The sequence below is a fragment of the Gossypium hirsutum genome, chromosome D11 (genome assembly GCF_007990345.1).
Source record: "Gossypium hirsutum isolate 1008001.06 chromosome D11, Gossypium_hirsutum_v2.1, whole genome shotgun sequence".
NCBI classification, from domain to species: Eukaryota; Viridiplantae; Streptophyta; class Magnoliopsida; order Malvales; family Malvaceae; genus Gossypium; species Gossypium hirsutum.
This window is the reverse complement of record NC_053447.1, coordinates 6,143,731-6,266,386: the sequence shown is the minus strand read 5'-3', so window position 1 is coordinate 6,266,386 and position 122,656 is coordinate 6,143,731. Positions and strand designations below refer to the sequence as shown.

The window sequence follows — 122,656 nt, the reverse complement described above, 5'->3', positions numbered from 1 at the left end:
TACATATTTTATTATAAAAAAATAATCTACATGTTATAAAAATGTTTTAATATGTTTATTTATGAAAAGTTATGGCCAAAAAATATGATTATAGTTTAATTATCTTTCCATGTTATATATTATAAAAATAATATACTTATTCATAAAATAGATGTTGTTTTATCATAACTTTTTTATAAAAAATAACTTTCCAAAATTATGATAAAAAATTATATTATTTATAAAAAGTGTTATATGAAAGTTTTGGGTAGTCTATAAAACATTTTAAATAAAGGTTATATATTATATATTATAAATTTTATATTATTTTTTACTTAATTTACGTATTATAAAAAAAGATATAATCTAGTATATAAGTTTTTTTTTCCAAATTAAGTTTATATAAGTTCTTATAATTAAAGCTAAAACTATTTGGATTGTGAACCTAAATATTATAAGATCGAAGCTAATTATGCAAATAGAAATTATTTTATTCGGGTTGTTTTATTTTAATTTTTGTTACTTGTTTAGAAATTATTTTTATCATACTAATACATTTTATAGTAATTAATACTTTTTAAAAATATAAATTATGTAACTATGTAATTATAATTTATAATACACTCTATTAGCCAAACACATTTAAAAAAATTACAATTTTTTTTGTAATTTAATAACTAATGATTAACTAATTAATTTAATTTGATAACTCGTATTGATTAATTTAACTTGTAAGATTTATGAACTTCAAAATTAATAATGTAAAATAAAAGATGAATAAAAGTAATAATACTTGCGCCTACTATACGCCTTCAATATATGAATTCTATAGTAAATTTACAATTATTCTTTCATTATTATAGGTGCATAAAAATTATTTTAGATAAAATTTTGACAGATAAACTAGAATATTACAGGAAGGGTGGAGTTAGAGGTGTCCATGGGTAGCCTAACCAAAATTTTAGGTCAGTTTGTTAGGTCCGATCCGAAAATGGGTTTAAAATTTTACTCAAACCTAGTTCAGATAAAAATGCTAAAATTCAGACTCGATCCACCCGTATTAATTATTTTTATTATTTTATATATATTTTAAAAAATATAATACATCAAAAATATTAAAAATATTAAAATAAATGTAAACAAATTAAAAAATATGTATACTTAAATAATATTAACGTAAATACAACTTAACAAGTAAATACCTCTAAAATAATAATAAAATTAATTATGGTTAAATATAAGGCGTCAAAATTTTGCTGCTGTGACAATGCTAGCCACTCGCATGTCGCCATGTGTTGCACTTCCAAAACCCCTTTGACCTGTTGATTCATCTATGTTTTTTTTTTCATTTTCACTCTCCCTCCTTTTCTTCCATTTTTTTTTCTTTTTTATTTCCCACTCTTCTTAACTCTAGCCCTTTTCTTTTTTACTGTCTTCTTCACTGTCTCTGGTCATCATAGAGTCTCATGAATGTTTCTTAACTTTAGCCCACAACCCGAATTTGAACCCGGCAGTGACCGACGTGTGGACAACTTTGCTTTCGATGTCGAAATTATTTACAGAATCCTCTGAAAACTCCACAGTCAGGCCCTAAAGATGAACCTCGCTTTACAACAGTCCAGCGTCGTTTTTCGTTGTGGTTTAACTGAACGCGTATTGAACCAGTGTGGCGACGCCGGTAATTTGGGTTACAAGTTCTTCAATTGGGCATCGAAACAACCTGGGTATTATGAGCAATACAATCCCTAGCTTGAACGGCAACCATGGATTTCAAATTATTCTTCGGCACGACTTCATCTCTCCGAGAACCAACGCCGCCGCATATTTAAACAAGAAACAAACGGAAAAAACCCAAAAGCAATCGTATTCCATCACACTCCAAGGTATCGTAGACCCAATCGACGTTTCCACTGACGTTTCAATTGGTTGGCTTGATTCAATGTCTGACGAACGAATCTTCAAGAAATCGGTGTTTCATCAAGCCGCCGTTAAAGGCCAAGTAAAAGGTGTTTGGGTAGTCGGAAGTAAAGGGTATCCATTAATGGATTGGGTTTCAGTCCCTTACGCTCATCAAAATCTAAGTTGGACTCAACACGCATTCAATGAGAAGATCAGAGAGATTGAAAGAATGGGTAAAAAAGCATTCATGAGACTGAAAGGAAGATGGTCGTGTTTGCAGAAAAGGGATAAAGTTAAGAAGCATTTTTTCATGTTTGTCATTCAAGCTAGGGATTAGATTGCTAGATTAAAATGGGGGATGCTTTTGATCTGTTGAAAGAAGACAGTGTGGCCAGCGTAGAAAAAAGAAAAAGAAGGAAAGAAGGAAAAAAACCGTCAACAAAATTGGGGGAGGAGAAAAGTCAAAAAGTAATTTTTTTTAATTATGACATCATTGTGACTTCATTTATATCACATGTCTCAATATTATTCTGTCATGGGTCCTAAACTCTTTACACAGTTAGATTCAGTAGACTAAAAAAAATTCAGGTACTAATTTAAGATAAAAAAAATTATAAGTATCAATTTAAGAGAAATAGATAAGATTAAGTAGTAAAAAGATAAGAAAATAAAAAAAAAGGAATTTCTCACATATTTAGGCTAGATCGAGTTTAGGTTAAAAAAACTTTGCTTTTACGAAACTTATTTTTTAACTTATATTTTTATTTAAATCTTTTCATTTTTCAGATGGGTCGAGTGAAAAAAAAAAACCAGGATATCGGTAATAAAAGGGGCTAAAGATACAGAATATCGCTGCGTCACAAGCATTACCAACACCCGGTGCACCTGAACCGGAAGGGATCCGGTTCATTCCTCCTGTTAATTTCACCGAAAAACCAGTATTTTCGTTTTCGTTTCCTTTCTTTCTCTTCCTGAAAACAAAATCCAAAGGAAACCTGATTTTTGTAAAATACAGAGGAAGAGAGGAGACTACAACTTTTAAACGACACCGTCAAGACCAAGTTCCAATTTTTATTACTTCTGTGTGTTTCCTTTGAAATTCACCCTCCCAAATAAATTCCCCAACTCGTCCGAGCTCCTGAAACAGCTGAGAATCCGATGGACTCTTTGGGTCCGAATCGCTTTGATATCTTTGAAATTTACCGGCAATTTTGTGGTATTTTTTCTTTCAATTTGTTATAAAATTTTACTTCTTTATTCTTTCAATTTGGTTAGAGATAAAATAATTGTTTCCGTTGATTTATTACGGAAAGGTTGGCTCTTTTACATGTGAATCTTTGGGTGAAAATAGATTGGAAATTGGATAAGGGTTTATTTGGGTTACTTTTATTGTCTGATAATTTTGGTAGGAAAGAATTGAAGTTTTTTTTTTAATTCAATTTTTGGTCCATCTGAAGTTTAATTATAGAAAAATTAATCTAATTAAGTTACCCCCAAAATTTAATGCAAGAAATGTAATTTGATTTGGTCAAAGAGTTAGTTAAAATGTTTAAAGTTTTTGGTCTTTTACTGATATGCTTGAAGTTTTAGAATTTCAACTTCTCAGAAGTTTCTGTGCTGTGATCGAGATGTTACTTAAAAAACAATTTTTCAGAGGGCTGTTGATGTTATTTAGTTAACTTTTAAGCTGTCTTGCAGAACTTAGAAGAGGAGATACTTATGTTTGTGGCGAAGAAGGTTACCGACAAGATGAGGAATCACAAAGAGCTAAGTACTCGAGGGACAGATTGAATCAGCTCTTAAAGATGGTGGAGTCAAGGATGCACACAAGGTAATTGGTAGTGAACATGTCTATAATCTGTAGATAGAAGTATATGGAGTTTGGCTTTCCCTCAGGAAGATTAGACAATTGGTTGATGAGTCTTGAAATCAAAGAATCATATTTACGAGATGCCATGTGAACTAATTGCCATTCTTCGCAGTTTTCAGATCTGCCAATCCCATCTTAGGCTTGAATTTTGAAGATTCTAGCTTGATTCTGATTTGCTTATTGCCTCCTTGACCATGATATAAATCCTACATGTGTGTAGATTGTTACTGTGTCATTTATGATTATGCGATGAGTGAAAAAGAAATATATTATTCCCCAAGACATTATCAAACCTCTGAACAAGATTCTATAGCCAATCTTGTTTATTGGTTATTTGATCGTGTAATTGGTTATACACTAGTGATTGCTTATTGGTTATGTTTCCCTTGACAGGACTGCCATCTTTGATGAACTTCACAAGCTCATGTTACAACTAGACTTGACGGTGAGATTCCTTTTCATTGAATTTCTTTGAGGGACTGATTTAACTAGTAATTTTAGACTTCAGTATCGAGTATCTTTGAAAGTCTTCATTGTCGGTACACTGGTTTTATTTTCTGGTATCATGTTTTCCATACTAAATTTGGGCTTGCTGTTGTTTCTGTAGGTGATTTTCTGAATTCTCATGTTCTATGATTTTGTTTTCTTCATGTTCGAGAAATGTCAAAGAATATTAGTAGTTATCTCATGTAATTCGTTAATGCAATGTTTATGATTTATCCTTGAATACATCAAGTTCTAGTTATTACAGTCTTGGTTCGATACTAACATTTATGCTTGTCTGTAGGTGGACTTTTCTGAATTCTCATGCTCTATGATTTTGTTTTCTTCATGTTCCGAGAAAATGGTCAAAGAATATTAGTAAGTTATCTCATGCTAATTCGTTAAATGCAAATGCTTGTACTGATTTATCCTTGGAATAACATCGAAGTACTAGTTATTACAGGAATTCTTTGTCGTATTTAATTCTCTTTCTTTTGGTGTGATCAATAGCTATAAGCAGGCGGTTGCTGCATGGAGATTAGTGTTGGCTGCAGATTTCGACTACTTGACAAATGGTGCAACTTTGTTGAGGTATGAACATGACTAATACCAAGAGACTAACACTTTATGCTTGTCTTGGAGACATCTTGCGAAACTACTGGTTGCTGTCCCAATGTAGACCACTTTAACTTTTGGACGAAAATGTCATTAGAATCTTGATTTTGGTTATAAATGATTATTATTACCATGATAGGTCCAACATTTGTTTTATCATATAGGGAGTGACTTGTCTGCTTCTCCAGTTTCTATTGTTAGTGCATGCCAAGCATGTGAAAATGGTTGATAGTGTCTCTCGGGCCATACACTTGTTCTGTTATTGCGTATTAGTTCAAGCTGAAAGCTATATTGCTCCAATTTTTCATTTTGGTTGATATGTTATTTTTTGACATTATGGAATATCACTATCTAGCATCTCTTTTACTCGAGATATTAGTTTTATTTTTTTTTTTTTTTTTTTTTTTTTTTTTTTTTTTTTTTTTTTTTTTTTTTTTTTTTTTTTTTTTTTTTTTTTTTTTTTTTTTTTTTTTTTTTTTTTTTTTTTTTTTTTTTTTTATGTTGTATTTACATGGTACAGTTCTTCAAATATAAAAAAAACATTTAAAATAATTGACTACATATTACACAATATTTATATCTAGCACTCTCTTTACTCGAGCAATGTAGGTTTTAGTGTTTGTCATATCATCCTTCTACTTATAATATTTTAATTTTTGTATTTTACTAACTCTTATGTGATCACTCACTCACTCTCATTCATTTTTTTTATTTACTGGTAATCATACCTTGTATCATTTGGTTATTCACTATCCCGATCTTCCGAAATTTTCTAATAAAATAATGCTATTTTATGCACACTATACCTAGATGCCTCAAACCCCTTCTACCCCATTGCAGAATTTCAGGATCCAACAAAGATTCAAATGTTTTCTGTTGCTGTGTTGATTTGGAGCCCCAGTTGTGTGCATATGAGGACACTTTGCCTGGTATGTTGTATATTAGTTGTCACATTACATTTATGTAAGTTAGCTGCTTATGCGGATTGCAATAGATAACTGATTTTATTATAATAATATCACGTGGCAGGATTAAGAGTATTTCCTGGGATGAAGAGGAAATTGCTCGAATGTCATGATGACGAAATGGAGTCCTCGGATTTGCACTTGTCGGACACACCAGACCTGAATTGCTCATTGAATTCTAAGAGAAGTAGGTTGATTGCTCACAGATTGGTTACCCCTGATGCATCTGATGATTGCATGGAAGTTGCTAAACACAGTAGTCCTGTGTGTTGTTCGAAGCCTCCATGTGCAATTGAAGGTTGCCTATCAAAGGGTTTTGCAGGGCTCTTATCGAGTTACTCGTATTTTGCAGTTTGATCGATAAAGAAGACTTCAATTCTCTATTACATAGATAGAGCTTGCACCCTCCGAGTTACAATTATAGAAAAATGTATCCTTTGCAAGCCTATGATTTAGATATATTCATATCTCTGCAACTCGTATTTTTTGGACGATTTTGTGGGTTAATCTCCTATTTTTATCTATGAACGTTTGTGATGTCTGATGCAATATCCCTGTCCTCTAGATCTGTTGCAACTAAAAGAAATATATATGATTTGCTATATCTCTTCAGTTTCTTTTTGCTGAAGGTTGAGACTGAAGAGTAAGTCTGGAAAACAGCATTGAACTGGATGTATGTATTTTTGTTACTCGGATTCAGATGTATGGAGCTTGGATCTGCGTGGATTTGTCAAAAGATTCTTGGGAAGTTATCTTTTCATATTCAAATTTGCATAAATCCAAACACACTTCTATGAAACCACAAAAGAAAAAAATATAGATATTAAGCAACAATGGTACAATCTTCTGCAGGCAGAAGCCATGAATTGTTGAAGAAATTTATTCCTAAAATTTCATATCAAATTAAGCATTTTTCTATACTAAGACGCTAAATGGACAACCATGAGGCTAATTTCAAGCAGCCATGCAACCAACGCCGAATCTAGTCTTTGGAAACACAAGAAACAAGCCACTGCAAATAATCCCCACCATAAGCGGAAAACCCTCCATAACTTGGTCCATTTCCTTCTCATGTCCTGGGAAAACACAGTTGGTAACTCTATGATCCGAGAAAGCAATGGCCACAAACACCAACACCGACATCACGGCATGAACGAAATCAGTAAGTCCAACCTTGTACTTGTCATCTTTCGGGGATTCAACTTCAAGACCAGGTTTGAAAAGAGCAAGTCCGTTGGGGGTGACGAAACCGTAGTAAACAGTCCCATCGGGGCCTCGGAAACTATCGGTGAAATGGAAGAAGAAGCAAGAGAGTGCGCAAAGGCATAAGAGGGAGTATATCATGATGGTGGTAACATGGGAACAGTCACCATGGCGATAAACAGAAGGAAGAACCATTTCGAAAGTTAAAAGGGTGCCTGTTGGTAGGAAGTTAACAAGCATGGAAGTTTTGGAAATGGTTTTTTGAACTCCTTTGGCTACCACTTTCCGTTTGCGGCCGGCTTCTGGTGGCAGTCGAGGGAGGGAAGAGAGTGGTGTAGGGTCCTCCTCTGGGGGTGGTGTTGCAGTAGTGTAAACTTTGATGCCAATTCCATGGTGGGTTTGCTCCATTTTGTTTTTCAGATTACAATAACTGCTTGATTGTAAAGAAATAAAGGTTTGGGGGGATATTTAAAACAATAGAAGGTAGTTACTAACCGTTGATATGAATTGAGCCATTCTTGGTGTTAATGTGAAAGAAATCCAATTTTGCAGTTATAGGCCGTGGTCCAGGTTAAAAAAACTCGCCTAAGGGGTGCAACTACCGTGGGCCGGTTAACACTTCCCTTCAAACAATAAGTTAGTGTATACCTACAACTAACAATAGTGGCGGAAGGAGTAGAAAAATAACAGATTTCACAATTATGATAAAAAGGAAAGCTTGATCTGAATTTGGTAAGGAACCCTCTAAAATTACACTAGAATTTGTTATATTGTAACAAAATAAGACAAAACTCACCAATGCATTGGTGTTTATAATTTGCCTATCATGTCTAATACAGATGTATAAGTACCAAATATAGCCACTGCAACACTCATCAAAATGATTAGGCTTACAGCAAAGAATTCGCCGTTGAATATCTGGTAAGTTCCTGATATCTTCAAGTAGAAGACGCATGGTAGCATGACTGAAGCTGTGATACTTAAAAATGCTCCAACTAGTGACATGAGGGAACCGAAAAATGGAACTGCCAGAGCCACCAAAAGCGTGCTGATCACCAGGGTGGTGCCCACAAAGAGGTTGACGACTCGCTTGTCGCAGGGATATCGAATCCAGGCTTTAGTGGCATTCACAATTGGTGTAACCATCAATGCGTATTTGGATATGGGATTGACCAAGGTGGTGTATATTGCAACTCTTGCGCTGAGCTTGTCTGTTGGAAGGTTCAAAGTTATCTGTGATTGAACATCTGACCCAAACATTAAGTAGCCGAAAATCGCCATTGATGTGTAACAGATGGTACACAAGACAAAGCATACAACCAGGACCTAAAAAAAAACAGACAAGTTCCTTACATCAGAACCCTGTTTATTGGAAAAACAAATTTGGAAATGTGAGGCTGAGGATGATGATACTCACATTAGAGAATTGATGCCTTTTTTTCATTGAAGTGTAAAGGGTAGGGAAGACTGGATGAGAGCAATAACAGAAGGCATATAAGCTGACAGCAGTGGGGATTCCACCCCAGTTTATGAGTGTTCCCTTGTGTTGAAACCCAATACCTTCAAATGCACCCGTCCAGATGACTGAACCCAAGATGACTGCAGAAGCCAAAACCCCACTTGCTGAGACATAAGAAAGAAGGCTCAAGTTATCCAACCAAACAGTAGGCAATATTATGAGAGCTACAATTATAATAAACCCTTTTTGGCCTCCCACTGTTACTCCTGCAACTTCAAACTCCACATCGGGTAACAAATTCTGCAAGTTATCTCCTTCAAGAATCAAAAATCCAGTCGCCACCAAGTAGAGCTCGATATACATAACAACTGATGCTATCACTCTCCCTTTGTTCCCAAATGCTCGCTCCCCCATGTCTGGATAAGTTCTGATTGTTGGATCTGCATCCATACATCTTTGAATTAACAAGCCTGCGTAGAATGCAGCAGTGGCAATGGCGAAAAGAAGAACCAAGCTCAGCCATCCCCCTGATGCCAGTGCATATGGAATTGATAATATCCCTACTCCTGCATATAGTTGAAAACAACAACAAAGGGTTCTTGAGATATAAATAAATAAACGAAATGAAAATGTTCAAAGAAAAAAAAAAGTATCAAACACTTGTTGCCAACTGCTATAGTACTATGGTTGTTCCTTAAATCAGATAGATGGGTGGAATTCCTAACCATTAAGCAGATAAATAAATAAGAAAGGGTAGTGGGAAACAGGAGCAGGGGAAGGAAGTAAAGTGAACCTGAAAGAGCATTAAGTCCATTGAAACAGGTTCTGAAAACATTGACAGTGCTGGCACTGGTGTCGGTGTGATGAGCAGAATTTGGGTCTAATTCCTCTATTTTGCTTCCTAACACATCCTTACGATCATCCTCAAGAAGAGGTACCGTCAAGGATACTTCCTCATGTGTCATCGCCGCCTTCTTGAGTGAAGAAACAGAGATAAAGCTCAATGCTACTGCTTGAAACAAGTAAAAGAACAATAATAAAGGACGGCTGCTTGTTTGACACTTCTTTTAAATAATGTAAATAGGGTTTTAATCTTCTTTTTTATCCTTTTTGCTTTTAAAAAAAATCGGCGTCTACTAATTAAGTTGAGCTAGACTCGTCCTTGTCAGGAAAGAATATTCAAAAATTACTTTGTTTTTGTTGTAATAAATATTGATAATAACAAAGGTTAAAAATTATAATCGGACAAACAACATATTATGGTGAACTTGTAATACACACCGTCCAATGTTTTGTGACTTTGTTTTTTCTTACTCTTTTCTCATGCGCACTATTTTTAATATAGTAAAACGTGAGTAGGAGTGTAATAAAATATATCATTCTCTTATTTATAGATAATTTTAGACTATATATAAAAATATCGAAGAAAACATGGCGACAGTTCTTTGTCGTTCATCCTTATCTTTTTACTGCCATAAATGTTTAAAAACCTTTTTCTGGCATTTATTATATAATAATAATTTTTAACTTCAAATATAATTATTGTTTAAACAGAAATTTTATAAAATGGATCATTAAAATATAAATTACATACAATATGGAACACGTGTGTCAAATTTGTCTCCCTCCTAGTGTCCTTTACCGCGGCCGTCACATGATGAGACACGTAAGACTACTTCATCCCTCCACGATTTTAATTATTCTTACTACCATCATCATTATTTATTGTATAAATCTATCAAGTATTTTCCATAATTTTATTTTAAAATACAAAATTTAAAACTGCTCGAATTTATCCTCAATTCTTAAATATAAAAATAAATATGTTCAAGATGTTCAAACTCTTATTTTTTATATACAGATAATAATGGTGATGTCAATTAAATTAAAATTCTATTAATAAATCTACGAGGCCTTTAATGTTACTAAAAAGAACTCTAAAATTTGATAGATTTTAAGTTATGTTATATTTTTTTTATAAATTTTAATAAATTAATAATTTGTATTATATCTATATTATTATTTAAATTCATGATTTATTTGACGATTAAATGTCAATTATTAAAAATCATCATTTTTATAAAGCAAAATAGGCTGTGTATAGAGTATCTTTCTCATTTTCAATATATTCTTTTATATAAAATTAGCCCGAAGATTGACAAGAAAAAGCATGGTTTTCATCATTTGAAGATATTCTTATATAAATTTTTAGTAAATATTTTCTTTTACATAATTTGGTTCCATCAAAATTGGTTCATAATCTAATAAATCTTAACCTGTTTATTGTTTTTTGCTTTTGAGTCAAAATTGTAATATTAATTGTTGGTGGCGTTTGGTATTGCTGGAGCTTATCCTGGTACTGTCCCCACTTGCCTCACCTCCACTAAATTAGGGGATAACAGAGTGAGATGAAAATTAGGCAGAGGGGTGGATGAATTTTTGAGGTAAAGAATGTGTTCAAATTTGGTTATGCTACTGATGAATTTGGGAAGAAAAAGAAACAGTTTGTGATTTGTTATTTTGTGGTATGAGAATGAGAGTGGCACCACTCTTTCAACACATCTTCTGCAATAATTTCAACCATCCACCCAGCCAGGGGAATGTCCCTTTCACTCACATGTGGTCTTTAATGGAAATGGAAATGGAAATGGAACTGTGGACATCCGATCAACTTGGATGTACGTGTGACTCACCCCATGTTTTTGTTTACCCTCTGAATTTGTTTTTAAAGTAAAAAACTAGACCCCGATTTGAGAAGACAGTTCCATCCGAAAAAGAAAATAAATTTATAGGTGAAGTGGTAAAATATTTGATGTTTTGTCTGTTGAGATTTTAGTATTTTATTAGTCTTTTATATTTTTAATTTTAAAAAAATCATGTACTTTTTTCTTTCACCCTAACATGACTCGTTAGTTTTGTCTTTCATTTTGAACAGCTAGTGGCATGGGGATAAATTTTGAAAGGGTTGGCTTCGTTAACGCCATCTGTATAGCACTACAACTATCCGTAGAGAGAAAGTAACCTAAAAACCATTAAAATTGCTACATTATTTCAATTTAATCGACTAATATAACTAGTGCAACTCAAACCCAAATCATACTTTGGATGATAAATACCCTTAAACATCAAAGTTTCATGTCACTTGATTCTTTAATACAATTTATATACTCGATATCCAAGTTTTTATATATAATTAAAAATAAAGCTTTTTTCAAAAATAAAAAAAATTAATTACTAAAATAATGCATGTGGATCTCAAATAAGCATGATGGCTAAGATTCCAATATGTAAGGTCTATGAAGCATCTCATAAAAGACAATGTAATAGAGCATCAATAGAGATTCATCAATAATTAGATGAATTATCTATTCATTGAGGAAAATATCAAAAGTCGTAACTTAAGTAAATAAAGGTTGAGAAAGTTACCTCAATAATAAACTTTATTTTATTAATAAATAGAAATATTAAATTAAGACTCATTGAAGAATTTAAATCTAAGTATTAATTAAGGGCGATGGAGACGAAAAAACTTTTAAATACAATTTGGGGGTGACAATGATTTATTTATTCTATCAAAATCAAACATGCTAGTATCTTAAACCCAATTTGACAACTGACACGTCGATTTAGGGTTTTCATGCACACTCCAAAAACTAAAATAAAAATTTTCTCTTTTCTTTTCCCTTGCTCTTCCCACTCGTGTTAGTTTTTCCTTTCTTTTTTAATATATATTTTTAAAATATAAATATTAAAATATATAAATAAGAAATAAATATAATAATAGTTAAAGTATCATTTTAAAATTTTAAAATTTTTTCTTAATCATAATTCTAAAAAAGCCAGAAATTTCTAAAAAATTCTTAAAATTCATAATTTTTTTAAATTATCTAATTTTAAATTGCCATTATTTTTTGAAAAATCATAAAATTATTAATAATACATTACTTTTATTTTTATTTTTTTTTGAAATAGATCTAAAATATACTATCTAAACTGAAATTAATTTCTTTTTTTTTAGAAGAGATTATTGGGGTCTCCAACACAGTTGAAAATCTTAATTTGCCACGTTCACCAAGAAATAAATGCAGATGTTATATATATTGAAGTGTCAGAAAATGAGAATCTATATAATTTTGGAGAGATAATCTACTCATTAATTAATCAAAACCAGATTTCACTTCCCATCTAATATTTAATAGGGTAAATTATAAAAATAATCACTTTTATTTGCCTTAACTTACATTTTAGTCGTTCATATTTGAAATATTACGTTTTAGTCATTTACATTATCATTTTGTTACGAAATGGTCACTCTGCCGTTAAGATCTTTTACCTCCCAAACAACAATCTGACGTGACAGGTAAAATGGATTTTAAATGCCAACATAGATGTCCAACCAAGTAAAATAATTAATTTTTAATTAAATAAATTTAATTAATTAGATTTTCTAAATTAATTAAAGGAAAATGTTATTTGGTTTCCCGGAATAATCAAAACCAATGCATTAGATCAATCCTTAATCTCATTTTTCTTTTAGTTTTCGTTTCCATTTTGACTAAAAAACCATCTATTTTCATAGTCATCTTTGTTGAATCGAAACAGTAGAAATCAAATTGAGTGTTCCATCAATCGGTTGACTTTTTTATTTAAAATGGAAGAATAAAATATCAATTCAATAGAGGGTCTAGACATAGATTACAATAAGTAGTGGGTTTTTTTGTTCTTTACCTGGGTTTTGAGTTCAAATATTATGGTTTTTTTTTTGTAAAAAGGTGGTTCATCTTTTCATGTTTTTCTGTATATGTGATAGACAAAAAGAACATGATTCATCTTTGTTTATTTGTGTATTGTGGGCAATCACAATAGTATGCAGGTATAGAGGTTGGTGCGTCAATTTCTTCTTCTTCTTCTCTTCTCTTTTTTGATGATAACAAAAAATCCCAACAGTTGCTTCTTTTTAAACTAGAGAAAATTAGATTTTAGGGTAAAATTTTGTATTCTATTTCCATTAAAAGAAATTAACTTTTCTCATCAGCTAGAATTCATGTTGACATTTAAAACTCATTTTAACTGTCACGTCGAACTGTTGTTTGGGAGATAATAAATTTTAACAACAGAGTAATCATTTCATAACAAAATAATAACATAACATTTTAAACATACATTATTAAAATATAAATTGAGACAAACAAAAGTGACTATTTTAATAATTTACTCTATTATATACTCTTGTTTACGAGGCACTCAAATTTCCGTTGCCAGAGTATGCTCCACCAACTTTTTATATTAATATACACTATATCTAACATTCAATTATTTGTATAAAATTTATTATTAATTAAATCATAAATATAGGAGTAAGTAATTATATTTTCAGTTTGATACTTATATATATTTGTTTATTTTAAATATTTTTAAATTGTTTTATTTAAAAAATTTATATTAAAATATAGAACTGACAAAAATGTTATTATAATAATATTTATTACATTGGGTTAATTTCTAAGAGCAATGTAATAATATAAATTCAAATTCATCATTTTATTTAAAGATACAGATCTAGTTTATCGCTCATTTCCTTTTTCGGCAAATTAACAGTTAAAGCTAAATATTATCCTTGGCTTAGAATTTGCCTGAATATTTTTTAAAGATATATGTTGGGTCCTGCATATATGATCCTATGAATAATTGCAATATTCAGCTATTAGATTATGCATTTTGTTATTATATATATTTAAATTAAAAATCTGTTTAGATAACACAAAGTAATTAGATGAAAGTGTAATTACTCAGTAGTAATTATACTTTCTTGTAATTCCAAATAATTTTAATTCCTTAGAAATGCTTGGCTGATAGAATGTAACATTTAGTCACTGAGTTACCAAGGGACCACTTGGATGGCCATTTACTTCTAGTGCGGTGCGTTTAGCTTTCTTTTTGTCTCACGCTACAGTATTGTTATAATATCTAATCTCACCACCACCACTGTTTGTACATTAACCGCAAGTAAGCGCACCACCCATCCAAAATGACCCTAAATTAACCAAGTCACTGAGCTAACATAATATTAAAAAATTTATCAAGTATTCCCACTAGTACTCACATACATATACCATATTTAAACTTAAGTACATGCCATTCTAAAGTCCAAAATTTATATATCAAAACTTGTCCTTGGAGATTGTTGAGTGATGTGGGTAATTTAAATCCGATCACTATCTCCCTTAACAAAATCCAATTGGCATTTTCCCACCTAGACACGCCAATTTGTCTGCGAGAATCTAAATGTGGTAGATGACGGACTCGTTTTTCCAATTGTATGTCAAATAACTCCAATCCAATATGCGCTTTTTGAGTTGAAATTGAATTAACTTTAAAGGACAATTGTAACTATCCCATATTTTGGAGAGATAATGAATATCGTGTTGTAAGGTTTTCGCACGAGTTCATTTCTCACGATTCTCAATTGAAGTGATAACCGATCTAAAGCTAAACGGAGATTAGTTGAGCATGAAATTAATCATACTTGATTGGATTATAAGAGTGGATTTTTAAAAAAAATTATAGGTGAAGAAGGGAAAGGACTAAAAAGTCAATTGCACCAAAGTATAAAAAGTGGAAAGGAATGGCAGAATGCTTGACTCAAGAATATGCTAATTGTCTTTTTAAATTCAAGTGTGTGTTATCATGCCACATTCATAAGCCTTTATATGCGCATCTCAAAGAACCAATTTCACATTATTTACTCTTAGAATCATGCTTAACAACTCACCATAATATCATATTTTCTAAATATAGAATTTGTTAAGGTCAAAAGTCTAATATTTTTTATCAGCCCAAAAATAATTTTGTAATTTTTAATTCTACCCCACAACTTGCTTTTTGTTCCAATTTAGCCCGATTTTGCTTGTTTTTGAATTTTGACACTCCAATTGCGTTCTTGATAAAATTTAAGTAATAAATCACAAGCTTAGTAGCATTCTATTAAAAAATTGACAAAAAGTAGGTACATTAAATACATAAAATTAGCTTGCTATCACACACAATTGTCACGTTGCACAATCCTTTGAATCATATAAACACATACACTATACTTTCATTCCATAAATTCACATAGCACAAACATATCACATATTCACACTACTTTACACTTTTGATTTCAACTTACTTTCATTAAGCACTTTACTTTTACATAACACTTCATTTAAATATTTTATAAAATTATCAGTATGATATAAGAATATATAAATGAAAAACAAAAATTAAAATCAAATCATCACATGTAATATGTTAGTCCAAGAAAGTAGTTGATAATACGATTACTAATAAAATAAGAATAAAAATAAATATCATATGTAATTTTATCTAATTTCCTTTTTAACATTTAACATATACTCTATTATTCCTTATCATCATTTGTTGGCCATTGACCAAGTTCATCATCATCATCTAAATTTGAATTTGAACATGTGTTTGTGTCACTAGGATTATTAAGATCTCTTTCTTCCACGTACTCTTATCATCCATAGCCTCAATATGATATATGTTACAACATATATCCTTTTAAAATATAGTTTCTTTGAGATTGACTAGAACATAATGTGTTAATTATCACTTTGTTCCTTCAAATAACAATGTATTAACTCTTCTAGATCTTTGAATTAAATCTATACTTATGAAAGAATAATATGTTTCATCACCACATTAAACAAAAGGTACAATATATTAGCTCTTCTGGAGCCTTAAATTAATTATACACCACCAAAGATTGGTTTGTTTCATTACCAAACAAGAAAAAAGCTTCTTCTTTTTTATCCCTAAGGATAGTATACACTGTTGTATTGTCTACGGGAGATATTTCCTTCCATTTAAGGAATACTAATTGAATAATAAGATATTCATATGTATGACAGGTACAAAATCAACAACTTTTCATAAATTGTCTCTCTTCTTTAAAAGGTTATATTGAGAACTCTTATTACTCTCTTATTTATCTCTATGTTCCACTGCTAGTGGCCAAAAGTAATTATTACTAAAAAGATATATGGGTGTCACAATTCACTAAAAGGATGCAATTTATACATTTAGAAATTTCATCTTTAACAAAATACATACAATCCTAAGGAATATGACCATTAAGATTACATATAAATATCAAAATAAAATCATATACTTAAGTTTAGTAATGAATAGCAAATAAATTGCATCAACAGGTTCCTCGATATAGATTATAGAAATCCTAAAAATTGACGTGCTAACATTTAAAATGATAGCATCATAAAGACAACATTAATATCCCTTTACAATTTAGGTTCGTCATGATCATCAATATGGTATGCCAAATCTAATTCAACATCATTCTTATTATTCATTTTCACATTGTCTCGCTTCTGTTTGATAGAAACTTGATAGAGTTTAACTAAATGTTTAGGCGTACAACAAGTATACAACCAATGACCTTTCATACCACATTGATAACATTAATAGCTCGTTATTTTGTTCAATCACAACTAAATGTGACATTGATTTTTCATGATATTGTTACTACAGGAACATATTTGAAGCATGAGAAGTTAAAATAAAAATCTCTAACAATATTCTCACATAATATTAATTGAGAACTTATCCTGAACATTGTAGAGTTATGCTCATAGTTTTAAAGTTGTGCAACTTCAAGTGCATTTGATCATATGAGCTTTAAATAGAGGCCTTACAACTTCAAGCGCATCCAATCATAAAATTATCATATCTTCTTGGTTATATATAATTTTAATTATTCTTCAATTCAAGTAGATATTTTACAATTAAACATTTCCATGGATAAAGTTCACATCTCAAATATAAAAACCTGACCTATTTTTTTTTCATGACCACTATACCAAACATACATGAATTTCAATTCAAAATCTATTTGGTCATGTGTTTTTCATGATTAGTCTCCAATTATGATAAACATGCTATAATAAAATAAATCATAGTAAAATATACTTGAGGATCGTTAACATCATCGTCGTCATCCTAGCTATTATCACGAGCACTATTACAAGCGCTAAAATAACTTTATTTTCATAATAACATTTATTAATAGTAAAAGGCATAATGACTTATTTAGCCCTTCAAGTTTCAACTTTACAAAAAAACGTAATTTTAGCCCTCCATTTAATTTTACGTTCTTAAACTTGTATCTTGGGTCAAATCACTCCAAAATGAATGAAAAAGTTAACATTTTTTAACTTTCCTAATATTGCATACACGCAGATTGTCACGTGGATGACATGTCACCTGGATTCGACTGAAGAGGGAGGTTTTTTTTTTTCATTTCTAAATTATTTAGAAAAATTTACAGGGTGTTTATAGAACAGTGAAAAGAAAAAGATCGGGTATATGGGTGGGATTAGAAAAATAGTGAAAAAAAATCAAGTATCGTGCTGATAACAGGTTACGAAATAAATAACGAAGAAAGTAAAAGATCAAGAAATAGGAGAGCAAAAGAAAGCTATAGATTTTTATTGATGAATGAGATGTTTATAATGCTTCTCCAAAGTCCATATTTATAGTCATAAGAAGTATACATTGTATAAAACTCTACTTCTAATAAACATTAAAGTTCCAATGCATATTAAATTTATCTTCAACTTAATATTCTAAGCACACTATCTTTGAATAAGCCTACCCTTTATTTATTTTTATTGAAAGAATTGCTTTCAAATATTCAATAGTCAATGATATAGTAGGCCCAAATGCAGGCAATGGATCAATGAGTATCCACAAGCGTTTCTCTTGGGTCCTATTCGAAACCCAATTATGATTGACATATATTGACTTAATCATTCATACATCATAAAAGAAATTATTATTTATTATTCAAATTAGTAACATATCCAAATGTCATGGGTACCGGGTAGGCCGAAAACATTATAAAAGAGCTTTGAGCAATTAAGTTGGTTCCTGTCTTTCAACTTCTGAGCTTCTTTCTTTCTGTCAGTCGTTCAACGATGGCTACAACTGAGGTTTCCCCAATGGATCAAAATCCCACACCTCCGAAACAGCCATCATTTCAACAACACTACCCTCCTGATTTTCCAAGAAAGGTATAAACAACAAAACAGGCTGTACGCAACATGTTTTAAATAAAACATTGTTTTGTGATAAACAAAAACATTATCTGCAACATGTAGGTGTTTGCAGAGACGATAGCAACCTACTTGCTGGTTTTTGTGACATGTGGATCAGCTGCCATTTGTTCGGTTGATGAACACAAAATCTCAAGGTTAGGAGCTTCAGTTGCAGGTGGACTTATTGTGACTGTAATGATCTATGCAGTTGGTCATGTTTCTGGTGCACGTATGAACCCTGCTGTTACCCTCGCTTTTGCAGCTGTCAGACATTTTCCATGGAAACAGGTTTTCTCTTCTTTTCTTTTTAATTTCTTCCATTTTAGTCCCTGAAGATCGCCATGTTTATTGCTTAGGAAACTATGAACATAAAAAATGAATTGAAAGGTAAAGAATCTGATACATCGATATTGATTTTGTTTGTTTGTTGATGGGGTTTCTGAGTAATTTGAGAAAGGTGGTTACATGGGCACATGGCTGATAGTTATGTGGGGTCGAGCCCAGGGTTCATTATTTTGGACCATTTGTGCGACTTTGGGGGTTTTGAGTTCAACCTTCACTTCTAGCCACAATTGGTACATAACATGGATAAATGCTGCAATAATTTATGGTCAAATAAAATATATATTTTTCCAACATTTATTTATTTCCATTTGCATTAAGAATTTAATTTCCAACTAACCATATTATTGTTACATATTAATATGGAAATGGAATTACTTGAATTTATGTTATTTTTTTATTCTTTAAATTTATTCTAATTCAGTTACTTTATTAATTCAATACTCTAATTAAAATTATATTTTTATACAATATTAAGGGTGAGGGACAGGGTAACACAGTTTAAACTCATGCTAAACGGGTGTTTAACAAAAGCTTTAATTATTGTTTCATTTTTTTTTCTTAATATCATATTATATTATGAATTAATGTTTATATAGTTTGGCACATGCATTATTAATTATGTTCAAATTGATTTAATTAATTTGAAAAAGAAATGAAATGGATACGTATAAAATGGTTGCAGGTCCCATTTTATGGTGCAGCTCAACTAACAGGAGCAATCTCTGCATCATTCACACTCCGTATATTATTGCATCCAATAAAACATGCCGGCACCACATCACCATCAGGCTCAGATTTGCAAGCTCTAATCATGGAAATAGTTGTTACCTTTTCAATGATGTTTATCACCTCAGCTGTGGCTACTGATACTAAAGCTGTAAGCTCAAATCATTAAAAAAAATTCTTCAAATAGTTTTTGCGGTCTTCATATGTAAACATGTATTCCATAAATGACAGATAGGAGAGCTAGCAGGCATAGCTGTTGGGTCTGCTGTTTGCATAACTTCAATCTTGGCTGGGTAATATTAATTATATTGCAAACTTAGAAATTAACTCAATTCAAATCGATTGATTCTTGATATGATGTTTATATACTAACAAGTAGTGTAGGAATACAGACCAATATCAGGTGGATCAATGAACCCAGCAAGGAGCATAGGGCCAGCAATAGCCAGTGGTGAGTACAAGGGAATATGGGTGTACGTGGTAGGACCAGCAACGGGGACATTGATGGGGGCGTGGTCTTACAATCTCATCCGGATGACAGACAAGCCTCACCATGCAATCTCTCCACGTTCGTCCTCCTTCAAACTTCGGCGAATGAATAACCAAGATGGAGAGGTATAAGGCAAACTTGAGTGTATTCAGTATTGATTCATATCCATTCATCCTCAAGAGCCAATAATATTCCTCACTACCCTTTTTTTCATTTTACCCTCAAACTTAGATCATATATAAACTTTGTAAATTTGTTATCATATGAATAATTACTTATTTCGCCCTCTAACTTTACAAAAAATAATAATAATTTTAGTCTTTCATTTATTTTTTCGCCTCTTTTTACTATTAAACTTATAATATTTTGTCAAATTATCCCAAAATGAATAGAAAAGTTAACGGTTTTTAACTTTACTGACATTGCATACACGTAGATTGGCACGTGGACCATATGTCAACATTTAATTAAAATTTAAAATTTATAAATTCAAATAAATATTGTAAAAATTAAGATAGTTAAAACTATTAAAAAGTTATATTAAAAATGATTTTTCATAATTTTAAAATAAAAAGAATTACTAAATATTTGTGTGTTATCTACGTGGTAATCCACATGTACGCCATGTCAGCAAACTTAATGTCATTTCCCTATAGAATGCATGTGTAAGCTCATCAAAGTTGCCTATTTTACACGTCAATGTTATATTACAGTGTTAGTTCGATTGGCATAGATATTATTGTCAATGCAAGAGCACGTTATCCTTCCATTTATGAGTTGAGAAAAATTATAAATAATTCTAAATATTATATCAAAAAAAGTAAATATAATCCAACTATATTTAATACCAGAGTAACAGGAAACGAAATTACTAGAGATTGTTTAAATTTAATATAAAACGAGCCGTGGGCTCATGAAGACCTAACTCACAAGATAGGGTTATAAATGATTGGAGATATGTGCAGGCTAGGTTATGGTCCAAGTTATGTTGGATTGGGTGCTACCATTAAGGGTTGTATAATTGTCAAGTCTGTTGACCTGTATTTTGGGTGTTTTCTTTGTAACTTCCGTCCACAAATGGGGAACAGTTGTCTTACGCCTTCAATGGAAATAGTGTTGATGGTTTCGTCTTTAGTAAAGCTGTTCATCCATACTAATAAAGCTATCTCCATATGTTAAAAAGCTTTTTTTACTTTCCAATTTTACCAAAAAATATTTTATCCATCCATTTAATTTTTAATTTTTTTAGTCTTTAAATTTATATTATTTATCAAATTATTTTAAAATAGAAAAATTAAATATTTGCTAACCTTATTAACATAATATACACGCGAATTACTACATAAATATCATACCAACAATTAATTAATTTTTTAAAATTTTAAAATTTCAAAAAAAGTTATAACAGTAATAAAGTAAAGAGATATGTAAAGAGAAAATAAAAAAAATTTTGACCAATGACGATTTTTAATTAATTATTTTTTAACATAAATTTAACAGTTTAACTAATGTTTAAACTTATAAAGTACCAATTTTAAAAAAAATATATATTTTTTGAATACCATTTATGATAAAAAAATATTTAAATATTAAAATGAAAAAATACATAATTTAAATATCAATTTATAGGTTAAACTTTTTTTAAAAATAAATTTAATCATTTGAAGAACAGTTGGACTAATAAAAATATTGACATATAAAAAATAATTGAATTACCATTTGTGAAAGAAAATAAATACCAAAATTAAGACTAGTAGACTACCAAAATAAATAAATAAGAAAACTTCCACATATTATAGAAGTAACATCGACGTGTATAATCGAAACTAATACAATTAAATTATTAATTAAAATTTATATAAAAAATAACCAGCTATAATTAAAATAGACAATTATTATTAACATAAATAGAATTTTGTATTTAACATGTATATATGATACCATTCAGAAATAGTTATGATCATTTAAATATATAAAACAGTTACTAATATAATATATATAGGGTAAATCACCTAATTGATTACCCAACTTTTAGATAAGTTCTATTTTAATCACTTAATTTTAAATTTTATAATTTTAGTCACCTGCTGCTAAATTTTTAATGGCAGGTCTTTGTTTAGTAGCCAAATAATAAATTTAGCCCTCTTGTGTTTATTTATTTTATCAATTTGATCTTAAATCTAAAAATTTAACAAATTTAACCTTCAATATTTATAAAATTTGTCATTTGATTCTAATCCTTAAAAAGTTGAATAAGTTTTGCCCAAACATTTATAAAATCTGTCGATTTAATAATTTTTTTAATTATTAAAAGATTAAAGTAATGGTGCAAATATTTTAAGTGATTAGTTGTAGCTTCTAAGGGCAATTTGTAAAGGCATAGAGCGGTGACTAGATGTGTGCATGGGTCGGGTCAGGTCGGGTTCGGGTCAGGCTCAACTAAAAATTTAGGCCTATTTGCTAGGCCCGAGCCCTGCCCAAAAAATGAGCCTAAAATTTTGTCTAAGCCCGACCCGAAGAAAATATTAAAATCCGAGCCTGACCCAGCCCGCCCATATTAATTTTTATATTATCTTTATATAATTTTAAAAAATACTAAAAACATCAAAATAATTATTTCCCAACAAATTAAAAAAAAATTAAAAAATATGTATACTTGAATAACACTAAGATAGATGCAACTTAACAAGTAAATGACTTTAAAATAATAGCAAAATTAACAAATGTCTTTAAAATAGTAACAAAATTAACAATAAAATAAGTTTTATACAATATCCAAACAATAAAAATAAAATAGTAGCAACATAGTAGTAAAATGGTAGCAAAATAGAGAGAAAACCATAAGAAATTTTTTTTATTTTTTAGTAAATTCGGACCGGACTCAAGTAAAAATACCTTACCCGATGTCCAGCCCTTTTTTAAACAGACATTATTTTTTTATCCGACCCACGAACAGTTCTAACTGTGACCATAAGTTGCAGCAGCAGATGTTGAATGACCAAAACTTAATATTATCAGCAGGTAACAGCAAATAGCAACAAAATGATTTCAAACAACGGCTGTGGTCGGTGAGCAACGACTATGATTAGTGCAATGAGCAGCCAACTTGAAGAAAATCAGTATTGCAACGGGAGCAATGTTCAAGCGTCCGGTGATGTAATCAATCCCCAAAAATTGGAATAAGAGATTTTTTTTCCATATATATTTTAATTAAATAGATGGGAACCAGGGAGTTAATAAAAATAGTCAGTTAATGAGTAAATCTAAGCCGCTAAAAACTTTTTTTTTATTCCCCTAATAATAAATTCAATTCTCATAGCAATCTTTTTTAAATTAGAAGTAAATTAATAAATTTTATAAATGTTTAGAGTTAATTTATTGAATTTTGTAGGTTATAACTAAATGACAAATTTTATAAACATTGAAGGCTAATGTTGTTGAATTTTTAGATTTAACATCAAGTTGATAAAATGAGTAAACATTAAAGAGTTAAATTTGTTATTAGGCTAATAAATAAAGGCTCATTAAGTATCTGTAGATAACTAAAATTTTAAATGTTAAAAATAATAGTGATGAAATTAAAACTTTTTAAAGTTTGATGATCAAAATAAAACTATAAAAAAAAATATAGGATGACCATTGGTATCAGATACTAATTATAACTAAATTACGTTTGCTAATGTTTAGCATGATTTGCTTTTCACTATTTGCCATTTGGCAGATGAGGTTTGAAAAAGTTTACTAATAGACAAACCAATTATGTCCATAATTAAAGCTTTTGCATAACTTATTGTTAATTTGTAGCATATATCATATTTGTATCTATAAAATTAGACCATTAGCCAAACCATTGCCCATTGACAAGTCTAATTTGTAGGCCTCTTTTATTTTATTATTAGTATTATTATCCAATAATAGTGGCAAAGTGACTGAGATTTTCATGCATGTGATTATGGTAATGGAAGACAGTCTTAAAAGGACAAATCTGCAAAATCATACAGTGGAGTGGATGTAGCCTGAGTTTAGCTAAAGTTTTGATTATATTTGTTTTGTTTTACATCATCTTTAAAACCATTTATTTTAAAATGATCTAAGGAACAAAATTATATATAAATTACATTCATTATTATTGGCTACTTAATGTATAGGTAATATGCTTTTTTTTGGTAAAGTATAATAAATAAGGTAAAATTCAAACAATCAACGCAAGTAACACCTGAGACGATAAACAACTTTATCCATCAAGCCATCACATGAGATTCATAATATGTTTTATTTATTAAAACTTGTAGTAGCAAATATTTCAATTTTCTTAATAAAACTATCATTAAATTATAGTTTTCATGAACCAGTATCAAGTCAAATCTGATAAATGATAAATTAATGAAACTATACTAAGCATCGTTTCATGAATAAATAAATTTTCGTTCACAAAAGAAGAAGAAGAAGATATGCTTCAAGAAATGTAACTGACTCTGCACAAATTATAGAAATAAAGCATAAAATATTACAATCCGGTCAAGTAAATATAATCGAAGGTTCTTATATCAGAGTTTAGATTGTATTTTATTCTTTCTACTAAAAAATTAGACAAAATAGTCATTGTATATTTGATTAAAGACCAAAGTGGTCATTCAGTTAAAATTTTGATCCATTTTTACCGCTAAAAGTTGATCATTGTATGTCAATATACGATACGCATGGCATGACATGTGTTATTGTTTAATTATGTCAGTTTTAAACAGTAAAAATATATGAAATTTTTAATAAAAAATACTGATATACACTTTAATTTAACATATATAAAATAAAATAAAATACAATTTAACTCTTAATATATATTAATATACCCGAAACTTTGATGAAAGGTGTGAATCTGGTTGTAGATGCTGCTATACCAACCGCACCTTCGCTAATGGTGGCACACCTATTAGATAATCCTCCTTTCTCAAAATTCAACCATTCCATTTTTTTTAAAAAAAAATTAGATTTATGCATAATGTGTTGAGATGATCTCAATTTTTATTACCATAACCAATGTCTCATTTATAAATAATAAACAATAATGTTGTATGTTTTAAAGTAGGAAAAAAATGAGTTTACGAATCGGGGAAAATGGAAAAAATAGTGAGAAGATTAAAAAGGGATTTAGCCTTTTTAAGTTGTGATTTGTACTTCCACTAAATAGCGTGTGGGGATGGGGAAGAAATTCAAGCACTGTTTAGTTTGGCATCAAACACACCAAAGAAAGTGATGGTGGTTTTTGTCTTTCACTGTGTTTCTTTCTTTTACACACACAAAAAAAAAACTTTTTGATAAAAATTAAATTGTATATTTTTATTATAGTAAAATGTAATTTTATTATTTTAATATTATATATCTTTATAATTTTAAAAATTTAAATTAATTTTTGATTATTTTAAATACTAAAGTGTAATTTTATCATTATTAATTTAAAATTTTATAAATTATAAAAAGTATAAATTAAAAATTTATTACTACTGAATGTTTACTAAACTCCCTATTGTATGTTTGTTTTTCCTTTTAATATTATGAAAAAAAAAAAGGGAACATTTCATCACAAATCTTACCTCCATGGAAAAGTTTTTTTTAAAAGTATTATATGTTAAAGAATTAAAATAAAATAAAATGTAAATTTATGGGTAAAAAAGAATTTTAAGATCTCTTTAGTATAAATACAAAAAATATATATTATTTGATATATTTTTCATTTCTAAATAATTTAATGGCCAAATTTGATAAAAATGCTATTTAAAAAAAATTGGGTTTTGGGTCAATTTTTGTATATTTAGGAAAATAGATCGATACAAGGTGCACTTCTTAACTTTTTGATACATCTTTGAGTCTCAAGTTTGATTTCTATTCTAAACACATTTATATTTTATTTATTTCATGTTGTTTTAATTTTTTTAATTAATACTTTAATTAATCAATATATTTTTTTCGAATTTTTTTATTTTTAATTCATCTTTTTAACTAATAACTCTTTTATTTATAAAATCAAACAATTATTGTAAATTATATAATAAAAATGTATATTTGTGAAAAATTGATATTTGCCATTATGTTAAATATATTTTATTTTTTTAAAAATGTCAACTAATTTTTTTGATAATTTTTTCTTTATATATAATATTTATATGTCAAATATTTATTTTCTCTACTTATATTGTGGGTATGGTGATTCCTAATATTATAAAATCAAATAATTATTTCAAATATCATTGTTTTTCCATCTACATTGGGTATGGTATTTCAACTATTTTTATATGTGAAATATTTCAATTAATTATTTCAAATACACATACAAAAATTATATTTACTAAAAATAATGATATTTGGAAATAATTATTTAATTTTATAAATAAAAGAGTTATTAATTAAAAATAAAAAAAACTTGAAACAACATAAAATAAAAAATACAAATGTGTTTAGAAGAGGAAGCAAGCCCGAGACTTAATGATAAAATTACTATTAATTAACCAACTAACTAGAGGAAATAATATGTTAAAAATAATAATTAAAAATAAAAGTAATGAGTAGGAATTGATTCTAAGTAAAAGTATATAGAGACCTTTGTATTAATATTCAAATTACATTGTCTTATTTATTAAAAATGTAAATTAGTCCCTATACGTTAGATTAAAGAGAAATTTAGTTCTTTTGTTAAAAATTACATTCACTTCTTCTATTAAAAAATAATCTTTGTATGTCACTAAGAGGTACACGTAACAAGTCATATATCACTATCTGATCATTCTGTTGGTCACTCTAGTTTTTAACCATGTAAACGGATAAATTTTTTAATAGAAAAAATCGATTTACTTTTTGATCTAATATATATAAAGATTAACTTTCTATTTTTAAATAAAAAGAATAAAATGTATTTTAATTGATAATATGAACCTAAATTCTATTGAAAGAGGGAAATGTTTTGTCTCTAGAAGATCTTTTATTTCTATCTCCATTAATTATTTTAATATAATGAATAAAATTCAATATTATTTAAATATATACGTATTTATCTTTAATTATAACCAAATAAAAAAGCAGCAAGAAGCAAACGTGGTACGGTTTCAATGGAACTTGATGTATCTTTATCTTTACAAGATATGTAAAATAATCTAAAGCCCAGCAAGACAAAACATTAAACAAAACAAAATCTTTTAAGTATATCCACTTCCATGTTCCTTTTCTAACACATGATTATGTTATATATTTGGTTTGGAAATTGGAATATGCTAAGGTTACTGTTGTTAGTTAACAGCAAGAAAATGATTTATATTTCCTTTTCTTCGCACTTGTATATTTCTCTCTCTCTCTCTCTCCTGCCCAAGCTGCCCCTTTTATCTGTTTCAAACTGCCCAAACTGCCCTTTGTTGAACACTTTCCCTCTTTCTCAAGCAGAGAGCCCCCTCCTTTGTCTCTCTTTCTCAAAACCTTCCTTTTGACTAAATTTCACAATTTGGGTCTTGGTGATTGATTACCACCACCATAAGATCTAATTTTTTTGGGGGGGTTATTTTTTATGAATTTGATTACCTGAAATCACTTTCTTTGAGGTGTTTTGGGAAATTGGGATGGGTTCTGTGTTTTCCTTTTATGTTGTGTGATTAAAAATGTTGGGTTTGTTGAAAGCATGTTTCTTTTTTGAGGAAATATAGATCAGTTATAGAAAGGATGGGTTTTGGTCATCAATCTAGGGAAGTAGTGGAGGAAAATTCACCAAGGAAGAAGAAAGATGGAGGGGAAGAAGAAACAGGATGTTGGGTTAAATTAAGGTTTATGGGAAGTTGCATGTCTTCAAGATCAAGAGTTGATAACTCTGTGAGTGGAAGAACAGGCACTCATTATGGTAACGTTCTCTTCCCTTCTCCTTTATTTTATCCTTGTTAATCTTCAAATTTCTTTATATATATATTGCCCCAATGGATTGAGGTAAAGGATGTGATCATTTGTTGAGAATATTTAGGATAAATTTTAGTATAGAGAATTTTAAGATTATAGCCAAGTACTTTGGGTGAGAATAAATTACCAAAAGGATTTTGTATTTCTTTTATCATCTTAATTAAAATAAATAAATTTAGTGATATATGTTTTAATGCTTATGAGGGTTTAAAAATGTTTAGAAAGTATGGTTTTCTAACATGTTATGTTGGGGTGTATTTACTATGTTTTCGCATGGTAATGGATGAATGGTTTTTTTAATCCATCATTACCAAATGGTAAGGATCTGCTGAATGATGTTAACTAGTTGAAAGAAACTACTTTTCTTCCTCTTATCATTTTTGCAAAGGCGTATAATAAGAAGCCTTAGATACAATTCTTGAAACATTTAGATTTTGTTTTATTTAAAAATTATTTTTGGAAAATGTTTAACGCATTTTCTTTAGCCGAAAAACAGCTTGGTCGATAACAAATGCGACTCCCTGCATCAAAGCAAAAGATTGGATATCTAGCATATAGAAGTTAAAGTCGAGTGAAAAGGATAGATCCTTTAAGGGACACTAGAAATGCATATCTAAATAAAATAGCATATGATAGTTGCTATTTTTGATGATTGTTTCATAACAGTTAAGCTTACTGCCTTGGTCTTTGTACAAATTCAGCGGAAAGTGAACCTACAAAAGAGAGCAGCGGAGATCAACCAGTTGTTCTAGTGTCTTCTACGACCACAAGCAATGGAGGAAGTGCTTCATCCACACCAAAATTCAGTGAGGAACTGAGAGTTGCTTCACAGCTTCGGAAGTTCACATTTATTGACCTTAAATTAGCGACTAGAAATTTCAGACCCGAAAGTCTTCTCGGTGAGGGTGGGTTTGGTTGTGTCTTCAAAGGTTGGATTGAAGAGAACGGAACTGCTCCCGTAAAACCTGGTACTGGGCTTACGGTAGCTGTCAAAACCCTAAACATTGATGGACTTCAGGGTCACAAAGAATGGCTGGTTTGACATCTGAATCTATGTTGTTGTCTTTCTCTGAATAGTGTTCCTTTTTATAATCTTTGTATTAAATTATGTTTTGCCTCATGTCAGGCTGAAGTGGATTATCTCGGTAACCTCCTCCATCCTAATTTGGTTAAATTGGTTGGTTACTGTATTGAAGATGATCACAGATTACTGGTATATGAGTTTATGCCACGAGGAAGTTTGGAGAACCACCTCTTCAGAAGTACGTATTCGCCTTTTGTTTCACAATACCTTTAGCACGGATTATAGTAGGGATGAAATATCAGATACTATGGTTTATTAGGATTGTTTTGTGCCTTATGCATTTGCAAGTACATGGTTGACCGATGTTTAATTTTCTCTGGTAATAACCACTTTTTGCGCAGAAGGGTCCCTGCCACTTCCTTGGTCTATTAGAATGAAAATTGCACTTGGTGCTGCGAAGGGTCTAGCCTTTCTTCATGAAGAAGCAGAAAGACCTGTGATATATCGTGATTTTAAAACGTCTAATATCTTGTTAGATGCGGTATGTAGCTGAGACAGAAAAATACTAAGTTCCCTCCCTAATTTTATTTTTCTTCTTACAAAATGGTTACCAATATCAGGATTACAATGCCAAGCTCTCTGATTTTGGACTGGCGAAAGATGGTCCAGAAGGAGATAAAACTCATGTGTCTACTCGAGTTATGGGAACATATGGCTACGCTGCACCAGAATATGTAATGACTGGTATGTGGTAAAATTCCTGCTTTCTTTCTGAAATTGGTTTCCCTTATCTCCAGCTTCCTTTGGTATGTGTTTGTATTAATCAAACTGCATATCAATTTTATCAAGAATTTGTTTTTTCTGCTAAGATTGTATTTTATTATTTGGTTTTCATTTTATAACATTTAGGGTGTGCTTGGTTGAGAAGAAAAATGAGAGGAAAGAAAATAGTAAGGATGACCGTTGTCCATCCAAATGCATAAACACCAATCCTTCCAAATTGGAAAGATGAGAAAATGAGTGAGATGTGTATGTTAGTTCAACATTTTACAAATGTTTTGTTTTATTTCCTTCCATTTTTCAACTCTACCAAGCAATTGACGGAAAAAAAATTATATATATATTTTCTATTTTTCCATCTTTCCTACCAAGCACACCTATGGAAAGAAAAATTATCTTATCCATCCTTTTCGTTTTCTACCCCTTCAACTTTCCATCCTTCCAATTTTTTTTTTCACTCTACCAAGCAAAGCCTTAGAGTTGCAAAGCTTCTTTTGTCTTATAGACCTTTGGTTACGTAAATCTAATACAGTTATTAATTAGGACATTTGACATCAAAGAGTGACGTGTATAGCTTTGGAGTAGTTTTACTTGAGATGTTGACTGGCCGGAGGTCCATGGACAAAAACCGACCAAATGGGGAACACAATCTTGTGGAATGGGCGAGACCGCATCTGGGAGACAAGAGAAGGTTCTTCCGGATTTTAGATCCTCGTCTTGAAGGGCATTTTTCTATCAAAGGTGCATTGAAAGCAGCCCAGCTGGCTGCCCAATGTCTTAGCCGAGATCCCAAAGCCAGACCTCGGATGAGTGAAGTTGTTGAAACTCTAAAGCCCCTTCCAAACCTTAATGATATGGCCAGCTCCTCCTATTACTTCCAAACTATGCAATCCGATCGATCTAGGTCCTCCAACATAACTGCCAAAAATGGCATAAGAGTGCAGGCAGGATTCGTAACGAGGAACGGACAACCTAAGAGGAGTTTATCCAGTTTGAATGGTCCTCAGGCTTCTCCATTTCACCAACATCCTCCGTCACCAAAGCCTAAAGCAAAAGAACCATAGGTTCAAGCTTCTTTATGTTGATATTTAGAATTTGGTCGTGTCCATATCCGCATCTTTAGACTGCATAATCAACTCCAAATAGAGAGTGCCTCTTCGACAATGATTGTTTTATTATATATCACTGTTGCACTGTAGCAGTAGAACTGAACAAGCCATAATGGTGAGTTCATTGGGCTGAAGGAGGCCAGTCTCATTTATTTTGTCATTCCTTCATTACTATCTTGTACCTTTCTCGGGCACATTCGGGGATATTTGTGTTACACCGGGGTAATGAACTGTATTCTTGTTGGCATGCCGATGAGGGCGAGGATGAAAGGCACAGTTGGTTGGCCGGTGAAAGAGGAAAGGAGTCCCCCTCACATTTACCCACCTTTATTGTTGTACAAGATGATCCCTTTTTATTTTTGTTCTTGGTTATTGTGGTGGTTGTATGTATACAAGAGGCCGGAATCCGGAGGATTGCAGATGCCGTGATTCAAACTCGGTCACTTCTTAGAATTGATTGTATGAACAAATTGGGTGGAGGCGAGCCCTTTTTACATGACAAAACTCATTGGCTGCTGTTGTTGCAACTCTTATTCTCCATTATCAGACTATAGGCTTTATTGGTTCTACTAATACTCGTACAATCCTGTTTGAGTGTACATATATAAATGTCTAACACGTAGTCTCTACAGCAATTAACATAATTTCACACTAACGAGTGCACCATAAAGATTTTGCCGACCAAAACAACTAAAATCAGCATTTAGGTTCTCGTAAAGAAATGAAACATATATTCTTTTATGGATCCAAAAAACCCCAAAGCAAGAGTTAAGAACATTATATAAACTCCCCCCAAAAAAGTTTATAACAAATTTACTTCATTTTAGAGTATGGTAATCTGATTAATAATATGGTGAGTTTAATTTTTAATATAAATATTAAAGTAAGATGAAATTGAAAGTATAACCACATATAATAACAGTTTATGGTGGGATTCAAAGTTCCACAGAATCAAGTAATGTTAAGTTGGGGCTTAAACGCATGGCATTATCTCCTGTAAAGTGTTGTAGATAGAGAACCCATATCTCCTATCCTTATTGAAAAAGAAATTGAAAAGGTGGATGCGCACCAATTTTGAGCGTTTTGTGGAGGATGTGTGGTTTGGAATATATTGGGAGGAAGATGCAGGGTTGCCCATTCTCTACGCGCTAATTTTAGAAATCTACAGTTAGCATGGAAGCTTTAATTAAACCCAGGAATGGAAGGTGTTGAATTTCCACATACATTTCTAAATAACCAAAAGGGCTTGGCCAACCTTCAAAAGTTGGCACTTAGCAGCTCAGAGCTTTAGGTATTCAGGTTTTCACCCTTTTTTACTGGTGTAAACTGGGATTCAACTTGTAGTTACTAGGCCCTCTTTAAATTTCCAACACAACACAAAACAAAACAAAGATTAGAGAGAAACAAAAATGAAAATAACAAAGGCCCAACTGGTTTTCCTGTTTTCATTTGCCACACTAATTCCGACACTATGGGGTGGTGGTGGCAATATTGCTGATTTTGATGACGTCTGGAAGCGACGTGCCGATCAGGCATGGAAGAACACTCTGGCAGCTTACGAACCAAGCCCAGAAAATGTCACCACTAAATTCAATGAGAATGTTCACAAGTAATTCTTATTTATATAAACTTTTTTAATCTTGATATGTGGGTCATATATGTTATAATTAAATCGTATGTGATGTACAACTTGGTTCAGGGCTCTTGTTGCAAATAAAAGTAACAAAACCAAGGATTTGGAGGGTGGTGATGATAGGAGGAACTTGAGGGGCAAACACAAAAAGTACACGGGTCCATGCATGGCCACCAACCCCATCGATAGGTGCTGGCGATGCAGACCTGACTGGGCCGAGAACCGTAAGAGGCTGACGCAATGCGTGATTGGTTTTGGCCACCGAACCGAAGGAGGAGAGAAAGGGAAATACTATGAGGTGACTGATAATTCCGATGATGACCCGGTCAATCCTAAACCCGGAACTTTACGTTTTGCCGTCATCCAGAAAAGGCCATTGTGGATCATTTTCGCTCATGACATGCACATCAAATTATCACGTGAGCTCATTGTCCAAAGCAAGAAGACGATCGACGGTCGTGGAGCCAACGTTCATATCGCGCATGGAGCTGGCATCACACTTCAATTCGTGGACGATGTCATCATCCATAGCATTCATATTCATCACATTGGTCCAAGCAAGGCTGGCCTAATCAGGGACTCAGTGGATCATATAGGTTTGAGGACAACGGGTGATGGGGATGGCATTAACATCTTCGGATCCACAAACATTTGGCTCGATCACCTTTCCATGTCGGAGTGTCAAGATGGACTCATTGATGCTATCCAAGGTTCCACTGCCATCACAATCTCAAACTGCCATTTCACCCACCATAACGATGTAAATACATATATTTTCTTCTTCTTTTACCTCGCAGTATTTCTCAACAACAAATGATAATGGATTGATGTTCAGGTGATACTACTGGGTGCAAGTGACACCTACGAAAGAGATAAACTAATGCAAGTCACAGTTGCATTCAACCATTTTGGGAAAGAACTGATACAAAGAATGCCGAGATGCAGGTGGGGATTCTTTCATGTTGTTAACAATGATTACACACATTGGAAAATGTATGCAATTGGGGGTAGCATGCATCCCACCATTATCAGCCAAGGTAATAGGTTCATTGCTCCAGACGATCCCAAAGCCAAAGAGGTGTATATACTGAACCCGCAACATGATAATATGAATCCCAGTTTAGTATAGTTAAGCAATAATCCAATTCCATATAATGTACGTGCAGATAACGAACAGGAACTATGCACCCCAGTCGGAATGGAGCAAGTGGGTATGGAGATCGGAAGGAGATTTGTTGTTGAACGGAGCCCGTTTTACAAAATCGGGGCCGGATAAATCTCCCCATTTTGACTTCACCAAGATGCAGATGATCAAAGCCAAGCCAGCAACATTTGTGAGAAGACTCACCCGTTTTGCTGGGGCTCTTGACTGCGAAAAGGGGAACAAGTGTTAGATTTCTAACAATGGAGTCTATACGTTTCTTATTTCAATTTTTAATATGAAGATGATGGAGAATAGAAAATCTCTTATTTGTAAATATAGATGATGACAGACTGACTACCCGCCGGGTTTGGTTGCGGGTGTACAGTTTTTTAAGATTAACTGCAATTTTTATTTCTTGCTTTCATTTTAGACTTTTGCTAGTAATTTTTTTTAAAAATAAAATAAAATTTTTAAGCTTTTCATCATTGTCAAGAATAATCTATGCATGCGTTCTTGCATTTAAAATTTAGATAGAAAAATAGCAACCGTCTTCCTTGTCCGAAATCTTGGCATTAAATTTGGGTATAGATCGTATTTAGTTAGTCATGAAATCAAAATAAATTTATGTGAGCAACAACTCAGATAGTAACAGAAGATAAGTTCCAAACCGTAGAATTAAAAAATAAAAATTAAAGTAACTATGAATTAGTTAGCGCTTATTTTCTACCAAAATTCTTGATTAAGCATTTTTCACATCCTCTAATTAAAATACGGGAAGGCATCTTGGAGCACAAGTAATTCCAACACCCCATAATTTTCCTTTTATCTTACGTTTCTATTGATCGCTCAAGCCATAAACTACTTGAATAATAAGATAAAGATTTCAAGTCATCATAACATTAACTGATATATATTTCAATTTGTTCTAAAAGAATTGGCTTCGAAAGTATTTAGATTTAAGTTTTTATTAAACATAATAAAAGAAAATTATTCCCTGACCTATATCATGCATTGGACATCATGTTAAATCTTGTGTCTACCTTTTTTTCTCTCAACTCTGAAAATGTAAAATATCAATTTAGCTTTACTGTTTTAGCATCTAGGTAGGCGTTCCATTAAGACTTTTTTTAAATTCAAATCTCCAATCACCAAGCTTGAAATACGTCATTGTGAGGCACTGTTGAAAAGCCATTTCTTCCTCTGTCATATTTTGTACACTTCTATGTCAGTTCGGATGCCAAATGGAACTTGTTTCATTTCGTCAAAAGATATTAAAATCAAATTCAAATATTAAAATGCAGATCCACCATAATTACACTGTTAATCTTTTCATGAAACTAAATTTACTTATTTTTCAAATATAATTCGCAAGCAACACTAAATTTTCGAGTGAGATGGGCAATCGTAGTAAGTAGCATGTTTGAAGTCAAGTCAGTCAGTCAGTCGGATTCATTTCCAGAATCAATGTTCATAGGTTGAGGATTGTTATTATTGCCTTTCATCTCATTCTTCTCATCATCGTATCGCTTTTTATCAACTCTAGCCTTTACTTCATATGGTTCCTTCTCCTCCTCTGCACCCACACACATGTTATCTCACTTACCTTCCTTCTTATAAACCAAATTAAATCCAAACCAATTACTTACTTGGCAACTTTCTCCACCTATCTCCAAGTATTTTGGACACCTCTGTAAATGGTATTCCCGGATGACTTTTCTTCACATTCTGTAAAACATCATCTCAGTCACTCAATTTATTATTATTAATAATAATAATAAACAATAAATGGAAGGAAAAAAAGAAGCTAATTTCGGTTCATTGGCTGCCCTATTTCTTCACTATAAATGTGTGTATGTATACAAGACACACCTCCCTTTCCGCCTGTGAAAAATAGAAGAAGCCGGTCATTGCCCTCTTTGGTGCATTAGGATCCTTCTTTTTCCTTTTCTTCTTCTTTCCATCATCTTGTCCATCTCTACCTTTCTTCTTACTTTCTTTAGAAGAAGAGGCAGCTGCAGCAACAGCAGCTTCCTTCCTTTGATCCTTTTTCGCAGGTTTCTGTAATTGGCAATTCTATGTGAGATACCAAATTATACTTTGTTGACAATTTCCATTTACAAGAATAAATTATGTGAAGGAACAAAATGACTTACCTCTTTCTCATTTCCACTTTCACTAGCATCAGATTCTTCCTCCCCAGAATCATCAGTTGGAGAACCTCCGTCGTCCTTGTCAATAACAAAGTCCTCATCCTGCATTTACAACTTCATCAATAGGGATAGCCAGAAGCTAATAGCTCAGACGTCAATATCTAGAATGGTTGCTACTCAATCTTACATGCATCCCCAGGGACAGAACATGATATCTTTCCTATAACTACTACTAAAACCAATGTGTTTAGAGGTCACTCGATGACCAAGTGAAAATCGTAATCAATGCATATTTCAAAAACAGAGAACCATGTGCATATTAAAGACCTAAATAAATAAATTCAGATGATTGATGGGGAAAAGAAATAAATACCTCCTCATCACTTTCATCCACACCAGCTTCATTCTTAATGCGTTCAAGATGTGGATCAACTGCATCATCATCATCGTTTTGAAGAATCTCAGCCACACCATCTGCGGTTCGTACATCTCCAAGGTTCATAATCTTCAAACCCTTCGAACTGCATGGTAAAAGAGCAGTTAATGAATTGCCAAAAGGACCAAAATTACTAACTCAATGGAAGAACCTATTAACCTAACCTGATGAAGTCAAACAAATTGTGATATTCATTTCTCTGAATATTCCGAAATAAATGTTCTTGCTCAGTTTTCAATCTTATAAGAAGATCAAAGTAATGCATATTTGAGCCACCAGCAGCATGCCTCTCAAATTCAACATAGTCAATCTGGCATTTTGAGCAGAAAGGGAACGATAACCAAACATGTCAGTTAAAATGGGCACCTGTCATTTGCATCTAGAACAACAGATCAATCAAGATGCAAATTAGACTTTATACCTCTTCATGAAGAATAAGTGTAGGAGGTTTGGGTAGAAAAAAGAAACTCTTTTCAAGTGGATACAGGACTCCATCTTCAGCTTTCAATGAAGACTTAACAGCATAACCATCTTGACAGCTACGGAATTTTCCTGGTTTGGTAACTTTGGCACCAGATAAACCACGCATTATTGTGGTAAAAACTTCATGAATAAGTCCCTGTTTTACCAAGCATAATAATATACGTAAATTTGAAAGCCAAGCTTGTAAATCAAGGGCATTCAGCACTTTGAAAGGGCTTATATTATGAAAAAAAACAAATATTACCTTGTAAGATGGTTCCAGCCTGTCTTTGTACTTGGTATTCAAAAGATCCTCATTTATGGACAAGGTGCTTTCAACAACATAATCAGTTTCAAACTGCAAAAAGATGAAGGAGAAGATAAGTCAAAACATTCATGGTATATCCAGTGAACACAAATCTAAACAACTAGCAATACCTGCAAGACAATATGTGGGTACAAAGTTTGCCCTTTACGGATAGGCGGATCCAGTGTAACAACAACAAAAGTATGAGGCTGGTTGAACTGCCAAGCAAACAGAGTATAGAAAAGTATGTTAAAGAGGTTGTAAACATATTTTGCCTCTCTTATACCAATGAACATTACTATCTTATATCAGTGAAAGAATTGAACCTTCGGAAGCAAAAAAAGACGCACAACACTGCTATATTGAATTTTGAAATCATTAGCCTGTCCTTGCAGTCGCAAGAATGACAGATGAAGTTCAACACTATACCGACCCCTGTATGAAGAGCATACTAAGTCATACATTTAAAGGAAGAAAACAAGATTGTATAAACCAACAAAGGAACAAACCAAAAATCAAATACACACAAATGACACATTGGTTCTGATTAGGTGATTTTTCATCCCAATGTCAATGTGCTTGGGAAAGACCTACCTTGGTGTGAGGATTGCAATGCCCTCAAAAGTGACAACAGCTTCCTCAACTCCAGTACCAACATCAGCCACTGACATGATTTTTTCACGGAAAACCTAGAAGGTAATGGTACATAGCATCACCAAAGCAATCATTAGTTATAAATTCACATTTTCCTAATAAAGAAGTGACAACAGACTTACCTGAGCAGGAGGATGATTTTCATCACCAACAAATTGGGTGTTGGCGTTGGGTATGTGGAAACTTATCTCCATAAGCAAATCTTTCTGTCATCAAATAAAACTACTTTAGTAAAAAAAAAAATCAAATGTGTGCCTTGCTCCTGGACAAATTTGTTGTAGGTAAAACATTTTCTTTATCAGTAAAGGTTATGTGTAAATAAGGTGTTTTACAAGCATTAGGAAGGAGTGAGACTTCTTTCAACATTAATAAAATCAGAAGAGCAGTGAGAAACACACCTCATTAGCTCCAGTTGTATCATCCACATGGAACTCCAAGATGACATCGTTTTTCCCTTGAAGCTGAGTTTGTGATACATCAGCTAATGACACTTCAAAAGCTTGCTTTGAACCAGTCACAAAGGTAAGCATATTCCCTGCAAATACAAATAAAGGCTTTTAAAACTACAAGAATATGTTGTTTGTGGAATAGCAAAAACCAGGTGAACGCCAGAATCTGAAACCTACCCAAAAGGGAAAAATATCAACCATCCAACGACCAAGATAAATGATAAAACCTAGGGATCTCAATTAAAAGGTGGATTGAAAGTAGCAAACTCAAGAAAAGTTAATGAGGAAAAAAATAAACTGGTATCCACTAATGGAAAAACAGTAGTGACAGAAAACTATATAAATTTGAAAAGAACAAATCGTCAAAATTTGATTTCAAGTGCTCAATACCTCACTAGATCATCGATTATATCCTAAGAATGGACTCCTGAAGCAAAGAAGGCTGCAAACCCTAAATTGATGGAAAATTGTTTAAAAAACTAAGAAAAATGTTTTAAATGACAAACATCCACAAGAATATAATAACAAGTGCGCAAGGTTAACCAGATGTAGGACGCAAAAAACACAACATTTGAAAGAACATTATGTAACCTGCTTCTATGGCTACAAACAGAAACCAATATATGTTTAAAAGCAGAAGGAAAAATATGAGATTTCACCAACCATTTAAATCGACTTCTCCCCAGTTATGACCACTGACAGAAAGCTGTTTCTCTTCTGGTGTTATTCCACAATTATTCTGAAAAAAATTGGTCAAACTGGCAACATCCTGCACAGAGAAATTAACAGCAGAAAAAAACAATCATGTATTGATAGCATCCTCATCCAAGGAAACAAATACAAACCTTCTATTATTTCCCATTTGCCATTGTTAAATGAGTGCTACTGGCAACCATTAAGCATGCAGAATGAGAAAATAATTTGCTTATTGAGAGAAAGTTGAATACTAACCTGGTCACGGAATCCAGCGAACTTGTAGTACAACCCATCTTTGATTCTAACACAAAGTTGATTTGTCCTAGGGACCTTCATCCATGTAACCCCTAAGATATCAGATTTGTCAACTTCTACTGCTTTACCGCCTCCTTGTTTCTTCCATAGAATACCTCCTGAATAAATTTTAAGCTGTCCAGGATTCTGCATGAACATGAAGTGGAGAGCATGTAAGATTCCAATTTTTTTTTGTTTTTTTCCAGGTTTAGTGAAAAGGGAAAAACAAAACTTGAATGAATACCAACATGACCAGAACCACAAGACTTCAGAAGTTTATACTTTTATAAAAAATCCTAAAGAAATCTGGGTTCTCTCGATAGTCTCTCTATAACAAGTGTTAAGGTTTCAGTCCTACTTTAATGAGTTGAATTACCATTCACAATAGGTAATAATCAGCATAAAACAGATTAAATAGTAAAGAAAAAGACCGAATATAGGTTCTACAAAATTTAGTAGGGTTCTAGATTAGTAATCAGAGAAAAATAAGAGAACAAAGAACCCACATTTTATTTTATCAATTAACAAAGCCTTAACCTAAAATCATAAAATTTTCACCATAAACGAAACATTCTTCAAACCCTCAATGAATCCGGGTTTTAAACGAATCAATCACACACACACAAAAAGCCACAGTCTATTTCATTCCATCAAACATAAGCATCTATGAAACATATCGAAAAAAAACAGAAATGAAGTATAAAATGTTAGGAATAAAATAAAATAAAGAATCAGGTTCCTCGAGGAAAAAAAGAGAGGAAGAAATCCCAGGCAATAAACTAATAAAAACTGCAAGAACCAATTGAGTTTCCTCCCACAATTAACCTAAACATAGAGAAGTCATGTGAAGAGAAGTAGTAATAAAGAAAACTAGGGTTTAAAGCTGATTTCAAATGAGAAAGCGAAATCGAAAAGACTAAAAACAACAGATGAAACTACAAAATAATCGATTAAAAAAAGTTCCATCGAAAGAGGGCTGACCGTGCCGCCTCGACCGCCAAGGGAGATGTTGTTGAAGAGATGACCGTCCGTCATGCCAGTCAATGCGAGTCCGAGAGGAAACCAAAGAGTCCCAAAGAACGTGAGACAGTGAGCAAGTGAAGAGATTAGAGAGACATAAGAACCCGAGTCTGAAAAGGCAAAGTCGAGGTTTCTCAATTTACAGGCGGTAAGTGTTGCGTACTGCGCACCAATGCCGTTATGGCGCGAAAACAGGAAGAGAAAGGGGGGAATCTGGTACGTTTATTAGAAGCGTTGTTGGAATGAGAGGATCAATTATATTCGGCCACGTAGTCATTGGATCTTTTTCTTCTTTTACTTTCGTGATTGGATTGGGCTCATTGCTTTTTTAACTGATTCCGGGCCGTTACAAGTTCTCTTTTGGGCCATATAAGCCATGTCGTTTTCATTGATTTTCTTTTTTAAAATTAATTATTTAATACATTAATCCGTATATATTTTGTAAGAGAATATTAATTTTAACTCAATTGGTATGTGTATTTTGTTAATATTGATTAATATTAATATTTTTGTTAATGCAGGAGGACATGAGTTCGAGTGTACTGAAACGCATTATATTCCTATTTAGAGGTTGATGAGGGGTTATAATTAATTCAAGATATTGAGTAAAAAAGAATAGATTATTAAAAAAAATTCATACTACATAATAATTCTATAAAAAAATTCAAATTTAATTGTGAAATATTTTATAACAGTGGAATCAAGGTTGATAAAATGGTTTAAATTAATAACATGACGTTTTGAACGAGGTACAAGAAATTTTGTCTTAATATTCATTAATTACTTAATTTTTTTTAGGATTTCTAGATTCCTTCGAAATATATCAAACAAAAAATAAATAAAATTTAATAATTATTTTCATATAAAATTTGAATTTTCTTTATCTAAGTTAATGCTTAAATTTAATAATTGTTGTCGCATTGAGCCTTAATTTTTTTTTTCAATTTAAGTTAATTTTTGAATTTGATAATTGTTTCTGAGGTTGAATTTTTTTATTTAACTTTTCTTTAAGGAAATATTGAAAAGAAAAAAAAACAAATCTCATGAGATGGAGAGATTAAAGGATGAAATTTATTATGAATAGTTTTAGTTATTATTTTACTGTTTTGGCACAACTCCTCCAACATCAAGATAACCTAATCCTCGTTCATTTGTCGTTTACGCTTAAAATTACTGTATTGCTACTCATCGGACGAAAACTAAACACTTGAAAAAGTAGAAAATAAAGCCCAACTTACGCATAAAACTTAGATAACAGCCAGCCAATTTAGTTTGTCGGTTAACTGGTTTGAAAATGAATGAGAAAATTTCAAAGGAGATCATAATTAAATTATATATTTTTATAATAGTAAAATTTTATTATTTTAATGGTTTATATATTTATAATTTTTAAAAGATAAAATCTTTTTTTTCTAATTTTTGAGAGGGACGAAATATAATTTTATTATATATTAAAATTATAAAAAAATTAAAGGTGAAAATTTTCATTTTAAAGAGGCCGAGCAATTGAATTTTTTACCGTCATTTTTCAATCCAAATCCAAATCAAATAGGTTGAAAGACATTTATGTATGTATGTAATAATTAAATGTACTGTTATATTGATAATTGTATTAATAAAGTATAAAATTTGATTCAATTTTAATATTTTGTATATAGGATTAAGATTTGGATTTAATTTGAAATTTCCGTAACTTAATTCTTTAAAGTAAATAAAAGAAAGTGTGAACTAAATTCTTTGATTTAAAAGGGACGCTTTTTATTTATTTATTGGTGTGTCCCATTTCTGATACTTATATAATAGGTGTGTAGGATTAAAATTTGTGGTTGAGTGGTAGGTAATATGGCACCTTGGTTAGTGTCTACTTTCTAGCAATTTAGTTGGGCATAAAGAAAACCCTTACTATTGAATCAACTGCTCACAACATTTATATGGTATACATATATTTGGATTCTGTATCTAACACACGAGGGAAATAATAATGGATGAAACCAAGGAATTGGTGATTAAAATCCACGTGTGTATTTTTTACATTTTATATGGAGAAATAAAAACTTTAATAAATTCACCTACTCTTCTTTCTCTTCACATAATAAATGTGACGCAATCTAACATTAATGAAAATACTAATGTTATTCACTCTAAATGCAACAATGTAAATTATTCACTTAAAAATCGCTCTTGGAAATAACTACAAACCAAACCCAAAAAGAATCTACCACATTGTTTTTACCACTTTTGGTACAACTGATTCGAAGCATTTACAATAAAATATTCTAATTGTAATGAAAAGAAATTTATTAGCTGAGCATAATCAGATTTTATTTAGAAAGAAGTACAGATATTCTAAAATGAATGGAAGGTTTAACGCCTAATTAAACTGTCTGAAATTCCCCTGTTTCACGGCGATAAACTTCCCTTTTCTGTATCTAACACACGAGGGAAATAAGGCCTCTCTTTAATTTCACTCTCGAAGCAGCAAATTTAACTCTCGCAGTTAGATTAAGATCGCATCACCTCTCATTTTCTTTCCTTCCATCCAAACAAGTGAAACCCAGGAAGAAATGAAGAAATTGAGAACCTATTACACGCAGTTCCGTCACAACAGTAACCAAGCAATGGAGCGTAAATGGATCTTGCCATTAGCTCTTGGCTCCATTGTTTCATTATTTCTACTCTTTTTAACAACATTAACCTCTTTTGATGGCTCCCCATTTCTTTTCTTCTACCATCCCTCCGCCGTACTCGGCGGTTCCTCCCCTTTCGTGGAGAGCCAACTGAAACCCATCCCTGTCTCCACTCTCCCTCCACCTCCTCGCTTCGCTTACCTCATTTCAGGCTCCGCCGGTGATGGCCTGATGTTGAGAAGGACCCTCTTGGCCCTTTACCATCCTTTGAATCAATATGTAGTTCATCTTGACCGGGAAGCTAGCTCTGAAGAGAGGCTCGATCTGCAGAAGTTTGTGAAAGACCATCAAGTGTTTAACAAATTCGGGAATGTTAGGATGATCGTGAAAGCTAATTTGGTTACCTATAGAGGTCCTACCATGGTTGCTAATACGCTTCATGCTGCTGCAATTTTGTTGAAAGAAGGTGGAGACTGGGATTGGTTTATTAATCTTAGTGCTTCTGATTATCCCCTTGTTACTCAAGATGGTGAGTTTGGATATTCCAATAAATTTATCTTCGATTATGGTTATGAGAAAAACTTCTTTTTCCCATTTCAACAAAAGTTTCCTTTTTTTTTTTTTTGTAATTTGTTGACATTTAGCTTTGGGATTTTGATTACTTTTCAGATCTGTTACATACATTTTCATACTTGCCAAGGGATCTGAATTTCATTGATCATACAAGCAATATTGGGTGGAAAGAGTGAGTACATCTTTCAAAGCATTCAAATTTCAAATTTCCTCCGAGTTTCTACTTTTGGGTAATATTGTACTCCTGGAAACAGAGTGATTCTTGGTGTTGCAATGGCAGGTTTCATAGAGCTAAGCCAATTATTATAGATCCAGGGTTGTACAGTTTGAAAAAAGCTGATGTGTTTTGGGTTACTCAAAGGAGAAGCGTGCCTACTGCATTCAAACTCTTTACAGGCAAAAGATGCTGAAACCTTCTGCTAATTTCTTTGAAAGTTGTGTTAGTTACTATATTTAGATGTGTTTACTTAATGGTTATTGAATGATCTCTCATAGATTTGTTTAAATGATCTGTTTTAGATGATGTTTCACTGAATAGATTTGTTGACATTTTAGAATAGTGGAATCTAGTGTTCACTTCGGATTCTTTATTAAGCATATTAGTGGTCACAGTTCAAGACTTTACACATCTGATTATTGATAGTTTCTTGATCTGGGTTTCAAAGACCAACAGTTTTAACTCGGCTAAGATTTTAAATGAGGTCACTTTGGTGGGCTATGGAGAATAAATGACTTACCTTGTCGTGTTTTCTTCTTCTTTCCAATTGTTCGAAAGCAGCTTATTGATGCGAATTTTTTCTTCTTAATACTTTTATCACAAGAATTTGGAGTTTCCGCTCCAAAGGAAGTGGATAGGTATGTAGAGTTGTAAATAACATGTCCCAAATGCTTCACTCGATTAATGCTGCTAGTTTGCAGCGTCATACTAATGCACACAAAGAATGCTTTGTTTCCGGCATAAAGGACTGCTAGTTAGAAGGCCGAAAGACCTTGGTGGGACACTAAATTGTTTTTACTTGTATCTTTCCTTTGTTTGCTAATAGAGATGAAACATGAGTTTCTTTACTCTAACCCTGTTAGATTATGTGGTGAAGTCCATGGTTATCATCAGTTCCCTATAAAACACACAGGATAGAAACTGAAAGTCTTTTAGGAGAAAGATGCATCATGGACTTTTTGCATATTCGTTTTAAAATAGAAAGATAGTTTTATGTGTATTAGTCATCACCGATCTTCCCGTGTTTGGAATTGGCTGTCGTGTCATGTATGTTCATTAGCATTTTTGCAGAATTTCCTCTATTATCTCGTGAACTACCTTGTTGCCATAATCTCTATTTGACAACCATAATGTTCACCATTATATCTGCATTAGGTGGCATCTCTGACAAGCATATCTTTTTCTGTAATAGGTTCTGCTTGGATGGCACTTTCTCGATCTTTTATCGATTACTGCATTTGGGGATGGGACAACCTACCTCGAACAGTCCTCATGTACTACGCTAACTTTTTATCTTCTCCAGAAGGTTACTTCCACACCGTGATTTGTAATGCTCAAGAATTCCGTAACACTACCGTGAACAGTGACCTCCATTTCATATCATGGGATAACCCTCCTAAGCAACATCCTCATTACCTCAGGCTGAATGACATGCAACGGATGATCAACAGCAATGCTCCTTTCGCAAGAAAGTTCCCTCGGGATGATCCTGCAGCGCTAGACAAAATCGACTCTGACCTCTTGTCTCGGGGTCCAGACATGTTCACTCCCGGTGGTTGGTGTGTAGGAAGTGGGAAAAATGGGAGTGATCCTTGTTCCGTTATTGGTAATACAACCGTCATCAAGCCTGGCCCTGGAGCAACAAGGTTGGAAACTTTGATTAGCTCTCTTCTATCCGACAACAATTTCCGACCACGACAATGCAAATAACAATACCATCAGAAACTTGGTTAGGGGGGCATTCAAACCAATTAGTGTTCGGTTATACATATATCAGAAGACAAGGACAATGATGAAGATGAAGACGAAGACTTGGTCTTCATACGATGCATCCATATCCATTATTCAGTATTACTTCTGGCAAGAGGCGGGAAGCTTGGATTCATCGATGGATATCAATTAATAGAGTTATGATCGCAGATGGTTCACTGATGGATAATATATATATTATATTTGTAGTGTTATGTAACCATCACAAATTGAAGCCAATTTTTAACAATAGAATTTATTTGCCTTGCAGTCTACATGGTTTTCTTTCTTCACTTATCTGTACTCTTATATTTTCATATAAAAATAAAGTAATTCAAATTTATCTTTAAATATTGAAATATTCTTATTTTAATCACGTACGCCTAAACATGATAATTTTAGCTAAAATCAAAATATTATTATTAAACTATCGTACGTTTCTAACCTTTTTGGATTACAAGTGTAGGGTAAAGATGGGACTTAAGTTCTTATTTTAAAACCATGAAATTTCTTTACGTAACTAAACTAAGGTGTTGTTTACAAAGTAAAAGAAATAGGTAAGTCACCACATGATTTAAATGTTAGAATATGTGTGCAGGAGAAACATGAAAATGGATTATGTAACCTTGTCCATTACCATTCACAATAATCAGGCTTACTGGCTTGGCTTTGAGGCAGAATCACGTGAATCAAATTGAAAAAGCAGGTGCTGTGATCACATTCTTTATCTCTCGGCACTGCAAAATTCATGGCTTGATTAGGGACTAATGTGGTTAGTCTCGTGCCTGAATTTTGGTATTATTAACTTTAACTGAGACATCACTTTTGAGTTCCGAGTCAAATGATGCTTATCTTTTCAACTTTTTCTGAAAACAACTAATTAAAAATATAGTCATCCATATGATTTTTAGTACTACTTGTTAAACATATATATGGCCACCCTACTATTTATACGTATACTGTATTAAAATAAACTCTCAAACTTTATCAAAACTCTTTAAACCTTTTGCACCTAATTAGACCTTGAATTAACAAAACTGACTAAATAGGCCCTTTGATTTATATTGATAGTTAGGATTTAACAACAACATTGATGTGGATATTAATAGGTGTTGCTTCAGCACCGATTTGCTAACGTGGTAGTGTCATGTATTTGTCGAGTGCTAGCATGGTAATGCAATGTAAGCAAAAAAATGAAAAAAAAATCAAATTATTTACAAAATAAGTACACAATAAATCTAGGCAAATGATTGTCCACGTTCATTTAAACATGAACAATTATTTGTCTAAATTCATTCTAAAAATAGAAAGAAAGCATAAAAAGTTTATAAAAAAAACTCATTAAAATTTATGAAAAATTAATTAATTAAAAAACATAAAATTTTATAAAATTCTTATGTTGTTTTACAAAAATAAAGAGTTTTTGACAATTTCATAATTGAGTTAGGACTTAATTAATGGATGATACTAACTCAGTCAAAACCTTGACATCTCATGTTCTCATCATGTGTAAGCTTTATCTAAAATTATTTTGATTTTGATAATTTATTTTATAGCTAAATAAATTCTTAATCCATTTTTTTACCCTTAATCTTTTTATTTTTACACATGGGATAATTTTATTTATAGCAAAGATTTATGTAATAAACTTTTTAGTCTCTCAAAATTAAAAGGAAAAAAATAAAGTCGAAGTGGGATAAATGCAATGCAATACATATAGTTTCCCATCCATACATACATACATACATACATACATAATCCCTCTTAAATCGAGCACAAATGCCTTGAGCGCAATACTGATCACCACCGTTGAGGGATCTGTAGACTCCAACAAATGACATTTCGAAGACTTTTCCAAGAGCAAGCCATCCTCCCCTCAACAATAGTGATGTGATGGGTTGGTGCTAGACCTGCTCATGGGTCGGTCACCCATCTAAGCTCAATGTCCCATTATAAAAATGGTTCGGATAAAATTCAAGGCTTGTTTTTTATATGGACCAAGCCTTGGGCGAATTTTTTTATGTTATAAAAATAATTATGTTAATTATATATGTTAAATAATAATTATATAATTATTTAAATCTCTAATCCAATTACAATTAAATCTATTATCCAAAATCTAAAATACTAACCCAACTAAATAACCCAACCCAAAATATAAAAATTATATTTAATACAATAAATATTTATTATGTTTTTTATATTTTTAAGATAATAAAACATTTATTATATTTATAAAGTTAGAAAATTTTTATTTTAATATTTTTAGTACATTTAGTGTATTGTATGTTTTAAAAAAAATTATTTTTAAATAAAAATTAATTAAAAAAGTCAAATATAAACAGGTTGGGCTAGGTCCAAATTTTCATTTCTTAATTTGAGTCAAGTTTGAAAAAAAAAAAAAGTAAACTGATTTTTGAATCTAGATTGGACCCAAACCTAAAAATTTGATCTGCATATTTTGCATAGAATCAACCTCAACCAGAACAGCCAATGAATAATCCTACAAATAAAATATAAATATGAGATAATAATATTATATAGATATATATGACAAATCACAGTATGAACAGAGACAGAAGAAAAGTCTTTGACACAAGAAAAGTCTTTTGTTGACGATAATGTGAATCCATAGTAGGTTAGTAATCCAAGTAAATTTTTGTTGATGGTTGTAAAAATAGAACACCGGTAATGATAATATATTGTAAAGAAAAATGAAAAAAAATAAAGAGCTTATAAAATTTTACGTGAAAATCTTTTCGGAAAAAAAATTACGGCAGAGAAGAAGAAAATTAACTATATCGAATTCGAATAATTTTCAAGAGAAGTTTCGACTACATCTATTTATAAGTTGAAAAAACTTAATTCTAATCAAAGTCAAATATATTATGTTAATAAACATTAAATATATTATACTTATAAATATTAAATCTTCTAAAAAAAAGATATATTTCATTTAACTTAATTTATAAATAATCTCTTAAAATTTGGGTCATATAATGAATTTTAAGTTTTAAATAAGAAATGAAAGTTGTTCACACTATAAAAAAAACGGTACGTGCAAGTGGAGATCTAAGAGTAGGTAATTTGAGGGCAAGTAAACATATCTTTATTATATAACTTTTAATATAAGATATTATTGTAAGTCATTTGATTGACCGCATCCCAGCTGAAAGTTGAGAAATTCTCATTGGTGGTTCGTCCTTGATTACAACAACAACCCACATTCATTCCTGGTCTTTTTAACCTAACTTTATTTTCGGAGTCCCTACAGCCAAATCTTTCAACCTCGTTTAATAAACGTTGAATAAAGAAACAATTTAATCAACACCAACTAGCCCAGTCTTCGAGCTCCCTCCACATGCAGCACAAATTTTGCGTTTATATATACGTACACATTAGGTTGTGAAATTAAGCAGTCAAGGAGATTTAAAGGTTAGAGATGCAATGGAATCCTGTCGCAAGGGAGATGGTGTATATTTCATTTATGAATTGAGATAAACACACCGTCTCTCTGCGCCAGGATTCAATGCTAACCTCTAATCTTATCGGGGTTCCTTGCTTTGTCTGCAGACTTTACAAGGTTAGTGCACACTATACATATCTATATCTATTCCATGTTTTTTATGGTTTAAAGAAAACTGCAGGCAGGGATAGACGAACGGATTCGAGTCCCAAATGTATTGAGTTAGTTGCATCAACTACTTGAATCAAGCTTCGGGTTCATGTCTTTTGAATCTTTTTATATATATATAATTACTAATCTCTCTAAAATTTTAAATAAGAATAATACGTGTTTAAATACGCCCAAATCCGTGTTTCTTAATAATTGTAGTGTCAACTAAGCTAAGACTTGATCTTTAAATACATTTCTTATTCTGTTTCAAATTCTCTTAGTTCATATTTCATTGTATGATCAATAATTCTCCAAATCAAATGCACAATAGTTTTTAATCTATTTTCTTAAAGACTTGTGCATTCGTAATGTTAAGATTAAGGGCAGTACCCAGTTCTCCATTAGCCTACATGAAGCCTTTATCAAGTTTTCACATTTTATGACGATATGTGTACCTTAACAAAGTTTAAAACAAATAAGAGACGCTGTAATAGATTTTATATATATTGCTAATGAAGCTTTGGTTTAATATAAGGCAATTAATTGTAGCTATGCTTAAATGATTGGTTTTGATTATAAAATTCAAATATATGTAGAATATGCCAAATACCAACTTTATTTATTATTTTATTATAAAGAAAAAAAAAAGCAATGTAGAAGAAATAAAAGGTGAAGCCTTTGCGCTATAAATAGGTGTGATGGGGGGAGAGAGGGCAAGAATGCAAGTGAAAGAGAAAGAGGAGGCGAAGGTATGATGTCGCAGGAGAGTTGACACTGCTAATTTTAGCCATTGCTATTTACCCTCGCTGTCAGTGTCATCCTTCTGCGTCATTATACCTTTCTACTTCCTTTTTTATTCAGTTTGCCGATCACTATTTCAGGTATGCACCCCTGATTATCTCTTCTTCTTTTTATTGTTATTATTAGGGGAGATTTTAATTTTTAACTCAGTTTTTGGTTCCAGATTGTGTGTATGTTATTCGATACACCAAAATATTTTGAATATGATATTTGTTTTAATAAAAACGGTGAAATTATTCCTATTTTTAGGATGTGTATAAAAAAAGAAATACACATTATAGGATATGAATTTTGAAGAATGTCTTTTTAATTTCTCACATTTGTACTTTATCTATTAAAGCTTCAAAGCAATAGCAGAAGGTATTCATGACTGATTTATTAAAATTAAAAAAAGAAAAAAGAGAGAGAGAGAGGGTGCAGGACATAATAACACATTTTATGATTATGTAATTGTACGATTATAAAGTGGCGCTGTGAAATGAATTAGTCAACAAATCATAGTTGTCAAGTTCCACACTAATTAATGCATGCTTACTTTTGGCCAACATTTTCATTCACTTTCAATATAAACATTTGTATATATTTTTTCTCCATATTTTCAACCACAAAATAACAATAATTATATGTCTCACTCAAGTATGAAATTAAAATCCTTTTAAACTATTTTTTAAAAAGGAATCAACTTTTGGCTACTTTCCATTGATCTTCATGCATAGTACTTCAAAGCTATTTTTTTCGGCTTCGACTTTATTTAGTTACTGGAAACTATCACCTTGTTTGGTTGGGTGTAATGGATTAGCCATTACACCCCGAATCGGTGGCCCCACTCAATACACCGTTTGGTTCACTGTATTGCCCTAATACGGGCCTAATCCGTTGCGGATGGATTCCACGTTTTGCCTGCTTCACCACCGATTTCTAATCCCTTGCAAAAGCAAAGATTAGGTAATCGGTGTCTCATTTACCCTCCCCTTGCCGAAATCGACTCCAGCCGACCCTCTCCCTCCCAACATCAACAGAAGGTGCCAGTGAACCAAACCTCCAGCCGCTCTTGATTTCAGCTTTGCATCTTTCTCCGACTCAACAGTCTCAGATCTCCGGACGGTTTGAATCGGCAAGTGAGTAATCTTTAACTCTCACCAGGTTACTTTCTCCTTCTTCCTTCCGTTCTTCATCCCTTCTCCTTCTTCATCCAGGTAACTTTCCTCCTTCTACTTCTTCCTTTCTTCATCCTTTATAATCTCTTCCGTTTTTCCTTAGCTGTGCCCGTCTCATATCTTCTCTTCTCAGGCAAATTACACGCTGTTGTTTCGTTTCGCTCAAATCTTCCTCTTCATAGGGTCTTGGCTTAAGGTATGACATCTTCTTTATCTTCTTTATCATTTTCGTTTCTTCTTGTTCTAGAAAAACTGCTTAAGGTATGCCATCATTTTGGTTCTATATTTTTTTATACTGTTGAATACCCATTTGTTTTTTGTGCTGAATTAGTGGTGGGTTTTATCTGAAGATGAGGGTAAAGTTAGATACATGAAGAGGCATATCATTTCAAAATGATGCATTATTTGGAAGTGGAAAGGGATATGCTTAAAAATGATCCTTAGAGCATAAATTTTTCACCATAGGTTGATTTAACAATGCCCAATTTGCACCATATATAACAACATTTATTTTTGTTTTTTTGCTAATCTGCAGTCCAACCCTGTTTTAGAAGCATTTGGTAATACTAAGACTGTTAGGAACAATAACTCAAGGTGAGTGTATTTTGTTTTAACAAGTTTTACACCCTGCGTGTAGTAGATTCTATGTTATAATGTTTTTTTTACCTTTACATGCATGTTTTGAATGATGTAGTCGTTTTGGTAAGTTTGTGGAGATTCAATTTGACCGGAGGGGAAGGATTTCAGGAGCTGCCATTAGGACTTATTAGAAAGATCACGTGTTTGTCAAGTGTCTGATCCTGAGAGAAATTTGTTAGAGTATGCCCAAAGATCAATCATGAGATGGTTGTAATAACATACTTGATTTATCATGTTTATTAATATAAGGCGTTACCATTATTATTTCAATTTCTTTTCTGTGTATATAAATAAACTGTTTTATAATAATGTCCTGAGAATAATATGATTATTCTTAAAAGTTCCTTAGTCAAGTATTATTGTTGGATAGGACAACGATAATGCATTAAAACTAACATGTAGTTGATTGATGATAAAGAGTTGTCATTGATATGGAATGTCAGAATCATTACATGAATATGTGTGTTAGAGAACAACATATTGGACTGACCCGTTATGAGTATGTTTCTTGGATTATTATGTAATTGTCACGACATTACTCATAATGATTAATATTTATATGATCCTCAGACTTGAGATCATCATAATCCCAACATCGTGAGTTGTATATTTTGATACAGTCAAACGTACACTGTAACTGGTTGTTCTATAAAGACTGATGTTGGATATACCATAATCTATGTAGAGGGATATGGTTGGTCGATATATGACAAGTCCCTCCTACATAATAGGAGTAATATCTTAGGCCACTTAATTAAGTGAGACTAGAAATACATGGTCATGCTCAAATAAGTTGATATTAGATGTCATATTTATTTGTATATCGTAGTCTGCTTAAGATATCAAGGAACATGGAATGGACAATGCAAGTGTGACTATTCCATGACTTGTGTCCAATTCAGAGATAAAGGACTTAAGGATTATTGCATAAAAGGTTAATCATAAAAAAAGGTTATGTCGAATCATGATCTCTTGTGACTTAGGTAGCAATGATGCATTGCTGGATGCCACTCATTGTTTGTAGCATTAGAATCATTCTAGTGAACTGCTAACGTTACAGGAACCTACAGGGTCACACCCTATAGTTGAAATGAACGGAATAAACCATAGTTGGTATTGTTTTTGGGGTCGCTTGAATTAAATTAATTATAGAATTAATTTAATTTGGTAATCAAATTTCCAACACATTATGTACAAGGTTGTTGTATGTATAACGAGGACATGAATTTGGTTAGCATAAGAATTCAAATAAATATATGGTTTACCGAACTTATATTATAATTAATGTAATTATAATTTTTGTTATAAAAATATTATTATATTTATTTAATTCCTAAAAACCCTAAAACAAAAGGATATATATATAATCCCGTTTTTCTTTGTTTGAGCCTAGCAGCCGTCAAAGAAAAATAACTCTCAAAACTATTTTGGGGATTCCTTCCGTTCGTAGTCAACTGGGTGGATTACGTAGAGGCCGGGATCACGATAGATTGCGGCTTAGTTCGACAGCAGATCAGACTACTCGTTGTTGAGGTGTTGCTATCTACTCTGAATAAACATTAGGTAATTTCGTAACCTTGATCACCCCGATTCGTTCCTCACACATGGATCCATGGTTAGGGTCGCTGATTTTATTTTTTTTTCACTGCGCCGTAGGGGTGTCGGCGATCCAACAAAATTATCACTGTTTCTACATGCTTTGTGCAGCACCACCAGAAGTAAGTAGTTTTTTATTTCTTTAATCGAGTTGCTTATAAATTATTTGATACAATGTGTTCTTATGTAGTCTTCCCCGATTAAGCATTTTCAGTGTTTACTCTTAATGATTTCTAGATTATCTTAGTACCAAAATGTTCTGTCTAGAAAAGGATTTGGGTTGGGAAGTTCCATTGTGAGAATGATCTTTCCCTTATTTTTAGCTTGTGATTTCAATATATCTGGATATGCTTAATGCTTGAAGGTTGTAATTTGGGTTGAACTATGATAATTTTTATTATCTCTCATTCTTATCTATCCCCCTTTTCTATTTGATTCTCCATCTCCCTCTTATCGCTGATTTATTTATTGGTGTCATTCTCTTAGCCAACAGAAGAACAACTTACAAGTTAAAGAGTTTCACTTTAACATTCTCTTTGCCAAATTTATTATTGTTGAACTGGGGTCTTTTAGGATGTACATTGGAGGCCCTGAGATAGCATTATTATGTGATTTTGTGATGGCTTCCATGTGATGTGATTATAGACATAAGTCATTTATGGCTCCTACCTAGTTCACCTTCTTTTAATTCCAATCATTAATTTGGGTTCTAAAGCTGCGTTAGTGTATACAATCTATTATCCTCCAAGCTTAGTGTCTAGTGATTTTGTATCAGATTTCCTAGCATGCCAGTGGTCCCAAGAGACATTCACAGCTTGTAATAGTTGTGGTATAGAACATCGAATATGAGGCAGTTTCTTGTTTCTAGAAAACCAGTTTTTAGCCTTTTGTTTAACTTAGATGTTATATTATTGTCTTGATCTGAATAAGAAAGGCCTTCAATTTTCTAAATCATTCCACTTCCAATTTTATTGATCTTCTATTTCATGCTTTGATTTTAATTTCTGTCTACCTTTATTCAATGTAATATTAGCTTATTGGAGAGGAAGAATCAACCAAAAAAAGTTAGGTCAGCTTCCACAACTAAGCATTCCACAAGTATAAAAACTCGAAGGTGGTCTGTCACTGGGTTAGGGCTCTACACAAATATGAAAACTGGAGAGCAGACATTCTATGTAAGTTTTAGTTTAGCAATATTTCAATTTTTGCTAATTTATAACTACTTACCTCGCTATAATTTTACAATTTTTAGTCTGGATTGAGATCAAATACAACACAGTCAGGTCGGACATCAACTGCAAGCTCTTCAGTGAAGTTGAAATCACCAAATAGGAAACGCCAAAATTGGACCTAGAATGACTCTCCAACTCACCAAAATTGAGGGTGGACTATGTTCTGGTGAAGCTATGTTTAGTGAATATGGTATGTTCATCTATCCATGTGAAAACAAGAGAAGATCTCGAAAAAGAAAGAAGTCTCTTAACCTTATCATTTACATGCTAGATTATTTTGCTGGGACCTGTTCTATAATGTGCCTTTATTCAACTAGCATATTTATACAACTATTTTGTTATTTATCAGGCAATGGTGGCAATAAGAAAGAGCCAGGCAATGAGGGTAATGAAAAGGAAGACGGTGAGAATGATGGCCAAATAGAGGATAGCTATGAAGATGATGAAGCGGATAACGAGGAAGATATGGAAGAAAGTGAAGAAGATTAGTGCTTAGCAAAGTGGAAGGTGCAATACAACTTCCATTTTCTGATTAAATGACATGGCACTTGACATTAGCCATGTTCTTTACATGGGGAAGATGCTTATCTGGAGTGAGGATCTGATAAGCTTTTGTGCTAGTTAGCCTCTTGTTTTTGCTTTTTTACTTCCCAGCTTTGTTTGTTTCCTCCTGAATTTTGGCTTAAATTTGTTGTAGAAAATCCATAGATTTTGATATAAGAAAGAAAAGGCCATATTTTCAACTTTTTTTCTCAAAATATTTGTACTAGTAAATCAATTCACGTTCCTTATATGGTAATAATATTTTAATAGCATGAACATTGGCATGGTATCTCAGCATGTCAGAGAAACTCCATGCAAGCAGTAGAAGACACAATGTGAGGTTAAAAATATCTGTAGGCTTATATTTGGGAGCATAATAGATACAATAAGGTAATACATATTAAGTTGATTCTGAACTTATTCTATTGAGAAATTTAAACAACATAGATAAGATAAAGATCACTACATGGTTCAGAAATGAGACAAACGCTCTCTTTCCAAAGGACATTAAAATATGTATTGCAGTTTAAAAATAATAAAGTAGATTATAAATTATATTTAATAATAATTATTTTAAATTATATTTTATAGTATTATATATTATGATTTTAGTAAATTCATATAAGAATATTTAATACTAAGAATTTTATCAAATTATATATTTTTATTAAATTATATTTAATAATAATTATTTTAAATTATATTTTATAGTATTATATATTATGATTTTAGTAAATTTATATATTTTATTAAATTATATTTAATAATAATTATGTTAAAATATGATTAAATTATTTATTATTTATATTAATAATCTTATTAAAATTTAATAACAATAATAAATTCATATAACAATATTGATTATTAAGAATTTTATTAAATTATATATTTTAATTAAAATATATTTAATAATTATTATGTTAAAATATGATTAAATTATTTATTACTGATATTAATAATCTTATTAAAATTTAATAACAATAACAATAATCATTAATCTAAACAAATTTCTGCTAAGGGTATTTTAGTCATTTTAGTTTTTTTCCTTATGCTATTACACCTCCATTCCATTCAACCAAACACAAGAATACTATTACGCCTCTATTCCATTACATTCAACCAAACAATTGATTTTCTATTACGCATCTATTCCATTATGTCTCTATTCCATTACGCCTTTATTCCAATACAGCGAACCAAACGTGCTGTATTATAAAATTAAAGAAACCAAATTATACTAAATTAAAATCAAATGATAATAAAGGGACTAAAACCATAATCAGACTGTAATAAAAATCAATCTTTCTTGCCTGAAATGATGAAAATATCCAGAGTCAAACACATTTGTATCCAGTAGGAAATGAGAAAAGTAACTAATTAGAAGAATAATTCAAACAAATCCTAAATCCAGAGATTCAAAGATTCAAAGTTAACATTGCAAACAAGTAGACCATTGTAAGAGGATCATCCAAATCTCTAAGTGCATCAATAAATGTTGGATACCTAAAATACCAAACACATTTAGATGCCTGCATCAAGAAGAATGCGTCCTATAATCAACATTGTGATATTCACCGCACCTGCATTGATAGCTCCTCCTAGGAAGAAGCTAACTGCACCAACAAGGATGTTGGCTCGACGCCCTTTGTTTCTAGAAAAATAAGAGGCTCCAAATGTAGAAACAAGGCCTGCGAAGTAGAGCGAAGACGTAAAAAGTGTGAGGAGCTGGTTGTCATATTTGCAGTAGTCAATTTCATGAAGATGTGCTTGTTTCCTTCTATATATCTTTGGGAAGAATTCCTTCAAGAAATCATCCATGGAAGTCACTCCACCTGCAATCAATATTAAAAGATAAACAGTGTCATCATCTTGAAATAAGCATCTTATTGAGCTCTTTTGAATCAAATAACACAAATCTTCTAATAAACAGAAACAAATACATAATCTATAATGCAAGTAGCTTAGGAATCATTGATAATCTCCAAATACCAAATATATAATATATGAAGATTATATTTTGATGATTAAAGAAATTGTGTATGGTTTTAATTGCAGGGGGTTTTATGTGAAAATAAGCAGAAATGCTGTCGAAATTTATAAAAGAAAAATTCGAAATACTTGAACAAATTTCGTTCTACTTTAATACATGTTTTAGTCTTTGAGAGTTCATCATAAGGATCTAGTTATTCAATTATACTATGAACGTTATTTTAATTATGAATTATTCGTAAGTTGCCTGATAGGTCCGGTAATGCCTCGTAACCCTGTTCCAGTGACGGTTTAGTATTAAGGGGTGTTACAAATCATAACCCCAAATTGTTAATTTTCTTTACCAAAAATTAGGTGCCCCTACTGTCATTAGCCGTTAGTTAGTTACTTCAAATTCGTTGACTTAAATTAAGAGTAATACATTTATTAGGGGGAATGTATGTAGCATTTTTTTATGTTATTAAATGGATTAATTTAGTCTTTATATTACAATATCAAATTTTAATATAGTTAATATTTGTTGTTTAAAAATAATATGAAATTTGCATTTTTCAGTTATAGTTGACAAAATCTCAACTTTACTTGTGAAAGCCACGTTTGTATTTTAAATTTTTTAAAGTAAATATGATATGTGGCAAAATCTCAATCCTACTTATGGAATTAAAAACTTCCACCACATAATAAATACATGAAAAGTATACATTATCTACTTCTAATTTAGATCAAATGTATTTTGATCTTAATAAATATTCACTCAATTATAAAATATTAATCACAATTCTAAAATTCTTATTTTTAATGTTTGATTTGAAATTATCTATTTTATTGAAATAAGCAACTCCATCAATTTATTAATTAAAAATTATCTTTCATAAGTCCACTTACATTACTTTAAAATTAAAATAGTTATACACGCATTTATAATTGTAAATTGAAAATGTTTATTTATTTGATGTAAAAAAGTTTCATCATCAACGTATATATTATTTTTGTTATTATCCAGAGAAATGAGAATTTTGTTGTGGATATCTTATTAAGTGGATGTCCATTAAGATCAAAATAATTTTGATGTATTTTAAATTCTAGTAGTCGTAGATCTCTACTTCGTTCATCTTTCTTATGCCTATAAATAAAGACTTTGGAGAAGTTTTGTAAATATTCTGATTGATTAATAAAATACACTCTCTCTTTTGCTCTATCGTTTTCTTTATTCTTTACTCTCTGTCTATTTATTTTATAACATAATTCACTTATGTTAATATAAAATAAAATAATTTTATATAATTTATTCATGTATGATATTATAATTATGGACAAAAGTTATGAAAATTATAAAATTATTTTATTTTATATTAATATAAATGAATTCCTCATTTCTCTGGATAATAACAAAAATAATATATATCTTTAGTTAAATGAATATACTATATTATCTAAATTTACATCTAGAAGTAAGTTAACCGGTCATTAAATTTTGTAGCACGAAAAGTAAAATTCAAAGCAAACCTAATTTCATTAATTTAATTGATCAATATGGTACTAAAATATTTAATGTAGACATAATTGTTTTATCAAATTTGTATATAAATAATTGAAATTTCTTCAATTAATCATAGCAGATAAAACCATGGCTCCCAAGCTTGCAATCTCAGCATTGTTGCTTCTTCTTGTAATAATACAAGCTTTATTTGTTAAATCCGAACCCCAAATTTCTAAATCTCTCCGACTATTGGAGGGAGCTCGAAAAGGATACACATTCGAAGGGCTTAATCAAGTGAAGCAATATTTGAAAGCTTTTGGATATTATTCCATTAATGGTAGTAGCCTCACCAATTCTTTTGATGACGTGTTAGAATCCGCACTTAAATCTTACCAACAACACTATCGTCTCAAGGTAACAGGAAGAATCGACTCAAATACCTTGAAAAAAATGTCAACCCCTCGATGTGGCGTTCAAGATATTTTTAACGACTCAGATGATGATGTCAAGTTTAGCATGATAGCTAACTATAGCTTTTTTAATGGGATGCCTCGATGGAACAAGCGTCAATTGACTTACATGTTCCGTTCTAGTGCATTTGTGATTAGTGATCAACAATTTAGGCCTATCACCACCAGGGCATTAAACAAATGGGCTGCTGTTTCTAATTTCGCATTTCGAGAAGCCAGTCCATCAGATATCGTGATGGGATTTCATCGTCGTTCTCATGGGGACAACTTCCCGTTCGATGGCCCGGGAAATGTTTTAGCTCATGCGTTTGCACCACGAGATGGAAGGCTTCATTACGATGCCGACGAGAATTGGAGTACTAATAATGCTATACGACCAAACCAAATCGATTTAGAAAGCGTAGCTATTCATGAAATAGGACATATTTTAGGACTTGGGCATAGTCGGGACCCAAATGCTATTATGTACGCATATTATAATACTGGAACCATCAAAAGGAATCTAGGCCAAGATGATATTAATGGCATACGAGCTCTGTACTCCAACTGATAATAAACTATAGTAGTTTATGAATAAAATCGATGGCGAGAATAATAAAAATTTTACTTGCCTAAGCCAAAAATTTATTTTACTAATTGAAATCTTTACAAATTTAATCTTACCTGAACCATGAATCCTGAAATTTAAATCCTAAAAACTTGAAAAATTTTAAAAATCAAGAGTTGATATTTGGCCGTGATTCCAAAATATATTACGGACCCTCCCCTTCCCTACTTTTCAGCTACGTAGTTCTTTTAAAATATAAATCTTTAATGACAAATATCAATTAAAGTAATAACAATAAATTCCAAGTTCTGCCTACTATTTGAATGATTTTAAATATGGCTAAATTAGCCTTAAAGGTCAATTTTTTAAAAAAAATATATAAAAGAATTATGATCTTTTTAAAATAAAAACAAAGTTTGGGGTTTGATCCAAAAGCTTAAAAGAAATGATGAAACAATTGTTTTTTTATGGGTTTTGAGTTTTGACTTGCCAGAAATGCTTTGAATTTTTCTGATCATTGGATTTACAAATTGACGAACCAATGTAGGGTTTTTTTTGTTGTAAAAATATAAAATAAATAATGAAAAATTTTATGTTAAACGGGTGGAGTGTATCAGTGTAGTTCTCATTTTGATCCTTGTGCGGTTTGATACCCAATTCAATTTGATCATCATTTAATTGCAAATGCATTTCAATTTAATCACTTTTATTTTATTTCGTCTAAATCTAAATGTTTCTATGCTGTAGGATTTCAATTATTAATACTATTACATGTGTTTGATTTTTGGTTTAGTAATCTATGTATATTTGTTTTGCTTAATTGTGATAAAATATATTTTAATTTTTAATTTGTTCTTAATTGAGATTTTTCTTTGAATTTTGAGTATATTATTTAATTACGTGTCAATATTATTTTAAAATATTAATTTATTATTATTTTATACACGGATAAAAAAAACTAATATAAATATAAATATAATTTTATTTCATATCACATTTAATTTGTTTTTCATGTTACCTCAAACAGCATTCTCCCCCACAAACTTCTAAACATGCTTCCGCATTAGTTGATTCAAGTGCTTCGGAAAATTCATTTAAATTCTTTTGGGTCCAAACGTAAAATGATATATCAGGTGGATTAGTTTGGGGTAAATATTTGTTCATACGCGGGTTAAAACAATCAATGCGTCCAAACACAACAGGTCAGAAATAGTGTTCAATGTATGTATATATTTTAATAATTCAGTACAATTCTTTAGTTTTCTCTGTCGCTCAAAATTTTAACAATTTCAGAGCTGATCTCTAGCTTGGCCGTTACCATAACACCCCTAATCTCTCTCTCTCGATCAGGTCATTTCAATTTCTTATTTTATTCTTTAATCCTTCACTCATTTTGCTGTTAACTCAAATGTATTATCTTATCTTCAGATCTGTTTTGTTCTTTGTAATATAAGTTCGATTTAGATCCATAGTTTCTAGACTGAAGATCTTATGACATGAACGCATTTTGGAATTTTTGAATTCTGGGTTGTATTGATTTGGATTAATTATTCTGCAAAATAAATTGGGTTCTTTGGAAAAGGTGATCTTTTTTATTGTTATGATTTCCGGGATTGATCTAGTTAGACTGAAGATCATGATGAAATTAACCCATTTTCTATTTTTTGTTTATGGGTTGTTTTGATTTGAATTTTATTATGCTCTAAAACAATTAAGTTCTTCTAATGATCTTTCTGTTGTTATGATTTTCGGGATTGATTACCTTTTGTGGGTATCTCTTGGATTTTTGTATCTTTCCCTGTGAATTTCTAGAAAAATTGTTTCATTTTTGTTGGGATTATAATTCCTTTCTAGAGAGTATCGTTTGTTGCATCTTCAACATTTCTATGAAGCCATACTGTGGATTTTGTTATTTAAGAGAGTTAAAAATTTCGACTTCTAATTCTTGAACATTATTGCTTTTGCTTAAAGAAAAAGCAATAGGCCTTAGTAACTTTTGATTTAGTTGAAATGCTCACAAATGTTATGGTATTCGATTGCTGTTGCGTGTAAAAAAGTTTGAGATTTACGTTAAAAAGACTTGGATAGTGTAGATATTGTTGATTAATATATATTTGATATGATTTTGGATATTGAGATTTGAAGATATAAAAGAGCTGTGAATTGGAGTTCGAAAGATGCCTGCACAGAAAATAGAGACAGGTCATGAGGATGCACTCCATGATGTTGCCATGGATTATTATGGAAAACGATTGGCAACTGCTTCATCTGATACTACCATTAAGATCATTGGCATAACTGGATCTAGTTCACAGCAACTTGCTGTTCTACATGGCCATAAAGGACCTGTTTGGGGGGTTGCTTGGGCACATCCCAAGTTTGGATCAATCCTTGCATCGTGTTCTTACGATGGCCAGGTGATAATCTGGAAGGAAAATAATCAAAACGAGTGGCTGCAGGCCCATGTTTTTAATGATCATAAGTCATCTGTGAACTCCATTGCATGGGCACCCCATGAGCTTGGCCTCTGTTTGGCCTGCGGGTCTTCTGATGGGAATATATCAGTCTTTACTGCTAGGGATGATGGTAGTTGGGATACCACCAGGATAGAGCAAGCTCACCCTGTTGGAGTAACCTCAGTCTCGTGGGCACCATCAACCGCACTCGGTGCTTTCATTGGATCTGGTCTACTGGATCCTGTTCAGAAGCTGGCCTCTGGTGGATGTGACAACATGGTCAAAGTATGGAGGCTGTATAATGGGAGTTGGAAGATGGACTACAGCCCTGCCCTCCAGATGCACACTGATTGGGTGCGGGATGTTGCTTGGGCACCCAACTTGGGGCTCCCAAAATCCACGATTGCAAGTGCTTCTCAGGATGGGAAAGTTATTATATGGACTTGCGGTAAAGAAGGGGAGCAATGGAAGGGTACGATTTTGAAGGATTTCAAGACCCCAGTTTGGAGGGTCTCATGGTCGCTGACTGGAAACTTATTGTCTGTTGCTGATGCCAATAACAATGTCACATTGTGGAAAGAAACGGTTGATGATGAGTGGCAAGAAGTGAATGCTATTGAGCCATGAAGTTCTTTTTGTTTATCCTCTTTTCTATTTTCTCTCTCTATTAATAATTTTTTTAGGTCCCCTCTGTTTCAAGTCCCTCGGTATTTTTGTTCGAATACTGGGACTTGCATTGGATAGTTATTGGGTTTTGTTGGAAATGCTGAGTTGAAAGAAAGAATAGATGATTAATCATATAACGTTTCCCTCCAATGAAATCTTATCCATTGTGGCATCATTTTTAACCGTATTAACTTCAAAATCATTACTTGCTGTACAAGTATGCTTTTGTTTATTGTGATATTTACACTTTAAGCATCCACAGCTGGACTTAAAATTGAAACTTATCTTAGATTAAACTTGGTCTTGGGTTGGGTTTCTTAATATAATGATCGTTTTCTTAGCTTAACTAAAATTGACGGTTCTGTGGGATAATATCTGAATTCAAATTAACTCTAAATTTATTTTATTTTTATAACGAATTCAAATGTTTTAGTTTCTTTTTTTAAATACTTTTTTTGTGAATGATAGATTTAGATGTTCAAATCCGAATCAATTTTAGATACTAAAATTGTTTATTTATTAAATTTCCCTTTGAATCCAAAACAAGAACGCCAATTCAAAATTTTCAGTTTTTATCAACCGTGAAGAAAGGGTACTTTTTCCTCTTTATCTATTTATGTTGGTTGATTGCTCAAAGACCTATATAAAATTTCAAGATTTAGATAAAAATATTACACCCAAACAATAAATTTGGACAAACTATTAAGCTTCGATTTTTAAATTTATAATGTACTAATTTTCATTTATTTTATGTTACTTATACGTATAAAAATTAAATTTACCATACTATATATAAATTATAAATATTAAAAATTATATATATATGAACTTGATAATGTTTAGAAATTTAATAAAAGAACAAATTTATAATGCTAGTAGAATATACATAATATTAATAAACCTAAGCAGGATTAGTTGTTTATAAATATATAGTAGAATTTAAGCAAAAGTACTTTCAAGAAAAAAGCTATTTACTTTCTAATTTTAAAACTTGCATAGTTACTTAATTCGATTTAAGATTCCATATTAATCAGGATATTTTAATCTTTTATCAAGGTGAAAATTGGAAACAGAAGCTATCAAAACTGAGGGGAAAGAAGACATGTTGGCCCGTCAATGAGAAACTTTGTTAACAAGTAACAATTGAAAAAGAATCCATTTTCTTCCCTTTTTACCCCACAAAATATCATGCAAAACCCTATCTACACAATAATGGCTGATATGAACTTTTACAAAATATGCTTACATTTCCTAACCATTCATCATCCTTCACTACTAGTATGACCAATTAGCATCAAACTATGAACATTCAAGAAACATGTTTCAGTTTTGAAGGCCTTTTCAAGGTTGGGTTAAAGCAAGGGCTGCTGCAAGAAAAGCATGAAGGTTAAGCCATCTTCGAAAATTCCAAGGAAAGAGTGAGTGGTTGTGAAATGTGAAGATATAAAGATTCAGGAGGTTTTTACCATTTATGCCGGTCTGAGAAAGAATACTGAATTACTGCGAAGCAGATAAAAATTTATGGAACCGTTGTACTCCTGCTTGATTATTGTATGAAGATCTGCATTGCGGTGACTTTCTTCTCCTACGGAAGAAGAAATCTTCGGTGTCCAACACATAAGAGATCTGCAACATAGTTCACAGATCATATATATGCAAGGACCCAATGTAAACATTTAGTACGTAAGCGATTTATTAGTGATACTCCAACCTCCATGGTATGCCAACTAGGCACCTCAAGTTAAAATGTGTAAACACTTCTATATACAATCTTAAAGAAAGCTAAAAAAATTAAACCAGATACTAATACCAGAAAGATACCTTGTATGAGTTGCAAGCTATCTTATTCTCTAAACCATTAACCAGTTCAACACCTTCCATGGCCATGCAAGTAGCAGCAAATTCATCTAGACTTGCATACTTTTTCTTGTTTCTGCAAATATCAGTAAAGAAGAGCAGATTAAACACCGGTTATTTAAAGCATAATCGAAATACTTTCTTTGTTACAATCATCTAATGTTAACACATGAGAGGCTAGTTGAGCCTAGCATTTACATGCCACATTTTATTTCAACACCAAATACATGTTAGAGAACCACGAAACCCATTGATACTAATGCTATCAGTACGAAACCTAATAATCTTAATGTTATAGTTGTTACCTCCTTAGCGTAATGCCATGTGGCTCATTTTTTCCAGGATAGACTGACAGAAAATCGTTGTGCAAAGAAGCAGAAAAATAAGGTTCCATTGCAACAGCAAATGCCTCAGGCTTTTCAATGACATTGTCCATCAGCTGAATAGACAACCGAGATGGCGAAGATGACTGCAAAAAGGAACCAAAGTAAGAACATTATATGCGTTAACATAAACATACACAGATAGAAAGGTAGTAGGGCATTCATGTGCCTTGTTTCCTTTCTTTTCAATTTTCTTTGGAAAGGGGTCGTAGTCAAGGGACATGCAAAACTTACAGATTTCAATCGGTATATATTATCCTCTTGAAGGAGGACACGTGCATTCTCATAATACACTGAATCCATTGTCTTCCTATGTTTCCGAGATTTTTCATAATCAAACAATTGAAGAAGCTTATTATCCATCTCATCTGCTGCAACAGCTTGAAGCTGTAACGAAAACTATAATTCAGACAGATGCAAGAGAAATGAGTAGAATATGGAGAAAGACCATCAAAGAAAGCAAACCTGCTTAACCAATTTATATATTAACTTGTCCAATGTAAATAACTCATATGACTGGTTTCCTATTATAGCTCGACATTCATCCTCAAACTTCGCATTGTCAGCAGATCCATCAAGCAGACGGTACAGTGCACTCGTAAATCTGTGCAGCACAAAGAGAGAATTTTCACATTAGCATGCATCAATGGTTCACATTGTTCGGCACTGAAATTGATATGTAAATCACCTGGCATAAAAATCTGAAGAACTAGCATCTTTTGAACTTTTACACTTTATTTCAGCAGCTGTTGAATTTGTTTTTGCTGACAGTATTCTTTCATACAGGATCTACACAGAAATCAAAAGATTGAAGAACACTTATTAAAATGTAAAAAGAAAAATTAGAAGAAATAGCTAACAAGCTTTAGAAAATTCTACATACTCGATGAAGTCGGAAAAGAATATAGAAATCATCATTTGCGTAGAAAACACAAGAACTGTTTCGATCTTCTTCAGGTAAAACTGCAGGTACATGCTTTGCAAGAGGCTTCACCGTAAAAAGAAAATGCTCTGAAAATGACGACATGCCATCTCCTCCCACATGTGCATCAGTCATCCCTTCAGCCTCACCTTCACTCTCAGCTTTGCCATCAACTTCATCGCGGCCCATCTCTTCCTCTTCTTCATGCTCTTCACGAGAGCATTCATCACCTGCAGATTCATTGCCTGATGCATTGTCACCAGCTTCAGAGGCATTTCCACTATCCTCATCATCAGCATCTGCATCATTTTCTCCCCCAGCATCTCCAGGATGCAACTCTTTCGCAGTTCCAGACCAGTACTGTCTGTTTTCAATACCATGCTTGGCCTTTGGCACAGCCTTTAGACCAGCATCACTGTAGGCAATAGAATAATCCTGAAAATCACCACTTGGTGATAATTCACCTTCTTCTTTTTCAATTTTGGATGGACCAGTAGATTCTTCGTGATATCTACTAGCAGAAAAGCCATCTGTTGGCTCTCCATTTACTAATAAAGCATGCTTTGTTACACGAGCACCCTGAAGAACCACGAAAATTTACATAAGTATATAAGAACCCCCTTGCTTTTTACCTCAACAAGTAGGAGATGAGGAGAATTAAGCAAGGAAAGGAAGGTCAAAAAATGCCAAATATTTTGACAGAACCAATTAGTTACGTAAGCTTAAGCCATGCTAACTGCTAATTAGAATACAGTAGCGGGTATGCATAAACCCATACCTCTGATGAATGTAGAAGATCAACATTAACTTCAGATTCATGACCCTTACCAGCAGCAACGCTAGTAGGTCTAGAAGCTGCTGCACCACAACATTGAAATTAAAACTAAGTATAGTCACATGGTTTTGGAAAGAAAGGTATAAAAAAGAGTATAAGTAATAATAGAAACACCTAGATCAATAAACAACAAAATCATGAGATTACAATGTTTCCTGAAGTACACACCTGAAGCCCCTTCAGTGTTGTTTCTGCTTTGATTATTTTCTGCTTCAATTGCAAGTATGTTAACTCCAGACCTTTTATCAGCTGTACATTTGATCTCTTTCTCTAGCTTTGAGTCATCCCTATAGACACAACCAGATGGTTCTTCTTCGGCTAAAGTTCCACCATTTGTCAAACCATTTCTGCAAGAATTAGGTAGCTCTGGTGAACTGTTCTCATCTCCGTCACTAGCACCCTTCTGTGGCTCAGAATTAACATTAGCATCAGCTCCAGGACTTCCATCACATTCAGCAATGCTTGACCCAGTGCAGTTTACAGTAGGATTCTGAGCTTTACCATCATCATCAGTACCCTCTTTGCCATTAGGTCGAGGAGGAACACTCAACATTGGCTCCAAGAATGTGGTCCAGAGCCTCATGACTTTATCCAACAGTTCTTTGGTTGAGCACATCTCTTCACATGAATACTCTATAAGTTTATAAAGGTCTTCATGGATGCCAACATCCAAATAGTCATATTCGAGGTGTGGAGCCAGGGGTTGTCTGTGACCAGCAATGCTCGCCATGAGAACATCATCCTCATTCTGGTTCTTCTCTTTCAACTCCTTGATTTCAGCCACTAAAGCTGCAATTACAAAGAAATATCAATTAGGCCACACAAGCAAAGAATTAAGGATGAAGAGAATAAATGAACACGATATTTTAGAACATATTTTTAAGAATCATCTTCAATCTTTCAACCAAATTTTACAACAAAGGAAAATACAGCATTTTGCATCTTAGGTATGAAAATTCCAGTATTCCACTTACATTTTGCACTCAGGTTCTTTGAATCCTGCTGCTTGAAATAGAAGCTGCGATGATCAAGTGATTTGTAATGGTTTTTCAAATAAATTTCAGCCCAAACCTTGTTAAAATCTAAACGGCACTTTGTCCACTCTTCTTGCTTCTGCTTCAGACGAGTTAAAATGACAGGTAATGCAAGAGCAGGATTTTTACGTAATATTTCCATTACATCAAGACCATGGTCACCGTATAAACGCTCAATGCACCTTAAATTTAGAACTGCAGTAAGTAGTCCAGATAAGGCCAAAAGTAAAAAAGAAGAAAAATGTTCACATAGCAGTGATTGAGACATAAACTGATAACCTAGTAACAGATACAAACCAGTAAAGTGGTCTTCTACGCGAACCGGAGAATCCACATTGATTTTATTTTCATTAATGCCATTCAGCAAGTCCTCAGCACGCTTGGCAGTTGAGCTCACAGATTCTAACAACATATCCAGCTCAAATCTAAGACCAACAAACAAAAGTCTATTATGCCTGGGAGTTAATATCTAGAATAATTTCCGAGGACAAAAAGAAACAGAAGAATGAATCAGTGCACATCAACTTTTTCTCCTGAAAACTCATTCTCCTTCACATGCAGTACATAAATTTGTAATAGAAATAATAAAATACACAAATCATGAAAGAGATAGATAAAATAACCACCATAGTACTGGGACAAATAGAGGACCAGTAAATTTTACCTATCATCCTCACATCTGAACAAACTCTCTTCATACTGATTTCTGCGCATGTGCTTAAAAGAATAATCCTCACTTCCAGACGTCACAGATACCCAATAATCATTCAGCACTTGAGCACCAAGCTCTGATCTCTGACTAGCTGAAGGTATTGGATACTGAGAGACAGAAAGACAAATAAATGCCAAAATCAGTGCCAAACCATGCATAAAAAAAAAATAAACAAAAGTTCATACATCGTCAGGTAGAAGCCGATAGCTTGGGGTACAACGTTGGCAGGTAGAAAGGTCAAGCTCCTGTATGGACTTTGCCATATACTTCTCCCTGCATCTCTCCCTTTCCTTAGCTCCCTCCAATTCACGTTTTTGCTCTCTATCTTTTTCCTCTAACTTCCATGGCCTGGATGCATGCCCATCACCACTAAGTGACTCTGCAATCAAGAGGTAAACATCATTGCAATTTACAGAATTTTATATTGAAAGAAAATAATTCACAGTTGCATTATATATGAGTGGATTATGCACGTATAAGGAAATAACGAAAACAACCTAGAAATTAAGAAAATGTATAACAAAATGACAAAGGAAATCAGTTACATACTTTTACTGATAACACCAGCAAGAAGCCCATCTGCAGGAGACATTTCAAATTAGAAACAGCCATACAGATCATATAAAAACAACTTAAAAACTTTAGCAGTTACCAGTATTCTCACAACGCTCCAAGAACTGATTGAACTCATTCATAAGATCTGGATGCTTGCCAAGTAAATCGGTCACCTGAAATAGGCAGAAGCAATCTATCTAATTAAGCTACCAAGGTAGAAGGTTAAACATGTGCATGATATTTCTACAAAGTAGACTGAACAATGAGTCAGAGATAACTGCTCGAGATGGTGTAAAACATACCAAATTTTGCAAATCATTTCTTTTGATTATTCCATTGCTGTAAATGTTAAGACACTTTAAGAATGCCTGATAGTCATCTGAGCTGCATAGCCTCTCCTTAACTCTCTCACAGAATATGAACCCCTGGTTGCACATGCCTGAGATTTGAATAGAAAAACCTAAATCTTAAAAGGATTCCTTGTGAAGGATAAGAAAACGTGCATTGACCCAAATCTAATTACACAAACAACGCAAAATATCAGAAAACCTCTAAAGACAGGCTGAAAAGGCTAGTTAACAATAATTTGGATAACAAACTCAAAATACTACCAAAAAGTTTTCCCTTGGGTTAAAAGACAGATGTCATTTCCCTATATTTTAATAATCCACCAGCAGAGCACATAAAAAATATATTAAGAGCCGAGTTCGCTAAAAACATCAAGGAGCAAACTCATGGTAGACTAGCTAGCCTAGTAATGCTTTTCCCAGCCATAGATCACTTCAAAATCAGAGGATACGTGCCCACACAGCTTCCTTACAGTAAAAATCATCGTTGAAAATTGCCACCATCATGATGTAACCATATCTCACATTTGCATTTATGCATAAATGAAACTTCAAGTTCATTCTCACCAGTAAATCGCAATAGTAATTGACAGGCTTTATTAGTAATATATAGAAAAAGAACAACAAAATTGTCACCTTAAAATAAACACCATAAAGAGAACTATATATCTATGATATGTTAGAAAAAATAAAAGTGATACCACGCATATTTTGAACAAATAAAAACAGTCAAAGGTTGAGGACTCACTTTTAAAAGTATCTCTATCATCATAAGAGGCAAATCCTTCAATCTTCCTTCCATATCTCTTTTTATCATGAATACGCTGCAAATTAAAATCCCTATTGTTGTCATGCTTGGGATCATCCAGATCACGAGTTCTCCTATCCCTATTTTCCTTTTCCAAACGCTTTCTCTGCTCCTTCTGCATTTTCATCATAGTTTTGTCATCGTCCAGTTCAGGTTGATCAACACTGATACCATGATCAGCATGGGAGGTAATAATCCTATCCCTTCGACGCTGAAAAAACAATTTGATCATTATTTCATATAATAAACAGATTAAAAATAGCAATTTACAAGAAAATCACTTTTAACAAACAAGAGAGAATAGTTACCTTGTCCATTTGTATCTGCCGCAAGGTGGCTGTAGCAGAGCTTCTCTCATTATAGCGCTGAGCTGAATTTTGACCATACGGAACTTGTTGCGTCAAAGGTGCTGCTGAAGGATCTGGTAAAAATCTTTTGAACTCCTCAAGCAGATCTGGGTGGTCCTCAAAAAGAGAAGCAACCTGAAACAATTTAAACATAAAAGTAATATTATCTGGGAGAGAGGAGAGGTTAAGATCCAGTAAGTATCAAAGAGCCAATGAACATGCATGACAACCAAGACAAGGCATATTACCTCACAATAGACCTCATTTATGTCCTTGTGCTCCTTCCGGTACATATTCAAGATATCAAGGAATGATTTATAAACACGCTCATCATTTTGAAAACGTTTCTGCATAGTAAAATGGATAAATTAGATATCTAAACACAGATATTGGTAAGGGACAAGGTCCTGGCACAATGGCTTCACCTTTATTTTATTTACAAAACTGATCGCTTCTTCAAATTGAACTGTCTTTTTTGCTGGAGCCTCATCTTCATCAAGGGTTATTTCATAACCCTTTGGCAGGAAGGTATTAAATCCATAAATCAAGTTGTTATGCCCTTTGAATAATTCTTTAACTCGGGCAATGACACCGGTTGTGTCAGTCCTGCAAAAGAAAAAAGATTTATTAAGCATTTAGTAGTTTAAAGCAACAATTCAACGTCCATTGGCAGAACTTGGCATTTCAAACACTGGATACCTTTGAGCCTTGAAATCCTTCATGACTTCAAGGAACATGTCATACTTCTCTTTTTGATCCTGAAACATCTCCCTCACTTCCTTTAGATATGTTAAGGCATCATTGGTAGTCAGTTTCTGTGATATACCTCCTCCTACACCTGCCCCTCCTATTCCTCCACCTCCCCCTCCTCCCCTCCACCTTCACCCCCACCACCACCTCCTCCACCTTCACCCCCACCTCCACTCGGCATTTGGTTTTGCCCATGGCTTCATGGTTAGAAATAAATAAAAGAAAGACAAAATCAGAACCACGGCCATTTAACCAACACCAATCAAAAGCTTATACTAAACCTAATATACTTTCAACAGATGATTACTCTTAAAAAGTGCCAACAATTCCATTCAATTAGAAGTGAATTTACTAGATACCGCAAAACCAAGTGGTAAATCCTACTTAAAGTAATGACCCCATAATCACAAAAAAAAAAAGAAAAAAAGAAAAAAAAAACCCACATGATTCAGCCAAAAAATGACAAATCAAAAACATAAACAACAAATCACTCAATCCAAGTTATAAACAACAATTCATGATAAACCTCATCAAGCACAACCATTAAAGCTGACAACAATAACCGACCAGTAATCAGAACAAAAACAACCAATAATACCAAAAAGAAAAAAGGCAAACTTTCATATAAGAACAAAACCAGCCATACAAACCCTCAAGGGAAAAAAAAGAAAAAAAAACTTACGATTCAGGCCTTGAAGAACCAAATGGACGTTTAAAATGCGAACCAGAATATAAATCATCTTTTACTCGCTTCATCCTCTAAACCAAACAAAAAACAAAAACAAAGTGAATTGTTATTTTATAACAGGATTAATCTATGAAGAAATAAAAAGAAACCCATTTTAAGAACTGGGTTAAAGAAACTTACTTCCTCTGTAACAGATCTTACAGAAAAAATAAAAAGACAGAAATACAATCCAGTAGCTTTTTCTTATGATCCTTTTTATGTTTCTCTTTCTTTTTCTTTTTCTTTTTTTTTTTTCTAATCTTCGGTTGTGTGAAGAGAAGGAATTGGAAAAGCAGAATATATGCGAAGGAAAAGAGAGAAAAAGAGAAAACCTTTGGTACGTGATAGAAAGAAAGAGAGAGAGTCAAAATCCGAATGACAAAAATAAAAATAAATTTGTTTTTCAAAAACTGGTGCAGAGAATAGAAGGAGATTGCATGTTAGAGTTTATTTACAAACTCCTTTTGCCTCTCATCGTATTTATATTCATATGAGATAAGCTATGCATCCTTAAACAAGCGATATATTTACTGAGATTTTAAATTTATTTATATTTTAATTTACAGTATATAAAACCTAATAAATAAATAAAAGAAAACGAATTATTTAAATTATTTTATAAGTTTAATATTTAGTAAAATTATTCAAAATTCTATCAAATCCTTGAATTTGTTCTTATGGTACAACTTTTTATATAATGAATGTACTTTGCGATGGTTGTCTTTTTGTTCTTTCTTTTAATTGCTTCTTTGCAGTTCTTCCCAATAGAAATATCAATGGTGCATATATTTTATAAATATAATAAAAATCTTTTATATATAGATCAAATCTATCATGTTAATCCTAGTACTATGGTTTTATCTGTGTTGTATTTTCACCCACAGAAATACTAATTTTAGTTTCCTAACTGATTTTGGTGAATTAGGGTTTGGGAGAGGCTGATTTGGTTGCCACCTAAGACTTCTCTTTCGCTTTTATGTAATTTGTTATTCTTTTTAATTATTGTTTTTATCTTGGTGTTCCCAAATAGTACTTGTTCCGTTCAACAGATTTTGGGAGAAATTTTTCCCCTTATTTTTCAAACTATTACTTTATTTCTTAAAATATTTCATATTTTCTTCCATAATTTTTTATATATATGGTAGATATTTATTTATTTATTTGATAAAGAAGAAGGAAAGCAACATAGAGTTTACTAATTTATCATTATTATGTGCTTTTTTTTTTAACAATTTCATTTTAGGTTATGATTATATTTGTTTTTTTTTTGACACATTGGTTAAAACTATCCATAACCCCTCCCTAATCCATAAATAGGAGGATAATGCGCTTCAGCGCACTCGAACTCACGTTCTCCTGCATTGATAATAATATTCATACCAATCGAACTAAAATTAAATTGCCATGACTCAATCAATTATTTATTTTAACGAATTTGATAGCTTTTATTATGAAAGTAAAAGTAAAATAAAAAATTTCACATCCAAAAAAAGTGTCCCGTATATACACATATCTATATTAAAACTTGCAATATCCTTTGAATGATACATTTTGAATAGAATTACACACTAACATTCATAATGGAATTATTTATCTCTTAGAAGGAAAAAAAAACATTTTTTTTAACTAGGTTTATATTATATTTGCATAAAAAAATAAAATTATCCAAAATTTCAAGTTGAACCAAAATGTAAAATTAGATATTAATTTATTTTTTTACAACCTTAACATTATTGAGAATATAAGATTAATTGCTATAGAACATGTTTAAATTGTTTGATAACCATATTACCGAAAATCATCGAGAATACAAAATTCTACTACCCAAATGCCCCTGATGATAGAACAAGCCCATTCAAACTTAAATTCATACTCTTCAAATATATCTTTTTATTTTAATATTTTTTTATTTAGTTTCTCTCTTGGATGAATAATATGATTATCTACAAGCATTCAGTATCTCGGCTCTATTTAGTAATCGGCTGATTGTTGATTGCAGTGACTGGTTTGATCAACTGATTCTATTAACGGTACATTTAAAAGTGTTTGATAAAATTTAGCTGAAAGCTGATACGTGTAAAATGATGAATAATGGCATAACACATTTTATTGTTATGTATTTATTTGTTTATAATATTTTAATTTTTATTAGGTGAAATTATTGAAATAAACCCGTATTATCAATGAATTAAAACATCCCTTATGAAAATTAATTAGTGAATGTTTTTGAATATTTAAATAAACAAATTTATTAAGTTCTTATTTGTAAATATTAACATTGTGGAAAATGATAAATATTAATAGCATATCAATATAATTGTAAACTATATTCTTAGTGGTAATTATGTCATGTTCTTAGTATGTAAATTAGTGATAATTATGTCATACTCAAAATAAAATTGTCAAGTAGCATATTTCAATTAATGTAAACTTGTATAAGAAATCATTTTGTACAAATAAATTGAAAATGAATTAAGAGTACATAAATATTCATGGATGAATGGGCTCGATTGAAAATTTCTCGTGGCAATGTTGAATTTTATAGATTCACAGTGGAGTTTTTTTTTTTAGATTTACTTTGGACATTGGAGGTAAAAATGAAAACAGGTGAATGAAGGCTATTGATATCTTGGTATACCTGTTTGGTTTGAGAGCATGTGACAAAAGAAGTATTTTTTTGAGCAAGTATAGTCAGATATGTCATTTCACATATCTCACTCCTAAACAACTGTTGAAAAAGTTGCTCATCCCAACGTTTTTTTGTTTCGAAGGTCTTAGTTCAACAAACTCTTATAAATCCTCATTCAACAAACGCTACAATTAAAGGGTTTAATTACCTAATCCTCCGTCTGTGCTCAAATCAATTAAAAAATGTAAAAATTTCGTTTATCAAACACCATATCAAAGAGAAGTTGATGATGAAAGTGGTTCTTGAAAATGGATTTAGGATTTGAGAAACTTCAAATTGCATTCAATTGCACGTTTATGAAGCACACACAATTAAATTGATCTGAAATTTTTGTTAGGTTTTTTTTTTTTTTTTAACTGAGAGATAGCTCAATTTAACAAATTGGAGAGAGAAGGAAAGAGAAAATAAGCGTTAGGCTTTTATTTTTCTTATTATACTCTTTTATACTTTTCAAACAATGGATGCTTCCTTAAATTATTGGAGAATTATTAGAAAATAAATTACATTGAAAATTTAACTTTTTTTTAATAAAAAATTTGCTCTCAGGATATGTAAAAAAATTGAAAAAAAAGTTAAAATATAATATTTTTAAAATAATTTACAAAATACAATTACAAGTACAATTTATATACCATCAACTAAAATTATAAAACTTAAACATGGAATTTGATAAAGAAAAACTTCCATATAACATTTGGTTATGAATACTCAAATCTTCACTTTAATCTTATTTATATAAAATTTTATATTGTCTTTGTCTTTTCTTGAATTGTATAGCGTGAACAATACCATATTACCATGGGCGAATCCAAGCTCCAAGGGGCTTTGGACCCCATTGAATGAAATAGTTATATTCTGGTTTTGGACCTTCATAAAGATTAACAATTCAATTTAATCCTCTTAATATAAAATTTTCGTCTGCGATGTTTACTAATTTATATACTTCGTTCATTCGAGATATTTTTCAAATCTTGCTATAGATGAGCTCAAACTATATTGCACTGGGCACTGGGCACTGGGCACTGGGCAGGGAAATAAACATGCAAACTGATAAATCGAAAGTCCTGCCCAAAATAATAATAAATTTAACTTAATTATTCGATTTCATCAAATTTTATGATGAAGTGAAGTGAATTACTTATACGTAATATTCTAAATTAAGTTTATCAAAATAATACACATCTCCGACTCAATTGCTCTCAGCTATTTAAAATTAAAAGATTAATTCCTATTAGACCTTAATTTAAAGCTTTTAAATATTTGGTACAATACATGCAAATTGCGGGTGAAATTTTTAGAATGTTAGCAAAGATCAAGGACTTGAGATTGTAAATGTCCAGATTTGAGTATCAACATACGTTAATGGCATTTCCCTTCCTATTTATTATGGATTTTAACATCTGTCTGAGATTGTAATTCATCTTGTATTTTTAGATCTGAATTTTTTTAATAGTTAATTTTTTTTAATTTATACAAAATTTGACGCCCATGATCTACATAAATAAAGTATAAAATATAATGTTTATATTATTAAAATATTAATTATATAAAAAATTACAAAAGGATATAAATTTTATATTGATATAAATAGATCTTTCCTTTATATAAATTTTCTAAAAATAATTTTTTGAAGGAGAAAAACTCACTAAAAATGAAATATCTTAAACCAACTCATGGGCTGGGCTACCCATTCGGCGTGTATGAATCAGGTCTTGAACATAGAATTTGTGAGTTCAAGCCTTCTTAGATTGGCTCAATAATAAAAATGTTTTTATATTAACAAAATATAATTATAAAAATTGTTGAAAATTAGAGTGTTTTAAATTAATCTCGTATAAAAGGTGTATAAAATTAAAAACATTTTTAAAATAATATAATTTATTTTATAAAATAATAATATTTTAGTTATTATTTAATTATGTTGATATCTAATTGACTTATGATACTAGCGAATACGGCACTCATTTAAGCACAATAAAATTTATATAAAACAAATATAAATTTTATAAATATAAAAAAGTTAAATGCGATTATATACATTTTAAAAATACACCCATGTACCGTGAATTGAAATTAAAAGATAAATAAACAATGGGTTTCAATGGATATTTTGAAAACCCCCCAAAAAAAATATCCAACTTTATCACATGAAATCCACTGTTGTTTTTGTGATCTAAGTCAAATAAAACTCTGGGTTTTTTTTTTTGTGTGTGTGATAAACCATGAAGGGATCTTTTTCCAGGAGGTTAAAGATCTTAAGCTTTGTTTTATCATGGATGTTTTTGCTAGCCCTTGTTTTCCCAGCTACGGCGCAAGATGATTTGAAGTGCCTGGAAGGTGTCAAGAATTCTCTGAAAGACCCAGATGGGAGGTTGAGTTCATGGACTTTCAACAACAATTCTGTTGGTTTTGTATGCAAATTTGTCGGCGTTCAATGTTGGAATGAACAAGAAAACCGCCTGTTAGGTCTCGAACTTCGAGACATGAAACTGTCGGGAGAGTTACCTCAATCTTTAGAGTACTGTCGGAGTTTGCAGACCTTAGATCTGTCCGCTAACAAGCTTTCTGGTACGATCCCTCCACAGATATGTTCTTGGTTGCCTTATTTAGTAACCCTTGATTTGTCTAGCAATGATCTGCATGGTTCGGTCCCACATGAGTTATCAAATTGTGCTTATCTGAACAATCTGATACTGTCAAACAATAGGCTTTCAGGTTCAATTCCATACCAATTATCAGGTTTGGATAGGCTGAAAAGGTTTTCTGTAGCAAATAATGATCTCTCGGGTGCTATTCCTTCATCTTTTGAGAATCGTGATAAGGCAGATTTTTCTGGGAACAGTGGTCTTTGTGGGGATCCTCTTGGAAAGTGTGGGGGTTTGAGTAAGAGGAATTTAGCCATTATAATTGCTGCAGGTGTTTTTGGCGCTGCTGCTTCAATGTTGTTGGGATTTGGGGTTTGGTGGTGGTTCCATTTGAGAGGGGCAGGGATGGGGAAGAAAGGGTTTATTGAAAGGGGAGATGACAGTAGTTGGGCTGAGAGGCTGAGGGCTCATAAATTGACTCAAGTTTCATTGTTCCAGAAGCCACTTGTGAAGCTTAAATTGGCTGATCTAATGGCTGCAACAAACAATTTCAGTCCAGAGAGTATCATAGTTTCCACTAGGACTGGAACTACCTATAAGGCAATGCTTCCTGATGGATCAGCCCTTGCAATCAAGAGGCTGACGACTTGCAAGCTCAGCGAGAGGCAGTTTCGGTGGGAGATGAATAGATTGGGCCAACTTAGGCATCCAAATTTGACACCCCTTTTGGGATTTTGTGTTGTGGAGGAGGAGAAATTACTCGTTTATAAGCACATGTCAAATGGGACGCTATATTCCTTGCTACATGAGAATACTGCCACTATAGATTGGTCGATTAGGTTTCAAATAGCTTTGGGTGCAGCCAGAGGTCTAGCTTGGCTGCACCATGGGTGCCAGCCTCCAATTCTGCAGCAGAACATATGTTCCAATGTGATTCTCATGGATGAGGACTTTGATGCTAGGATAATGGACTTTGGATTGGCAAGCCTTATGACTTCTTCAGATGTTTATGAAACTAGCTTTGCCAAAAGGGATATAGGTGAATTCGGTTACATAGCTCCAGAGAGTTCAAGCACAACGGTTGCTTCGATGAAATCCGATGTGTACGGATTCGGTGTCGTGCTTCTCGAATTGGTAACCAGACAAAAACCCCTAGAAGTTAATGCAGGTGAAGAAGGATTCAAAGGTGGTTTGGTGGATTGGGTAAACCATCTCTCAAACACAGGGAGAATCAAAGATGCCATTGACAAAGATCTGTATGGGAAGGGGCATGATGAACAAATTGTGCAGGTCCTCAAAATTGGATGCAACTGTGTGGTTGCTCATCCAAAGAAGAGATGGTCCATGTTCAAGGTTTCTCAGTCATTGCGAACCATGGCTGAGGAAAATGGTTTATCAGAAGAGTTTGATGATTTCCCTCTGATTTTCACAGACCAAGATGATGAATCAATATAGATTGGGAGTAATGTTAATTGCTTTTTATTTATGTCAGTTATAAATAGTTGTATAATATCAATAAAAATGTTAAACAACCGTAGGTTCTTAGATCTTGAAAAGATCTATTTATTTTGCACCTTGCCTTTTTTTTTTTCTTCTAATGAAATTAATGCTGATTGCTTGAACATATTATTCATATATTTATGCTTGGCCTGTTGTTTTGTTTTGTACATCTTCTCTTTGGAGACTGATGGTGATATAAGTAGATTAATATACTTTGGACACTTGTGTTGCTCGGGATCGGGTTAGTGACGGGTAAGTGATTGGATATATTTATGAATAGTTATTTTATTCATAATTAAAAAAAAAGCTTTAATTCAAAAAAATCCTAACTCGATTAACATCTGTATTGTTAACGTGGATTCGAGTGCATAGAACCATTAAATATGATAAAGTTGAAATATGATGTTTTAGGTTTAAATAGTATATATCTTTTTAGATTGTATATAAAAATATAAAAATATTTTTAAAATAATATATGTTATTTTGTAAAAGTAACTGCTTTTTATAATTTCATCGCTGAGTTGAAAATCAATTGACATGTGAAACAAATTTAAAAATTTACATATAATACTAGATTATGACACATCTAAAAATAAATTATCTAATAATTATATTTATTAAAAATTTATATAAAAAATATTCACCAAATTTTTTTATGAATATAAAAAATTATATTTATTATGTCATATATTTGAATATAAGTATAATTGAAATTTTATTGATTTTATATAAAAATAAAAAAAAATACCCTACTTTATATTATATATATAAAGATATTTAGCAATTAATCAAATTTCAAAAAGACTTTCTAAAATATCTTAACAGAAATTAAAATTGTCTGAAAAGTAATTTGATTGATAAACAAATAGGATATATTTTTGGGTGTTTTCCGCTGATGTGGGATATGGAAGGCACGTTCGTCGAATTTATCTTTGAAAAATTAGACAAACATATTACATATTTTATTTGAATAAATGGTCATTCTATATAATATTTTTAAAAGAAAAAAAGCATACTGAATTCAATTTTAAATAGTTGATTATTTTAATGAAATTAAAAGTAAAAAAGAGAAAACCAATATCTCTTTTGGCTCTAGACGCTATCCATTTAGGTTGCCTACCATCACGTGTCACATACCACCACCGTCCGATCAGCTAATCGACAGTGCATACGGTTCACGTGGGCCCCCAGACCCATTGTAGACTTTTCAAAGCTCAAGTCTTCGGCCGAGTTCGAAGCTGTCGCTTAAGACTTGAAACAGTAAAGTAATTAATACTCTCTGCTATTGTTTTGGAATTTTCACTCGAGACTAATGCTATTAAGCTAACAGTCAAAAACTGAAGCCCATCGTTTGGAATATAAAAAGTTACCATCTTTATGTAGTTTTTCTTTTGTGAACTTCACATAAAGAAAAAGAAGAAAAAATGGGTAGTTGTGTTTCAAAGCAAGGAAGCTTTGGGGGATTGTCAAAGAAGAAGAAAAGGAGGATTCTGTGCAGAAGAAAGACCATTAAAAGGAGGGTTTCTTCTCGCAAGCGTGAAAGTGGGGAATTTGCTGCTGGTTCTAAGGATTTTTCTCGTGCTAGTTCTACCGTCCAAGGTTAATTGTTTTTCTTGATTACCCTTTTTTTTTCTTTTTCTGTTTTTGCTTCGAGTTGTTGAACCTTGTTGTTTGGTTTTTGATTTCTTGGATTGATTGAGGGAAAAAAAAGCGATTTTTTTATTTAGGTTTTTTATTGAATCATAAATGAATGATGATTTTAGTCTTGGAATTGTATGATCTTAATGGAGAGGGGGCATGGAAAAGTTGAGTTCATATTATAGGGTTATTCTGGGCTTCGAGTTTTAAAGTTGATTGATGCATTTTTTTTATTTGTATTTTACTGGCTTTCATGAATTTGATCTTGATTTTTGGTTTGGTTGCTAGTGACAGGAAGTGCAGACTTGGCATGGCGTGATTGCTTTTCAGTATTTGAATCTGAATTGGATGAAGATTTTTATAGCCTTCATGATGGTATGTGTTTATATTATGATCAATTGAATCTCTCTTTCTTTTTCTTTTGGTGAAAGAATTAAGCTTGATAATGATTTAAATTCATAAGCTCATTGCGTGTTGTTTGCAGAGGTAGTATCTGTGACCGGCTCTGAAAATGCATCTGCATTGAGTGTATCGTCTCCTAGAGATTCGAGTCTAATTAACAATGTTAATTCTCAATCGAGGGCGAATGATAATCAGACTGAGGGGAGTGCTGTGTTTGTGGATGATATTTCTAGTGAAAGTATTCGTGGGAATGAAAAGCAAGCTGCGCATCATGTCGAACTTCTTCCAAATACTTGCTTGCCTTGTCTTCATTCGACTGCCCCTTCACTTGAGAGAAAAAGATCGTTTAACCCAAGTACTCTTAGTTCAAAGAAGAAAGCACCTCTGAAACTATCCTTTAAATGGAGGGACGGACATGCCAATCCGACATTAGGTGAATGCTATGCTACCAGTTTTTTTTCCTTATCATCCTTGAATATCTTCTTTATTTGTCATATATTTACATGTGCATGGTCTTATTTCATCTTAGTTTCTCCGAAGGTGGGTTTCCAAAGACCGGTAGCTGGTACCTCAGTCCCACACTGTCCGAAAGAGAAAAGCATGCCTGATTGTTGGTCTCCTCTCGAGCCAAAATCTTTCAAGGTCCGTGGCCAGAACTACTTTAAGTGAGAGGGCTTTTTCTTAATTGGTTCAACTTTTCTTCATAAATGTACTTGCAACTTGCCAGCTTAACTGATTTCAATGATGCTTTCTGTTGACTCTCTTGGAAGGGACAAAAAGAAGGAATTTGCTTCAAACTCTGCAGCATTTCATCCCTTTGGAGTTGACCTCTTCTTATCTCCACGCAAAATTGATCACATTGCTCGTTTTGTGGAACTTCCGGTTTTTAATTTATCTGAAGAAATCCCTGCTATTCTTGTTGTAAATATTCAGGTGCATATACCTTTTTCATCTCTTCCTTCTTTTTCTCGTAGAATTCACTCCATATTGTTATCCGCATGTTTTCTAAGACCTTACAATAGATGTTGATGTGAAATATTTTCTCCCAAGCTTTAGATCGAGTTGTTATTTTCCAATTGTAACTTACATTCTTTGCTTGAAACTGAAATATGGACATAAGCATGCTCAATGTGTTTATAGGTTCAAATCTCTTTGTGTTGTCATTGAACCTTTTTTAATAAAGACATTTTCTTTCGGCCTGCAGATTCCGTTGTACCCTATTACAATCTTTCAAAGTGAAAACGATGGAGAAGGAATGAATTTGGTGTTGTACTTTAAACTATCAGAAAGTTACTCAAAAGAGCTCCCACTTCAGTTCCGAGAAAATATTATAGTAAGATAAACACATCTATTGCTTTCTGCTTCTATGTTAAACATTTAATTATCAGAAGTCCCTTGTTTTGGGCATCCCTTTGTTGTTTATCTTAATTCATTAACATTTCTCATTCATTCTTTTACCGTCAGCGGTTTATCAATGATGAGGTAGAGCGAGTTAAAGGATTCCCCGTAGATACTATTGCACCTTTTAGGGAAAGACTGAAAATGATTGGTCGAGTGGCAAATGTTATGGATCTTCATTTAAGCACAGCTGAGAAGAAGCTTATGAATGCTTATAATGAAAAGCCGGTTCTCTCGCGACCTCAGCATGAATTTTACTTGGTATCTTCGTTTTTTCCCTCATTATCTTTCTATTGGATTATTTAGTTTTAATTAATTTATGACCTAACTATGCATATGATTCTGATGGATTAAAACTCTTTCAGGGCGAGAACTACTTTGAGATTGATTTAGATTTGCATAGATTTAGCTACATATCTAGAAAAGGTTTCGAGGCGTTTCAGGACAGATATAAGTTGTGTATACTGGATTTTGGCTTGACAATTCAGGTAAAATTTTTAATTACTTAGGCTGCTTTCAACGTTTTGAGATTTCAATCGGACATGCATATGATGTAATTGCAACACTTCTGAACAGGGAAATAAACCCGAAGATTTACCGGAGAACATGCTATGCTGCATACGATTGAATCAAATCAACCACATTAATTATGGTCAACTGCAGTTATAGGCAAGAACTCTTCTTTTTACTAGGGCAAATGCTTGAATGCTGTTTTCACCATCAACCCAAAGTTGATCAGCAATACAAATAGTTTCTTTATTATTTCTTTTAAAGCCTTCCTTCCTCATTCCATTACAACCTAGATTTCGTCTTGATTTTCAGTTTACAAATAAAAAATCTTACAAGTTGTATCATCCCATTTTTACAATCAGTGTTAAACTTCCATTTTTTTTTTCTTTTTGGTGTATAAATATTCAGATATAAAGTTCTGATCAAGGTGGAAAGAAAAAGGAATAAAAGGAAAGACCATATGCTATGCATATTTATTCATCCATGGCTCTTGATTGTTGTTTCAATCGATGTTTTCCTTTCTTCATTTAACCAATATTGCAAAAGATATATTGGCATTGAAATTCTTAAGTGCTAATTCTTTCTATTAAGATCATCAATATGATTGTTGGTCTATATCATTCATGGTGGGGCAAAGCATTTGGAAGCATGATCAACAACATTTGTTTGTTTTAGAGCAGAATGTTGTGAGATGTTCAATTACAGTTACTTAACAATCACAATTCAGTACCAAGTACTTCTTGAACAATGCTTTCATGGTTCGGTTTGATGTTTTTGTTGGAGAACACCTTGATCCAAAACTGTATCAAAGCAATGCTTTTGATGGCTCATGCATCTGGAAACACAACAGCATTTTCTGTTTCCGTAACAGATTAGTTTAGGCTGATCAAATGAACTGATTGCACAAATCATGCAGCAATTTGTGAGTAATTCCTTTTTTGTAAATACCAAACATTCATTCTCTCCTCAGCTGCTGCTGCACTAGGCAGTCGTGTGCTGGATGCCACCTTGTAAGAGGGATTAAATGAACCAACTATATTAACCACATACTAGTATAAATCATTCCTGTTTAATCTGGATGGTAAGTTGTTTTCACCAGCTAATCCAGATGATAGTAGAGATGATATATAATCACCAATAACCATCCTCGATATAATATATGAAACTTCACTGATTCAAGTCCTCAAAAATGTGTGTGCATCGAGCATAACTCAAAAATGTGTCTGTATATACAGCTATTAAAAGCTTCAACCATTGATCTTTGGGAAACAGCCAGGGAAACAACTTTTTACGAGGAGCATACCTTACAACTTTTCCTACAATATCCGTAATAGTCTTCGGAACCAATCATGTAACTAGGGTTCTTTTCACACTCACCCGCTGAAGCCCAGGTAGCACAATTCTCGTTCTCATCAACACAATCTCTATTTACAGACTGCCTCTTTGCCGTATCGAATGACCTGACATGGATCCATTTTGTTGCAGACCATTTCTCACCCTTTATCACTGGGCAACTTCCATGCAAACTGTCGGAATCAGTTGTTGCATCAAGATGAAGACTGAAGAATAGTAATGCATCACCTTTTCTGGGTTTCACTGCAAGGACGAACAGTAAAATTTTGTGATGATTATATGGTTGGATTTCTAAGGTGGTAATTTTATCCGAGAACAATTAAATAAGAAGCTATGAACATATACAGCAGGCTCATAGTAATATCTGCAGAATTAATTGGAATACAGATCACAAGCCAATCATACAAACAAAAGTGGCAAACTTAATTTCACTTGTTCATTAAAGTGAGATTTTATCAGCTAGAATCAAATGAAAATTCTTCCAACAGATCGGTATGATCTAGCATATTAATATCCGAGAAAAGTAAAAACACAACACGGTAAGCATTTCACAAAATCTCCAATGGAAATCGTAGTATTACCTGCATATCCATTTTTTGCACAATCTGACCAGCTATCATCCTTTGGCTGAGAAAGTTTTCCCTGCAGAAGGCAGACTAGTAAGTGATGAACAAAATAAAATGGAAATGTAAGCATTTAACAATGATAGAATAGGAAGAGAGCAAACATAAATAAGGGGGGGGGGAATTCACAGTCAAATGCTTACCTCTGCATTTGGAAACACAGTTTCCCCACCACTCTCAACATCAGACAAATACATCAGTACAGTGGCTATACGGTGACCGCCCAGCTCTTGATTAGCCTTGTCATGAAAATAATCGAAATGTGGCTCATACTTTTGACCATTCTCGTAATGTAGTATTTGCATGGACTCCCCATTCTCTGGTTGGTGTGCCATATTAAAATAAGATGAGAAAACACCATTCAACGTAGATTAAGAAATTATAGGGTAACAACAAGCAAGAAATGATATATACCTACTGGAAGGAAGGTCCATGCAGCAATCCTAGCTTCGATATCAGCAACTACTTCATCCTTCACATGAGAAATAAAGGACACCACATAAGCATTTGAACTTCAAGAATCAGCATATACAATGCTTTCCAAACACGGTCCACAAAAATAAACAATCTGAGTCATCACAATTAGTATTGAGTAAACGATCTCTAAACTTAATGAAACAAGTAACTAATACTAAGCAGTACACATTTGGACCTGAACTCCAGTGAAGAAAAAGGTGCAAACTGAAGAAGGATTAAAGCAGTAACACATTCCCCAGTGAGCAACAAGACACCAGAGGAAGAAATAAGAAGTAAATCAGTTATCAGGAGTCCTACTCGAGATCTCTGATACAGCATTAAGGGAAAGTAATTATCCCAAAAGCTTAAGCCAATACCAAAGAGCACAACTATCATCTTTAACTTTCAATGCATTCAGTGAGGAAACGGATTCTTTAGGTAAAGAGCTTGCCCTAGATTAAGTGTGAATGAAACATTAGGGGAAAGGAGTAAAAGACACCTAAAACATCATCTGTAATAAACTACCATCCAAAATTTGGTTATTTATGAAGAATAAGTGAACTGCCTTCACCGCTGTAATATTTCTATCTTCCATTAACAGAATTCCAGCTAATTTCACAGATTTAAATTAAAAAAAGGGGCAATTTAATTATATACCTGAGCTTTCTGAAGAAACATGCCAGAGCTGGTTCGAACTTCACTCTCAATGCTATCACCCGATTCATTATCCGCCACCATTGACTTCTCTAATTTATCCTTAGCCTGAAATTCACACATTTTAACAAAAAAAAGGGGAGGGGGTTAACATCACAAATCCAAATTAATCAACAAATTAGTTTAAAAAAATGTTGCTTACCAGAGTAATAAGGTGATCGCATTCCTCACTTGATAAAAATCCTTTGTAAAGGAAAGCCCTGAAAATAAAAAATAAAAAAACATAAAGTTCACAATTTTGAGTAAATTAAACAGAAAAAAGCTATAAAATGCAAAAAAGAAGAAGAGAGAAATTAAAGTGACCTAGGGTGCCATGAGAGTTGAGTAACACGAGTGGGATCAAATGGAACCGAAGAAGTTCCTCTCTTCATTTCAAGCACCGATCCATTGATCTCAGCTGAAACCAAACAGAGATGAAGCAAAATAAGAAGCAAGAATCCTATAAAATACCAATGATCCATTAAAAGGGCAAAAAAAATCCTTTATTTGGATCCAATCGGTAATAGAATAAAAGAGATGACAGGTCTTCGAAGACTTTTGCCTTGGAGTTTGGTGGGTTGTGTACTGTTTTTTAGTCGAAATGTCAAAAAGCGAAAATGGAACATGTGTCCAGTAGAGGAACTATAAAACCAAAAACGATGCGTTTAGCCCTTTTCTAGCCAATATAAATGCAAGCACACAATTGCAACTGTCATCTCCACCTTCATTTTAAAATTTTAATTTATATCATTCTTTCATTATTAAAATTATGACTCGTCAAATCTTATGTAGCTAAAATTAAAATAAAAAATTAATAAATAAAATAATATTACATTATTTTTAAAAGTAAAAACTAAACATAAAGTAAAACTGAAAAAAAAAGTGTGAATATAAAAACTTGAAAAACCTCATAACTAAGATTTTTACATCATCTATTTTTGCAATATTTTTTTTAAAATTATGTTACATAAGATTAAATATATCATTTAATAGTCGATTTTAATAACTAAATAATCTAATTAATATAGTTTAAAAATGTGATGATTTAAGTTTGATTGGAGTATAGTTGAATTGTGTTATTTGTATCCAAACAAACTTTTCTTTAATAACCTTGAATTTCTCACCCAATTACCATATATATTAAGTATTATTTTTTAATCATCAATATACACCAAACTGTCCAACTATTATTATTTGAAGGTGATGATTTAGGTATACAACAATTTATAGGACAAAATATATCTCATTGTTCAGCCAAAAAACACCCTAAGCTACGAAACTAAAGGACAAAATAGCGTGAACAAATTATAGTTTCTAGCAGCCCATGACCTTACTAGGAGAAAGCTTTGGTTTTTCAACCACAGTGCCATCATTTCCAGCCAAAGCCCTGTACTTATCTTTTCTGGTAAAACTTGTACATTCATATGATAAGCTTGCAGCAACAATTCTTTGAATATAATTGGCAACTTCATGGCTTGATTTCCCACCACTACAAGTTAAAGCATATGGCACCTTGTTCAAGAATGTTACTTCATAAGTTGGGCTAGGGTTCATGAAGAAGTAAAATGGGTCCATCCCTTTCCACCCCCTAGCTGTTGTTCCATGGAACATGCTCATTCGGTTCGCCATTGCGATCGGAACAAGTTCGTCGGTTAACTCCGCAAATAAAGCCGAAAACCTTAGTAAAAACGGTTCCCTACATGTTGTTCCTTCGGGGCAAATAACTAGGTCGCCTTCTTGTAATAGCTTTTTAATCATGGAAGCATCCGTGGCGCGATCACGGCTGAGACGGACGGTCTTAATAGGTGAGATGATTTCAGATAATCTCGATACGGAGTATGTCACGGCGGGTATCGGACGGCCTACAGCTGTGGACAGGAAGATAGGGTCAAGTAGGGTTCTATGAGAGCATATGAAAAGGACTCCGGTTTGACCTATTGATTTTTTAGCCGGTGGGGGTGGGTTGCCTTTGATGTAAACTCGTACACCAAGTGCCCAAAACGCATAATAGACTAACGGCATGGGAAGGAGTGCGCCGGCGGCAATGCGGAGGCAGGCAAGGAGGAAGCCTACGGGGATCCAAAGGATGATGAGAAGTGCAATGAATGGGGTTGGTTTTTGAACAAGTCGGCCATCGTGGAAAACTACTGGTTTTGGTAGTTTGTTGAGGCTTACCGGATCAACTTCAGGCTTTGCTGGAACCACATAACTTTCCTGTAAACCAAACTAAAAGCCTTTTTAATCTAAAATGCAGAAGAAAGGTTAAAAATAAGTGTAATACCTGGTAAGAAAAGGGGAAAGAAAAGTAACCTTGCACAATTTCATGAAAGGATAATCAGTCTTTCGATCCCCAAGACCAATATCGGGGATAGGCTCATCTTTGAAAGCATTCTCAAGTGCATCAGCCTTATTTGTTCCCACAAGAACCCCAGGATTCTTCACTAAACCAGTGGCTCTACCTTTAAACACATGGATTTCAGTTCCAATAACCAAATCAGCTCCCAAATAATCCTTCAAAAAGGGATCCACCATAACCCTTGGGTTGGCCGAAAGCACACATCTTTTCCCACATGAAGAGAACACCCTCCAAGTCTCGGGATGCAAATCGGTGGAGTAAAACTTGGGCAAAACAGCTCGAGCCACGGATTCGATATCCGACACTTTCATTCCCACGAAGGTTGCAAATATTAGGACTTGAATACCCGCCGATTCTGAGATGAAATAGTAAAGGATCCCTGCTATGGGGGAAGCTAAAAGCAAGAAGAGAAGCCTTAATATCCCACCAACTTCAAAGGCAACTAATGCAAAGTAAGGGAAAGAGCTTCGTCCTCTTAGCAGGGTTCCATCCATGTCCGCCACAACCGTGTCTTTTTCACGCCCAATTGATGCACAGTGAGCTACTCTTGGAAATATAAAAGTAGGGGCTCCCTTTGGTTTCGCCATTGTTAGGCTTTTACAACTAACTTTTTTTTTTCCTTCTTTTTTTGGCTTGAAGCTTTGTGTTTAGTTTTGCTTCAATGTTCGTTTGCTTTGAGTTATATATAGAGAAAAAAGTTCATGAAGTGTATAACAAAAACGCTTTGGTGGGGGCACCGAGATTTCCAACATATTTCCTTGAAGACAACGATTATAATTTTTGGGGGTACATTACGTGAATTAATTTTTCTTCCTATGAGTCTTCAAAAATAATAATCGATAAAGGTGTTGATTGAATTAACTGAAAAATTATGCATTACCTCAACCAAACTTACAACATCTAATAAGGTTTTACAATTAATATTATTTTTATTTATTTAATCTAAAATAATCAATAACCAAAATTTTAAAAATATTCTTTTAATAATTAAACTATTTTTTTATGAATTAATTAATGGAATCGAGTTCAATTCCATAATAATCTATCATTCATCACGTTTACATATATACTTTGTTCTCCCTTCTATTCTCAATTGTTAATTAATTTGATAACATAAGCAATAAAAAATAAATTGAGTCATAGTTTAATTAATATCGGTACTATTACTGATAAAAAAGAATATAAATTTAAATGTATTAAAGTATTTATAGTTTAGGGAGGGACTATGTATAGTTTTAAACCATAATACACTCGTACGAAAAGAAGTAAATAAATAAAATATATTTAAAAGTAAGTAAATGATAAAAATGGGTATGAAAAAATGTATTGATTTTTAACCTCACATGAATGATGAGTTAAATTAATCCTCTTTGTTTTACCCGCTATTTAGTTTGTCATCTTTCTTCATTGTATAATTAATGTTGCATTTGATGTTCCATTTTTTTTTCTTTTTATATCTTTTTTCTCCATTTTCCTTTCCTCTTTCCATTTTCATTATAAAATTAGTATTGTTATCATGCTTTCGATTGGGTTAAGTACTTATTTATTTAAATTATAGGGTAAAATTTAAATTTTAAAATATGTTTTAAGTTTTTATATATTTTATATATTTGAAATTTAATTTCATTATTTTTATTTTTAAATTTTAAAAATTCAAGTTTAATTATTCCCGCCATTAGAATTTTTCCGTTAAATTCATTAGTGTGACATTTTAAAATAAAAAAAATGTATATCACTTGCTAGTGATGTAACAAAAAAAATTGCATTGAAAATGCTTATGTGAATTTTTTATTATTATTAAAAACATTCATTCGAACTCGTTATGATGATAATTTTTTTGTTGTTGGAATAATGTTCTATTAAAATTAACTATTTAGACTAACTAATGGCATTATAAAAATAAATAGATCAAATTATGTCAAAAACTAAAATATATGTATTTAATTCAAGTTTCAACATAATATAGCAACTAAAATTAACATTTGACCCTCCTCTTATAATGAAAAAAAAACAAACTCAAAAGATGTGTCACCCTCTTTTCAAACCAACAATATTTAAAAATAATTTTGAAAATAATAAATAATATTTAAAATATGATGGCTCTGTTTGGTTTCAATAAACAAAGTTTATTTTTATTTTTTTGAAAAATGGAAAACGTTGAAGAAAATATGTTGGATTAAAAATTTTAAAAATGATTTTTGAACAATGAAAATATGTGAAAATTAAAAAATAATAAAAAGTAATTTTCATTAAAAATACTTCATAAAAGTAAAAATTATGAAAACAATGGTTTTTATTTTTTAACCTAAAATAAATTCAGATCAGAATCTATAATGTGATTATTCAAAATAAATTGGCTCTAGTTCAAACTCATATAAACGCAAAAATATTTTTTTAAACAGATTTTCATCTAATAAATGTGGTGCTTTAGTTCAAATCCATAAAAATGTAATCTTATTTCTATTATAGAAAAATATTTACTAAACATGTTTTCATTATTGAAAACAATATTTTATTTTTATTTATTAGATGCGTTATTAATTTTTTAAATAAAAATAAAAAATACTTTTAGAAATTAAACAAAACCTTATTTTATTTTCAACGTCATTATCATAACTTATTAGCTAGAAATATGTTATACCCCACTTCAACAACTACACATGGCAAGACATGAAGTTCACTGGAAGCTGTTTGCATCCAACCCTTTGCTAGAAATTATCTATAGCAACCCTTCGCTTAAGATGGCCCATAGATACCCCCTTGTCCACCTTAATTAAACTAGCCTAGAGTCGACTAACTATGCATCCTTATGGGACTACTAAGGGATCACCAATATGCAATAACCTCGTACAACTCCCAAAAACGAGAATGTCAGAGCAAGACTACATAGTACATTATAAGGTGACAACTGACCTATAATAGCCTTGCCACCTAATTGGCATACAGAGCCTTACAGAACACCTACGAAATAAGGGATGACCCTCTATAAGCCCTAGCACATGAGAGACTTGAGATTGACTCTTTCTCCATGAAAACCCTTGACAACAAGCTTAGATTTCTCCTTCATCAACTCCATTATTTTGACTCTCCATCTATTATAAGTAAATCGACACATTTCTCCATTATTCTCTCATCTTTTTTTGAAATCTTGATCAACAATACATAATAGACATTTAATACAATTAAAACTGTATATAGGTTGATAAATGTGTTTTGAATTTTGAATTTGCCACCACAATTCCAAAAGTTAGGATTTACGTGTCACCAAAAAAAAGAAAAGTTAGGATTTATTTAAAAAGCTTAAAATATTAGGCAGCTATACATAAATGCACTAATTAGCGGTACTGCATGCCTTAATTATCACCATATAAGAATCAATATCAGTTAATTATCATAGTGTAAGAATTAAAGTCGTCTCCAACATAATTTTTGTGATTTGTTTTTTGTAATCATTAGAATATTAAAGAAAAAAAAACAAAGTTTGAATCCATATCAGTTGAATGCTAGACCAGAACTTTAATCATTCTTGTAAGTAGGGGTGTTCAAACGGTTAGTCGAACCGAATTAGTATTAACTAAATTAGCAGAACTTTTTAGTTAAAACAAGTATAAAACATATAAAAAAATAAATTGGTAATGTTTATTTGGCCGGATTATATGAATTAACCAAATTAACCGAATTAGTAATATCATAATACATATAATATATAATATTATTTATTAAGTTCGGTTAATTTGGTTAATTACCCGATTTAGAACCGAATTAACCGTTAACTAAAATTTAAAAAAAAAATTTAATCGACTTCCGACCAAACTAGATAGATTAACATATTATTTAGATATAAATTTATATTATTTGTAATTAAATTTAAACAAAAGCAATTTTATTTATGAAATAATGATCGGATTCTTTCTAATCTAACTTGGATGGTACCTATCACTGTCGGTATCAACCATTGTTTAGGCTAAAAAAATAAGGAAAGAGATGCAGCAGAGAATTACAAAGTCTCTTGCGACGTGGAGCTTTTCCCATCACTTTCTAGGGGAAATTACAATGTTGTGTGAAAAGTGAAAACTGACTTTTCTTTCCATGTTTGCTTTGATTTTCTTCTATATACTAAAATCATCAAGTATGTAACAAAAGCTTTGATTTTGCACCAACGTTGCTTTCCTCAAATAAATATACTGATTTTGCACTTTACTTGAATTATTTTTTTCTTCGAAATCTTTTAATAAAATTAACCAAATTTTATTTATTTATACTTATTAACTAAAAAACCATAAATTAATTGAACTAAAATTAATTTTACTAATTTGATCGATTTGTGATTACTAACTGAACAACAATTTTTTTTATTTTTTTATTACTTGTTTGAAATTTAGTACTCTTCTTTTCCTATTTTAAATGAAAATAAATTAATTTTAACTTTTAAATATATATATACCACTTAATAATAAAATCAAATATATACGGATTACATATTTCTAAAATAATTTTAAAATATAATATTCGTCACCCATTTTAAAATATTTTAATAAAAATATTATCTTAAAAAAATTATTATTATTTAAAAATACATTGTAAGGTAAATATAACACTAATATTTATTACAAAGTTAAAAATATATAATTTTTCCGAACATTCAGTTGATGTAATTTATTGAAAAATAATAAAATAATAAATAAAAATAACAAAAAGGTAACAATTTTTTATTGGATAAGGATGAGAGGAGATGATATTAAATTTTGTTGTTAGAAAATGAAATGACATAAACATACACAGGAAAAAGAAAAATTAGAAGTGGAAAATTCAACGTTTGTTTAGAGAAGAGACTTCAATTGCAGATAATTTGGTTAGATCAGCACGCATTAGAAGCATTGGTTTAAAATTATTTGAGGATTCTCTTTTATTGATCTAGTTTAATTAATCTGTATTTTTTATTTTTCACCAAAAAAATTAAAAGTAAAAGTGAAGGAGTAATTAATAAATATAATAATATACAATTGGAAATCACAAATTGCGCCCAACTCAGCCATTCACTTGAGAATGAGATGTGATCTTTTTTACATATATTCATATTTAGTCCTAAACTTTTATTACACTTATAATTTAACCCTAATTTGTTTTAAATTATTTCAATTGAGTGCAAATTTTGTATTCATAATTTGCAGAAATTAAATATTTTTTTAAGGAATAATAATTCCAATTTGAACTCACTATAAGGATTATAATAAGTATACAAATTTACTTATAATAGTTTTTAAAATATACATATATATAATTTTCATTCAAATACTTTTTAACCTTATAATTTTAATTAATACATACAATCGGCTTGTTGCACGAGTATGCAAACTAGTATATAATATAACAAGGTACACAAATTAGAATTGTGACAAGTGGCGCAAGTATATTTTTTATATAATTTATATTTTTTAAAATATAATTTTGAAATTTTTTATTTTCTATTAAATTATAAATTTTATGTTTAAAATAAATACTTAATTGGAAAAACAAGAATTTCAAAAATAATTTATTAATTCAATTTAACTTAAATAAAAAATTTAAACAAATATTTATCCTAAAATTTAGTTACCCTATTATTTGTATAAATTAAAAAAAAATACTATTTGGGTAAATTTTTATATATTAACAAAATAATTTAAAATTTTAAGATAAAATTAATTGTTTAAAATACACCTTTCAGAAATATTAAAGTAAATATTTAAAATAATTTTGAGATAAGTTTTAAAAAATTAAGATTAAAGTAAATTATGCATGGACTACTCGTGTGCATAAATTTAGAAAAAAAAATATTAAAGTAAATTTCCCTTTAAAAATACTAAAAAAATATTAAGGTATATCTATTCTTAATTTAAAATAGTTTTTTAATATTAAAGTAAATATTTATACAATTTTAAAAAATTAAGATTAAACTTTTATCTATTCTTTAAATCATTAAAATTGATTATATTTATAACTTAAAATATATATTAAATAAATTGTATATGTATTAATTAAAATGCACGTGTTTGGAATGCAATACAAATTTTTTATTATTAAAATACACGGGCTTAAAATGCAGTTTTAAAATGATAATATCAGGTTTTATTTTAAAATTTGATCATGTATATAAAAGATAAATAAAAATATTTTTAAAAACTTGACAATTTATTTTCTTTAGATAATTTGATAAGCGTGTGTTTAAGTGATGGTCGATCTCCCTTTTTGGTCATTTTTAGTTTACCTCCTGTGCGATTTCATCACTAATTCGTTTTTAATTAATTTAATTTCATCCTATTAATAGTTATTTAATATAGTTATAAAGTAAATATTTAATGCATGTAGATTTATTTATAAATTATATAAAAGATGGCCTTCTTACTTTAGACCATGTTGATATTAGCAGTTTTACAATTTACTCTCTGAAAATATTTCAACCCATTATATTAATTATTTTCTAAATTTAAATTATCTTTATTTCCTACACATATATTTAATTTAGTCCCTCAATTTGACTGTATTTTTTTTTTCATTTAGTTCTTTCCTTTGAATTTTATATTATAACTTCCATGATTAATTAATTATTTCAATAATTTCAAATTATTTTAAATAAAAATAACCAATTCCTGGTTGGTTTTAAAAAGATTTTTTTATTCATCGGTTTAACTCAAAACCCTCCTTTCGTAAATATATTATATTTAATTTTTAAATTGTTTATTAGCTTTTCAATAGTAACTTAGTTTGTAAGTATACAGCAGTGTTGCTTTTTTTTTTAATATTTTAATTTATGTAAAATTTTAGTAAATGTTATTTGATTAATTCTAAAATGACCGATTGAGTTTTAGCTTAATTGGCATGAGCATTATTACCAATGTAGGAGGACGTGAGATGGAAACGCATTATCCTCCTATTTATGGGTTGAAGAAGGACTATAAGTAATTTTAGGCGTTAGGGGTGAGCAAAATCCGGTTCGATTCAAAAAATTCGATAAAAAATTTAAATTTTGAATTAAATAGTTCAAGTTATTTGAATTAATCAAGTTATTCGAATCAACTCGAATAAAAAATTACGTTTTTTGTTTAACTTGAGTATGAATTACACAATTCGAGTTATCCGAAAATCCGAATAAGAAAAGACAAAATTACGTCGTTTTGATAAATGTTTATCCATTAAGTTAAAATGCAAAATCATTATATTGTTCATGTAGTTAAATAATATTGTACTTCGTCTACTAGTTAAATAATCGGTCCATCTAAACGCAACATTAAGTATAAATAATAGGATTCGTTAACTCGACTCAATTTGACTCGAAATTTTTTGACTCTATTTGATTCGATTCAAAAAAAATTCAAATTGAGTTTAGTTTCTAAAATAAAATTTGTCAACTCAACTAACTCGAAAATTTTTGAATCGATTCGACTCGACTCAATCCAATTGAATATTCACCCCTACTAGGCATTGCCTTAAAAAAGTGCACGTATGATCAGAACTTACAATGAAATTATTCAAAAAAATTCTAAAATGAAAATTTAAAATTTGTAATTATTTTAAAATTTCTTTTAATCACCATGTATAGACACTTATCTTTAAAAACAGACTTAAAAAAATTGTGGCAAACTTTTATGATGGATATTAATTAGTAATATTTTAAAATATTTAATTTTTATTTTTTTGAAGTAAATTTTAATTTCTTTTAAATTACTTAAATTACAAATTAAAAGTTAAATAAAATAATGCTTTTATAATATTTGATTTTATTAGTATATTCTAATTTTGTAATCATTTTATTAAAGAAACCTTACAAAATTTTATAAAAATTTATATGAAATAATTAAATATAATTAAACATTTATTTTAGAGTAAACTATAAAATAATCAATTGTGTATGGTTTAAGTTATGTTTTGGTTACTAAACTTTAATTTATTACGAAACAATTACTAACATTATCAATTTGTAACATTTTAGTCGTTGTATCATTATCCAATTACTAAAAATATTACAAAAGTATGACATGGCACAAATTATGTGATTAAATGCTGACATGAATTCCATGTCATGGCTATGTATATATTTTGAGTAAATATTTTTTTTTTAATTTTTAACACTTTTTTTTAAATTTCTTTTACTTTATTTCCTTTTTATTCTCTTTTTCTTTCCTTTCCATTTTTTTTTATCTTGTTCCTTCACCACCATCTTTATCTCACCGATGAACCTTCACCATTATCAGCTTCAACATCCAACTCTCACCTTCAACCCACGAGTCAAAAACCCTAAACCACTGAAAACCAAAATCAAACGTCAACAGCAACAAAGCCCCAAGCCCAAGAAATTTGGATAGTGTAGAGGAAAAGATTGATGAGGCTTTGGTGCTCCATTCGCAGATCCCAACAGTGAAATTGAAGCTTAGAATAGATAAACAACATACAGAAAACAAAAGCTGATCCGACGGTGGGGGAGGGGATCAGAGAAAGCTATGTTGATTAAAATGTATAACCAATCCATTTATATTTATGTCGGCTGATTAAAATGTACATTTGTAATTGATGTTTCAATTTTTTTTTTCTATTTTTCTAGATATTCCTTTTCTAATTTGAATTTGTAAGCCTTCACTTTGTTAATTAGTGGCAGAGTCAAGTTGATGTTTGTGGGGTTAATTGACTAAAAAAATAAAAAAAAAATATTTTTATATAATCAATATATTAATTCACATAAAAATTTAAAAATAATCCTACAAGAATTTATAAAATAAATTATTTTATATAAAAATAAATAAATCTCTACCCAGCTACTAAAACACGGCCATCCCAAATTCTTTTATTTTCTTTCCACACTCATTTTTTTTTCAAATTTTTTTATTCTCTAGAATTTTTACAAGACATGTGTTCAATCTGTCAGTACTTTCATGTTGGTCTCTTAATTTGATTAATTACTAAAAATTAGGATTGTGACTTTTTTTTTATGATAGATTAGGATTTTTGTGCAACATTAATTTAGTTTTTTTTTCTATATTGAATGATTTTGGGATTATTAATTTTGTATGAAATTCCTAACATTTTGAATAGGTAGATGATTAATACAAACCCTTCAAGTAGCATTTGGAACCAAGATTTCAGAATTTAGATCATTTGGATTCAAAAAATAGTGTAAATTGAGTCATAAACTATTTAGAAATGTAGCATTCATAATCATTTCTCAAACTCATGGATTTGCTAGAAGCCTATTTAGTAATAAAATTGCAATTCTTAAATTATTTTTAGATTTGACAAATCGATGTTTTTATATTTTTATAATACATATTAGATGCTAATTTGACTATTATATATGCATTTTATTCTTACAATTTACATAATAATTGAAACTCAAATCCAAGTTCCCGAACGGAGCATGAAAAAATCAGGATTGATTAGAAATTTAGCATTTTTATTTAGAAAATATTGTTGCTATTGTGACTATTGAATCTTGTGTTTGAAAATTGGTATATTTCATTCTCATGACACCAAAAAGCAATTAAGTGTAGTTTATTTTTGCGAAAGAAATTTACTAGTAGTATGTTGGCTTCATGAAAACTTTTATGTGTTTAAGACTTAGATATATTTATTTTAAATATTTGACGTGAATAGAAAAATATTTTAAAAGAAGGGCCTACCAGTGAAACAGAGAAAGAACAACAACAACAAAAATATTATGGGTAATTGATTTATATAACTTTTATAAACGTTTCAAATAAAAAAAAAAACCACAATCCAAAATTTTTACTCCACCACTGTTAATAGAATAATTAAAGAAGAAACATAGCCGTGAATGAATCAAACACAACTTATCAAACTCGAAATGGTCATTTTAATTTTTAAATAAATTTTAAAAAATATTTTTACTTTAAAACGTATATTATTTGTAATTAAAAATTAAAAATAAATTTAACAAGAATCACCTTTGGAATGTACTAGTTTGCTTCCTATCAGTATCATGCGACATCAATCATTGGCTTATTATTTGTTTACATGTCATGTTAGGCTCGGAAGAAAAAGAGTATGAAGACAAGCAGCAGAGAATTGTAAAGTCCAATGTTGGGAGGTGGGATTTGTTTTCCGTCACTTTCTAGGGGAAATTACAATGTTGTGTGAAAAGAGAGAGGGAGTTGATGAGAAGTAGAGAGTAAGAGGGTGGACATGGATATTGGGCGTGATGTCCAATGTATTGACGTATATCATGGAACAGTGTGATGGAGGAGTTGAAAACTTCTAGACGATGCTACTTAGCATCCATGTGGAGCCTTCAACCTTGGTCTTCCATGAATTCCTTTTAAGTCCTACGAGGTTGGCTAGAAAGGTGAAGGTCAAAGGCAGAGCTCCGTTAACTGTGTTTTGAGTCATAGTAGTTGTGCACAAGAGTTTAGCTGGGATGTGAGAAAGAGTTTAGTAATTGCAAACCAAGCTAATCATATAGAGGTGTTATCCATAATTTAATCACCAGTGAGCATAGAAATTATGTTTATTTTAGGGTTAGAATAGTAAAGTAAAGAAAAATTATAGGGTGTTAGGGTTGGTGATCTAAGACACTTTCTAATATTTTAATGAGAGAAAGTAAGGATGCTTAAAGAATTATTTTGACAAAGTAATAATAAAGTGAAAAAGAAGGATAGAAGATGAACATATTTGAGTATTTATATACCAATTTTTAGTTACTCCAAAATTGTTAATTATATGAAAGTACATGAAGAGTACGCAGTTCTTTACACATGATTGGTTAGAATTAATATCCTTAGTCGTACAAAATTGTGCCACAACCTTTTTGTTAATTCTATCTTTTGACCTATGATAGATACTGTTACTGGAGGTGATATTGACTTGTTTCTCAAATATTATATGTTATCTGGATATTCATAGGGTTTGATCTTCTTGAATAAAGTTTGATTTCTTGGATTGGTGTATCAAAATTTCATATTGTGAAGAGATAATTTAATTATAGAGGTTAGGGGTGGTTGACATTATGGTGGTGTCAAGAGCCACTAGTAATGTTTAGGAAAAATGGTGAGATTTGGAGAGCTATGGAGGATTAAAAAACTAAGCCTTTGGTGGCTCTTCGTGGGAGGAGTCTATACAAAGGAAAATGAAACTTGACGTGGGTTTCATAACACTAGTACTATATTACATATGTTCGATGGTTAAATATAAATATACATGTGAATAATTAAAATTTAGAAAATATATAATTATTGGATAATAAAATGGAAGTGCTAAAGAATTGAAAGCTGTTAGGGCCACTTTCAATTATTCAACAACTGAGTCCAATATAAAATTTGAGTCAGATCCAGTTTGTAACAACTCATATAAAATTAGTAAATCGTTGACTTATACCTACTTTATAGTTTGTATTTAAGGTTAGTGATTATTTTTAAGAGTGTAATGTATCTTAACTTATAACTATCACTTGTTAAAATAGACAAACATGATTATCTTTAAATTAGTTATATCAAAATTAAATATAATTAGAATATGAAGGACAGGCAAAAAGTCTTAACGAGGAAGCAAATTTAGTACGTCGGAAAAAGAGTCTTAGCTCATAAGGTTTTTTGCCGACTTTTGGAAACTACGAGACAAATTGCAAGTCAATTCTATACCTGATTTTTTCCATTATTTCAAGATTAACCCCATTTCTATAAACCCAAGCCACCCATTTTGTTTGCAATATCTCCAGGACAAAACAAATTAAGAAATCCCTACAGACATGATTTCTCACCTAGGCTCCATATTTGCCACTTTAATGTTTGTTTGGGAAGTTTTCCAGCAGTATTTCCCATACCAATTTCGAGGCTATATCGAAAAATACTCCCAAAGATTGCTTAGTTTTGTCTATCCTTACATTCAGATTACTTTAGATGAGTTCACAGGTGAACGTCTGATGAGGAGCGAAGCATATTCCGCCATTGAAAGCTACCTTAGTTCCACTTCCTCTTCACAAGCTAAGAGGCTCAAAGCTGACATAGTGAAGAACAATCGGTCTCTGGTTCTTAGCATGGATGACCATGAAGAAGTTGCAGATGAATTTCAAGGTGTAAAGCTATGGTGGGCTTCTGGCAAACATGTTGGCAAAACACAGTCGTTTGCTTTCTATCCTGTCACGGATGAGAAAAGGTTTTACAAGCTTACTTTCCATAAAAAATACAGGGATTTGATCATCGAACCTTACCTCAAACATGTTTTGAAAGAAGGTAAGGCCATCAAGGTAAGGAACAGGCAAAGGAAGCTTTATACAAACAATGGGCCGAATTGGAGCCACGTTGTGTTTGAGCACCCTGCAACTTTTCAAACATTAGCAATGGAACAGGACAAGAAGGAGGAGATTATGGAAGATTTGGTTACTTTCAGCCAAGCAGAAGAGTTTTATTCGAGAATTGGGAGGGCTTGGAAGAGGGGTTATCTTCTTTATGGTCCACCAGGGACTGGTAAATCCACCATGATTGCTGCAATGGCTAATCTTTTAGGGTACGACATTTATGATCTTGAGTTAACTGCTGTGAAAGACAACACAGAACTGAGGAAACTGTTGATTGAAACGTCAAGCAAGTCGATCATTGTTATCGAAGACATTGATTGTTCACTCGATTTAACTGGTCAAAGGAGGCCAAAAAAGGAGAAAAAGGATGAAGCAGAAGAGATGAAACAACATCCAATGCACAAGGCAAGCAAAGAAGAAGCTAAAAGCAGTCAGGTTACACTGTCGGGGTTGTTGAATTTCATTGATGGGCTATGGTCAGCTTGTGGGGGTGAAAGACTGATAGTATTCACGACCAACTTTGTTGAGAAGCTTGATCCAGCTTTGATTCGAAAAGGTCGAATGGATAAACATATAGAATTGTCGTATTGTGGATTTGAAGCATTCAAGGTGTTGGCTAAAAACTATCAAAAGCTCGACTCTCATAAGTTGTTCGGCAAGATACAGGTTTTGTTGAGAGAAGTTAGAATAACTCCAGCTGATGTTGCTGAGCATTTGATGCCAAAAACTGCATCAAGGGATCTTCAAACTTGTTTCGAAAGCCTGATCCAGGCTCTAGAATCTGCAAAGCAAGCACAAGACAGTAACAAAGAAGACACAGCATTGATCCAGGGATTGTCTGAAAAATCAGTTCAATAAGAGGGGAGGGGATGAATGTATGGGAGTGACCCCAAATTGTAGGCTTATAGATTGTATTAATCAAGCATGCAAGCAATCTATTACGATTTATGAGAAGTTTATGGATAATAAAAAGAACTAGAAAACTATAAATGGATGTTTTCAAATATCTTTTCAACATATTAAATTTTCTTATAAATTTTGTAAAATTCTTTTCCTATATCGACATTATTTTGACTTTTTTTGGATTTTATATTTTTGCGGGCATAACAGCCTTCAGTCCATGATTAGAATATGGCCTAACCCTAAGCTAAAATTCTAATATTAATGTGCATTAATCAATCTATACTTCTCCACCATTATAATTTTGGGTTAAGTGTATTTATCAACTTAATTGTAAAATTATAAAAAAAGTTATTTCTTGTATAAAGCAAGTGTTTATGTTATACTTTGATAAATCTTATAAGTTTCATATCCAACACATTCAATTATTAACTATTTTAACATTACAATTTTAATAAAATCATACTTAATTTTTATATTCTTGTTTTATAAATTTGTTACATTAATTTTTTACTCCTAGAGTATGATTTGGACCGACAACAAAATAATTTGCTTAAATACATTATTTTTACTAGTTTATGTATCATAAATGAAGAAAAAAATTATATAAAAAATATAAATCAACATAACATCAAGGATCGGACGCGTACTTAAAATAATTTATCTAAATTATTAGGTTTGTTTAAGTTAGATACCTAATTTATATTTTGATTGATTCGGATACTTAAATTTTGAATCCATTACTTGTCGTTAAAAGAAAAAGGTTCTGGCCAATGGTATTTTGCCATGTCATTTAAATGTGTATTTCCATTAATTTCCATTTTTAAAAGAAAAAATAAATAAATAAAAAGAAAAGATGAAATTTTTTTTCACCCCCATTTACCCCAAATCGCCTTCCACGCATCAGCCTCCATTCCCAAATAAAAATAAAAATTCTTTCCTTCTTCCCCAAGTCTGTCAAACGGAAACCTAAAGAAATCTTTGATGAAGGAATTTTTTTCTTTAGAAAATGTGTTGAAGCATTGTTTATGGAACCCGGCCCAAATTTATTTGTAAAATCTCTCAATCTCTAATCGAAAACAAGAAACCTCAAATTTGTTTGTGAAATCATGGGAATCAGTAAACTGAGAAGGAACCCTAAAACCCCAATTTGTTTTTGAAACCCTTAGGATCGATAAATTGAGAAGGAGCCCTAAAAATTCGTTTATGAAATCTTAAACCTGATAAACCCAAGATCGAGTATGAATCAAAGAAACCCCGTTTCTTTTTTAGTTTTATTATTTTATCTTTATTTATTTTTCTTTTAAAAATGAAAATTAATGGAAATACACATTTAAATGATGTGGCACAATGCCATTGGCTGAATTTTTTTTTAAACAGCACTAACAGCAGCTACCTACCTTAATAACAGATTCAAACTAAAAAATACTTTAGGTACTTAACTCAAATAAACTCAATAGTTCAAGTACCTCCTGCTAAATTAAGCCTTTGAAGAATATAAAATTATTGAAGATGTAAATACAAATATAATAAATTTTGTTGTTTTAAACTATTTTGATGTTGTTAATATAAAATAGGTTTTGTCCTATTTTAATCATTTTAATTTATTTTTAATTTAATCACGTTAATTAAGATAGTTGTTCAAATTAATTATTATTGTTAATCCACTAACTGATAAATGACGTGACACGTTAATTTGACATGTTGGATTAAAACTAATAGTCTTTCTAGAATTAATTCAAAACATTTTTTTATTATTTTTCTTCTCTCCCTTCTTTTCCTTGTATTTGTTTTTCAACCATTAAATTACACTTGGGCAAAATCCTGCTTTTTCAACCAAATTAATTAACAAGAGTAAAGAAGAAAAAAAAGGATTAAAACCTTGAAGAATCTATATGAGCTGCCAACCATGGCTCAACCACGGAAGCCCCAATGGTACCCACAATATGTCTTTGAACTTTAGCCTTTGTAAACTCAACTCCAACACCACGAGCTCTACTCCCCATCAACTTACTACATCCTGCTCAATTTGCTTGCTTCTCTAACCATTGCAACGTCTTCATTTCGTCATAAAACGCCGCCAGATACTTATTCTCTGCCGCCAACCCATAACCGACCTCCACAACTATAGCATCACACAATTTCGCTATCCTCCGGCAAAAGAAATTGTTAGCAACCAAATCGTCGTTTCCGCTCACCCAACCGCTACCGTGAGTAACCTTATCGGTAATTTTTTACAATTTTGAGGTAACGGTGAGTAACCTTGATAAGAATTATTATTAGATCTTAAATCTAAACCTTCGCATTTCCCTCAAATGTCTCTGTTTTACAACAAGAAGAAGCCAGAGAAGAGAGAACAAATAAAAAATAAAAATAGAATGTTTTGGATTAATTATAGAGACTTCTTAACTCTAATAAAAAGTTTAAAAAAAAATTTGGCACGTGTTAATCACTCAATCAATTAATGTATCATGTTAATAATTCGTTAATAAATTAACCGAATTTTTAATAGTAATAATTAATTCGGATAATTATTTTAATTAGAATGATTAAATTAAAAAAAATTAAAAGTGATTAAAATAAAACAAATAATATTTTAAAATGATGATGGGGTTACCAATTACCAACTCGCTCAACAAATTCGTCAGCTGTTAACATTGCTAAATTAGTACCTAAACCTAATCCTATTTTCCTTAGACAGTAATGGAGAGATTAGAAGGAAAGTAACTATGAAAATATTTACTGTTATATATATAGAATATCCAAAATATTTACTAATTTTGATTTAATATATAACACTACCTTAGTTATTATTATTGATTTTTACATTTTAAGTACACTTTTGTATAAAAAGATCATACGAAAAAATTTATAAAAAAATTAATTAATCTGCTCGACTTAATTAGCATTTAATTGGGCTCTTGCTTTTATCCACATTAACTGTTAAAAATTAGCTAATCAACCAATCATATGATGAGACATCTTAATCTTTCACTTTTTAAATTATATTATTTTAATATTTTATAAATTTATAATTTTTTATTTATTAAATTTAACAATCTTAATATTAACTTAATGTTTACATTAGAGTAGTATTATATATTTAGTATAGGTTTATTTTTTTAATATGTTCTAAATTACATAATATATATAAAGTATTATAAATTTAAAAATGGGTCGAGTTGGGATTGGGGCTTGAATGTTCAAGCTCGAGCCCGAACCATATTTTAAATAGGTTTATTGTTTTTTACCCAAATATATTTTTACTCAAACCCTCCCAAATTTCGAACAAGCATTCGAACTTCGACAAATAATCTAACTCATGAGCAAATCTACTCATATATTTTCTAATTTTGATTTAATACAAAAGTCTAGTTGATAAAGAAGAGTTGTTGTTATGATTGAACTCTATTTTATTTTTATTCAAAATACAAGGCACCACTTTTTAGAAAAATGGTTCAAACCATACTTTAGTATGTCTCATGATTTTATACATGTCAGACATGAGCTAATAATGTTAAGACTTAAGAATGTTGTTTAGCTTCTTCCACTTTCCTCTTTTTAAAGTTATGTATTAGGAAAAGAACCCATGGCCCAGAAATGATTGATGTCATGTCAAATTGGAAAAGAAGGTAAAATTAATTAATTAAGGGTCAAATTTATTTTGTTCATATATTTCTAGAAGCTTAATTATCAATGTATATTAAACCCCTATTTTCCACTAAACATATTGATTCCGTCTCATTCATTGAAATTTCATGCCAAAAATATAGAATAAAGAAAACATTACCCATGCGATTTTCCATTATTGGGGAACTCATTGGCCAATTTTTATTTAGGAAATTGCCAGGTTATAACTCATAAGCATCTTGGGCTTGATTCAATCCGATACAAGATGATGCTTTTTCACACTTTTAATTTATTCTAACACTTCAACATAATCGAAAACTAGAATTTAGATAATAGGGTTCAATTTCCACAAATTAGTTTGATAAGATTATATATAAGTTAGATATAATAAAAATAAAAATAAATATAAAAAAAATATTTTTTTCGTATTTTATATATTCATTTTATAGCCTATGCTCGAGGTTTATAATTGTCCTTCCTATTGAAATTATCTTTAAGATTTGAATTCGTATTTTTCTTTTTGGAAATACATGTAAAAAACATACTTTTATTCTATGTTAAATAATTATGGTTATATGCCGATAACCTCTTGGCCTATTGACAAAAATATTATGTTGTGAAGTATAAGAGTTTGAGTTTAATTTTTTTTAAAAAAATTACGATTGATATATTGAAACTAACTAAAATAATAATTATAAAGTATAATGTGATAATTGCTCACCTTATTTATTAATCATATATAACTTACTGTGAAAGTTCCTTGGGACCTTTTCTTAATATTCCTTTTTTAAATGAAATAACTAAAAAAAATGGTATTCCGGAATTGGGGGAGAAAAGGATTAAGAGGCAATTAACATCCCTTTAATCTTGTCTTGATGTTGGAGAACAAGACAATATTTGGCAATTTATAGGAAGCTACCCCCAATGACTTGTACATCACAATCTCACTCTGCATTTCGCCTACCCAACACACTAAACAGCAATATTTTCGATCCCTTCGATATTTAGTAAAACTAAATTAATGTTGAATTATACTTTAATGAATTTGACATTGATTTTAATAATATTGAATTATGTCACACTTTTTGGAACTTTCAACTCTATTAAAAAAACTATTTTTTCTTTTATTTATTTTTCGTCTCTTTTACTTTTTAAAAGTGTATCGCTTGTTAAATCATCATAAAAATGAATAAAAAAGTTAATGTCTATTACTTTTCTAATGTGGCAGTAGTCCACGTGTGATATGATGAGATTGCATCCTCGCTCTACAGCTTCAATTCGAGCTTTTACCACCTACGCGTTGAAAAGTAAGGCATTAAACTTTTATAAAAGCTTAGTAAGTACATTGAGAATTAAACTTAGTTGAACACATCAAAACTTTAAATGTAACATATTGAATTTAATTAATTAATCATTAAATGCTCATGTTCATTTTCAATCTTACCATCTCAATACTTTTCGTTTTGCCCATGATACACTACATAGAACATATAGGATATGTGGAACAATCACTATCAATTGCACCGAAGTGCCATATTCCATCCATATCCAACATGTTCATATATTGTCTATTCGGGCATTTTTTATTGTCATTTTCATCGCTGTCACTTATCAATTAGTTGCATATAAAACTTTACACTATTTACAATTTAGTTTTTATTTTCATAAAAATAAATCTTCATTAAATTATCACTTTAATATCGCTTGGAATTAAATTCAATATCATAAACACTTCACTAAAATTCTCCATTAATACTTTATTACACACATCAAATTTTAGTCACTTTGCTAACTAGTCTTTTTTGCATAAACTTCACTTCACTTACTTTACAATCTTCTCGATTTAGTCCCTACTAGCATATATTTTCATTAATCACCTTACTCTCACTTAGTAATCACTTCACTTCTATATATCACTACACTTGAATATGTTATTTCAAAATCTTAATACACTTAGGCACTTTTGTATATTTTACAACTTGATCCTTTTCAATCTGAAATTTATTTATTATTATTTTTACTACTCAATCGCTTTAAATCAATTCTCTTCCATGTAACACTTCTCTTGAATAATTTTCATTTTCTAACTTTTTAATACGTGTAGCCATTTCTAAGTATCTTGCAATCTAGTTCTTAACATTATAAAAATTCAATAATTACTATAATATCCTTCTAACTTCACCTTTCATTCAAATTCACTATCACGTATTAGAATATTTCATCATAATATCTTGTTTGACATATCAAATTTTTACGCACTTCACCTCTCTTATGTCAATTTTAAATTTCACAAAATTTACAATTTAGTCCTAGCATCATGAAAATTCATTATTTAATATAATATCTCTTCAATATCACTTTGTATTTAACTCACTAACACTTAACACTTCTAACATGAATTTTATAAAAATTCTTGAATTTCTTACCTTGTCTCTTTAATCCCTTCACTTTCTTCTCAACTTTCTCCACTTCCACTTCCAATTTCTTTCATCCAAGATGATAACCTAACTCTCTATGATCTCTACTTCACTTTTCCTTTTTGGTGGCTATGAAAATTCTCATGAATTTTAGGTAAAAATGTTGAAATTGATGGAAAAGGACTATTTTGTAAAGAAAGCAAAGTTTCTCTCCTCTCTCTTTTCCCACACACGTCGAAGGCATGGAGAAATGAAGAACTTTCTTCATTTTTGCTTTCTTTATATTAACTAAAAATAAATAAGATATTATTAAAATATTATTAAATAATTTCACCTAATCAAATTTTAACACCTGGGCCATAATTTCATGATAATTATCCTATTTAGAAAATAATTATTTTACCTCTCAACATTTTTTACAATTTCTCCCTTGAACGACTACTTTATTTGGTAAAATTATGATTTAGTCCTTTATATTTATCCACTTATTCAATTTAGTCCTTTCTTACAAATTTCATCACAAGGAATTTTTTGGATATTCACGCTTTTGGTCCTTCAAATTTTTATAAATTTATGCTTTAACCCCTCAAATTTTGAATATTCACACTTTGACCTCATCACTTTTCACTTATTTACAATTTAGTCAATACCTCGGATTTATTTCTCTCAATACACTAGTCCTTTCAATTTTCTTCCAATATCCGACTGCCTTCTCTACTAACACTAATAGTTTCGATTTAATTCCCTTGAAAAATTTTAACATGTATCGTCTTATATTAACACTATTCCTGACTTAAGGGGTTTAAGGATGTTAAAGTTGGAAGGCCAAATAAATCATTATGCTGAATATATATAAAAACTAAATGAGGCTTTGGTTGAGATAATAAAGTTGAGTCATTTGAATTGTGGTGTCTCAAGTTCAAATATTGCAATGACATTTTATAAGTTTTATATAAAAATATAGAAACACAAAACATCCTCAAATTAATATTATTATTTTATAAATGAACAAATTTTTTCATCATTTTCCGGTTGAATTGGTATTCAATTAATCCATGTTATGCACATAAAGTTCTTAATCAATCTTTAATGGTCGAAAGCTTTATATTATCAAACATAAACATGATTTATATCAATAAATATAACAATATTAATCTAAATATTAAGACGTTATAAAAGCAGATATGCTAACAACCTATAAAGTTAAAAAAAAAGTTTGAAACTTATAAAATAAATAATATGAATTTGATGTACATAATAAACACTATAAATTATAAATGATTGCATATAAGTTATTAATTAAAGGGTATTAATAATTATTTAAAAAAAGAAGAAGGGAATTTTAGTTTATGCTGACAGTATGAATGGAGTTAGAAAGTTAGATGGAAGGGCAAGCATTATTTATTTATTGCATACTTAAATAAAATTAAACATGGAGTTAAAAAAGGTGAAATGAAATGAAATAATAAAATTTGAAAGGCGTGGTTAAAGAGATGTTGAACAGTGCTGAAGGAAAACATGTGCGATTGTGAGTAAGAGTCATCCCAGACTTTTCTCACTTGCTTCCCCTTGCCCACCAAATCCAACCCTTTCTCACACGAAATTTCCATGCATTGATATGCAATCCACGCCTATATATATGAAGATGGCTAATCAGAGAAATGAAAAAGCAAAGCAAGAAATGCAAGAAACTGGGGGTTGGGGGAATCTTGTCGCAGGAGCGATGGCACTGCCTTTTGTTTTTGTTTTCCTTGTATAGCAACACAGGACAGTGCCTTCGGCCTGCGACAAGGTACCCTGCAACTTCTTTTAATTTGTTCGTCATCTTCTCCATGGCTTCTCACTGCAGGTATCCATTTCTTTGCATTAATTTATTTATTTTTAACCCAAATTACTGCTTTTTATGGATCATCCGTCTCCGTTTTCTGTAACGCGTGTTACAAAGCAGATGTTGGCACTGTTGAAAGATGTATCAGTGGCACTGGCAGGCAATTGTCACCAATAGTAACTGGCTTTTCACGGTAATATAGATCAATTCCAAATGCTTTGTAAATTTGCCTTACCCAAAATTCAGTTCAAGTAATGCTAAATTTGGAGGCTAACACTGGGATTTTTAAACAAGATGAGTTAATAATTTTCCTGGGGATTTTCATGATTAAACATCAACCCATAAGGTGGGAAAATATCAATTAAAATTTCCCTCCAATTATTTCTTCCCATCATAATTGTATAGACGACAATTATCTGTCAACGTAGAGACACACATGTTATATATAGGACCGATAGTATTGTTCCTCTTGTTCAGCCGACTTTTTTTTAGGGTAAACTATACCCAGATCACTAAACTATGGATAAGTTTACGTTTTGGTTACTCGACTTCAAAAAGTTACAATATAGTCACTGAATTATTCAAAAGTCTTCATTTAAGTCACTAGCATGTTAAATTTGTTGTTGTATGACCAATCTAAAGCTCTCAGTCCCTGTCTCTTTTACAGTTCATTTTTTTATGACACAAATTTGTGAACCAAAATTTAAACAACTTTTTTCTTTGATCTCCGACACTGATCGTCAAATCGACTTGGATCTAAAGTATGTTTTTCTACTCATCGAGGGGTATTGATTCACCGTACCAATAATCAAATCGACGCTTGAAGGTTGTTAGCTGGACTTAAAAGAAAAAAAGGAAACTTAATAGCACAATGACTTAAATGAATTTTTTTGAAGAGTTTAGTGACTTAAATGAAATTTTTTGAATAATTTTGTGATCATTATAAGTTTTTTGAAGGATCAAAATATAAACTTATCAATAATTTAATGACTTGGAATCTTTTTAAATCTCTCAAATCTACATACTTGTAATAACCTTTGATTTTATTTATTATTATTTTGCTAAGATAGGGAGATAATTTTATTAAAGGGAAAAAGATAAAAAGAACTAAGAAATACACAAGTCTAAATTTCAGCCTTGGTGTCATCGCCAAAATACCAAACATGGTAAAATTCAGAAGTTAAAAAAAAAAACCAAGTATAGAGTTTTTTTTTTATTTGAACCCGTGTTATTTACATCAATAAATTATTAAGTTTATAACTAAACTAATGTTGTACTTTAATATAATCTTTACATTTTAATTGTATTATGAATACCATCAATTGTATATATTGATAATGTTGTTGATTAAGGTAGTGTTAGAAAGTTAACTCAATACTAACTCAAAATTGATAAAAACACCATGATAAATAATTGTTGTGCATTTAATATTCTTAATATCATATGTTATTATTAATTAATTTCAACCCATAAATTTTATTATTTATTTTTAAATTAATATTTATGCTCAAAATACATAATTTCCACACATATGCCTTTAATAGAATATCACAATTACTTCATTTAGTGACACTAACTCAAGATGATAGTAAACATATCAATTAAATACAAATATATCATTTAATTTGAAACCCACTAAGTTATATAGTAAAACTACCTTATAATTTATTTCTTCCAAAAACATATTTATAAAAAAATTATAATAAAATAAAGTGAGATTCGACAAATAATAATAATAATATTGACGTGAATTTAAAAAAAATGGTAGATATGTTAAATAATAATAATAATAATTTAATTATTTATCTAATAAATATCTTTAAAATAATAAGTATCTATTTAATATACAAATAAAAATATATTACAATTGTATATATTTATCTTTTACACATGTATTATTTAATCATCATTCATTTGGCACAAATACAATATCATGATAATAATAATATAAAACCATAATAATGGTTAATAATTATAATAATTATATACATGTAATATTTATATATAACTTAAATAAATCTTGGATTTTAATGCATGTATGCCGCCTCTGTAACAGCCCGATTTTGGGTCTAGTTGGAACAGTAGTTTTGGGATCACAAATCCGATGAGGAAAAATGTAATGGCCTGAATTTTTAGAGGTGTTGGAACGGTGATTCGAGATCACTAAATTCGAAAAATTGGTAGGAAATATTATTAATTTAGTGAGTATAAGTTAAATGTGAAGTTAGGAAAATTTTTGAAATAGTGAATAGTACACTAGAAATAAATATTAAAATAATTAGAATCGAAAATGAGGTATAGAGACCTCGGGGATTTTAAACCGAGCCATAAATGTTTTTATAAATACTTATGTAGTGTTAAAAAGTTAGCATTAAAGTTTCGTTAAGAAATTTTAAAGTTCCGATAATTAATTGAACAAAAAGGACTAAATTGTAACAAATACAAAATTATGGGAAATGATTAAATAACTTAAATGATAAAAGGAAGAGGGCTTAAAAGGAAAATAGACCCAAGGCCTATTTGGGCTGGACGGCAAAGGCATGAAATCAGAAACAAAGTAAGGAGAATTAAGGGCAAAATTTGAATATTGCAAAATTTACTTAATAAAGTTAGGACCAAAATGGAATTATTTAGATTTCTCTTTATTTTTCTGCATTCTCATCAGCAAAAACACCATAGAAGGGTTTCCTTAAGCTGTTTCTTCCTATTTTTACTGCAGGTAAGTTCAATTCTTGATTATTTCTTGAAAATTTTGTGTTTTTGTGACTTTTACAACTAGACCCACTTATTGTATTCATTAGTTTTTGATTCTATGAAAGAAGTTGAAAGTTTTTATGAATACATGCTGGAATTATATGATGATTTAGCATGGAATTAGAGCTTTAAATTGTTCATATGCTGATTTTATTGAAAGAATTGAATAGAAAGTGAATGTTTGGGACCTAATAGAAAAAGAGTTTGAAGATAGAGTTATATGTAGAAATTCTGAATTTCAATAGTTGTGAAACAACTTACAATGTCTAGGTAAAGTATTAATTGAGAAAATTAGATTAATTAAGAGGTTAATTGAGAAAGGACCGAATTGTATAAACTGTGAAATTTGGGGCAAAATGAAAATCAACATTTTGCACTAAAGCAGTCATGGACAGCAGCAGTAGTCTAACTTTGAAAAATCACCAAAAATTGTGGGAATTGAATTAGAGGATGAATAAAATATGAAATTAAAGCTTATTGAGTCTAGTTTCTCATAGAAGAAACGATGTAAGTAATGGAATTATAAATTTTTAGATATTTTAAGTTTTGTTAGACCGAGTCAGAATGAGTTCGGAATCCCCTGTTCTGACTTTGGAAAATTGTTAAAAATTGTACAAAAATAATTATGAGTTATAATTTATAATTGTTCAGAACTGTCGAGCAGTGAAATAGGGGAAACTTTAAAGAATAAACTGTACTATTTGGCTAAACCAAAAATTCTGAAATTTTTATGGTAAAAATATATGTAAATATAGTTTTGGGGAAAATTTATGGATCTTAATTTGGAGTTCTGTAGCTCCGGGGAAAAATAATTTAGTGACTCTGACTCGGATAAACAGCTTTGAATATACATATGAGTGAATAGTGAAATTATAGTTAATGTTGTTTAAATGTGTTATACATTAAGGATGTGGAATGGAGAGGAGGAGGAGGAAAAATTGAGAAATATATGAATGATTTGTAAATAACTTGCCATATGCTTGATTATAATTGATAAACGATGAAATAGAAATGATGCTTATATTTGTGCATTATTAGCCATGGTTTAAGCTCATGTGTGAAAATAAAGTTTCATTGTATGTGTGGATGGTATATTCGGTATATGATTTGGCATGAAATAATGTCATGAATGGTTTATGAATTAACACATGTTGGTAAGCCTGATACATGAATAAATGTTGTGCTCATCCATGCTCATCCATGCTTATGCTATATGTGTATTTGGCTAACATATTTGGTATACATGCTTAGGCTTTGGCCAAGTAGTGGCTAGACCGTGCCACGTTAAATTTATAAGTTATGCATTGATATGGTTTATTATGTGGTTAGCCCCAAAAAGAGTTATGTTTAAATACACTAGCTTGCAACCATGGTTGAATGATATGTTTATATCTTGTGTGATGTGCATAGAAAACGAGTGTGGAAAGATAATGAAAAGTAAGTTCATATGGCTGAACTTTTATGATTAATTGTTAATGTGGGAATGATATAATGTATCAATTCGTATATTGTTGTTGAATTATGATTACGGTAAAAATAAGAATAAAATGAGATTGTTTGTTCAAATTAAGGGATACGCAGGATTGAGTACATACGTTCGGTAACCAGTGATGATGAATTGATGAACAAGTCCATGGTGGATCCATGGCAAAGTGTGAAACGTAGGTATGGTATTTCAGTGAAGAAAACCATACTGAGTTATGAAAAGTAGGTATAATATTTCGATAAAGAAAATCATACTGAGTTGTGAAAAGTAGGTATGGTATTTCGGTAAAGAAAATCATACTGAGTTATGAAAAGTAGGTACATATTGAGTTGTGAAAAGTAGGTATGGTGTTTTGGTGAAGAAAACCATATTGAGTTGTGAAAAGTAGATATGGTATTTTCGTGAAGAAAATCATACTGAGCTATAGCAATGTGAAATATTCAAGCAAATCGTGGCACCAAGGAAACGATGTACTCAAATCCGTAAGACGATCCTTAATTTGACAAGTATTTGTAGTACAATTGAAGTTAAATGTTGGAATATAAGTTGACATCTGATATTGAGCTAGATTGGATAAATTCATTATTTGAGATTGTGGTTGGCAGGAAATGTTACATTATATATATTATGAAGAATTATAAAAGCATGTTAATAATTTTGAAAGTTTTAATTTAGATGAAATTTTATAAATCGGTTAAATACGTCTACAAGTGTATGTGTTTTGGTAATGCCTCGTACCCCATTCCGGTGTTGGATACGGGTAAGGGGTGTTACAGCCTCAATTTATATAAATGGCTTAATTGCCATTTTAGCCCTTTTTACTTTCTTTTAATCTATAATTAGACTTTCACTCTTTATTCAATTTGATCATTTTTCCTAATTATTCTTAATTAGACTAAATTCACCTAATTAATACCTAATTAAGCACTAAACTAAACTCATAATTACTTCTAATAATTATTTATGACTTAGTTTACTAAGACAGAGGCCCGATAATGTACTTTTCGGTGCCCACGGATTTTGGGTCGTTACATGATTTTAATATTTATTTAATTTATCTTTAACGAAGGTTGACAAAATAACAACTTTTATATATATAATATAAATATATATATAAATATCTAAAATAGTACACTACCCCAATTAATTATATGAATAGGGTGTTTGGGTCGTTACATGATGCAAATACAGATGCTAGAGCAACTGACCAAATTTCAACAAGATACGAAGGATCAAATGCTATAAGTCCAAAGAAATCTGATGAGCCTGTTAACCCAGTTATTGGATAGAGGGTTAGAAAAAGAAAAAAACCCAGCGGTCCACTTTGGAGATGATAAGGAAGACCCTGTTCATTTTCTAGGATTTACCCCAACAAACATCCAAGCACAACCGAATACATATCCACAAAGGGTAACTGTTAACATCCGACCACAATACCAGACCAGTACCTCGAGACCTATGAATTTTGCGACAGGCTCAGGTTCCAACCTTAGGGGCAATCTAACTAATCCCGTTGTCCTTGATGATCTAGCGGGAACAAAACAGGCAAGAGTGGAGTTCTCAAAATAATTTGGAGATCGTTGCAAACGGAAAGGGCAAGAGTGGAGCCCCCAAATCAATATTTCGAAGGCCCCGAAGAAGAGGAGAAATGAGGTGAATGATGCGAGTAGGTCTAACGAGGGTTATTCAAAGCCGATTACCGCAAGCCAGCCAAGGACGGTTACCTCTGGCCATCAGATCCCCCAAAGACAAGAATCCGGCACAAAGCAAAACATTGAGAAGTCCCAATTTGCACCAATCTCAATGTCATACCAGGAGCTATATCAGAGTTTATTTGACGCACACGTTGTTTCCCCTTTCTACTTGAAGCCTTTACAACCTCCGTACCCCAAATGGTATGACACAAATGCGCAATGTGACTTCATGCGGGAATTACGGGGCATTCTATAGAAAATTGCACTGCCTTTAAAAAGGTGGTTGAAAGGCTAATCAGTATGGGCATTGTCAAGTTCGATATAGAAATTTGGCTGCCCAATCATATTGATAATCGGGGTGAATGCGATGAATGAAGAAATGTTGGGAAAGTTTACATCAACGCCGTATACGAAGAAACAACTGAAGAAGGGACCTTGCTAGATATCCACCCTTATAAATTGGGAGTGTTCTAAATAAATCGGACTATAGATGAAATCTCTGTAGCATTTAAAGCTTATTTAGAGTAATGTTCAAAACACTTTTGTTGCTTTTGGCCTAGAGGCAGTAAGAATGTCTATGTAAAATAGGCTCATGTCTGAACATTATCAATTTAATGAAATACATTATTGTGATCATTTTGAGCTAGCATTATTTCTTTCTTTACAAATAATTATGTTTGATTCTTTCATTCTTTTGGATTTTCTTCCACATCATTATTTCATTCATAATTATATTGTACAAATAATTATTCATAAATTCATACATTCTTTGTATATTCTTTTGTACCTACAATGGGTCCCTCGATATCAATGACATGAGTGACGCTGCTACAGACTCAGAATTTCCTTTTGAGCAAGGCATGTGTTTAAAAGGATCTCATTACTTTGAAGATGACATAAATTGTAGCCTATCTCCGGACTTGTTGAGAATGGTAGAACAAGATGAAAAAATAGATCCTACCTTACAAAAGTCAGTGGACAGTGAGCTTAGGAGAAGAGAAAGAGGTAAAAATCAGAACCTGTATCAGCGCAGAGATAAAACGAGATGTCATTGAGTTACTCTAAGAATTCAAAGATGATTTTGCATGATCAAGATATGCCTAAGCTACTTAGACGTGTGAACACTGTTGAAGCTAAGAAAATACATGCTAATGGTTTTGCAATGACCAAGCAAATCATAAGATTCGATAACTGCTGGTCCACCATGGAAGAGGATTGCATTAGTTATACCAAGTGCCATTTATGGAGTCAAGATTTATGTGCTTCATTCATCTCTTCATGTTATGACTTTTCCTTAGACTTTTTCTATGTGGGGCATGGAGGTGATGAGGCTAATCTCGTCAAAAGCTTTTAGCCAATATCGATTCATCTTTGTAGTCTTCGATTACTTCACTAAAAAGGTGGAAATAACTTCATATACCAGTGTTACAAAGTCGAAGTCATTAAATTCCAATTACAAAAAAAAAGAGATCAGGCGCCGACAAAGAATGCCAAAAAAGGACAATGTCAAAAGTTTGTAGTCTGTTCAAAGATCAGACGCCATAGACAGCTATAAAAAAAACAACAAAGATCGTGGGAAAGATGACCGAGACTGGTAAATATTGGTATAAAGAAGTTATTATTTACCCTCTATGCTCGTCAAATGTCGGCCAAGACCTTTGCCGGGGCAACACCTGGCCCATTGGTTTATGGAATGTTAAGAGCTATCCGTCATTGTCAGATGATGCGAGCTTACGACAAAGAGGTTCATCCTAGAGAATTTTTACGAGGGGGACCTGATGTTGAAAAAGATCCTTCTTATACAAAAGGATTTTAAAGAAAAATGAATGCCAAATTAGGAAGGACCTTGTGTTGTAAAAAAGGCCTTCTTTGGAGAAGCTTTAATTTTAAGCGAGATGGATGGTAAAAACCTACCAAATCTTGTAAACTCAGACTCAGTCAAGAAACACTTCACTTGAAGAAAGAGAAAGGGACCAAAGTGAAAACCCGCAAAGGGGTATTTTGAGTCTAAAAAAAGACTAAGGTGAAAACCCGCAACGGACGCCTTAGGTTCTAAAAAAAAAAGGTGAAAACCCACAAAGGGCGCTTTGTGTCAAAAAAAATAAAAATGAAGAAATGAAAAGTAAAATGGAGTGGCCAATGTGAAAACCCGTAAAGGGCGCCTTAAGATCAAAGGGGATTTGAGTTGAAAACCCGAAAAGGGCGGCTCAAATTTTGACCAAAATGGGATATAAGGTATTCTTTTCATGCATTTATTAGGTTTATCATTTTGTACACATGTGGTGGAAGTTTTTAATTCCATAAGTAGGATTGAGATTTTGCCACATATCATATTTACTTAAAAAAATTTAAAATACAACTTAAGAACACGTGGCTTTCAGAAGTAAAGTTGAGATTTTGTCAACTATAACTGAAAAATGTAAATTTCATATTATTTTTAAACAACAAATATTAACTATATTAAAATTTGATATTGTAATATAAAAACTAAATTAATCCATTTAATAACATAAAAAAATGCTACATACATTCCCCCTAATAAATGTATTACTCTTAATTTAAGTCAAGGAATTTGAAGTAGCTAACTAACGGCTAATGACAGTAGGGGCACCTAAAGAAAATTAACAATTTGGGGTTATGATTTTAATATTTATTTAATTCGTCTTTAACGAAGGTTGACAAAATGACAACTTTTTTATATATATAATATAAATATATATAAATATCTAAAATAGTACACTACCGCAATTAATTATTTGAATAGGGTGTTTGGGTTGGTGGAAAGTGGTGCATAGACAACCATCTATGAAAAACGTATGAGAAAAATATTTTGGTGCCGCCTATTAACAAGGCTGCATCATTAAAAAATATATTTTTTAAATTGTTAGTTGTTAGCGTTAGAACTTAGGAGCCGTGTTGCCTATGCATCACCCTCTATCACTTCAAACTTTCCTTTCCCGTAATTAATCAGGATGGTGTACCATTTTAGATATTTTTATATATTTATATATATATAAAAAGAAGCCCGCAATGACGCTTACCTTACATTTTATCCATGACGTACGTCATCTGTTATTCATTCATTCCCTCTCTTCGATTTCATTGCCTTGTTTTTCCGTTGTTCAAACCAAAATCAAATAGATTTTATCGAGATTCCATGTACACATCTGCCATCTTTTGCACCATAGCTTAAGCCCCCACAACTGAGAATAAATCACATTTCCTCATAAACATGCATGGACAAAGATGGTTCAAAAGTTTAGTTTCATTTTTTTTTCTATCCTGGCCAGCAAACAAAGCTTAATTTGAAGGTTGAACAGATCCAGAACTAACCATGTTAGCCACATTAATGGCTACTGAACACAAACATGTCTGTACAAACCAAAGCATTAATCTTCAGTTAGTAAAACACATCCTGCACCAGTTGGTCTAGAATTTCCTTTAGAGGCTGTAGATGCTTGTTTATTAATTATTTTATCAATAGTAATTTTGGTAAATATTGTTCCAAAAACAAGTGTACTTTTGGGAACAATTCCATATTGAGAACTATCAATATTTGATTAAAATTATGTTAGGACCAACTTGAAAGGTTGTGATGATTCTTAAATTGTTTGATTTTGGGAATATTCTCGAAAGCACAGTTGCTCAAATATAGAAACTACTAAGAAGTTTACTTTTTTAAAACCTTTCTTTGGAATGTAGATTCTTCTTTCTTCTTTCTTCAATGAACATACTATGCATTTGTACTAATTAGGTGTAATTTTTATGTAATTGTAATTACACATTGATTTTATTCTATGAACTATTGAACTTAATTACAATAATTTATTTATATGATTTATAATTGTTTATTTTAGATAATTTAATTTGCTTTTATTATGAAAAGAGAAGAAAAACTAAAATAATTAATAATATGAACCTCCAAGTTTTATGTTATATTTAATTCGGTTTGGGGTTCAACAAATTTAAAAAGGTTGTGTTCTTTCTTTTTTATTGAAAAAATCTGATTTTTTTTAATTATTAATGTTTATGGCAACATGAATTTTGTCTTGTAATATAAGCTATTATAATATTATTTGTAATTTTTTATCTAAGAAAAAAAATGAAGAATTTTATTTCCAAAAGATAAAACCATATACACAAACTAATGACTAAGATTAATCAAATAATTTCATAAAAGAAAAAAACTAATCAAACAAATTCATAATCCAAATGTCAAAATTTAAAATTTATAAAAACAAAAATATTTTCCTAAAGCATTTAATAATTTTTAAAATAATAATAATAATAAATCATTAACAATCAATATAATAAACCACAAAGTAATATGGAGATAAAATATAATTTTGTCTAAATTTCCTGAAATTTTTGATAACCTAAAGAAAATATCATAATGGGATTGCATCATATATTATGGCATCTTGACAATGTTTGGGAATGTGAAATTACATGATGGTCGAAATGTTGAGAATCTAAATATCATTATCTCATTTCGAAATATAACATTTCAGACCGTAATGTAATATTCGATGAACCAAACGCTTCCTTATAGAATTATACAAATAGACGGAAACATGAGATATGATAAATCAAAAAAGTATATCAAAAGAAACCCTCCCATTATTCCTAACGACTAATTTACCTATAAAGGCCCATTTCCAAGTATATTTATGGAAATGGGCCAATTTCTGTATTATTTATCGGAAAGGGCCGATTTTGGCAAAAAGCATCCATGTAGGAGCGTTTTAGGGTTAAATTTTAGCAAAACGCGCCACTGGGGGAGCAATTTTGCAATGTCAGCACAAAATGCGCTGACGTGGACGCGCTTTGCTAACGTGGCAAAATCGCTCCCCCAGGGGCGCGTTTTGCTCCGTGTTTTTTCTAGGTTAGGGATTTTTGCATGTTTAATCCCTAGAATTTTTTGGTTTAAGGTTTTTAGGGTTAAGATTTTGTTATAATAATTTAGGCTTAGGTTTGTAGGGTTTAAGGTTTTGTTAAAATAATTTAGGGTTCTACGTTTTAGGAATTTTAAAAAATAAATCAGGATTTAGTGTTTTTTTTAAAAATAATTAAATTAGGGTTTAGGAGTTTTAAATAAATAAATTAAATTAGGGTTTAGTTTTTTAAGAAAATCAATTAAATTAGGGTTTAGTTTTTTAAAAATAATATTGTGTTTAAGTTTAAGGTTTAGGGAAAATTATATTAACAATAAGGATTTTATTTTTTTCTATAATAGTTCCTGAAAAAATAATTTTGAGAATACGGTTCTGAACAAATAGTGTCAAAAACACTTCAAGCAAGATGCACTGTCAACAAAATTACTGAAAAAGCTCCCACGTCGACACTCTTTTTCTACAGTAGTTCCTGAAAAAATAATTTTGAGAAGACGGTTCTGAACAAATAGTGTCAAAAACGCTTTAAGCAGGATGCACTGTTAGCAAAATTACTGAAAAAAGCTCCCACATCAACGTTCTTTTTCTACAGTAGTTCATGTTTGACCTTAGGCTATAAATGAGTGAAATTTCATTCTCAGGTTGCATAAGTTACAACAAGAAAAATTAGAGAGGCTAAGCAGAATAGAAATTGAAGATGAGTGAACGTATTAGTGGTGTTATTTACTATGATGGTGAGGTCCGTGACACTGAGAATGATGTTGTTTTTTTATCGGAGAACACAACGCGGTTGGTTTTTAACTAGACTATATATTTGACAGAATTTAAAAGAATTAGGCGCAAAATCTTCAGAACGGCGCCAATAAGGGTTTCTTCTATTGAGTATCGATTTTGTGCTTCGATTGACCCCGTGACATATGACTTATTTGATATCAAAGGTGGTCGTAGCTTTGAGGCGATGGTGCAGACTCATCCCACTAGTGGATCACCCTATCTTGCGTTATATGTACAATTTTTATCGCCAAATGAAACATTTGCAACTTCAACATCTACTGCTATTCGAAAGGAATACACGACCCTTATCCGACACTCTGTCAGTGAGAGGCAAAACACGAAAGCGCTCGTGTTTGGTGGCAGTATGAGATACATAACTCCTGCACGACACTCGGTTAGTGGATGGGACATGCACATCGGTGGGTCAATGTTCGATGCTGGAAATACGTATTGGGGAATGACATCAACTTCTAGTGGTTGGCAATCCACATCTAATTGGGGATGTTACGAAACGTCTACAAGAAGGGATGATGTGCTCCCTACAACATCCACCGGTAAGGGGACCTCATATGTTGCAGATGATGGTGGGTTGGATGATGAGTCCGATGTGGATCCACCTCAAAAGCCCGACCCCGATAGTGTAGAAGTTGCATTATTTTCTGAACCGTGCCTATTCCATCTGAACCTGAAAACGTTGAAGGGGGTTCAGATAAAAAAGAAGAAGATCTGCGATTCAGGACGTACTCGCCTCCAGCCCACATGTATAATGTCTATATCTCGACAGATGATGCGTTGGAGTTTCTAGATCTACTATACAGAAGGCGTGATCGTACAAGTTCGTCACTGAATTCGGGTGAACAGGAAGTTCGTAAGTAGTTTTCCAGTAAGAATAGTTTTTTTGGTGCATTGAAACAACATAGCATAAATCACAGGGTGAACTACAACATGGTTAAATCCAAATCTGATAAGTTCGAGGCTAAGTGTACAGTGTAAGACGGTACATGTTCATGAAAAATCATGGTTTCTTTTAGGAAAAAGACAGACTTGTGGAAGATAAAAAAGTACAAAGGTCTACATATCTGTGTTGCTAGTACAATATCACTAGGTGTTTAGAGTTTTTGAATAATAATGTTATTACTTAATGTTGTATTATTTAACGTACTTCGTTGACATGTGTTTCACAAGATTATCCCAATATAGATTTAGGTATGATAGCTAGCTTAATTCTACCGATGTTGAAGGTGGATCCCAGGACTTCTGTGTCAATCTTAATTGCCAATATTCGTAGCCAATTGAGGTACACACCCTCTTACCGCAATGCTTGGATAGCTAAGCAGAATGCATTGGAAAATATGCATAGTAGGTGGGACGCTTCATATAATGAGGTGTGGTAGTGGTGACAAATGCTGGAGAGGTACGCCCCAGGTTGCATAACAAACCTTAAAACGGTCCCTACGTACTACAACGACTGATTGCTTCGTGGATGCCATGTGTTCAAGCGTCTGTTCTAGAGCCTTAAGTAATGCCAAGACGTATTTGTGTACTGTAAGACATTTGTAGAAATTAACGGTACCTTTATGTATGGTAGATATACCCATCGGCTATTGCTAGCTGTGGCACAGGATGGCGGTGGAAGAATCCTTCCAATTGAGTTTGCAATAACGCCGGGGGAGTCAGGTGATGAATGAGATTTCTTTCTTTCTAGGTTAAGGTGGCATTTATGCCCCCAACCTGATATCTGCGTTATATCAAATCGGGGCACTGGAATACCAGCCAAAATTAAGTGATAGGGAAGCCTATGGGATCGCACACACTATCGGTATTGTCTAAGACACGTATGTCCAACTACTATGGACAATACCGGTCTATCGCTGAACGATAGTAAGTGACCAACATGGGTATTTAATCTATATTAATATATTTTCAT

At 31.5% G+C, this 122,656-nt stretch overlaps 15 protein-coding genes, 1 long non-coding RNA gene and 1 other non-coding gene across 32 annotated transcripts; 11 read left to right on the top strand and 6 right to left on the bottom strand.

The window, feature by feature from the left end:
* Positions 1–2,210: 2,210 nt before the first annotated feature.
* On the top strand, positions 2,211–6,415 carry LOC107911806 (uncharacterized). Its single transcript, XR_005920348.1, has 8 exons — positions 2,211–2,346; positions 2,665–3,094; positions 3,577–3,709; positions 4,142–4,193; positions 4,536–4,609; positions 4,695–4,822; positions 5,633–5,775; positions 5,876–6,415. It is a non-coding gene; the product is annotated as an uncharacterized protein (transcript).
* LOC107911807 (protein DMP9) lies at positions 6,279–7,422 on the bottom strand. The gene has a single exon (XM_016839743.2). The coding sequence runs from the start codon at positions 7,420–7,422 to the stop codon at positions 6,766–6,768; it is 657 nt and encodes a 218-aa protein (XP_016695232.1). The 3' UTR covers positions 6,279–6,765.
* Positions 7,423–7,719: 297 nt separating this feature from the next.
* On the bottom strand, positions 7,720–9,576 carry LOC107911805 (amino acid transporter AVT1I). Its single transcript, XM_016839741.2, has 3 exons — positions 9,267–9,576; positions 8,432–9,039; positions 7,720–8,340 (listed from the first exon to the last, which is right to left on the bottom strand). Exons 1-3 carry the CDS (start codon positions 9,436–9,438, stop codon positions 7,825–7,827), a joined length of 1,296 nt encoding a protein of 431 aa, XP_016695230.1. The 5' UTR covers positions 9,439–9,576; the 3' UTR covers positions 7,720–7,824.
* An 8,789-nt stretch (positions 9,577–18,365) lies between these two features.
* LOC107911804 (aquaporin NIP2-1) lies at positions 18,366–20,478 on the top strand. Of its 2 annotated transcripts, none has more exons than XM_016839739.2 (5): positions 18,366–18,564; positions 18,652–18,876; positions 19,616–19,810; positions 19,891–19,952; positions 20,052–20,478. In XM_016839739.2, exons 1-5 carry the CDS (start codon positions 18,469–18,471, stop codon positions 20,278–20,280), a joined length of 807 nt encoding a protein of 268 aa, XP_016695228.1. In that variant the 5' UTR covers positions 18,366–18,468; the 3' UTR covers positions 20,281–20,478. The 2 variants fall into 2 exon arrangements, with proteins under 2 accessions (XP_016695228.1, XP_016695229.1); XM_016839740.2 differs by having other exon boundaries at positions 20,039–20,478.
* A 6,899-nt stretch (positions 20,479–27,377) lies between these two features.
* On the top strand, positions 27,378–31,518 carry LOC107911803 (probable serine/threonine-protein kinase PIX7). 2 transcript variants are annotated; one of them, XM_016839738.2, is made up of 6 exons: positions 27,378–28,025; positions 28,780–29,114; positions 29,205–29,340; positions 29,507–29,643; positions 29,723–29,846; positions 30,426–31,518. In XM_016839738.2, exons 1-6 carry the CDS (start codon positions 27,851–27,853, stop codon positions 30,944–30,946), a joined length of 1,428 nt encoding a protein of 475 aa, XP_016695227.1. In that variant the 5' UTR covers positions 27,378–27,850; the 3' UTR covers positions 30,947–31,518. The 2 variants fall into 2 exon arrangements, with proteins under 2 accessions (XP_016695227.1, XP_016695225.1); XM_016839736.2 differs by having other exon boundaries at positions 27,419–28,025; positions 29,504–29,643.
* Positions 31,519–32,210: 692 nt separating this feature from the next.
* LOC107911802 (pectate lyase) lies at positions 32,211–34,248 on the top strand. Its single transcript, XM_041105740.1, has 4 exons — positions 32,211–32,600; positions 32,691–33,384; positions 33,460–33,702; positions 33,791–34,248. The coding sequence occupies exons 1-4, from the start codon at positions 32,401–32,403 to the stop codon at positions 34,016–34,018; spliced, it is 1,365 nt and encodes a 454-aa protein (XP_040961674.1). The 5' UTR covers positions 32,211–32,400; the 3' UTR covers positions 34,019–34,248.
* Positions 34,249–35,003: 755 nt separating this feature from the next.
* LOC107911801 (FACT complex subunit SSRP1) lies at positions 35,004–40,458 on the bottom strand. Its single transcript, XM_016839734.2, has 16 exons — positions 40,198–40,458; positions 39,178–39,363; positions 38,890–38,995; positions 38,176–38,312; positions 37,900–37,983; positions 37,718–37,812; positions 37,450–37,558; positions 37,255–37,341; positions 37,082–37,174; positions 36,776–36,973; positions 36,519–36,664; positions 36,292–36,439; positions 35,922–36,020; positions 35,638–35,826; positions 35,415–35,493; positions 35,004–35,341 (listed from the first exon to the last, which is right to left on the bottom strand). The coding sequence occupies exons 1-16, from the start codon at positions 40,249–40,251 to the stop codon at positions 35,208–35,210; spliced, it is 1,944 nt and encodes a 647-aa protein (XP_016695223.2). The 5' UTR covers positions 40,252–40,458; the 3' UTR covers positions 35,004–35,207.
* Positions 40,459–42,568: 2,110 nt separating this feature from the next.
* Positions 42,569–45,677, top strand: LOC107910865 (beta-glucuronosyltransferase GlcAT14B). Its single transcript, XM_016838791.2, has 4 exons — positions 42,569–43,392; positions 43,533–43,608; positions 43,717–43,832; positions 44,846–45,677. The coding sequence occupies exons 1-4, from the start codon at positions 42,801–42,803 to the stop codon at positions 45,361–45,363; spliced, it is 1,302 nt and encodes a 433-aa protein (XP_016694280.2). The 5' UTR covers positions 42,569–42,800; the 3' UTR covers positions 45,364–45,677.
* A 7,613-nt stretch (positions 45,678–53,290) lies between these two features.
* Positions 53,291–55,186, top strand: LOC107902980 (uncharacterized). 2 transcript variants are annotated; one of them, XR_005920996.1, is made up of 4 exons: positions 53,291–53,333; positions 54,245–54,386; positions 54,464–54,633; positions 54,793–55,186. It is a non-coding gene; the product is annotated as an uncharacterized lncRNA (long non-coding RNA). The 2 variants fall into 2 exon arrangements; XR_005920995.1 differs by having other exon boundaries at positions 54,245–54,633.
* Positions 55,187–58,602: 3,416 nt separating this feature from the next.
* LOC107910864 (metalloendoproteinase 1) lies at positions 58,603–59,475 on the top strand. The gene has a single exon (XM_016838789.1). The coding sequence runs from the start codon at positions 58,603–58,605 to the stop codon at positions 59,473–59,475; it is 873 nt and encodes a 290-aa protein (XP_016694278.1).
* A 990-nt stretch (positions 59,476–60,465) lies between these two features.
* LOC107911797 (protein transport protein SEC13 homolog B) lies at positions 60,466–62,744 on the top strand. Of its 3 annotated transcripts, XM_016839732.2 has the most exons (3): positions 60,466–60,674; positions 60,766–60,822; positions 61,618–62,744. In XM_016839732.2, exon 3 carries the CDS (start codon positions 61,650–61,652, stop codon positions 62,553–62,555), a length of 906 nt encoding a protein of 301 aa, XP_016695221.2. In that variant the 5' UTR covers positions 60,466–60,674; positions 60,766–60,822; positions 61,618–61,649; the 3' UTR covers positions 62,556–62,744. The 3 variants fall into 3 exon arrangements, with proteins under 3 accessions (XP_016695221.2, XP_040961673.1, XP_016695219.2); XM_041105739.1 differs by lacking the exon at positions 60,766–60,822; XM_016839730.2 differs by having other exon boundaries at positions 60,466–60,822.
* A 955-nt stretch (positions 62,745–63,699) lies between these two features.
* Positions 63,700–72,323, bottom strand: LOC107911795 (paired amphipathic helix protein Sin3-like 2). 9 transcript variants are annotated; one of them, XM_041105738.1, is made up of 25 exons: positions 72,013–72,195; positions 71,827–71,903; positions 71,280–71,341; positions 71,094–71,226; positions 70,820–71,000; positions 70,643–70,741; positions 70,356–70,529; positions 69,988–70,258; positions 69,195–69,331; positions 68,990–69,065; positions 68,887–68,916; positions 68,523–68,716; positions 68,290–68,444; positions 67,923–68,050; positions 67,566–67,820; positions 66,760–67,380; positions 66,535–66,614; positions 65,718–66,335; positions 65,523–65,623; positions 65,300–65,438; positions 65,069–65,221; positions 64,757–64,920; positions 64,416–64,527; positions 64,061–64,220; positions 63,700–63,961 (listed from the first exon to the last, which is right to left on the bottom strand). In XM_041105738.1, exons 2-24 carry the CDS (start codon positions 71,898–71,900, stop codon positions 64,092–64,094), a joined length of 4,086 nt encoding a protein of 1,361 aa, XP_040961672.1. In that variant the 5' UTR covers positions 71,901–71,903; positions 72,013–72,195; the 3' UTR covers positions 63,700–63,961; positions 64,061–64,091. The 9 variants fall into 9 exon arrangements, with proteins under 9 accessions (XP_040961672.1, XP_040961670.1, XP_016695216.2 ...); XM_041105736.1 differs by lacking the exon at positions 72,013–72,195 and adding an exon at positions 72,204–72,321 and having other exon boundaries at positions 71,094–71,341; XM_016839727.2 differs by having other exon boundaries at positions 71,094–71,341.
* Positions 72,324–76,603: 4,280 nt separating this feature from the next.
* On the top strand, positions 76,604–78,812 carry LOC107911794 (inactive LRR receptor-like serine/threonine-protein kinase BIR2). The gene has a single exon (XM_016839726.2). It carries the CDS (start codon positions 76,783–76,785, stop codon positions 78,598–78,600), a length of 1,818 nt encoding a protein of 605 aa, XP_016695215.2. The 5' UTR covers positions 76,604–76,782; the 3' UTR covers positions 78,601–78,812.
* Positions 78,813–79,884: 1,072 nt separating this feature from the next.
* On the top strand, positions 79,885–83,073 carry LOC107911790 (uncharacterized). 3 transcript variants are annotated; one of them, XM_016839720.2, is made up of 9 exons: positions 79,885–80,244; positions 80,572–80,658; positions 80,768–81,118; positions 81,215–81,350; positions 81,456–81,618; positions 81,890–82,018; positions 82,150–82,344; positions 82,449–82,571; positions 82,660–83,073. In XM_016839720.2, exons 1-9 carry the CDS (start codon positions 80,070–80,072, stop codon positions 82,750–82,752), a joined length of 1,452 nt encoding a protein of 483 aa, XP_016695209.2. In that variant the 5' UTR covers positions 79,885–80,069; the 3' UTR covers positions 82,753–83,073. The 3 variants fall into 3 exon arrangements, with proteins under 3 accessions (XP_016695209.2, XP_016695210.1, XP_016695211.2); XM_016839721.2 differs by having other exon boundaries at positions 79,926–80,244; positions 82,153–82,344; XM_016839722.2 differs by having other exon boundaries at positions 79,928–80,244; positions 80,578–80,658.
* A 648-nt stretch (positions 83,074–83,721) lies between these two features.
* Positions 83,722–86,371, bottom strand: LOC107911792 (probable prolyl 4-hydroxylase 7). Its single transcript, XM_041105731.1, has 7 exons — positions 86,043–86,371; positions 85,882–85,939; positions 85,683–85,787; positions 84,984–85,041; positions 84,713–84,888; positions 84,528–84,588; positions 83,722–84,189 (listed from the first exon to the last, which is right to left on the bottom strand). The coding sequence occupies exons 1-7, from the start codon at positions 86,198–86,200 to the stop codon at positions 83,882–83,884; spliced, it is 924 nt and encodes a 307-aa protein (XP_040961665.1). The 5' UTR covers positions 86,201–86,371; the 3' UTR covers positions 83,722–83,881.
* Positions 86,372–86,885: 514 nt separating this feature from the next.
* Positions 86,886–88,712, bottom strand: LOC107923541 (glycerol-3-phosphate acyltransferase RAM2). Its single transcript, XM_041105730.1, has 2 exons — positions 88,029–88,712; positions 86,886–87,932 (listed from the first exon to the last, which is right to left on the bottom strand). Exons 1-2 carry the CDS (start codon positions 88,659–88,661, stop codon positions 87,033–87,035), a joined length of 1,533 nt encoding a protein of 510 aa, XP_040961664.1. The 5' UTR covers positions 88,662–88,712; the 3' UTR covers positions 86,886–87,032.
* A 10,964-nt stretch (positions 88,713–99,676) lies between these two features.
* LOC107911789 (AAA-ATPase ASD, mitochondrial) lies at positions 99,677–101,358 on the top strand. Its single transcript, XM_016839719.2, has one exon. The coding sequence runs from the start codon at positions 99,806–99,808 to the stop codon at positions 101,210–101,212; it is 1,407 nt and encodes a 468-aa protein (XP_016695208.1). The 5' UTR covers positions 99,677–99,805; the 3' UTR covers positions 101,213–101,358.
* Positions 101,359–122,656: the final 21,298 nt, after the last annotated feature.

Bases quoted from the DNA above. Each gene is read 5' to 3' on its own strand.
- LOC107911807 (XM_016839743.2), bottom strand. From the start codon at position 7,422: ATGGAGCAAACCCACCATGGAATTGGCATCAAAGTTTACACTACTGCA.
- LOC107911805 (XM_016839741.2), bottom strand. From the start codon at position 9,438: ATGACACATGAGGAAGTATCCTTGACGGTACCTCTTCTTGAGGATGAT. The intron at 9,040-9,266 runs GTTCACTTTACT...AACTATATGCAG, and splicing joins TGGACTTAATGCTCTTTCAG to GAGTAGGGATATTATCAATT. The intron at 8,341-8,431 runs GTGAGTATCATC...GTTTTTTTTTAG, and splicing joins AAAGGCATCAATTCTCTAAT to GTCCTGGTTGTATGCTTTGT.
- LOC107911804 (XM_016839739.2), top strand. From the start codon at position 18,469: ATGGCTACAACTGAGGTTTCCCCAATGGATCAAAATCCCACACCTCCG. The intron at 18,877-19,615 runs GTTTTCTCTTCT...AAATGGTTGCAG, and splicing joins GACATTTTCCATGGAAACAG to GTCCCATTTTATGGTGCAGC. The intron at 19,953-20,051 runs GTAATATTAATT...GTAGGAATACAG, and splicing joins ATAACTTCAATCTTGGCTGG to ACCAATATCAGGTGGATCAA.
- LOC107911803 (XM_016839736.2), top strand. From the start codon at position 27,851: ATGGGTTTTGGTCATCAATCTAGGGAAGTAGTGGAGGAAAATTCACCA. The intron at 28,026-28,779 runs GTAACGTTCTCT...GTACAAATTCAG, and splicing joins AAGAACAGGCACTCATTATG to CGGAAAGTGAACCTACAAAA. The intron at 29,644-29,722 runs GTATGTAGCTGA...TACCAATATCAG, and splicing joins CTAATATCTTGTTAGATGCG to GATTACAATGCCAAGCTCTC.
- LOC107911802 (XM_041105740.1), top strand. From the start codon at position 32,401: ATGAAAATAACAAAGGCCCAACTGGTTTTCCTGTTTTCATTTGCCACA. The intron at 33,385-33,459 runs GTAAATACATAT...ATTGATGTTCAG, and splicing joins ATTTCACCCACCATAACGAT to GTGATACTACTGGGTGCAAG. The intron at 33,703-33,790 runs GTGTATATACTG...ATGTACGTGCAG, and splicing joins ACGATCCCAAAGCCAAAGAG to ATAACGAACAGGAACTATGC.
- LOC107911801 (XM_016839734.2), bottom strand. From the start codon at position 40,251: ATGACGGACGGTCATCTCTTCAACAACATCTCCCTTGGCGGTCGAGGC. The intron at 38,996-39,177 runs GTTAGTATTCAA...TTCTCTGTGCAG, and splicing joins TCGCTGGATTCCGTGACCAG to GATGTTGCCAGTTTGACCAA. The intron at 35,494-35,637 runs GTGTGTCTTGTA...GATGTTTTACAG, and splicing joins TTTCACAGGCGGAAAGGGAG to AATGTGAAGAAAAGTCATCC.
- LOC107910865 (XM_016838791.2), top strand. From the start codon at position 42,801: ATGAAGAAATTGAGAACCTATTACACGCAGTTCCGTCACAACAGTAAC. The intron at 43,393-43,532 runs GTGAGTTTGGAT...ATTACTTTTCAG, and splicing joins TCCCCTTGTTACTCAAGATG to ATCTGTTACATACATTTTCA. The intron at 43,833-44,845 runs GCAAAAGATGCT...TTTCTGTAATAG, and splicing joins TGCATTCAAACTCTTTACAG to GTTCTGCTTGGATGGCACTT.
- LOC107910864 (XM_016838789.1), top strand. From the start codon at position 58,603: ATGGCTCCCAAGCTTGCAATCTCAGCATTGTTGCTTCTTCTTGTAATA.
- LOC107911797 (XM_041105739.1), top strand. From the start codon at position 61,650: ATGCCTGCACAGAAAATAGAGACAGGTCATGAGGATGCACTCCATGAT.
- LOC107911795 (XM_041105738.1), bottom strand. From the start codon at position 71,900: ATGAAGCGAGTAAAAGATGATTTATATTCTGGTTCGCATTTTAAACGT. The intron at 67,381-67,565 runs GTAAGTGGAATA...TTGTAATTGCAG, and splicing joins AAAGAACCTGAGTGCAAAAT to CTTTAGTGGCTGAAATCAAG. The intron at 66,336-66,534 runs GTATGGGTTTAT...GTGGTTCTTCAG, and splicing joins ATCTTCTACATTCATCAGAG to GGTGCTCGTGTAACAAAGCA.
- LOC107911794 (XM_016839726.2), top strand. From the start codon at position 76,783: ATGAAGGGATCTTTTTCCAGGAGGTTAAAGATCTTAAGCTTTGTTTTA.
- LOC107911790 (XM_016839720.2), top strand. From the start codon at position 80,070: ATGGGTAGTTGTGTTTCAAAGCAAGGAAGCTTTGGGGGATTGTCAAAG. The intron at 81,119-81,214 runs GTGAATGCTATG...ATTTCATCTTAG, and splicing joins ACATGCCAATCCGACATTAG to TTTCTCCGAAGGTGGGTTTC. The intron at 82,572-82,659 runs GTAAAATTTTTA...ACTTCTGAACAG, and splicing joins ATTTTGGCTTGACAATTCAG to GGAAATAAACCCGAAGATTT.
- LOC107911792 (XM_041105731.1), bottom strand. From the start codon at position 86,200: ATGGATCATTGGTATTTTATAGGATTCTTGCTTCTTATTTTGCTTCAT. The intron at 85,788-85,881 runs GTAAGCAACATT...TGTGAATTTCAG, and splicing joins GCGATCACCTTATTACTCTG to GCTAAGGATAAATTAGAGAA. The intron at 84,889-84,983 runs GTATATATCATT...CACACCAACCAG, and splicing joins ATGGACCTTCCTTCCAGTAG to AGAATGGGGAGTCCATGCAA.
- LOC107923541 (XM_041105730.1), bottom strand. From the start codon at position 88,661: ATGGCGAAACCAAAGGGAGCCCCTACTTTTATATTTCCAAGAGTAGCT. The intron at 87,933-88,028 runs GTTACTTTTCTT...TTTGGTTTACAG, and splicing joins CTTTCATGAAATTGTGCAAG to GAAAGTTATGTGGTTCCAGC.
- LOC107911789 (XM_016839719.2), top strand. From the start codon at position 99,806: ATGATTTCTCACCTAGGCTCCATATTTGCCACTTTAATGTTTGTTTGG.